The following is a 144,179-nucleotide window of genomic DNA, read 5'->3' as shown; positions in this document are numbered from 1 at the left end:
TGCCATATGTTGCAAGAGTTGACTGTTTGCATTAACCACTCATCACAGGTTCTGGCAATTAGAGACACTATTAACCTCTGTCTTCTTTAAATTGCTCAGACAGATATCTTGATCTGCATGCTTCCATCCTCAGGAGAAATAGATAGGTTTTGGTATCTGCCATTCATTATTAAACTATCTTTGAAGATTAGCATTTAACTACTGCCAAAAAAACCAACATATCTGATACTTATAATGGGTCTGTAACCCAGATTCATTAATAGGACATTATACATTTTCTTACAGGACCACTTATAATCATTTTTCTCTTATGAGTTTTCTGTATTAATTATTTATACCAGACCTTAACATTTATGATTTGATTGATTGTATCTGTGTATCCAATATACTCTCTTCATTTCTTTGCAAAAAATTGCATGTATTGTTCATTGTTTATGAACAACTTAATAGACTGGTAATTGTACTTTCAGAATGTCCCACCATGCATCCCTCAAGCAGCAGAGACATGTTTGTAAAGCCTTGTAGGCTTTGCTTATTTTAGGGAGGGAAGAGAACATACGTGGTGCTAGTTGTCTTTTAACTAATTCATCATTAACTTGTGCGTTTTTTATGACTAAGGTCCTTAAATGACTAAAGGCTTTGAGTTCTTATTTCAAAATCTATAATTTAACATTCACAGAAATGTGGAAGGTTTTTTTCCAAGCCTGGCTTCCTTTCAATAGCAACATGTACAGAGAAAGGAAAGTTTGAAAACTTTTTAGATGAAATGCTTAAATCTGTTGGAGTAGAACACGTTTAACACACTATATGAGAGGAAAAGGACAGAGTTTATTCATGTCCTCACATCTGGAAAAAAAAAAGAAAAGATACAGTGAGGATAAGAAGTTACACAGAGATAAAAAAATTAAAAAATAGGAAGATTATGAGCAATAGAAAAGGTTCTTAGACTTAAAAAAGAAATTGCATTATACATGCAAGAATGAGAAAACATATACATAAATAAGCTCTTAGGGAAGTTGTTATGATAGAAAATTGTCTCAAAATGATATCTCAGGTGCGATGATATTTTCATCAAATGTAACTACAAGGTATTAAGGAGTCAATAAGTAAATAAAAAGCTGGTCTAAAGAAAGAAGGGTGTACATGCATTTAATATCAAAATGCAATTTAACACTTTACCAGAGTGCTTTCAGTATAGTATTTAACTAAAGTTTCTTTTTTTCAGGAAAAAAGTATTAAAGAATCATGTAAAACCAATAAATGATATCAAGCAGATGTAGTTTAACTAGGCACACTTATCCCAATGTATTAAGGAGAATTAAATAGACCACACAGTTTACAGTTTTGTGGACCTGACTCTTCGGCAAGAAATCCAGGTCTGCAAACAAAACAGAAAATGAAAAAACATAATCCTGTCTTTATCCAGTGTTTCCTGGAGCAGTTCAGAAGCTCTGCAAACTGAAAAAAAAAAAGTTCTTATTGGTATATGAGAAGTTGGTATGCTTTCCATCCTCTTTGATATGTATGTTTATTAGTCATGTTTTTCTTCTCCAGTAGGACTGGGTTACTCGTGACATTTTCCTTCTCATTACTGGAATATTCCCTAATATTTCATGAATACCAAAGGAAAATTCCCCGTATGGAATAGGGGGATCATTCCACACTTGTATTTGTTAGTACTGGAAATGCCATTTCAAGTATGTGCTATAACATTTACAGCACAATCAAGATTTATTAAAACTACTCCACAGAGCACTATTGTAAAAAATTTATGAACTGTAAAACTGCTGTAAAGGTCACTTGAGATGCAAAAGTTTAATTTGGAGTATCATGTTATGGTGTAGTACTGCTAAACTTAATGCTTGTTTAAACAAATGGCTTGAGGATATTTGTCTCAGAATGTGGGGTTTATTAACTTCAGTAAAACAACTTTATGTTATAATTTTTTCCCCTTAGTTTTGATTTTTAAAGGCTTATTCACCTTTTTTTGTCCACTAATCCATTAATCTGCTTCTGTAAGTATGAGAATAACACACACACACACAAAAATGAAATATGCACAGTACATTAAACACTATGAAATAGAGTTTTATCATTTATAATTATTTTGAGATTTAATATTCTATTTCATTATATTTGTTTTCTTTAACTACCATCTGACAAGGCTTAGAAAACATTTAACTGTCATCTGGAAAAATAAAAGGAACAAATATCATAAATACTTAGTAAGGTCCCAAAAATTGAAGTTAAAAGAGAAATCTGTGTCTGTGGATAATACTGTAGAAATGCATGGAAATTCCACTGGATGTAAAACAAATTCATTTGCTGAAAATTAATAATACTTTTGCAAATTACAAAGGCAAAAATTTCTTTCTTCCACTACCTTCTTTTTAAGTCCATAGTGAGTGGTACAATATCATAATTCAGGCCCAACTTTTTCATTCTTCCAGATCTGAAACGCTTTGCTCATATACTTAAAGGCAAGTGGAGAATGCCTTTAAACTTTCAGGAAGCTGCACAAGCCAAAACTCTGCAAATGTGAAACACTTATTATTTGCCGCCAATAATTATTTCCTGTTAAAATTGGCAACAGTGATCTGTTGCTTTCTGTTAATATTTTATTCAGGATTTAGGAAGTTAACAGAGGGAAGCTCTAATTGGCAATCCCACCTACCCTAACAAATAGCTAGAATTGGTCAATATAGAGGCAGAGTTATGTAAAGAACTGATTTAATGTAGCTTCATAAATAGGCATAAAATCATTTGCATGTAGATAGCATCACATAATGTATTTAAAGATCTGTGAGACAGATCTTTCTTTAAATCTTTCAGTATACGACTCTACAATGTAGAGGCCAATTTATGTTAATATCATAATTATAACAAAAATTATATAACCCAACAATAATGTAATCAATAAGATTTGTATCTTTTAGAAAATTGACAAAAATTTGCTGTTTTTTTAAAATGGAATTTGCACAGATTATATTGTGGCCTATTTCCATCATATGAATGAACTCTTGATTTCTAGTTTTCTTCAAGATGAAAATATTTATATGGTATTATGCCTCAGTTATATGGAAAATAAATATCTCCAAACTAAAAAATATTATGGAGCAGACATTTAAAACAAATAATGATAAAACTTGCTAACATTTTCTGTTGTAAATGAAAAAGTGTAAAGATTCATTTTCTGTTTCGTGAAGTATATGCCTTATCAAGCAGATCCTTTGCTGGAATGTTTTACTATAGCTTATACAAAATTGGCTGCTTGGAATGGCAGAAAAAGTGACTGCTTCACAATCATGAGTCTGCTATTTGAACACAAAGCTAGAAGAGAGTTTCTTTAAAATGCTCCAAAAAAGAAAGGGTTGGAGATCATACAATCAGTCAGGGTTGGAAGGGACCACAAGGATCATTTAGTTCCAACCCCCCTGCCAAGGGCAGGGACACCTCACACTACATCAGGCTGGCCACAGCCTCATCCAGCCTGGCCTTAAACACCTCCAGGGATGGGGCCTCAAACACCTCCCTGGACAACCCATTCCAGGCTCTCACCACTCTCATGGGGGAGAACTTCTTCCTCACTTCCAGCCTGAATCTCCCCACTTCCAGCTCTATTCCATTCCCGCTAGTCCTATCACTACCTGATAGCCTAAAAAGTCCCTCCCCAGCTTTCTTGTAGGACCCCTTCAGATATTGAAAGGCCATAATAAGGTCACCTCGGAGCCTTCTCTTCTCCAGATTGATGCATAATCTTTCACATTACACTTGGGGAAGTAATAGCTTCCAATCCAAACATATGAAATGTTTCATCAACTTGGTAAAAACTACAATTAAAGAAACAAAACAAGCTAGTGTATTACCTGTTTGTTTTTTTTTTCCTCTGGGTTGTGGGAGAGCTGTGGTGGGTGAAGATGAGGAAGAAAACAATAGGCTTGTAACACAGGGGTGGGAAAAGCATGTGAAGTAAGGGATGCAGCCCGAAATAGTCACACAGTGATTGCCAGAAGAGAGGTAGGCCTGCAGTCAGTTTTCTTTTTTACTGTTTAATTATGGGAAATCTAGTAACCTAAAATCTTCATGAGGAAGAGAAATATTACTTCATCTATTCTAGAAAAAGGAAGAGTTAAAAACTATAACACTATTTTTACTTTTAAAAATAGACAGCACTTTGTGTTATCTCCTATTGATTTTCTACCAATGTGAAGCTCTTACTTTCCGTACAACAAATTGCCTATGGACTTCGATGTATTTCTTCAAGTGTTAAATTAACAAACCAGCTCAGTGAGGAATGTTCCTATGTGTTCATTTTCAGCATGAGATAACATTCACCCTGCAGACTCAGCAGTCTGTCTAGGTCAGGTCTTCTGGCTTTGACGGGGACCGTATTCAAAATAAGTGTGTTTACTACCAAAAAAGGGGTTGGTTTGTTTGAGTTTATCTTAACATGGCAAGCACAAATAAATAAGCATGCACTGCCATGAAATATTTAATCAGAACTATAGGAAAAAAAGAAATTTCCTGAGGTCTCTGAGCAGATATTTTATAAATATATTCTGCCAACCCTCTGATAAAACTTTTCTTTAAATTCCATGTTACCCATGTTAGGGTTTTGAATAACATTTTACATTTTTAGGGGAAAAATAAGTTTGTGTTTACTTATGAACCACATATAAATTCTGCACACTAGGATGATATTTTTCTGATTAAAAGACATTGCACCTACATTTCTTTAAGTATCTGAAGTTCTGCTGAAAAATGTTGGTTTATCTATCAGCATACTGACAAACATGCCTGCACTATACACATACCAATTCTATTCTGCTTTACTGGAATATTTGTTCTACATGACTAGCCATTAGTATTTAGTAGAGTCACTACAAAAGCAATCTAGAAGTAAATATTAATATTTAAGCTATTAGCCTCTGGAAAATTTTTACTTTTGCAAATAAGGAACTGGTACTTAAGATAAATCATCAAGACAAGTCATGCATTAAACATTTTTAGTACTGCTGTGTATGCAGCAGGACATCAGGTTTTATCACTCAGTTTCATTAAAGTGTGTAGATGTCATACACTAAGTAGTTTACAGTAAGACTGTGATGTAGGCTAAGCACAGGCCTATGAAGTGTTTGGAAGTGAAAATGGACAAGGCCAAATGAAGCAGATGACTCAGGGGAAAATTTATGGATGGAATTCCTGGAGATAAATTCTTTATGCAGGAGCTTCTCTTCTTCAAGAGCTAGAAAGACTTTATGATATGGAAGGCAAAGACTCCTAAGATTTAACAGTGCTCATTGATAGGATTACAGTGAGCTTCAAGGCAGAGGCAGAAACTCACAGGATGCTAAAGACAGCAAGAGAGCAGGACAACAAAGCAGCACAAGCTAAAGACAGCATTAATTCATGAAAACAGTTTGTCAGGAGGAGGCTATGGTCAACTAAGGACAGCAGATTGAAAAGGATGAAAATGCAAAAGAGGCTACAGAGCTTTTGAGGAAACTGAGATTGTTAATGCCAGTAAGAGCATTTATAGGTATTGCAGGAAGCCAGCACAAAGAGGCTTGAAGGGGAATTAGTGATGAAGAAGCTAATGCTACATAACCAATTACAATCAAAAAGGTCATCGTTGAAGACAGAAAGAGCAGAGCACGCTGGATGCAAGACAGATCTTGACTGGTTCTTTTTATGATGTGCTGTGAAGATGGAGAGGAGGAAATGGATAAAAGTGAAAACTAAAAAAGGAACAATAAGCAAAAGAGAATCACTGATAGTCTTTTATATCTATGTAATTTTGTATTTTTGATGATGGACAGAAATAAAAATAAAAAATGAAGAACCACATGAAGAGTGTAAGGGGCATAATTATTCATAATTTTTCATACCAGAAACAATAAAGTGTAACCAAAGACATTATTTAGCCCTGGATTTAAAACAAACAGGAGTATTTTTCACATAGCAAATAATATATTACAGAACTTCCTGATCTCCACAGGAAATTCTATAGGCCTGAAACAGAAGTAGGTTCAGAAACTATTCAGAGCTATTCATAGAAGAAAGATATTTCAAGGTCTGTTAAATATAGAGATAGAAATTAGTTGTGTAGACTCCAGATTCAAAGAGACTGCCAAAGTATTTGAGATGATTACTATGTCAATATATTTCAGTATCTGCTTACAGTCACTGTGGCAAACCAGACATTGGGTGATTGATTAATGCTTTCCCTCTAGCACTCTTCTTTCTGATGTACAAAGGCAAACACACACAGACACACAGATAAAGTCAGGCTTTTGAACCCTTAACGGAGGATTAGAGTCATAGCTGGAAGAATACTGATTTACTTGTGTCCCATTCAAAAGAATATTATCAATGGAGAGAAGCTATCATCTAACATTCAGTTCCCACTGTTAGCCAAAAGTATTTTTAAGAATACAATCTTGCCTAAGATTTCCAAAGTGCAGAATCTTAGACGCTGAGCCCTGATGCATTTGTCATGGGCGCTCTTGAGAAGACCCAGTCTAAGTATAGAAGAATAGCAAGGAAAAGCAAATATATGTTGCCTCACACATTCAGGATGTGAAGTAAGCCCAGGCAAAGATGAAAAATTAACTTAGCTATGGAAATGAGCTCTTCATTTAGTCAATCATACCGAGGTATGATATAATTTACAACGAAGTTCAGTGCCCTAAACTACTAATATAAGTGTAATATCACAGAAACTGTCAGGAAATCATAAGAATATCTTGGCAAACACATTCAGAATCAAATTATAGTGAAATAGTAAGGAAAGAATATTTGAAGCATTGCAAAATCTTGAAACTATGCTATTTTAATTAATCCAAATGTGACATCCTAAAGAATGAAGAGTGGAGATAATGAGATTTGAGGAGAAAAGATGATGAGATGGGGACCAGTAGAAACAATCAAGGGAACTGAAGGTAGCTGGAGTCTCCAGCTACTGAAATCTGCAGGGATAAGTCCTACTGACAAATCATCTTTCACCAGTAGAAATTAAGAACAATCTCTATTTTAGTACAAAAATAATCCCTCTTTAAAATCATCATAGTTACAAGTGCACTTAAATTGAACTGAGATAAGGGTGCCCATATCTGTGTATGTATATATATGTACATAAACACAAATATTTGTGTATATGCAAAGATGGTGGTGGGGTTGTGTTTAAATATGCATATAAATACACAGGGATTATTCCTTGTCCAAAAATATTTTTCGATTCAATGCTTTCCACTCAAGATTTCCTTTCTCTTTCTTTTCATGTAAGTCACTGGAATGTAAAGTGAAGATGATCCCTGGAAAACATATCTAAACCACCTCAGCTAATTGCTGACAGAAGAAAGCAATTAAGATAGGAAGATAAGATAGAATCCTATCACAGTTCACATCAGAATTTGGCTATTTAAATAAGTATATGTAGAGATAAATTATTGTGAATATTATAGTAGCTTTTTTATTTTTCAGCACAAAAGTGTTTTGAGCTTCTATAAATAGCAGGCTATCCATATCCTATTATAGGTGCATCTAATAGGTGTGAAAAAGCACATTATTCTGCCTTGATTTTTATTTTTTGATTCACTATATTTTTTATTCCCTTCTTTTTAAGATTTTTTGTTTTAAATACTTGATGCACAATAATAATCAACTCAGCAAATACATGGTTTTCTTTGGGGAAAATATTTCAGTACAATAGATCCTTCTAACTGTCATTTATGCAAGATCAGAGGATGTATATTGCTATTAATCAATGTTATGGCCCACGTCTTTATATCCATTTCATGTATAATGCCCCCAGAGAAAACTCAAGACTATGCATAACAAATACTCAATTTAAGAGAGAGATATATTATTCACAATAGCAACAAAAGGAGAGGAACTAGAGTAATAAATGCCTTTCAGACACAGAAAGAGGAATTGTCAGGTTTAAATCAGCATCCTAGAATCAAATATTGATGGGAGATTTTCTCAGGAAAACACGTAGTCAACAGTCTCAAGTTGGTCTTTAAGGAAATATATAACTTCTCCCATGTGTCTTTGGCTAAACTATACAATCTTTTTTCATCACATAATATTATTTCCCCATAGAAGTGTTTTACATGTTGCATATAAGCACACATGTCAAAATCTTCAATTATGTGGTTCCATAATATTTGAAGCGTATTCTCATATTTTCTGTAATCTGTAGAAACCAAAACAGGTTGCTTTCCTCTGCTACTATACTCATGGATTAAATACTCCCGTGTGACGTGCTGTATTGTTACACAAAGTAATATTTTGGACAATTTAATATGTTGCCTTTTAAGATAAAGATTATTTATTTTAGGTGTATGACTAGTGTAAATGTCAGAACTGATCTATTTAATTAATTTGCTTGCCAGCTAGGATCCATGAGAAGGTGCATTACCCTTTCAAAATGATCCTTTGTAATGTCCTTATGTACATTAATTTCAATATATATTTTTGTTTCTGGCTGTTCTAAAGAAGCTCAATAAGTGCCTTTACTGCTATGTTTTTTAATCTGTTTTGTCTTCAATAAAAGAACAGAGTATAAGCTGATTTTTGCCTCTGCATGTGCCACTCAGTCTAAGTAAGACAGGCCCTTTTCAGCATCCTTAATCAAGCTGTTCATAGATTTTTATATATACTTTAATTTCTGACAATTATTGACAAATCAAGCTAAAGTTGCAGGCAATATCTGTAACTGTAATGTGGTTTGATGCTTTATTCATTCTGGCCTAATATATGCTAATAAAAGAGGTAGAGGGAAGAATGCAACACCCTTAACTCCATGTAAGTTTATGGTTTTAAAATTCCATGCTCTTCAAACATACCAGACTGCTGGCTAAGCACTCAGCCCATGTCAGATTTCTTACTAGAACCTATTATTTTGCTGACTATTTCCAGTCCCAGATGTGCACTGTTTTATTTGAAATTTTTTTCTTCTTTCATAATCCCAGTATCCCCATTTTCTGTAGTTTCACTTTCCTTCATTCTTATATATGACAGAAAAAAGGAACTTGAGAAATGTTTGTCTGAGGAAAGACATCAATCTCAAATATTTCCCTTTAGTTTTGCTATACTTTAAAGGTTTTTTTAATTGTTTAAGGTTGGTAACAAAATTTGTCTGAAATTAGGGTATCTTTAACTGTTCCAGGGCATGAACCTCTCGCTCCACGGCCTTCTTTAGTTTACTTGGAGCAACAATGTGCTCTTGTGGCCAAGAGAGCCAGTGGGATCCTGGGACGTATCAAGAAAGGTGTGTTCAGCAGGTCTAGGGAAGTTCTACCTCTCTACTCTGCCCTGGTGAGACCACACCTGGAATACTGTGTCCAGTTTTGGGCTCCCCAGCTCAAGAAAGACAGAGACCTGTTGGAGAGAATCCAATGGAGAGCCACGAGAATGATTAGGGGACTTGAGGATCTCCCATAAGAAGAGAGACTGAGATCCCTGGGGCTATTTGGTCTTGAGAAGAGAAGACTGAGAGGGGATCTGATCAATGTCTATAAATATCTGAGGGGTGGGTGTCAAGTGGAGGGGGCCAGGCTCTTTTCAGTAGTTCACAGTGATAAGACAAGGAACAATGGGTTCAAACTAGAACATAGAAGATTTCAGCTCAACATGAGGAGAAACTTCTTTACAGGGAGGGTGACAGAGCACTGGAACAGGCTGCCCAGGGGGGTTGTGGGTCTCCTTCTCTGAAGATTTTCAGAAGCCACCTGGATGCATTCCTGTGCAGACTACCCTAAGCTTTAGCAAGGGGGTTGGACTGGATGATCTCTTGAGGTCCTGTCCAACCTCTGATACACTGTGATACTGTGATACTTAATAATTTGGCCTGGATAGTGTAGGATTTACTTCCATGATTTAGCCTTAAAGTAAAGAAACAAACCAAACAGTTTTTGCCTAAACATAAAAACATCCATTTGCTGGGGGGGGGGGGGGGGGGGGGGTGGTTGTGGCAGGAATGACTATAAAAGAGATGGAGATAATCTTTTCAGTGGGTCCTGTTGTGATAAGGACAAAGGGTTATGGTTTTAAACCAAAAGAGAGCATATGTAAACTAGATATAAGGAAGACTTTTTTTTTACAGTGGGGGGTGGGGTAGGTGGGGGTGAAACACTGAAACAAGTAGCCCAGAGAGGAGGTAGACCCTATCCCTGAAAACATTCAAGGGTTGGACGAGTCTCTGAGCAACCTGATCTAGTGAAAAATTATCCTTCTCACTTCAGGGGCATTGGACTACATGACCTTTAAAGGTCCCTTAAAATCCAAAATATTCTATGATTTTTGGGCTTGAAATTAATTGGGAAAAAAATTAATTACATCAAGTCAAGAAGTCAGCCATATATAAATAAATTACGTGTGTAAGGAATACAAACAAGCCCAAAATCAATTGATGTACCCAAAAATCCTGAGGCAAAACTTAGCACCAAAGAATTTATTTATTAAGAAAAATGTAGATCCTGACCCAAGAAACAGAATCTCCCTGACTTATTATTTTTGGGTTTTTTTCTTCAAATGGAATCAAAGTTTGTTCTTGAGCTGATCACTGTAAATCTCAGGCATGTTGTAATCACTTGTCTACCCATGTAGAGCAAAAGGGCTACAGATAATAATGAGGGATCTATTCTTTTTCATCAAGCTATGTAATGATTGTAGACTGAGATTATATTATGACTATTTTATACAAAGACAATAAAGAAACTTCACCAAAAATAATTAAGTATAAGCAGAACCTGGGGCCAACATTTAATTTTCAGTTGCTTTAGTCTGCCTTTGTTTGTTTACCTAGTGAACGTTTTCTCAAACAGAACACTTTGGAGGCTTAATTTTGTGCCTGGGGAGACCTCAACATTTTTATTATAATAATAAATTTGAACCATCACAAATGTTAGTACTCATTTCCAAGCAAGGCATGGGTGAGATAAAGATGGAAGGAAAGAATCCTCTGATTTGTTCAGCAATGCTGAAATGAGAGACAGAAGGCAAGAAAAATGCAGCAAGAAGGAGACATCTCCCATTTTCCTTTGAAATTGCCATCAGTCAGACCACAAAGATGGAGGCAGCAAAGCCTCAAGTATTGTGCAATGGAGTGTTTATTTTATTTCTTTAAGCATTCTCCCTTTCCATTTCCTATTCTAGAATCTGTTCAGCTGAAGACCATAAAATCTATTATTTTCTTACAAGTGTGTTTGTTTTCTGGAAAGCTTTTTCTAGCAAATATAGTCACAGAGCTGCTCTGAAATGTACAAATCTAAAATATTAATATTGATGGATCCAGAATACAATATAACTTTTCCACATAGCTGAGAGTCAGATATTGCAGTTTTTAGAGAAGTAAGAATTTTGTCGGAATCCACAGTTTCACTTGAGGTCATGATGCAGTATCTGTCTTTAAATCACAGTGCAGCTGTCAGACTAAGCCATAGACATTTTCAACACATTACTCCTTGTTCACTGTATTTCAAAAACAGTGGGTATCACCCATCTGTTGTTTAGCATTTTTTTTTAATAAATGCAAACATAACTAATTGAGACATCTGTGTCCCTCCATCTTCAGAATTAAGTAACACAGGATATAAACATAATACTCAATGAGTTTCCTTACATGTTTTATTTTCTTTTGCAGGCAGCTTTTGTTCCCTCCCTAAATGAAATACTGCAAGAAGCTTCTCATTTCAAAAGTAATCTCTTGATGATGTTTTTAAGTATCTTAAAAGAGTTTAGGTTGATATAATATCTCCAAGTTTTATTTCTGCTCTCTTCTCTTCATGCTGTGTATCTTCAGTGTACATTTTGTCCTGCAAGTAGAATTGAAGAAGGAAGTGAAAACACAACTAAATTAGTTAATTGAAAATCTAAGCAACAGGAACAATATAAAAAAATAAGAAGAGATTATGGTAAACAACACTTATGATGATATGTTTATTAATACAGCACAAGCACTTGCAGCCAAGTGTGTTAGGTTCTTACAATGACATACTGGGACACAAGTATTTTGCAGACAGTGAGTTTTAAGATAGACAAAGAGACAAACCTGTATGCCAAGGCTTCAAGAGCAGAAATGTCTCTCAGAGAGGTGAAAAGAGGGCAGTCCAGCAGAGTGGAAATACAGATGAGAGATCAGTTCTGAGCTGTCAAAGTCTTGAGCGGGTAAAAGTAAGGAGAACTTCTCTGCCACACAGACAGTGAAAGCACAGGGGTGGAACAAATGTTGGTGAAAGATACTAAACAGTAACTAATAAATTTGGAGTATTTTGGAAAGAAAAGTATATGGACATTTTAATATGTGAGTTTTTCTTTAATGTACAATGCAGACTTGAAACTACATTTAATTGCCACTTTGTATGAATAAACAGATGATATTTAGATGTTTAGTTAAGTAAATGTCTGAAGAAGGGATTTAGGCATGTTAAATTTGTGGCTTTACCTGTGCAGAACGAGAGTGGTAAGAGCTTAAAAGATATCGGAATATTATGGTTAGCTTTTTTCCACGGTAAAAACTCACATTCATGCCAACCACATAAAAGAAATGTTTACAATTATTAAAAAAAAATAGTAACGATAAAAGAGGAAAGAGTTAAAAATAGCATTGCAGGCTTCTCTGTAAGTCTAGTACAGCTCAAAACAGAGCTTGAGAATTCTCCAAAATTCACCATCAGAATCAGGGATCATCTCTAAAATACCTCTAAGGCACTACCTCTATCTCTGTTTAGTGAAGGAAATGGCATAGGAAGAGAACTTGTTCTAAAAAGAGAAAATGATTGCTGCAGTATTTAGAGTGTTTGCTACTGTTTGTGATATACAAATTAGTTAGAAGTATTTGCATCTCTCTTCTGTGCATGTTAATGAGTTAATCCAAATGGTTCACAAGATTTTAATTGCATAGACCAAATGTTTAGATTTTAAATAGGGAAATTAGATGTTTTCATAAACTAATAATTTTGTTAATTTTGTATTTGTGTGAATTGGACAATTAGGATTTTTTAAGATAATTTAGTTTAAAATTAAAAGCTACATAAAAGTCTCCTTAGGCTTATTTAGTAGCCTGACCTAGTTATGAATAATTGCTGTTGACACAGAATTTACACATGTCCTTACACTATGTCATTTTCTCAAATGCAAACAAGACACCTGCTGAGTATTAGCTTCAGGAAGCATGTCAAATATAAATCATCAAGCAATTATCCCTACCATGCATGTAGAACTTAATTCATCTTTAAAATAGTCTTTCTAGGCATACTTTATACATAAGGTGAAGAATAAAGAAGATATATTCATGTTATACATGCAAAAGAAAACACTCCCTTTCAAGAAGTGTGTGTAATTTAAACATTGTTTATGTAGAAGTACAGATCATCACAGAGCTTCCAAATATCTGTGATTGCTAATATTAGAGCACTGGTTTAATTTCCTCCTCTTGAGAAACTGAATTGAAACATGTCACATTCTATGTAATTCAAGGTAAAGTAAGGACAGACACGGTGGTGAATATTTTAAGAGAGAGAGAGTGAGTGTGGACAGATTTGAAAAAGATGGGAACAACAAGTTGCCCAAGAAAAGAGAAAAACGTCTTCTGTAAAATTAATTTTGTATTTGGTGAAAAGAGGGAAGTATCTGTATGAGAACATAAAACTTTAGCACTCTATGTGTAAAATTAAACATGCTCTTGGCACTTCTGCAAGATCTGGACCTCAGTCAGTGTTCTGCTCTTGCTTAGTCTTGCCAACAGAGTGGAAATTAGGGTGTGAATTTGAAACCCACCAAGATGATTTTCTGACTGAGTTCTTCAACCACTTGGAAGTTCTATGAAAACCACAAGGCAGCCAGCAGCATACGACCCCAGCTCCTCCCATGTTTGTAAGGACACTATCCTATTCAGAGGTGCTAGAATTTACTGGCAAGAGTTTTCACCTGAAACGCATTTTCTGAATGCCATCCAGTTTGCATAGGCTATGGCTAGAAATGTAGGGACTAAGTAACATATCAGATAACAAAGTAATTTTCAAATAAGGTAGTCTTGACCTAGAACTGGGTACCCAAACCACTCATCTGCAGATATTCATTAACTTAATAACAGCAGTGTTTTAGATAATGCTGTTGATATTTTAGACTAATAGAGCATAATGCCCTTTTCCTGCATACAGACCCTGTGGTATGGCAAGTGTAGTTAATACAGTGACAATTGTCCTACTACAGACATAATTGTATATTGTGCTAAATTTAAATTTCTCATTAATGAAATGCTGCTAATAGAAGATTTGAATTTAATCCAATCAGCAGTTAGGAAAATAATTGCTGTCTGATCAGTTTTAACTACTACAAACAGAAAAGCTACACTAGATTTGCTCTTTGAGGAGGGGAAAGCCACATTTTTTGACCACAGTGTAAAGGGATATGTGCCCTTTAGGCTTGCATTACAGGCTTAAGCTTGTTGTTGTTAAACAACAGCTAGGGGTGACTATGAGGCAAAAGCAGTTCACTGTCAGGAGCTACAATGGTTGTTCCATCTGTGGAGGATTTTATTTAGATGCTGACTCTAAGTGAAAACACACTGGAATGCTGAAATCAATCTTTCTGTGTTATGAATGGAAACTGCATTCAATCTGGAAGGCAGAATTTTAATTCTGTAAGTTTTCCTTCCTTTAGAAGATTTCTTGGGGATACATTGTCATCAGTTTCCAAGAATCTGAAAAAAACCCCAAAACTCTTTATCTTGCAGGACTTTTCTCTTCTTTGTATCTAATCATCATTTCCTTTTCTCCCTGACAGATAACTTTGCTTGTGAATTAAGTACATTCCATGATAATGTTACTGCAGTGGCTGTCAGTTGCTGCACTAGTGGTAAATTCTTTCCTTACTGGCAGTTGTGTGACTGAATACTGTACTTCTTTAGTGTGAGCTACCATCTCTTTAAAATCTACTTAACTGTAGGAATTTTCAGGCCCAAACAACTTTTGTTGGGTTTGATATGCTTTTTTCCTCAAGTTAACATAGTACTTAGAAATGACCTTCAATGGATAAAACAAAGCCTACAGAATATACCTGACTAGAGCCCCACCTCTCTGAAAATTATCACATCACATTTTTAAAAACAAAACCTAAAGACACTGTTATTGAAATAAAGCTATCTATGGATTTAAAATTCAGGAGGTTCAGGCATGTCAGTCACTCTTAAGTATTAATAATACAAAGACTAATGGAGAGAGATCAAAATTTATATTCCACCCTTGACATTATTTCTTAGCAAATATGCCAAGAGTTTCTCCTGCATCCTTTGCTACTTTTTGTTGTCTTCTGCTGTGTATGAAGCATAGACCATGCACACTATAACTCTCACTCCTACTGTCTTTAATAACTAACTCATTGAGCCCTTTCTGTGTTGTGAAATACAGAACATGTGAGGTCATGTTAGTTGCTCATATCTCTGAAGATCACCCCTATGAACATACTCATCTGAAAGTTCCCATGCGGATATACATGAATTAACTAAAGATGGTGGGATAAGCTTGTCACAGATCAAATATCCTGCTTTGCGGAAGTTACATTTTTATAAATGTAATCACCCTGCTTTAAGGGCTTAATCCTACACATCAGAGGTGCTGAGCATCGCTTGTATAAGCACAAGATAAAAAGAGATGAGCTGCAAAGGGGGCACAGCAAGGCTTGCAGCTGCATTATTAGGAAAGTGCTGCTACATAAATGTCATCTTGTTCCCATTTAGTGACAGATGTTAACGCTAAAGATGAGAGAGCAGAGTCTAGCCCTTGCTGACAGTTCAGAATTATACTTGAATCCACCTCTCCCCAGGCACACCATCATTCTCATCTCTTCTGTGCTTACCAGAAAGGAGTCCAGAAGTCTGAACAACTTCTGTTGTAATTACTCCATACTTTTGTCTCTACCCAGCACTTATGAACACCTGAGAAAACAATGATGCTGATGCTCACATCTCCTTCTATGTCTATTGCATACAACCCAAGGACTAAAAGGAGTATTTATCTTATTTTATTTTACATAGAATTTTGTAGTGTGCATTCCTATATTTTGGCATTCTTACTAGTGTTTGAATTAAATCTGACATGCTGAGTATCTGTTTAGCATTAAGCATGAATGCCTTCCTTTGAAAAGAATTTCTCTTTAATTTTTATGCCTTTTTTAAAGAGCTCTCAAAAGCCCTAGGCCAAACAGCCATTTTTAATTTTCACGAATAAGGTATCTCATATAAGGGAATCTGAAGGCACCCAGGCTGCTTTTGAATCCTTCATAAATGTTAGAAGAATTTGAACTCTGCTCACAAAGCCCTGCGTCCAGTGGAAGTTTCTTTTTAGGGAAAATCCTACAAATACCACAAGGAAAACAATTCTGGGTGTGTAGATGTACATATATTCATTTCACTTTAAACACAATACAATATCTTGTTATTTTCCCAGACAATTTATCCCACTCCAGAAATCATTTTAATATGAAAATGTAAGTATTTGATCTCAATAAAGTAAAATGAGATTATAAAGAACTTTTCTGTCACTGGATTCAGCACATACTGAACACGACAGAAACACTTTATAATGTGACTTAAATACTAAAATATTATCTACCTTTTTGGAGATTGGCGATTGTTACTCTCTCTTCATTCGTGGTTTCAAAAGAGAAAAAATGGAACTAAACCTAAGCAGACAAGTCAGCAAAAAATAGTGAAAATTGCATTTGCATTCCAAGACTCAGTAAGCATACTTGTTTCTTATGACTGAAAATGTTTTCTTATCAAAAACCTTTTCAATGTAATTTTGAGCCTATAATCTCTCCTGAAACTGTGGCCACTAGTGTCTAATAACTACATCTTTACCAAGCTTCAGGACTAGCATATCAGCCTTCATTTTCTCAACATGTCACTAGTCTTTAATACCACATCCTTCAGGTTGTTTATGTTCCAGGTTTGTCATATGAAATGATGTTTTCCTCCCTTACTCTGTAAGATCACTGACTAAAATAATAAGTCCATTCATTTTTCTTCTGAAATTGTTTTCCCAAGGCCATGTTTCAGTCTCCTCTAAAGAAATACATAATACACTATTATCTTCACAATTTTCAAGTTCATAAATAAAGAGACAGTAACATACCTTTTCTCCATTTCTCTGGACACTGTTGAGAACCACCTTAAAAATACACTACAAAAATAAATCTTACATGCACAAAGTTTGAGGTCAGACATGATAGCAAGTTGTTTTCTGAATCCACAGCGCTTTCTGTCATTCTTAGATTTTCTTGCAGTCTTTTCAGCAGCATACAAAGGCTTATCCACTAAAGAACCATGAGCCCAGCCTAAGCTCAGAGGATGTAGAAAATCCATTATGAAGTCATCTTGCCTAAAAGTGTTCAGACTTGTGTCTTGCACATTTTAGGTGAATACCGAGACCATCAAGTTCTGTTCTCACACCATGCTCACATTCTCTTTGGTGTGACAGTATGAACTGCCATTTCCCCCTTGGGGATACAGATACATGGTTGTCATGTTAAATTTGTGGAAACTTACATATTCCTTAAAAATACATAAAATGTGATTTTCTCTTTTTTTAAATTTAGAATGACCTTCATATATTTTTAAAGAATTTTAAGTATTAAACTATTAAACTTAGAGGACAAGGATAGTGAATCTGTCAAAGGAGGTAGGCACATTCAAAGTTTTAACCGTATTACGAAAAACTCTAACAGTCAAAATAGTTTAAGCATAAAATTTCCTTTGCAGCAACTGCATCACTTTCATTTCAATATCTTTTAAAAAGGAAAAGTTATCTTCTAATTTTTGAATAAAATTATTACTCAAAAGTTGCCTAAACTCAGAAAAAAAAAAATTAATGTAGAGGAGGGAAGTATGATGGTGAAGATCTACTAGTTGAGGAGTTAAGGTCTGACAGACTTAAATTACTATTGTAAGGGGTTTTGACAAAGCAGTTATTATTATTTTATGTATATATAAGGTTTTCCTCTTTTCCTGATGAAAGAAAAAATTTCTTCCTTGACATGTTTAAAATGCAAAAGAAATGCAGAAGATGTAGTAGAAGAACTAACTAGTACTTGACCAATTCAATGGATGCTTAGCATGTTTAGGATAGTTTAGATAGCATATGTAAAAAGACAGGAGACAGAGATAGCAAAGAATTTAGAGAGTTAAAAAGAAACAAAATTTTAGAAAAGTATAATAAGAACAATAAGTTACAAGGACAAAGAATCTTTGTTTCACCCTGAGCAATGAAATTATTATAATTTCTCTGAATCTCTAATAGAACTAAAGACTTCCATTCAGGGTGGGACGAACTCACCTCTTCCTTTCAGACTGAATATAATGTGGAGGTTACATATTGAATGCAAACGTTAGCTTGCTACAGATCATGCTTCCAGAGAAATATGAAGGTAGTCAGTGGACTGCATCCACCAGTGAATAGTACTCCTGGAGCATGGAATCATTAACCATCTGCATAAGTGGCATTTTGCAGTTGATGAAAATGAGGTCTGCCGTTCCCTGGCATCACAGGAGGCTCTTGGCATGCAGATCTTGGAGGAGTGAAATAAGATAATTTGTTCAATAAAATAACCAGAAATCAAAACAATATGTTTTGGTCATATCACACTTAAAATAGGAGTCGGCTAATTAATCTCTTTACAGAGTGGGGGATTCAACACTGATCAGTGTAAAGGAAACAGAAGGATAAAACCCATACAGCATCAAATAAGAATTGGGATCAAATAAGAATCTAAAATAGATGAATCTTTAAAATAACAATCTACTATTTGCTTTCTCCTATCCTTATGTGTTGTTTCCTGGTTCCAGCATTCTACAGTTTGAGAAGAAGAGCAAACTGCAAAAGCCTGAGCTCACATTAATATAGTATGTTTCACCACGAGAATCTTGTTTGAGGAACTACATCTACCTATGCCATAAAGAAGAAATTATTTTGTTTTAAGGAAGTTTGGAATTGAGATGTCTATTTGGACTACATATACTTGAAAAAGGATTTTTTAAGCAAGCTTATTGCACTAGAGGGGTTTGCATGCACACTGTGGTTTATCTTGCGAACGGTGATTCTGATTGTGAATTATCTAGATGATTTTGTTTTCCTTATAGGTCTTGTTCATTTAGCTTCTTATTTTGGAGGTTTTCTTGGGTAAATTTTTCAAAGAAGAATAGTAAGATATTTGAAATAAATAGATTCTGAAATATCTAGTCTGTATTTGAATAATACATGGAAAAATCTGTAGGCTAACATCTGGAAGTATGCTACATTTAATCTGGCAACAGATGTATGAGTGACAGAAGGAGCAAACTTGACAATGAAAAAAACCCAGGAAAACAAACAACAGTTTTCTGAGGTGATCTTTTGAGACTTGCTAGAGTTTTGATAAAACCATCCCCAGAAGTCTCATTGAAAGACAGCCCACCTACATATCCTCTCAGTCATGAGAACACAATTCCACTTTGAGTCTCAATTATGAGCCAGGAAAATCATAAGTTGCATCTCAACACTCTACAGCAACCCCACTGTGCTCTCATGGTGTGCCTGAAAGTGGCTACAACATAACATTTACTTCTGCCACATCACAGCAATCAGTCTGAAACAGCAAGTATCTTGTTAATTTGACTCTCCAGCTTAATTATAAATCATCAGTGTGCTCTTCGTGTCTAAATATAGAACTGGGAAAGAAAATTAAATCAAAGAGAGGTGTTCCATTCTTTTTTCTGTAATATTCAGGAGTTCTGTCTAAGAAAGTTGGGGGGTTTTCATGCATGCAAAAAAAAAATGCACATTGTCAGGGTTCTAATGTACAGTACAGTAGGGCAGTAAATATGCAAGAAACCTCTCTCTGCACTCTGAACACCTAAAAGCTAATTGTAGTCCCTTGCCAGGAGAGCATAGGAGCCCTTCTGGAAAGCATTTTGTTCATATGAAGAACATGAGACTATCCAGTGGTGGCAGTTGGTAAAACATCCTTCCCTAGCACAGTGAGAGGCATTTTAGAAGTAGCTATGAGTACTCAGAATAAGGTTATGAGCAGCCAAGAGGAAGGTTGGATTTGCAACCCCTTTGAAGCCCTGTAATGGCCACAGAGGGCCAGGAACTGGGCACTAACTTCCCCTGTTTCCCTTAGCAGGCTCTGAACGGGATAATAAAGGGATAATTTGACAGAAGATTCAGAGTCTTCTCAGAGCAGAAGTAGCTTCTTTGCTCTTTTAAAAAATAATTTTGTATGATTGTTTTTTCATTAAGCCCTCTGGGTCAGATTTGCACTGCATAGTAAATAGGACAGTGCTCCATTTCTCTGATGACTAAGCAATAAAACCCAACCCTTTATTTTTGCCCTTGATAATCTGACTAGAACAGTCTTTACCTCTGCTTTTGAACTACAGGAAATACCATTTGCACCTGAATAAACTTTATTGCAACACCTACATTTTCTATCACTACTTCTGGTTTTGACTACAGGAAATGCCTCTTCCACCTGAATAAACTTTATTGCAACACCCACTTTTTCTGTTATGCCTTCTCAGATGAGTCTGTTTTTATATAGATGAAATATTTCAAAGACAGTAACTTTTCATCCCTTTCTCCCAAGATAACCTTCAAGTCTATCTCTAAACAATTAAATGTTCTGTGTAACATTAGTCACTGTTAAATTATTGTCAAATATAGTCTTTTTGTGTGGGCAGTTAGTTTAGTTTTCTCATTTTAATAGAAAGAAGATTTGGAGATAAAGGTCTAAGAGCAGCACAGGTAGATTTATATTCCCTTTGGTTATATCTATGTGAACTTTAATATTTGAAAGCTATTTTCTCTAGAGCAATCTGTTTATGAGAAAAAGAAAACAAAAAACGCAAAACTGCCACACCAACCTGCAGGATGTGCTGAAGAAATTTGCTTGCATTTTATGGAATTTTAAGATACTGTATGCCACATCTGATTCTCAGTAAATTATTCATAGTGCAAATTTCTTCAGCATCTCCATATACCACCTTTCCAATGATGGTACATCTCAAAGGAATGTTTTACATCATCTACTGCTGGTCTTTCCTGTAGGCAATGTTTATATAATAGTCATTCCATTATTGCAGAAAAATAATTTTACTAAAAGCAATTTTAAACTTTAAAAATGAAAATTAAAAAAAAAATTACTCCTATATTACTTTTAAAACTCAATCTGTTTGCAGATGGGGAGGAGGTAGAAAATGGATGCTTCTGAGTGTTGATTTCTTTGAGAAGCTGACTAATTATAAAGTGGAATGACTGCATCATGTATCAGCTTCTGAGAGTAATTAAAAAAAGCCTGGAAATGGGTGTGGAGGAGGGGGGGTTGGGAGTGGTGTATAATATGTTTATGCTATGCCCTTGTTTATTTTTTTATGATTTGAAGAACATACCAAATCCATCTCCCCAAAGCTATTTTTTAGCAGCCTGCTTAAAAATGTTCAGTAATATAGATAAGAAGTACCATGGGGCTTTATGATTGAAATGGCTTCAGCTCTGACACATCCTGTGCAAAGCGTGCTCTACGTTAAAGATGCATCTTGTGACATGATCTTCTGAAAAAGCTGCTGTAGCAAATTTTTTATTCATTGATAAGTGTCACATGACAGCAAGTATCTGACATAGAAAAATGCACTTCAGGTATGCCAGATGCCTGACTTTTTTCAGCACATCAGCTGCCAAATGTATAACCAACTGAATGAATCTTTCTCTAATTATTTGGTTTATTTTGTTTTTGTTTTTTTTTTTCAGAAGTGAAGGAAATGCTGTAGATTAAATTAGTCAATATTCAACTGACAAGCAAGGGGAATAAAATGCTCTGTTTACTGCTATGATATGCTCATTGCAAATTTTAGGGAATCTTGATAACCCTTATCAACACAACTAATTATATAGTTAGTGCTTATTTTAAATGGGGTATCTAGTTTATGAATTACTTGAGTACAAAGCTTCTACTACTCAATTAAACTCCTTGACAGCTGAATTTGAATGAAATCAAATCTACTGGGTTACAAAAGCCAAAGGAAAAATTGAAAGTGTGGCAACAGAATGTATACGCTGCTAATGAAAGCATTTCATTTAGGCATTTTAAAGGATCAATTTTAAAAGTCCAATAACATCATATCCCAATGAAAACTAAGATCTTTCTAGACACTTGAGGAATCTCCCCCCCCCCCCCTTTATTAGAAGGAAACAGTTCCAGGTACATGGCAACAGCAAACAGTACAACAATCACATGTTTAGTCAGCAATTTTTATTAGCCATTTCAAATGTAAATTGATCTGATTTTTAACACTGAAGTCTAACATCAATAAATTCCCATCCCAACAGCTTAGATTTCACAGCTTAATTATCATTTCTGCACTTTCTGTGGAAACAATAAATACACGAAAATCTCAAGCTCAGTTTCACTGCTTCTGTGTGCTAGAGTCCCACAGTTCTCCCACATTAGAAATCATCCATCAATGCAAAGCTCCCTAATCACATCATCTTCCCAGAACTCTCCATAACTAGAGAACATTGCCACGCAGTTTTCATCCAAATGGTGGAAAAAATGAAGTAACTTGTACACTTCTGATATTTTAAGCGTAGCTCAACAATTTTGAGAGGCACTAACTTTGTATTTCTTATTTAGGACAGAAATTTTAACCTTTAGAAAACTAAAGTTTTGTTTACTGCTTACTGGCAACAAAGGACATTTGCGCCACAGCAAAATGTCATTCATTCTACATTTCCTCTGTACATAATGTCAATAAGAAAATTAAGTAATCTATTCGTCACACCTAGAAGCACTTCTGCTAATAAGAAATAAAGAATTCAGTAGAATTACTATGAGAACAGTGTAGTCTTTAGTCTTCTTCATGTACAGCACAGTCATGAAATGCCAAGTAAGGACTAGCCCATCTTTTCCCAAATCCTGCCTACAGCTGGTTAAAAATATGCATCTTCTTAATGTCAGTTCTTTTGACTTTCCTTCTACTCATTGATTTTTAGCTCATGCCTGAGGAAATAAATTCTCTGCTGTCCTGCTGTTTCAAATTGTGTGTGTGCGCACATCCAATTGAAGTATTTCTGGTCAACTGCAGCCAAACTGGACAAAGTGGATGCCTGCAGAGATTATTACTGTCTGACAGAAATGAACACTAAGGAGGAGACATCCTATTAGTGCTGGTAAAGTTGAAAGGCTGTAGTCCTAGCTTACACTTAAAACGTCCCAGAAACTGCCAAAGTTTATACCTCTACATCATGGGAAAAAGCACTCTTAGTCTTAATGCTGACCAAGCATAGCATATAAATCTGTGAGAACTTCACCAGTTTTCAGAAGTGCTTTAGCAGAGCTGGTAGCATCTTTATAATGCAATGAGAAAGCAAGACCTTTGCTCCTGCAATACGCTCCTAGCAAAGCACTTCACATCAAAGTCTGAGGCAAAATGTAGACACTTCAGACCTTTTCTTTGGTCAGCAATGGGGAGGAGAAAACGAGAGCTTTCCTCTCAGAAAACAGCAATATTGTGTGGTGTGATTTTCATTTTCAGGGAAAAACAGAAGGCAGAAATAGTCAAGGTCAGGGAGAAAAATACAATTCATCCTTATGCCATGTAGTGATCCACCAGAAAAAAAACAATGGGGGTGGGGGACAAGTTTATTCATGTGCACATCATTATATTTTAATAACAGAAGAGGGCAACTGAAATTAACGTTACCTAAATAATTTCAGATTTTTTAGTTTTCTCTGTGTGTGGCATGTATTTCTTTCAGGAGAAGTCATCTACCTATTCTCTGACTCAGCTCAGGATTAGCAACAATCTTTTATTCTCCACCCTGGTGCCTCAAACGGATCCCTTCAAATCTAAAAAGACTCAGTGAGCATTAGTGCCTTTCATATACATATGGAGTCTGTACATAGCAAGACAGAGAGAGGGAAATAACAAAAAACAAGAAAGGAAGGAAAGAAAATGGGTCCAAACATGATATCAAGGACCCTGAGTAAACTCACCACAAAAATAAAGAACAGATATAATTCTCCTTGCTGTCCTCGTATAGGAAAGTGGAGCTCTCTTGCACACTCTCACACTCCTCCTTTCTCTTTTCCTAATGCTTTCAGATATTCTCTTTAGGATACACTTTTTAGGAGTGTACATGAGCCTCTGAGTTACATGCAAAACCTCTACATATATCACAGAAATAACCTTGTATGTTTTTTTCCATAATATCACAATTTAGAAGCCCTAGAGACTGTCAAGTAATTGTAGTGATGATCTTAAGAAGACTATAATTCTTAGTAGTAAACTTCATCTTTTTTACACAAGATATCAATGTGAAGCTGGCTGCTTAAATTTAAAATTAGTTATGCAAAAAGAGTTAAATTGCCTTTTGCATCACATGGAAAGTAAAAAGGACTTCAGAGGCAAATTAAAAAAAGATATACTAATCAATTCATCCTTCAAAAAACATTTGGTACTCTCTTTGTTGAAATCTTGTAGTTAATAATTACCGACAAAAACTAATTAGTAATTGTTTGAACTCATTTCCTAGACTCACTTTCCCACCTCAGTTTCCAGTTATTGGGATCCCTTAAACTCTGAGTAATTATATAGTTACAAATATTTGGCAAAACTAGAAATATAAGTAATTATGAATTACAAATTGATAGGCTCATTGATATACTGCTTGTTAATCTCACTGCTTCCACATCCTGCATCCTAATTGTTTGTAAACCTTTAAGTACATGTTCAAAGTTTAACAAACTGTTGAGAAGTTCAGCTGGGGTGAGATACCCATTAAAAACTTAATTAACACTATTTTTTGTCTCTTTAAACTCAGATTACCTACTTCACATGCAGTTAGCTGACTTACGGATAAAAACAAATTAACCTATTTGTACTACTTGTTGTGAAGATAATGCCATCCAATAAATCTGTCTGAGGCAGAGCCCTATTTTCAGAGTATGTTTTTTCTCCAAGCTATTACCTTTCTCCTTGAATACATGGTCAGTTCTCTCAGGGCATACATTCAGTTCATGGGAACAAGGAAGTAAAACCTCCAATAAAAACTTAGTTCTAATCTTTTTAAAGATTTCTTTAGAACTATGTGCCAACATCACTGTGCCTTACTTTCCGTGTACTAAGGTAATAAAAAGTTGCCAAGCAACTCGTAAGTCCAGGTAAGCATTATAGTGAATAAACAACTATTATACAACATTCTGTTTCCTAAATGAGAAACCTCAGACCAACAGATTTACAGAGAGTGGGTAAGTCTGCACAACTGGTCCCCACAATTAAATCCCATTTTGTTATTTCATCAGAACTTTTTCAAGAACTCAGTAACTCTGTGCCCCAGAATTTTCCACTTTGCACAGTCCAGTAAACTCAGAGCTTTGTTAATGAGCTAAAGAAAACTAGAAAGGAAAGAGGGATCAGTGGAATCTCATTTCCTCCAAAGTTTTCCATTGCCTGTCAGCCTATCTTTGACTGCAGTGTTAAGAAACAGCTTAGTGCAGCAGGGATTTCTAGATCCATTTGCATTGACAGCAATATGCAGTATGAATTTACCATACAATTAAAATTGCAACTGCAGCTGAGGTAGCATATCCAGACAATGAATTAATTTTTTGTGGGCATAAATCTAGGCCATGAATAAATTGATATTTTATGGTTGCACAGGATTTTGTTACTGTACAGAGGCTATTCTACCATTGTAAGCAGCATAGCCTCATTGCATTTATAGAACAGTAAATGTTAGGTTTGGAGACCTAACATTTGGGGAACGTTTTACTTTAGAACAGGATCAAGCCAATGGCATGGATTGAATGTTCGCTTACAGGTGGAGTAGATCTGTGGAGTACATCCTGGAGAATACTTTCTGAGCTAGTTCCAACAAAAAGGAATACAAATCAAATGTCCCAAGTCACAACAGGTAAATCAAGACATTTACTTCCAAAACCTCATTTCTTATCCAAACTGAAACTCTAAAGCAGATATTTTTCTAATGATATTTTGTACAGAATGCTAGATGTGTACTTGCAGGTTTCTGCCAATTCATTAAATTGGACAAAAACACAGCAGGGGTTTGGATTTAAAAAATTAGTGTATCATCAGAAGCCAATCTGTAAGATAGCTGTAAACAACTGACTACATTAAGCTATAGATTTACTTCAGACTCTTCTTTTTTGACTTTGATGACAAAGGTGTGAGGAAATACTAAAGGACAAGATATTGGAGTTCTGCTTTTCCACCCATAATCAGCATCTCCCTCAATAAACACCCTCCTGTTTAAGGACTAATGTAGCCATAAAGAAGTTTTGGTGCTACTATTGCTGCTCCTACTGGCAGTTAGTCAAATGAGGATATTTAAATAACACAATGGTCAAGCAATATTTTGATGAGAACTTTTAAAGAAGGAACACTATTCACAAGTGCTAATTATTCTCTGAAGGCACAGAACTGCGGTCTTTCAGCAGGGGAAAAAACAGTAGACTGTTCTCTGCTGCTCATGATGTTTACCTGTCAGAGGAATTTATACAAACACCTTTGCTGTATGTATAACATGTATCACTCCTTATTTCACAGCTGCACTCAGCTCTTATTGTTGAAGCTTCCTTTGCTAAAATCATCTGTGGTCCTCAGGGTGCGTGAGAGAAGCCTTCCATGTGGGCTGTAACAACAAGATTAGAGGAGAATTATCTTCCCCACATTTGAAATCCCATTTGTATGTAACAAGAATTGCACACCCTGTCTGTCTACTGACAAGTATGCCAATGGGTCTTAACCATTATACTATTTCAATCTTTACCTTCAAGATCTCTCCATGTAATATATACTTATTTAAATATATATAGAATAGAATCATAGAATCATAGAATCAGTCAGGGTTGGAAGGGACCACAAGGATCATCTAGTTCCAACCCCCCTGCCATTGGCAGGGACACCTCACACTACATCAGGCTGGCCAGAGCCTCATCCAGCCTGGCCTTAAACACCTCCAGGGATGGGGCCTCAACCACCTCCTTAGGCAATCTGTTCCAGGGTCTAATCATCTCATGGTGAAGAACTTCTTCCTTATGTCCAGCCTGAATCTCCCCACTTCCAGCTTTATTCCATTCCCCCCAGTCCTGTCACTACCTGATATCCTATAAAGTCCTTCCCCAGCTTTCTTGTAGCCCCCTTCAGATACTGGAAAGCCACAATAAGGTCACCTCGGAGTCTTCTCCTCTCCAGACTGAACAGCCCCAACTCTTTCAGTCTCTCCTCATAGGAGAGGTGCTCCAGCCCTCTGATCATCTTCGTATAGGGGGGCTGCATTCCGTGATACTGTACAAAATAGAAGTAAAAGGCCCCCAGCTTTTACCTATAGGAACAAGCAGGAACCATAGTGTTGTGTTACTCTTGGAAAAACACCTGACACTAAAAGTTGGTAATATCAACACAAGTCTCAGGACATGTTAATTCCTCATGATGAAATTTGAAGAAAATTGTGGGGAGCTTCCCCAGAAAAGGACTCCATTTTAAAGTATTAATGTAAAAGTTGTACAAACCAGACAGATATTTTCAAATGATCAAGGGTTTTTTTTATCATATTGCTGAGTTTAGAAACAAGTTTAACATTCTCTCTGTGTTTCTTGTTACACTCCCCTACCAGGGACACTGGTGGAAGAAAGTTCCAGTGTTGATATAAGGAGCCACAGGTTTCTCTTCTATGTTCATGCCCAAACATAAAATGCGTGTTAACTTATTTGAATTCCATTCTACCATTCTTTGGCGAAAACTAACACTTTTCCAGTTTGCCTCCTTACTATTTGCAGGATTTTGCAAAGACCTGGTATTTTAGCAGTCTTACTTTGCTCTCTTACTTGCACACTTGTTTAGCAAGCTTTTGGCAGGGAAGTTTTTCAGTTTGGGCACATGATCCCAGTATCAGCACCAGCAGGTCAGGAGCTCATCAGCTTTAATTTTTTCTGTACTGAATTGTTCTGTGAATCTCAGCCAGAGCTGATATGATAAAAGATAAAACACTGACTAAGGCAGATTCTTCTCTCTCTCCTGTGGTTCTTTTGATTCTATGACACTGTCTCTGGCTCTAACATGAATTGGTGCAGCTGCTTGATGAAATAGCTTGGTGAACTGACACAGAAGGAAAACAACCAGAAAGAACAAAAGAACAGGATTATTCTTCAGTTTCATAATCTGAATGGTCAGGCATGTGAGGGACACTAAATTCATTGAAATATTTTTCCGTTTTAGATGAACGCATAACTTCCACTAAAAATTCTGTTGAAATTGTGGAGTTATTTTCCATATAAGAAACAATGAGCAAGTATTTTAAAAAATACTGTATAATAAGAAACCTAAAGATATCTGGGACAGACCACTGCAAGCTTGCAGTTTTGTATTTTTTTCCTAAAAGAAATAAAATCCTTTTAAAGATGATCCTATTACAAGAACAAAAGAAAACTTTGGTCTCCATAGAAAATAAAAGCATCTGGTATCTAGTAAGAATTACAGTCTTACAGGTTTCTTGTTTTTAAATCTAGGTACATATTCAGTCAGGACTTGTTATAGCTGAAGTGTTTTTTATATGTAACTAAGAAGGTGTGGATTCTGCGGTTTTGTGGTAAGGTTTAAAACACAGACATGACCCTTTGAAGAAATTCAATACAGTCATAGGAAATACCATTCCCCTTATTTGACTGCAGAAAGAAAATGCATGTATTTTATACAGGATTGGGTTTTATTAATATGGTACCTCCAGTTAGTTCTCCACATACCATATTTATATTGTCTCAAAGCAGAACAGAATAAAGTACCTAGGGAACTGAAGAGAATGGATAGGTTTTGTGGAGTATTTTTCCACTCGTACCAAAGTACACTTATTAAAAGGAGAGGAGGTCTCCTTTCTGAAACTCTAGGTTAACCACTGGAATGGAGCAAAAATCCAGAAGGAAGCATGACAGTTTTCTGAAAACTGTAAGATATAATTTAAAATGTAAATGAGTTATTGAGAAATAAACAACAAAAATATAAAGGAGGCATTTTAGATATTAGAGTTACAGGGTTCATGTTCCTTATGAATACAAGTGCTCTCAGGGAAAGCAGAAAATGTCATTTGTCTCTGTATAATTCATAGCAAATGAAAGAGGAGTTAATTTATGTTCAGCCTTTCCCTCCTTTTTCTCTTTGCTCAATGCAAAACACCCCCTAACAATCACTTAAAATACATACCAGCCACTCATATTGTTGAAGTACTTGACCTTAAGTTGATAATCTAAAAGCCATCTTCTGCCTTGTTTGCTGGAAATGCAGTTGGATTCATTGTCTGAGCGCTCACAAGGCAGGGACATAGCTGATAAATCAATACATGACTTACAGTCAAATACCTCTTGAAAGAAACAAATTAACACTTTCATCTTCTGTGTTTTTCTTTCACATATTTGCTTTGATTAAAATTGCTTTAACTGTCTTTTTCATAACAAGGCTTACATGGCTCTGAGGGATTTTCTCCACACTATGCTCATTATTGGCAGCTGTGATTGTTGTCAACAGTAACAGTAAGAACAAATATCAGCAAATAAATTTTTCAACACTCTGAACAGAAATACTCATCACAAATAGAATCTATTGACCATGACATCAATATTACAGGTTATGATGCCATATTAATTTAAACCATTACACCAACTAAAGAAGTGAAATTTTTCATTTGCTAAATGAAAGTGTCACTACAAAGATATGTATTAATTACATAGTGAGAAGCTCAGCTCTTAGGTCACTCAACTGTACATATAATTTCAAACATTATCAAATTCTTCCAAATATTTTATGAACATTAGTTATTTTTAAATTATCACCATTTGAGAAACACCATTCATTCTATTTTAATACTTGGAAATATGGAGCAGTAAGAAATGATCATATTATTGAGGTTTACAGATCATTATATAATTACCACCAATCAGCTACAATTAATTCCCAGTGCACCCCATTCCTAATACATACCATGTACTTCTCTTGGTCTATTCAGACTATGATTATCATAATATAAACTTGCTTTCAGCTACCACCTTTAAAGATACTTGGTAAAGTAGTAACATCTGTGTTAGATACAATATTCATTAGTTTCTTGTTATTGCTTTCCATGCATAATACACTGTAAGAAACTAAAATCGTGTCATGTGTTGGGTTGAATCTGCTGATGATATTAAACACTATGTGGCCATCATGCCAGCTCCAAAAAGAAAGTGCTGGCTGGAGCAAAATATCATAGGGCTTGAAGTTCAGACTGTAACATGAGATGCTTCCCATTCCAGGTGCATTTGCCAAAGCATCCTCCAAATACCCACAGTCTAGAACACAACCTGTTACAAAGCATAATTGTGCCTATAAGCAGTTTTCTCATTGCCTGGAAGAGTGAGTTTTGTTCACTTTGTTTCTCCTTCTAGAAATGCTTCTTCCAAAGCACATTTAGGTAATGGAAGAGAAAAACCTGTATATTGATTTACAACAGAGATAGGAATATCATCCCTGAAAAGTTATCAATACTTGGAAGATTTTTAAACATATTCTGGAATACGTCAACATGGAATAATCTATTTAATCATATGAGTTATATCAGATCAATAAGTGCTATTTCTCTACCTGAATGTTAAAGAGAAATTACAGTTGTGTTTGGTTTATTTTTTTTCCTATTTTCCAGTTTCTTTACTGAGTACACATAATCTTGTTAGTTGGATAGAAGTTTAGCCAAATACTTATGCATCTGTTTAAGTACAGAATTATTAACACCATGATATCCATGAAGTATATCTAGATATTTAACCTAAACTAGTAATATTCTTCTGTGTTGCATTCATGAAACATAGCTAAAATGAATAATCAATGAACCAGGAGCTTGACATTTTGAGAGTTTCAGGAGGGAATTTAGAGTTAGAGACAGTTACAAATATTAGAATTGGCATTTTGCAATTGAATTATTAAATGTTTACAAACAGATTTGGAGGAGTTTTAATAATTAGTGTTCAGTGTTTGAAGGTCTAGCTTTTTTGTTTTAAAAATGCACTAAATTTAGAACTAATGATTTGTAAACATTGTGTCATATTTCACTATATTTTTAAACCAATTTGGTACAGTAAAGCCTCTTTCTTTGTCTCTTTCAATCAGATGCTGATAGTAATGCTAGATTAAAAATCTAGAAATAAACACCGAGTCAGACATAAATATTCATATATATATAAATATACACCTAAGGGAGGTTGTTGAGAAACTGTGTTGGTCTCATTTATTTCCTAGGAAATCCAGAACATTTATGGCAATAACATCAAAAACACTGTTTGACTACATGTACTTACAAAATCTGATCTTTTCAAGAAACAGACCTTACAAAGACCCTAAGCTCTTCCATGATGTCTATAATATTTTCTCTAAAAGCTTACCCTATTTGGTATTTAATTTAAAGACAAATATTAACATCACAAGCAGAAAGCAAACAAGCATAGATTAGTATGCTGAACTGAAGTTCTGTTGTGGATTAGAATTCTGACCTTATAATGTCAGCAGTAATTGACATTTAATTTATTCATTAATAATGTAGCTAAATCACTGCTTCCTTATTAAATGACATATCATGCTAACATAAACATAAAAAATGTTAAAAAAACCTGAACAGCCTATAAAAATATTATATATGGTATGAAATACAATTATATGTGTTATGTACAATGGTTTCAACTTTTTAAACACATACAAATTTTCAGTTTTCTTTAATAGTGACAGGATTAGCCCAAAGGTATTAAAATGCAAGTGGCATTATAAGTTAATTGCTCACTAGACAGAAAATTCAAGATTTAGGGTTGAAATCATAATTTTAACTCTACCCCATATGTGCAGTATGGTGATATGTAATTCCATGATCACATAAAGTACTAAAATATTAAGGTGCAGAATCCCTACCCCTCTCCGAAAGAGCAAACGTCTTGCAGTAGTGTGGATACATTTCAGTTTCCACCAGCAGGTACAGGGCAGAAAGTTCTGAGTGTACAGCAGAAGCACTGTTTGGATAAGCTTCTTTGTATACCCTAAAAGGAAGACAGCATGTCAAGGAGTTGTGTATAATTGTGTAAGCCTCCAACACAAAACACGAGAGAATTTCTTCTCATTTTAGCATTGTCTCATTAGAAGAAATGCAATGCTTCCAAATCCCATATGTGTCATAACTAACAGATTATTTACATGAAAAAGAAAAGAAATATTTTTTTTGTATTTCATGTATCAGTTTACAAATTTTGGTTTATTCCTTCTTGCATAATATGCAAAAATATCTGTTCACGTAAAATCAGTTTTATGAATCACTGTAAAACTCTCACTGATGTGTGTAAAATATTACATTCCTTTCTGTAAAATAATTTTACTCTACCATCCTGTAGTTCATTTAAGTTTCACTGTACGATTCTGGCTGTAAAACACATTCTCAATCAGGTTATGTAAAAGGCATGGTTCAGACCATCATCCTTTGGTTATAGTAGATTTGCTGATGTCATATTAAAAGGCTCATATACAATCCAATTGCCCAGTTTTAATTACTGGAAGCCAGAGAATAATGATACCTTTGATATAAATTCAGTTCTTTGAGTATTGATTCAGTCATTTGCTTTTGGTATTTCATGTTTTATATAACAAATACAAAATTATGTTGTACTGGCTGTTTGCTATATTCAAAAAGTGGAATGTTAATGGAAGGAAGTCTGCAATTTTAAGTATATTCTTTGGCAGAAGCTAAATCAGACTCTTTTTTTTTTTTCCTTAGTACACAGATAAGAGGTGATTGAAATTACAATACTTAGTTCCCTTAATAACACTTTTTCAGATGTTAAGGCTTCTTCTTTACTCCCTTTTCATCACAAATTAACTGAAACAGTACATTAATGAAAAATACATCACCCCAGAGATAGCTCTATAGGTTAATTCTCCCTAAGCCTTTATTTTGAGCTAGCAAGTGGCTTGGAGAACAAAGGTATGACACTTCTTCACTTTTCTGAATTTTTTTTTTTTTAATAAATCGCTATCAGTTTCATTTGCCATTGTGTGGCTATGGTTTGTTAAGTACTGCACCACTTTATTAACAGCGTCACAAAAATTATGGGTTTGCTGTGACAAAAGGAACACATATCACTTGTATTTTCTACTCTCTGTTTTCTCACTCCTTCTATACATTACTGGTTAGCATGATCAGCCACCCAAGTTCCAGCCAGGTGCTTCCATGGTAATTCAGAGACATTGCCATTTTGTCAGGTTTGCAGCACCTTAAAGCACTGCAGAGGACAACATCAAGCACAGTTTTGCAGTCGAATCTGCTGCTGTCTCTGCAAAGAGGCAAGCAAAGAATGATTCCTCTTGGTGTCAGGGACTAGTATGTCTTGGGAAGACTCGTCTAGGCAAAGAGGTGGGGGTTGAGCTACTCACTCCTAGGCAAACTTAGAAAAGGTTGTGTCACCTATGCCATCACTCCTGAAACATTGAATCCTGTCCTGTCACTACTGTATGGTAACACTGCGTGGTGCATACTAGACTTGACAGGTCATCCACCATGAGGTAGATAGCGTTGTCGCTGCTTAGAGGAGGTGTTATGTACTTGTGCACAAAGCAGCAGTGCACAGTGAAGGAGAAAGGGGTAGAAGAAATGTTTGGGCTTTTCCTTTGTACTAGTGCAAAATACTTCTTTGCTTCAGCTTGTGATACAAACACATTCTACTTTGAATCAGAACACGGAAGAAATGTTTGTAAAAACTCTGTAGTTTACAACACAGATGTTCTCTTATGGTAATATGGTGATAAAATGTAGTCCTTTCCATTTCCTAATACTAAAAAAAAAATATATATATATAATCTGAGAAAACATCTCATCTACTTATTTCGATCCTCATGTGAAATATTACTGTGTCCAGAAAAAAATCACTGAGTCCTACTAAGAGTTTGGAAAGTATTTAGGGCAATTTTTAATAGAACAGTTAAAATTTTATCTAGGCATTGATGGCAATTATAAAAAATTCTACCCTTGAGTCAGGTTTCATCATAAAAGGAAAATTACAAATGAGAAGTATAATCCTTTCTCAACACTGAATTTCGTTTTGTTGGTTTCCACAGGGTTTATAACATATTTGTATACAGGTGTATTTTCTTTCATCACTTGTTCTTGTCAGTAAGTAACAATCTAAAATAATAATAAATCATATCTGTTGTGAAAAGATTGCTATGTTTCCTAGAGTTGTCTCAAAAATTATTATTAAAGTGAAAAAAAAAACCTAGAATTTTTCCTTTAAAAGCTCGGAATTAAATCTTTTTAACACTAAGAATATTGTTTTTATGCAGCTCTTTCACTGAATGTAGATCTATATTAAAACATTTGTGACAATAAGCAAGGTTTGAAGTGTTAAACTGCTCTGGAAAACAATGCTGCTCCAAAGCAGTGATAAAAATTCTGCCTTATGGGCAGCATGTGCTTTGGCATGACTTTGTAGCAGAAATTTACTCTTGAACACAAAGTTGTATCAGAAGATAAATTTTTTCTCTAATGTTACAAATAGACTGGAAGATGAAGATTTCTCCTTTAAATGAGCTGTAGTCAAGTAAATGCCCTGTTCTTATGACACCACTGAAATCTTAAGGCATAGGCAGAACAGTTCTCCCAACATCATACAAGGGACAGATTTCTGATTATTGCACAAAATTTGCACTTTTGGTTTATGATTTATGTAGTAGATTGATGAACAACAAAAAACAATCCAACAGATAACTACATAACCACATATTGGATATAGATGGGACAACAGAAATAAAAGCATCCAGAACACATTTGCTAACTATCTCTCTTTTCCCATGTGTGCCAGCACATGCTTTTAGAATTTCTTCAGTTTTCCTGCATAGGCTCAAAGCATTGCATGCTGTTACTCTCAGAGTAAAAGTGTATGTGCTTCTGTGTGGGCTACCAACACATCCTGTTCTTTTTCTTTCCCTAAATCTGGAGCAACAGCTTATCAGTAGACTCTTTTATTATTTCTCCCTTTATCTCAGCCAAATACTTTTAAAGATACCGTATATCCTGTTCTACCTGTGCAATTTTCAACACTGGGTCTACACATAAATATCTGTGAGTCTTTTACTCCGCATCTTTTGTTAAATGTGAGCTCATAAAAGTCAACTGACATTTAAGGAATGAACCTGCTGTAGTTCAGTGTAGTGCTGGCCTATGCAATAAATACAATCTGTCTCAAACTAAGGAAGAATTAAAAGCAAGAGTAACACTGAATTAATCTACTTTGCTGACTTGGCTGAGACTATAATAGTGCATTGAACTGGACTTTTAAAGATCATCATTTTCATTTGATTATTCCAGGTGTATGCTACCAGCGTACCCACCTTTTAATTTGTTGCCTGACAATTGTTTGTACTCTGCTTTTTTTTTCTTCCCATTGATAAGGTTGAAAAATCAATGCCTTTCTTGTTATCTCAGAAGCTCAGTATATTCTCACTTCTGCTATTGTCTGTTTCCTAAAATGACTCCTAGCCACCATTAAATAGAGAGCTGAAACAGGAACACCTGCCTGGCTGAAACTTCCTACTTACCAAATCTCTTTTGCCCATGTGCAGAAATGACAGCAATCAGTACAATGGCAAGGGATAATCTGCTCTCAGTCACAACAAAAGACAGTGATAAGCATGTGGTAAAAATGAAAGACTGATGTGTGTGAGGTGGAAAATCATCAGCCCTCATTCTTATTCTGGCTGTGCAAGATTGAAAAGCACTGAAGAAATTTCCAAACAACTTCAATAGCAGTAAAAGACACTGAAGCCTACTCAACTTCTGTCCAGATATGTGCAGAGGCCTCCCCTGCTCTGGCACAGGGGGTCCTGCTCTGGCAGGAGGTTGGACTCGAAGATCTCCAGAGATCTCTTCCAAGTCCTAACATCCTGTGATCCTGTGAATGATCCCCTTCCTTTTGTTCCACTATCCTCATCTTTTCCTTATTTCATACCCCTGCAGTTCCTGTCAAATGGGTTGTAGAAATACAATCCTCTAGCTATACCTTGCATCTTGAAGGGGAGAGTTTCTGCCCCTTCCTTTGCTGGCTGGGTAGAAAAACACCTCTTCTTAAAGTCTGCTACCCTGAATCTCATATATTAGTGCTCCAGGACCCGTATTTTAAATTACAAGGAGTGAGAATTTCTGTAGAAACCATTATACTAACCCATCTGAAACGGGCTGATAAACAGCCAGTCTTGTGTGTGTTACTGAATATCTCATGAGGATAATTTACAATTCCTGAGAGAAAACTGAGGTGAAATAGTTCCAGCCTGTGTTTCATCTAAGCAAGCATATCATGCAATGTCCCAAGAATATTAGCAGCATTAATGTTTGCTTTCTACCAATTGCAGCCAGCTGGAATAAATGCGAACACTAAGGCTCACGCAGCTAAGAGTTTCACCTCATCTACAGCATCAGCAGAGCTTGTGTTTGACTGACAGCCAAGTGAAGTGCAGTGAAGTCTCCTGACCATTAAACCTAGGTCCACAGGACAATTGGTGATATGTGGTATGATAACTATGCAATCTACATTAATTTCTATTCTTCTATCTTCATCTAAATCAATCCAACAAAGAATAACCAAACCATTGTGTTGTCTCATTATGTCATGATAATGTTTATTTTGCATCATACCAGAGGACATTTAGTATTACTACTCTTAGACAAAATATTACACAGCTTTTGTTGAGAGGTAAGCCTAGAGAAACTTTAAATTTCTGTATGACCTGCCTCCCCATTAATACTGGTGTATACCATGCTTTTCTGTTTTAACTTTAATGTCTTAAATTTAATCCATATTTAATAATCTCAGAAGCTTTTATAGTCTCCTGGATAGCTTTTCTCTTTCTTGCAGTTAATATTCTACCATTTGTATAACAGAAAATAAACTTTAAAGCTAAAGATAGAGAACCTGACACATTGTTTTGGATTATGGCAAATCAGCTAACTGTATAGCACAGCTGTTTTTCATACCTAAATCCTTGCCTGTATTCAATGGATCGTATATAAGCCAAAGGTAATGCCACTTCCTATGTCTGAGGCAAATCCACTACTTGTACTTTATTCTACATACAATTTTAGAAAGAAATTTGTTGACACCCAAACCGACATTTTTTTCTCTCTTTCACATCTTTACATTCAGGATATAAAAGACACCTATGCTTAGATGTGACTGAATGGAAAAGCCTAAGTCAACAAAAGCAGTAACTTTAATTTCTGTGAAACTACAGCTGAAAGTAGGAGCAGTAAGGGGAACAGACAGAAGGAAAAAGATGGACAGATGTTGAGACATCTACTGAAATAATTGAGCTAAAGTTAATTTTGTCAAATATAAAACATATGCTAACCCACCTGTGAATAAAGATTTTTTTACTGCTACTACATTGTCACAGAAATACAAGGAGGAATGTATTGCAAAAATTACAGTATAAGCGTTAATGGCGCAGAATATTATTCATGCTATCAACCATCTCTCTCAGATAATACAACTTACTGCACAGATGTTATGCAACATGTAAGTGTGTTTAATTTAGTTTAAGACAGAAAATTGTCCTTGTAGTAGAGACTGCCTTCTTCCCTACTAACTAAAATGGACTAGCTCCCTCAAAAGATATTTTCTGAGGGGTCCATAGCATTCAAATGCAAATATTTTGTGTTAGAAAAGGAAAGAGGCTGATAAAACCTGAAAATTCACTGAAACAAAGGCATAAAGGTTGGCACAAAGCAATCAGAACATCACACACTCACGGCCATTTACAGGTTGTAGACACTATAAAGAACTTCCAGAGGAAAAAAGAGAAATTAAATTTAAAAGCTAGTAGGAGCTGTTGTTTTCTCACTGGAAACAGGTCCTTTCCTGCCCACTTCCAATACATAGCTGATATTGTCCCACATCTCAGAATTGGTGTTCCCAAAGATAAGCTATTCAGATTCATCTGAGTCATATAATGGTTTGGGTTGGAAAGCACTTCCAAAGGTCATCTAGTCCACCACCCCTGAAGTCAGCAGGGACATCCTCCACTAGATCAAGTTGCTCAGGTTGCTGGTCAAGCCTGGCCTTGAATACCTGCAGGGAAGGGGCTGCAACTATTTCCCTGGGCACCCTTTTCCAGAGTTTCACCACCATCATGGTAAAGAACTTATTCCTAACATAAAATCTAAACCTAATCTCTAATATCAAACCATTGCCCCACATCCTACCACTACAGGTCTTTGTGAACAGTCCCTCTCCAGTCTTCTTTTAGGCCTCCTTCAGGCAACAGAGGGCCACTATTGGGTATTCCCAGAGCCTTCTCTTCTCTAAGCTAAACAACCACAGTTTCCTCAGCCTGTCTCATAAGAGAGGCATTCCAACCCTCCAATCATCTTTGTGGCCCTTCTCTGGACCCACTCCATCAGGTCTATGTCCTTCCTGTGTTGAGGATTCCAGAGCTGGAAGCAGCACTCCAGGTGAGGTCTTGCCAGAGCAGAGCAAATCATGAATATTCTAGTTTTACTGTTTTACTTGGGGCTGAACCTGGTTTACCCGAGTGTCAGCTGGATGGACCTCTGCTGGAATTAGTGCCTTTTGGGTTGGGTACTGTCTAGACACAGAAATAGCTCAGTTTTAAAAGCTCTTAAAATTAAATGATCACAGATAGTGTTGAAAAGTATTTCACAGCCGTTGCCAAGGAAAGAAATAAAATCCTTCATTATTCATGTCATGGTCTGGACCATGTTACTATACAATGGCCTTAATCAATAAAATCTGGATTTAAACAAAGCATATTGATGAGAGAGATAGGAGGAAAACAGAAGCACTAGCCAGAATTAAAACCAATTAAAATCAATATGATTTTTTTTCCTTCAGAAAATATAAAGTACCCATTGATGCCAGAGCTTTTAAGATACTTTACAGCTTCCAGATATTTCTTGACAAACAAGTTTTGTGGATCTTTTTCTTACACTAAAAGAATGAACTCTATATCAATCTGTGCTGGAAAAAAAATGAAATAAAAGTACTGAAAGCATCTTTAACATATATCCAGCTGGACCTAGGTATGCTTGCATTCTCAGTATCAAATCCCTAGACCTGTCCTATATTATACCAGTCCTATTTTACAGAAACTGTAATCATGGCAATAACTTGTAAGTGTTGATTACTACCAGGCAAGGCAAAGACTTCTGTTCCAGAAGAACTTGATGTGACAGTTAAGTAAACTTTAAGTCTAAAGGCTCTCTGTCCCTATTACCTTCTTTAACTGTTAAAAACAAAGTAAAACAAACAAAAAACCCCAACCAACCACAAAACCCCTCAGAAAACCAAAAAACTACAACAACAACAACAAAAACATTGGGCATCACTGAGAAGAGCCTGACTCCATCCTCTTGGCACCCACCCTTTACATATTGTTGTCTGCATAGACTTTAGTAAAGCCTTTTACACTGCTTCCCACAGCATTCTTTTGGAAAAACACTGCACATTGCTTGTATAGGCATACAATTCACTGAGTAAAAAAACTGTCTGGATGCCCAAGCTCCAAGTGTGGTGAGGAACAGAGTTAAATCTAGTTGGCAGTCCATCACATATGGTGTTACCTAGGACTCAGTCTTATGGCCTGTTCTATTTAAATTTTTTATCAATAATCTGGACATTGGAATAGACAACACCAGGGGTGTGTGTGTGTCTGTGTCTGTGTCTGTGTGTGTATTAATCTTTCTGAGCATCTGGATCCTCTACAGAGGGATCTAGATGGGTTGGATTAATGGGCTGAGGCCACTTGTATGAGGTTCAACAAGACCAAGTTTTGAGTCCTGCACTTGGATCACAACCACCCCATGCAACACTTCAAGCTGGGGGAGGAGTGGCTGGAAAGCCAAAGGAAATACTGGTTGGCTGAATATGAGTCAAATGTGCTAAGCATTCTGGTTGGTATCAGCAACAGGGTGGCCAGCAGTAACCAGGAGAGTGATTGTGCCCCTGTACTTGACATTGGTGAAGTCCCATCTCAAATATTGTGCTCAATTTTGTGCCCATCACTATGAGAAGGATGGTGTGGTACTGGAGCATGTCCAAAGAAGGGAAACAAAGCTGGTGAAGGGCCTGGAACACAAGTCTTACGGAGAGCAACTGAGAGAACTGGAGTTGCTCCTTCTGGAAAAAAGGAGACTGAAGGGAGACCTTTTTGCACTCTACAACTACCTGAAATGAGGATGTAGTGAGGGCAGGATCAGTCTTCTTTCTCTAAGTAAAAAACAATAGAAAATAAGGAAATGGCCTCAGGCGGTACCAGGGGAGGTTTTTGTTGCATATTAGAAAAAAATTCCTCATCAAAAGAATTGTAAATCACTGCCCAAGGAACTAGTGGAGTCACCATCCCTGGAAGTATTTAAAACGTCTAGATGTGCTGAGGGACATGGTTTAGTAGTGACATGGTAGTGCTATGTTAATGGTTGAACCTGGTGATCTTAAAGTTCTCTTCCAACTAAAATGATTCTGATTCTATGACAGTAAAAGAGCCTTACAGGTTTATTCAGAGTTTTTGAAACATGTCTGGTGCAGATGGAAAGAGAAGATTTAAAATAAGAAGCAAGACAGATGCATGCAAATTTGACTGACTAAGGAAGCAGAAAGCCTGAAACAATAGTTGTGCTACATTAATTTCAGCTTCATTCCAGTGATCTTTGTCCTGGCACCAGTAATAATACTTTAAATATCACCCTTGTTAAATATTTTTTTACACATCGAAACACATAATGGAAATACACAACAGCCAGGAGTGCAAGAAAGTTAATACTCTCAACTCCATAAGGCTTTTGGCAAAGAGCCACAGAATCATATCATCAAGACAAGAGTAAAGAAGAATTCCAGCACTGGTTCATAGATAAGGAGGGTTCTTCATAGAAATCATGGTTTTCAAGGCAATCATTTGGGTAACCAAGTGATACGAATACCTGCCAGCAGCTTGCATTTCAAGAATGTATTTGGATTACCATGGCCCTGCTGGTAAACCAGCACAAGATTTCTACTTCCAGGTTGAAGACTCAGCACAACCCAAATCTCCCTACTTAACCCTTAAAAGAGATAATTATATAATTAAAAAAAAAAAAAAAAAAGTCAGTAATGAATTGTCCTGTTGCAAACAGAAGCAATTTCTGTAGATAAGTCTATACATTTCCCAAATTTCTGTAAATTTAAAATGTCAATATAAAAAGCAAAAATAATTGTAAACACACAAGATGAAAAGAAACCTGTCAGGACCATTTTTCACCTAATTACTATGCTTCTTCAATGCATGCTCTCTAGGGAAAATTTTTAGATTAAAATACCTTTCAGGGCTAAGAATATACATGTTCTCAGGACTACAATATGAAATGTAATAATGTAGCACATGGTATAATCAATTTAAAAATTAGTTGGACAGGTACCAAGTAATTGATATCAGTGAGATATTCTACAGAAAAGATTCACTCTGTCAGATGATTCCATGTACTTTTGCTAGATATTATAAGCAGTTCAAAAGACTTCATGTTTTTCTTAAACTGCCTACCTACTTCAGTACAGTAGGACAAAAATCTGCCCATAGTTATACCACTGGAAAAATAATTCATTTCATGAGCTTTGATATATTGGCATTTCCAGTGACACAGCAGAAAGCAGCACTTGGCTGCTTTCATTCATTCAGAAGCATCCTGTTACCTGTAATAGTTTTCACCAAAGGATGGCTGGGAACATAGATAGATAGTATATATTAACAGTGGCACAATTGTTTTCCCAAGCTATTCCTTAAGGAAAGTGATTTTGAGAAAAAAAAACAAAACAAACAAAAAAAAAGCAAACAAATAAACAACAAAGCAAACAAACAAAAAAAACCCCAAAGCTACCATACAAAACAAACCCCACACAAAACCAAAACAGCAACAAAAAAGTCCAAATCAAATGGTCTTTTCAGCATTAACTATTCCATTTGAATAGGCACTAGCAGAAAAGTAAATTGAGAATTTTTACAAGGGTTAAGGTTGGATTTTTTTTCCTTTCAGTTAGACTCTCTGACTCTTCCCATTTCTGTTTTTTCTGTAAAACACTTCAGTGCTAATGATACCTAAAAAGGCAAATGTTAGCAGTTTATGAACACTCATTATCATAACTCTGTTACAGAACATTTAAACAAATTTCCTAAACTCAATCATAGAATAATGGTAGTCAAGAATCAAGTTTATGAACTATCATTAGCTTTTGAACTACCATCTTACAGCCCACCACAATTAAAATGGTCGTTGTCATCCTGAAACATCATAAAAATAGATCAGACATGTCTAGTTTGCGGATGGACATATTTCAGGATGTAAATTGCCCTCAGTTAATATAGTTAAACTAAGTGTGGCCTGGGCAAAAGTTAAAGTTAGTAAACAACAGTGATATTTTGCTCCATCAAAGAAAAATATGCAGAAATTTTTTCTACCCCCATCAAAGCAGGAAGAAAATGTTGACATCCGTCAAAATAAGTTGAATTCAGTTTGGGATTTTCAAAAGAACCTGATTTCCTTAAGTGCTCACATACTATTTTAAAACCCTTCATGTACAGAGAAGCTGAGAGTACTGTTCCTTTCTGTGCCTCAACCGTGACCTGGAAAGAGCCACTTAATAGCTAAAAGGACATTTAATCTTTCAGACCAGTAAGATCTTTAAACTTTTATTAGCAATGAAGATAGCAAACACACAATTGTTCACATTTCCTAAAAATAACACTTTGTAGCAATCCTGACCAGACAACTATTGTACATAAAAATAATTTAGTGACCCACACAATAGTTAAGTAGAGTAGGACCAGACCTGTGCTGTGCAGTGTTGTGCTGCACTGCATGTACAGTTTATCCTTCAGGCCAGTGTTGTGGTGCACAAACCCCTTACCCACAGGATAAACTCAGCCTGCTCTTTGTAGAGGAGGATCCTGCAGGCAGCTCCCCCTTGGTTCCAGGAATTATACCTCCTGTATCACTTTTCCTTTATCTAAAAGTGCAGTAAGAAATTCTCATGTGAACATCCTCTCTGTATGACTGGGGAAATGATGAATAGAGCTGTTTTCTTATAAGAATGTCCTATAATAGATTGAATGACCGAAGTGAGGCAACCCTTTCTACAGGTGAGGCTGGCTAGAGGCATTTTTGGTGCTGCACAGCTTAGGGTTCCTGGCATCTGAAGGGATACAACACTATTTACAGTATTCTCTTTCATTATTATGTTAGTCCTAACAAATATCCTTTCTTACTTGGCATGACTATCACCTTTGGGCTCAAAACTCCATGCTTTAGAAGTTTAAGATCTGTCGACAATTTTCAGCATCGCCTCTAGGAATTATATGAAGAGCAATTTCAGGTAGGAGTCTTATTTCTCTCACTCCACATATCTTGCTGTGAAACAAGTATGAAATGACTGTATACCAGAAAAAAAGTAAGTTGAAATTAAGACTCTATGACACCACGTTTTCAAGTTCACTTCAGATGTGTGAGGCTTACAAAGCAACAAAGCAGTTTTGGTTCTTTCTTGATGGTGTAAGAAGCACAGAAGAGAGCTTGGTGATGCAAAAAGGGAAAGAAATAGCCAAGAAACCTACAGGAGAAAAATTAGCTATGGGGAAAGTTATGCCTTGAGATTTTCCAGTGGAATTTGTATCCAAATAGACAAAGGCATTAAGCTGTAACTAAGGATGAGACGAGGTCAGCCAAAACATCTTACTCTGAGGCATAGAGACTTAATGGCTAAGTCTTCTCTGTGTATTATTTTCCCCAGTATCTTGGGGTTTTGTCAGTTAAATTGTGAGATGCATACACATAGAAAAAAAAACAAAAAACAACAAAACCAAACAAAACCCAAAAAAACTACACAAAAAATTACTCTGCCGTTTCCAAGATTTCCTTTATATTTTATGTCCTCATTTTTAGCTAACAGCTACTATATAGTGCAACACAGAATTGTGATAGTCTCTGGCATTAAAAAAACAAAAAAGAGAAATGCAACTTGCATATGTAAAAAAAAAAAAAAAAAGATGTGAGGCAAAAATAAATTAAATAAATAAAAATATGAAAATCAAAAGCAAATATAAATGAATTCTGGAGATCAGCATTTTTGGAGGAGCTTCCAGAAATGGAGACAGAACACCACTGCAGATACTAAGCTACGTGGTTAACCCCAGATCCCAAGGGATGGAAAGCTCATGGTTTATGCTTAACAATGGAGTAAATATAGGACAAATAGGAGAATATACAACCCTAAATGAAATTGATCAGAAAAGTTAAATTTTGCTAACTTTGTGACAAAGACAGACAGGAAAAAACATAACAAAGCAGACAAGGAAAAACATGACAAAGAATCCAAAATTCTACCTGAAACATTTCTCAAATTCAGAGCACCTAGAAAATAGACTCTGCACTACAAGTACAGTAAGGGAAGAAAGAGCATTTGGGAAAAGAGACAAGAATGACAGTGTATAATATCACTTTGCAGTGTTCAAAAACACAGTCAAGTGTGAAAAGTGTGGAAAGAGAATGACTATAGCAAGAGGAATTCTTCATGGTGAATGATAGGCAGTATTACCTTGGAGACAGCTATCAGTCTGAAAGAAAGTAAACGAACGATTATAGTTAATTGAAGCTGACAACAGGAATACAAGGCCACATGTTGCCAGAAGAAGTATATAAATTTACTGAAGGAAAAGAACTTGCACTATGTTTTCTACAACATGAACTGAGTGTGTGGGCACATGAAATAGGGACACAGACTCCTGTTAAATCACCTGGGAAAAGTGTCTGTCTGAAAGGTATTCAGCACAAACATGAGCATTCTCTCATTGGAATGGTTCAAAAATGATATAACTAAGAAAGGGTAAAAGAAACATCTTCCAGGGGAAAGGGGTTTCAAAGTTCTGTAAGTTGAAGTGGATAATATCCAGAATTAACATAGCTACTCCCAATTAATCGTTGATCAGGCAATGTAGTCCATGTGCCACTTGCCCTAGGAACATGACTTGATGAGCTCAAAGCAAGCAATGAAAACTAGCAGAAGTAAAACTATACAGAAAAGAAAAACGGAGGGTCTTGTCTTTTTTTTTTCCACTTTCCCTCCCATCTGTGTGGGGGCATGTGAGAGCAGGCTCTTAACCTAGGATAATTCAAAATAAGTAAAACCACTTGCTCCGGTGCAGAAAGCAATATCTAACATTTAACAAATAAGACCTTTTAAAGCTTGAAGAGTATATTATCTTCTTAAGTGCCTAGACTGGAGTTTTATGAATTAAGAACCAAAACTCATACACCTAAACAGATATACAATCTAAATTGATATAACATATACACAACATTTGAGCATGCTGTCCAACTTTAAACAAGGAAGCCCTTGCAGATTCATATCTGTAGAAGCCATCTAAATTACAACCATTGTCCATCCTGCATTGATACACTGTATGCCTGTTAGCTTTTACAATGAATGGTGAAGGTTTGCACTGAAGTAGTTTCACAGTTCTGCCTACTTTATAAAGACAGTATAATGTGTGTTAAAAATAAAATTCAGGTGCTTGTTGCCCTCCAAAATACACTACAAATGTGCAGTGAAGACCTTACCTTTTTGTGTTTCATACGAGTATCAGTGGGGAATTCCATGCATAAGAAATCTGTTCATGGTTCAGCCTATGTTAGAAAGTGAGCAACACAATTCCAGGTTAGGAGATAGTAACTTGGAATCTAGAGCCATGCAACTTTTTTTCTTTTTTTTTTTTTTAATCAGTCAGGGAGATTTCAGGGTGAGAGGAAAACAAGTTTAAATTAATATATCTTAAATTCAGAATGGATCATCATGGTCACAGCATAACTTTTCTGTAATGCATATTGCAGAAACTTCTGCAATAATCTTGGCTCTGAATTTAAAACCTCTGTCTGCACTACAGCACATCTTAACTCCCTTTCCCCTCACACATGCACAAAAAACACCAAAAGAAATACCTCCATGGTTGTCCTCTGGTAATTTCTTGGCTTCGCAGCATAGACAGAACAGTTACCCAAACCAAAAAGATTTCTGTGGAAGTTCAGCAGCTTAATACCTTTAAAAGTACTTTCTGAGTTTCTTTTCTCTCTGACTTTCATCTCATTAACTGCTAGAGCTAGTTTTCTATCTAACTTCAGAGGAACTTAACAGATATGAGCAATCAAATTATTACCAGCCATTAGAATTTGTCTGTGTGACTCTTCCAGAGCTAACATAAACATTTATGTCTTGATTTGTAGTGATCACTCACTGCTATAGCTTGAGGTGTGGGAGAAAAAAAAAATCAATTTTTATATTACACTTAAACACTCTGCAACCAGAAAAAAAATATTACCAGTTTTTCCTGCCATAAAAGCAACTAAAACACTAAAGACATTGTAATCTGCCCAGAGTAATGCATTTTAAAAGCAAACAACAAACAAAAAACAAACAACCAGAAAAAAACCCACATAAATTGGAAAGTCTTCCTCTTCTTCTCCCTCTTGAACATTTAAAAAGCATACAGGCTCTTGGCACACAACTTCTCTGAGCTGATTTGGCAAGTCACTGGATTTTTCCTGAGAATGAGTTCTTTATACCAAAAACAAAACACTTCACTTTTAAGAAAATGACCCAGAATGACTACTAATATTTAGTCTGCTTTTTGGCATAGATCTCAGTTAAGCACCCTGCTAAAAACCACTGGTGTAGATACAGTGTAAGAAAATACATATTTTGAACACTTTCTGCCAATATATATTTCTTACAGAAGTTAATAAGCAAACATTGCTGGCCCATTACTGTTAAGAAATGAGGAATTTTAAGGGTTGTTAAACACTCTGCAAATAGATTTAGCTGAAAGTTATTCAGCACAGGTGTTCATATAATTAGGTAATATTAGAAAAATGGTCCTTGTACTTTACCCTTTTTGTGAAGGAATGAATATTATAATCATTAATTAAGTCAAACGTCTGTTACACTAGAAATAAACACTGAGTGTAAATATTTGTTTTTCTAACACTTTATGCTAATATCTTTTATACTTAATTACATATTTAATTCATACTTACTAGCTTTTACTACAAACAAAAAGTGCTAAGATACTTGGAAGAACCTGCTGGAGTTTTCCCTATTTCATCTAACCTGAATGGAAACATGAAGCTCACGAGTGAGTACAACTTTGTTATTCCAAAGGGGACACAGTGATTCCATACAGAGAAACCTAGGATTTGTGTTTTTAATGAACCTTGACAGTAGTCATAACGTCTAACAAAAATTCCAGACCTGCAATGTCAGTGAATATTTGCTCAATATTCAGTGAACTTGATTCCAGCCAGCAAAAGTTTCAATGGATTTATGAACATATTTCTGTTTGTCCAAGTATATATATATATCCATTACAGTTCTTTACTTATTAAACTGCTACTTTGGCAGGTGTCTTTCACTGAGATAAGGAGTCTTCTCAAACATTTTATAACATGCATGGTGCTGTTCTGATTACAGGATCACTAGTAGCTTTATTTAATCAAAGGAGTAAATATGTCAGGCTTGTATTAGAAACACAGTGGCCAGCAGGAACAAGGAGATGATCATCCCCCTGTACTCAGCACTGGTGAAGCCACAACTCAAGTACTGTGTTCAGTTCTGGGCCTCTCACTACAAGAGAGACATTAAGGTTCTGGAGCGTGTCCAGAGAAGGGCAAGAAGGCTGGTGAAGGGTGTGGAGCACATGGCCTATGAGGAGTGCCTGAGGGATCTGTGGTTGTTCAGTCGAGAGAAGAGGAGGCTAAGGGGAGACCTCATTGCTCCCTACAACTACCTGAAGGGAGGTTGGAGCAACAGGTGGGCCAGCCTCTTCTCGGTGTCAAGCAACATGCCTAGAGAAAATGGTTTCAAGCTGCACCAGAGGAGGTTCAAGTTGGATGTTGGGAAATATTTCTTCACAGAGAGGTTATCAAACATTGAAACGGTCTGCCCAGGGCAGTGGTGGAGTCATCATCTCTGGAGGTGTTTAAGGAGCATGTGGACTTGGGGTGCTTAAGGACATGGTCTAGGGTTGACGTTAAACTGGGTTAAGGGTTGGACTGGATGATCTTTCAGGTCTCTTCCAACTGGAATGTTTTCTGTGTGATTCTTGCTATGATTCTGTCTCAAAAATTGTTATGGGACTGTGAGGTTAAATAATTTAGCTCTGCCAAGGGACACTTTAGTTGCAAAACTATACATTTAGAAAATAACATATGCAAATGAATTCTGCATGAGAGACTAAAAAGTATTTCACTCACTCTTTTCTAATTCAGCAGTGGAGGCTGTAGGTGGACATTTAGGGTAGGGGGGAGAGACTGAATACCTATTAGTTGTGATATCTGTTAAAGGAAGGAATTACCTGTGGCTAATACACGTTAGTAAGTAAAGCATTTTTCTCAGCATGTGTCTGATACTCTGCAATTTAAAACCACGTTACAAGATACAAAAAGTCATAAAACAAAACAACAAAAATGGAATGTAAGCAGAGAGAAGCCCCAGCAGTAATTAAATTCCTGTGTTTAAAGATCCAATAAAGAAATTTCAGATCTTGAGTTCCATACCAAAGGCAATGGATTTTCTTTTCACTGCAACTCTTGGTAATGTAAACTTCCTGAGCATTAGTGCAAAATTCTCCCATATCCCTAACTGTGAGGGCATGAGAATGCAGCTTTACATGTGCTTCTAAAAGAAATGAGTGTGCATATATTCAGGTGGGATCCAGCTTATTTATATAAACAGCAGTAGATTTACAGCTAACAGCCTGCAGGCCGTGGTTGGTCTGTGATTCTGTCCTAGCAAACCCATGAAGAGTGGAGTTCATACTGCATAATGGACTCTGATTCTTGATAATCACCTACACTTAATTTTAGAAAGGAATTTCCTTTCCTGCTCTCTATAGAATCCTTGATTTGCTCACTTCATATTAAAATTTTAAACTCTAGTATTTATGCTTTATTAAGTTCTAAGTATCTATTGCAAACTGTCTTTTATTGTCCAGCTTGTGGTCCTTATGCTTGACAGAATGAAGCAGTCCACGCAATGATGAGGTAGAACTGGATCCATTAAGGTGAAAAAACAGCAGCAGGTTTTTAGCTTTCTGAAGCTGAGACATGCATCATGTACACTCTAAATCATGAGTTGGAAATGAGACAAAGGCATGTAGTTTAGTGCTGCAGAGACAGATTCTTAGATCCTGTCTTGTCTGTATGGTCCTACAACCTATCTTAGCCACTCATCATAAGCCAAAAACATTTCTACAATCCTTTAGCAATACTAGACCAATAGCTGTGGCTTTGCTGTTAGGTTGACAATAACCTATAAGAAAGTTAAGAGCATAACAGAAATTGAGCTTGATTAGTGAGATCCTTAAATTATCCTAGAAAGTGAATCATAGTCCTTAATGGCTTCCTAAAGTAAACACAGAAAGACAATGAGCAGCATGAGGTCAAACCAGGTACATCACAGCAAGTCTGATAATTTTTGCCAGCTCCAGAAAGCTTTCTGACAGATCTGTGCAAAAGTACCTTGTTTTATGCCATGCTTTTCCTTCATGACACTTCACACGTTAATACGACATTTCTGTTTCACATCCTTAGCAGTACATAAGCTAATCTCCATTCTGTTATTCTGGAGAAACTCCACCAGACACTTCTGAATATTACTGAAAGTTTTACACTGAGTAGCTCTTTCAACTTGGTTTCAATTGGTAATGAGACAGAGAGCACCTGTTACACAGATTGAATATTAGCTATGGGAAAAAAAAACACAAACAAAACAGAACAAACCCAAAAACATAGAGAGGGGTGCAGTGCATCTATTTAAAGCTAAGCATTGTTATGCAAAGTCTTTGAGGTATTCTCATTGCATAGCTGCTGAGGATCAAGCTGCAGCTGTTAATTTCAATGTGCAAACAGGAGTAGGATTAGGAATAATTTCACTTTACATCCTTATTAATCAACAAAAACAGAGAACAATATAGTAACTACATGCTCTGAGAGATGAGAATTTGTGAAGGCAGTCTACAGAGTGAATAAATAAATAAATAAATGAGGACGAGAAAAATAGGGGGGGGGAGTAGAAAAAAAAAAGCAACATGCACAAATTACAAATTTAGAACGTTCCTCAAATCTCAGACAAACACAGTGAATTCTGACTGTGACTATACTACCTCCGCTTATTAGAGAAGGAAAAAGAATCAGCCAGCAGCAGATGAGCAAATGAAGGAGAAACTGGAAACTAGAAAATGTCACTGTTCCAGTAAACTGCAAGATTCATTGTTTCTCTCCATGAGAGAAGTCTGCATGCTTGTAATACCATTACTTTGGAGACATAGTACCAACAGACCTATAAAGCCTTGATTTACCTCCTTTGTTCCTAAGACATGAGTGGCTCCAAAAACATTTTACTTAGTCTGCTAGAAAGACAGAGTCAGTCTTGTTTCCTTAGTTACAGTGTCCATACTACACAAGTGCAGAACATCTGAGGGACAGCTGGACTGGCTAGTGCAGCGGGCACTGCCAGACTGAAAAACAGACTGCCAGCTTGACTGAGTGTTTTAGGTTTTCTTTCCTAGTAGCCTGCTGATGACAAGGATAAGCACGGTTTCTTCTAACAATGAGCCTAGGAACATCTGAGTTCACATTTGTCACCTAGTGTGCTGTAAAATGCCATAGATTTATTTTTGTCCCCCCTTGAAATCTCTTTCTCTATTAGCATGGATTAATCTTTTTCATTTTCAAGGTACAACTAACTTGGTTTTTTATGTGAAGTTTAACTTGTTTTCTTTTTTTTTAATTTTTTATTTATTTTCCACTTTTCTTTCTTTGCTTCCTTTGAGTCTACATGTGCTCTGAATAGGGCATTTGACAACTTGGAATACATTAGATTCAGGATTTATTTTTTCTTAAGCTGGCCGAACCTGATTAAATTTAATGAAGACTTGATCTGAGCATCCTCCAGAGTTTTACTCTCCAGACTAAGTCTGGAATGAAGATGAAACCCTAGACAAAGAGTAGTCAATACCAAAAGTTATTCCATGTTGAAAAGTTATTCTAAGTTTTTGTCTTGAGTTTAGTTGCCCTGTACAAGGTAGAGAGAACTTTAAGAAGAATTCGAGAATGTTGAACCCTCTTGGTGTAGAGTTTCTTATTCCTTCAACAAAAGTTCATTTAATGCCTTAGTTAAAACATATAGCTGTGTGATAACCTTTACTAGCAACTCTGCTGAAACTCAAGAGCACCAGATCTCCTAGTCTGTTGAAATGAACAAAGCTTTTATGCTTTGACCTTGCCTCTCCAGATTTTACTTAGTAGGATAAGACATGAGGTTTTGTTAGGCTACTACTTTAATTTTATGATACATTAGCAATTCTTAGTTTACAGGTGTGAGGGAAAGAGAGGGGAGGGGATGCCAAAGTAGGAAGAGACTACTCCATTAATATTTGAGGGGAGTAAATGTACTTTGTGATAGATATGCCATGATAACTCACACAGTAGGAAAAATAACGTGTTCTTTCTATGTCTACTGAGTTCAGCCAACTTTTTTTCACAGATTTTCAGCCTTCACTCACTTAAAGCTTTTTGTAGTATAAATCAATAATTAGTAGTGAGTACATAACGGGGAGGTGGGGTGGCAGGGGAGGATGTCCCTGCTGCTGCTTTATGGTAGAACTACTTGGGTGCAAGAACCAACAATAATTATCAAAACTGTGTGGGAATGGTTTACTATAGAAGTATATTCTTCAAAAAAGAAGAATTTAAGAAATTGCCAATATGGATGCATTGCTGAAATTGCCAGACATCCCAAAGGAATGCATCTTCTACATTACAGTTTTGAAGCAATATATACTCAGGTTTCATTATTTAATTTTATTTCCAATGACAGCATAATAAGAATGTAATAAAATCTGTTTACTTTACACAGCACACTGCCTTTTAATGAATAGAGTAAAAAATAAATCCTCATAATTTTAATGATATGCATGTTTATGGGTGTTTAAATTTTCTTAATTGACAAAAAAATCATTTGAAAATAAAGAAACATAAACAGCTATCATTTGTGCAGAAGTAGTTCTAGTACTTTTAGTATACCTCAAAACCAGATGTCTGAAAGATTTTGTAGCTCTTCTTTCACAAGTGTATTTTAATATTACATCTTATAACCTTCAATTTTCCTCTTGACAGTCTTTAGATTACTTACCTGGCTACCACTTGCTATTCATGAAGTGTTCCCATTTTGCTTCTGAATAAAACAAATATTGGATATACTGAGAAAGTAATCATTTCAGACTTCATTTATTAAACCCAAGCCATGTTTTAAAAGATTCTTAAATGCAATCTGACTGATAGACTATCAACCTCAGAAACTCTCTTATTTTGATGGTATACAGCACATCAAACTAAAAGAGGTGACCTGTAAAGATAAATAAATTGTTCTGCCTTTCTATTTCTAGTTTCTCTCTCATATGTAAACAAGTTCTGAAATGTTTTTTTTTTACTTTTTTTCCTGGGTTTTTTTTGACCTTTAAAATACTATGAATATCAATGCAGGGTTTGGCCTGCAGAAAAACTTCTTTGAGTGATGAACGAACCAGAGTATGAGATGTCTCAGTTCATCTAATCTGAATCTTCCAACAAAAAGCATTTTTTTCCAATATGTTCACCAAAATGAGAGAAGTTTAAAAATCCACATGGAAGAAAAAAATATTTATTTTTCAGTTTAGAGGTGTTTATTCTTTTGATAGAGCAGTAGTGCTTTCACTGCAATTTTCTGTTTGTGACTCTATAGACAGTGAACAGAATTTCTAATTGAGAAACATGGGAAATAAGAATTTAGAAAGCTTACAAAATGCCTTTCACTCTCCATTCACCCAGTGAATTAATCTTTTAGGTAAGCTAGGCTTTTTTTTTTTTTATATATTAAATAAACTGTATCCTGTAGTCTGCCTATATAGAGGAAATGGGAGAAAAGTTTCTCTGGAAAGAAAACAACTGAAATTATGTTTCCTACTCTAACCACTGGAAAGTGATTTAAAAATTTTGAGCATGTGTGTGAACAGAGCAGCTTACAATTTGTGATGTTAATTATTAAAAGCTAAACCCATGGACCTTATATTTCATGGGCACATGGACAAATAAGCTCCTTCTACCATTCACATGTTTTCAAACATTTTATACAACTAACTTACTGTTAACAGAATATATTAACACTCAGGAGAGAAGCTTTCTAAATGTTTGGTTATAAAAGATAAATACTCCCAATTAATTAAGCATTTTAAAGAGATGTGAAATGTTACATTGGTCTTCCTGGACAGAAGGATACTTTTCCTAGTTTAGGTTTTTAAAATAAATAGTAATGTGCATTGCTTCTGATTGCTTAATTGTGATTTGATCTCTTAACAGTGTTTTTTTGACAAATTGTCTTCAGATATATTTTGAAGAAGGAAAAGCTGCTCTTCAGCATTTAGAGAAGAAAACATTCCATAGATCTTTTAGGTCAAAATAGAATTCCACTAGAAATTAAAAACTAGAATCACATATTATTGTGATCTATAATAAGTAGCCAGCTGTTGCAGTATGTAATTATCCAGTGTTATGAACATGATATAGTAAATTCAAAGTGGTGTACAAAACTTCAGTAGGTAAAGTATGAAAATCATGTACATATTCTTGCAGCTTCTGTCTGCAGTTCTGCACAACCTCAGGAGTTTGCATGGTGACTGAACAGCCCTCATTCCATACCAGACCTGAAGCTCAGTCTGCTTCTCAGAAGGATGTGTGTCATTTCTCCCAGGTAAAAGAGGCACACCAAGGTAAAATTCAGACTGAGGGTCTGTAAGTGAGAATGCAAGTATCACAGAGGAGTAACTGTCCTCATTTAGTCACTATTAAGTCAAAATGAAGCAAAGGTCTTAACTGCAGAACAAATCACTAAGGGATGAGAAGTTAAGAGTCTGCATGAATTGAGAGAAGCAATACTGTGAAATGCAAACGTAAGCCTAAGGAAAAGGTCTTGTTTATTTTTGTGCCACCTGCCTGAACCAGCCAAGTGTTACATGCCTGCACTGATAATTGTTGGAGTAACATCACATACCTATTGGTTTTGTGATTGAAGGTCACAATTACTGATTCCAACCTATTTCTGTGCTCTGCTGCTCTCAGACTCAGGTGGAAGTTGATACATGCAAAGGGATGCACCTGTGCAGCAGATCCTGCCTGTTAAATTACAATTTTGATGCCATTCCTCTATGTGAATTAACAAATGTGAGATTTCTTTGTAGTACAGATATCTTTAAAACTCTATATGAAATGCAAACTGGTTCCAATTAGCTTCATTCATATTATAACAGAGCCAGGAGATTGAAACAATTGAACAGATTATGAACAGGGGCTATTTAATTTAAAATAGGTGCTGTAAGGTAACATGGACATGCCAGGATTCTTTTTTTGTCTTTATGAAGTGACTCTAGGTGGCTGTTATATTCAATAATGAGCTGGAGAACTGCTTCAATAGCTGTATGTTTTCAGGGGAATTCATTGTGGGTGGGCAGATCAAATGGTTCATAGCTAAAGCTCAACACCTGCAAGTCTTGACTATTTGAATCAATGTCAAATTAAAGGGAGGAGGGGTGGAAATGCCTCTTGACATAGTCATCAAAAGTATTGCTAAGAAAATACTTTCTTCTGAAAGTGTACAGTGATTGGGGTTTATTTTGGACTGGAGTAGTGGAGTTTTCAGGTATGTTTATGGGAAGATCAAGAAACAGAAACAGCTAGAAGAATTATCTAGATATATCAGGCCCATCTTGTAGGGTGAGTGGTGACATGCTCAGATCTAGCAGGGTTATCACTGTTTGCCTTTTAAAACTTCACTTCCAAAACTTCACTGAAAAAAAAAGTGTAGGTGTTTGGGGTTTTTTTAAATAAATAAAGTTTACTGAAATAATAAACAAAGGCTGTCAGTTTAATTGAATCCAGTTCTGTTTTGCTCATTCAGTGTATTGTTCAGCACAGAAATTATAGTAAATTAAATTTATTTTCAGAGAAGCAGAATCCCTGGAACTCTACCCTTTCCATAATCATATGATATTTTCAGAAGTTGACTGTACACAGGATAACAAGGAAAAGAACTCGACAGGTGACTCAAATGTTACTTTCTTTTCTTTTAAAAAGATATTCAGTAGCAAAACCTTTTATGAACACAATTTGACTGACATATTAAGGCCCATAGGGATTCAAAATGACCTGACAACTCTAATACTGTTTTTGAGAGGGATGACACTGCTGAGATGTGTGGTCTCACTGTCTGAGCATCTTCTTAAAGCAATGTACTCTAAATGTTGTCAGCATACCTTAGGTATGTTAGGCATTTCAGTTTGTACCTATTGTAACTCTTTGTTTCATGGAAGATTAAATGCTAGAAATGTCTTTGGTTTTATTCAGTGCTCTTAGACAATGTGGATTAACCTTGCTGATTCTGTAGGGAAAGAGTTGACATTTCATATAGGTGATTCTGGTGCAATTATTAAAGTTCATTATTATGGAGATGTATAAATCTAAACAATATTACAGTAATAAGGAAAAATAACTGACATCATAAATGTGGCTAAAGTTTGGGATTTATTCGTTAGAAAACGAGATGCTTTAAAGAAACAAAAATGCCACCTGAAAAAGTGCAAATGCTTTCAATAACTAATACATGTCTAGTTTAAAAGGTAAGGCCCTTTTTAATTTTTTTCTTTTTTTTTTTTTAGTTATACTTCAAGAGGAGTACACCTCTAAAGAAAGCTTTTCATTCAGTAAAATCCTTCAGAAATTTAAGATGAAAATCTGGAAAAGGTAGAGATGATATACATGGGACACGACTGGAGTTTTTTCTTCTCATCATCTAGCTATTGCTAAGGACATTTATATAGGAGAGGAGAGACTGTGTTCTGGTTTCTTCTCCAATCCAAGCAGAGAGGTGGCAGGATGCTGGTTCCCTCACCTCTGCGGAATGTAACAGTCTTGAAACAGATCTGCCTCTTCCAATCTTTTAGGACAATATACCCCACATACACACCCAGTCTTAATATTTAGCCTGATGGAAAGCAAGAAATGTTTTGAAATATCAGTGATAACAGAACAGGGAAAACATATTTTCTGCTCACCTTTGGCTCTAAACATGCTTGAGGTTGCAGGGTCAGAACAACACTGCTGTTCCTTTCCATCCTGTGTCGGTGTGAGCTGAAATTCCCCCCCCACCGACAATAACCAGGCTAGCTCAGTCTGGAAGCAAATGAAAAGCTGTATTTACACGCAGAGTCTAAAATCTACAGTGAAATGCAATGAATATGTACAAATATACAAAATTCACAACATTCACAAATATATACAATCAACAGAAAAAGCACAACCGATCTCCCTTTGCTTCCCCCAAGGGGACCCTCCCAAAGGGGCCTCTCTCTCCCAGGAGCTTCCCCCCCAGACGATGATGTCATCGATGAACTGAATGTGTTCTGGAGCTCCACCTTTCTCCAAAGCATCATGGATCACTGCATGGCAGATGGTTGAACTGTGAATCCACCCCTGGGGCAAACGATTGAATGTGTACTGAATGCCTCTCCAGGTGAAAGCAAACTGAGGCCTGCATTCCTCTGCTATGGGAATAGAGAAGAAAGCATTAGCAATGTCTATGGTAGCATACCATTTGGCCTGCTTGGATTCCAGCTCATATTGGAGTTCCATCATGTCTGGTACAGCTGCACTCATGGGTGGAGTTACTTCATTCAAGGCACAGAAATCAACTGTCAGACGCCACTCTCCATTCTGCTTTCACACAGGCCAGATTGGACTGTTGAAAGGTGAATGAGTTTTGCTGATGACCTTCTGACTCTCCAACTGACGAATCAAGTTTTGAATGGGCACCAAAGAGTCACGGTTGGTTCTGTATTGTCTGTGATGCACAGTTTGAGAAGCAACCGGCAGCTTTACATTCTCTATCTCATGTTGTCCCACAACTGCAGATTCATCTGAAAGCTCAGGTCTAATAGACGACTTCAATTTCCCTCCATCAATTTCTACAGTTGCTATTCCAAAAGCCCACTTGTAACCCTTAGGGTCTTTAAAACGCCCTTCTCTCAGAAAGTCAATTCCCAAAATACAAGGTGCATTAGGACCTGTTACAATAGTATGTTTCTTCCACTGCTTCCCAGTTAAACTCATGTCAACCTCTATCTTAAACAACTCTTCAGATCCACCGGTGACTCCCTGAATAGTTATAGATTCTCCCCCTTGATAATTTGATGGTATGATGGTGCACTGAGCTCCTGTGTCAACCAAGGCCCTGTACTTCTGAAATTTTGAAGTGCCAGGCCACTGGATGTACACATCCCAATAGATTCTGTTATCTCCATTATCCCTTACCTCCCCCTGGCGGAAGGCAGGGCACCCCTAATGGTGGGGATTACATCTACATGTACAGCTGGCACAACGTCCAGCATCAGAATTAGGATCACTGTTGGAGCTATCAGAGTTGTTCTGGGAAACTGAGGAAGCGACAGCTACCCTCCTGGTATTGCTACCTCGGGATCTGCCCCTCTGCAGCTCCCGTAACCTCTTGAAAAGATCAGAAGTTGGTTGACCATCCCATCTGTTCATGTTCTCACCAAACTGATCACGCAGAGTTATCCAGATACTGCCACGTGATTGCCTCTGCTGTCTGTTTTGGTTTGACCTATTCTGGAATGGCCTTCTTGGAGCACGTCTGTTCCTAACAGCTGAAACTTGTATCCATCTGGAGGAAGAGGAATTAGAATCATCCCCCTTCATCAAGTTGGATATGGAGGTTTTAAGTTCCTCCTTCAGCTCTTTCATGCAATTCTCCATCTTTCCAGACAGAGTTTCAATGGCTGAAACCAAAGAAGTACGTGCAAGACTATCCTCCAACTGCCTCATTTGGTCAGTGAAATGGCCAACAGTAGGAGGTGCTCCACCATAATTCCTTGCCACAATCCTGCTTGCCAGAATAGTAGCATAATTAGGAGGAGCAAGCTTAATGAGCTTTTTGGCAAGGCCTGTTCCAACAGGAATTTCATCAGGAATCAGAGTCCTATGATCTCCATACATTACTTCTCTCACAGCAAACTCTCTCAGACGCTTGATTCCCTCAGCTATTGTGGTCCAAGGCTTAGGGTTCCATGGTAAATCATCTCGCTGGGGTACCTCAGTGAGACTGCCAGTAGGAGGCGTGCCCACAGAGAAACTTTACCAATGCACTTGCCTAGATGCCTGTCTATGCCTGTATCCTTTGAGAGCATCCCCAACTGAGAGGCCGACTTGTCACCTACCACCAATGCTGGGGCTCCCATATCAAAACACCTGGCTAGCCAAGACAGGACTGGCTCATTATCTCCTCTGATGTAATCCTTCCTCACATGTCTAATTTCCTGTCTGGGTGCATTAGCTGACTGTATGTCATCCTCATCATCATCATCATCATCATCATCCTGAGGTTGCTGTCCCCATAATCCTATTTTAATCCTCCGTTGAATTTCTTTGAGTTCAGAGGCACTACCAGCAGTTGCTAATCTACTAGGGTCTACATCCTGACCTACATCTCCATCATCCATGTGGGGTCTCAAGAGGTCTACCAGAGTTTTAAGGCTAACCCTCTCTTCCTCATCAGAAGGATCTTTCTTAAGAGAGGGACCCTGAGTAGAAGGACCCTCATCTCCATCTGCACCATCTCCTGCAGCATCTGCATCTCCTCCTGCAGCTCCTTTACGCTTTCTGGTTACAGTGGCCACCAAATTTACTGGCTTGGTTTTCACATTCACAGCAGAGTTGGAAGAGCAAGTAGCCTTATGTCTTTCTTGACACAGTGCTATCAGTAGCCATATGATTATTCCAAGAAGCAACAAAATTAAGATTAAGGCAAGCACAAGATATCTAGGGTACCACTGGTTCCAAGGACCCTCTGTAGTTGTAAGAGGAGTAACAAACTCATATGTGTCTGCTAGCAGATCCATAGTTGAGTTACCATAGCTTCTTAGCCCAATAAGACCACAACAGAATTCACCAACATTCAGTAACTTGTTCTTAACCCAAAGAAACGACTTATATGCCACATATCTCACAATCTTGTCTATCATGCAAGAAATGGCCCATCTGTAGACAATTGCACCGATAATAGATGAAATAGAATGACTCAGAATCCAAAACAGCTTCATTTTGCTTCCTAATCTGAGCAGAAATAAATCACAAGCAATCGAGCCCCGAGTTGGAGCGCCAAAAATAAAAAGTGTGTCGGTGTGAGCTGAAATTCCCCCCCCACCAACAATAACCAGGCTAGCTCAGTCTGGAAGCAAATGAAAAGCTGTATTTACAAGCAGAGTCTAAAATCTACAGTGAAATGCAATGAATATGTACAAATATACAAAATTCACAACATTCACAAATATATACAATCAACAGAAAAAGCACAATCGATCTCCCTTTGCTTCCCCCCAAGGGGACCCTCCCAAAGGGGCCTCCCTCTCCCAGGAGCTTCCCCCCCAGACCCCCCTGGACAGAGAAGCAGAGTTAGTTAAGCAGAAAGTTGTTAACTTAGCTGCCAAGGTCAGTGTGTTATCTTCAGCCAGAAGAGAAGAAGAAACAGCAGCCAGACAGCCCAGCAACTGCCCCCACTGCCGAACGCAGAATGTGCAGAATGCCTACTTTGTTTTGGGTAATAGTTCTTAAACATTTCTATCTATCCAATGGAAGTGTTTAGAACAATCGTTATTTTGCTTTCTTACACCCAATAGTGACTTATTTACATTCTTTCACTTTCTCTGTTCTGAACTTTGCAAGGAAAAATTAAAAAGACAGTTTCAAACCATCACACATCCTGACTGCCATTAGCTATTATAAGTGTTCCTCTGTGTTGAATTTTATGAGTGTGAAAGATCTACATGTTCCTTTCACTTCTTCTGGAGTTATAAGCACTCCATGCCTTTCCAAATTCCACTTCACATTACTGCCTGGTAGTTCTTCATGCCAATACAAAGGTTGGTAGAATACCAGAATGTGTGGATGAAGTCAGTTTTAAGTGTTATGAAGGTTCTTAAACCAAAATAGATTATCCTCTAATGCTGGAATATATGACTTGAATGCTTCTAGACATAGGAACTTAATTGACATAGACATAATTAAAGGCTAAATTCCAAGTCACCAGAGCTCTTGTTTATCATCGAAGCAATGAGTTTGTAACTTTCTAAATATATTTTTTCAAGTAAAAACTCTGAAGTATTTTTAATGTGCTTAAAGTTTTTCTGTGCATTAAGGTTTGAAAATTTCAGAATCTTCCTACTTCTATCCCTAAGCAAATATGAGCCATATATAAAAAAAAAAAAAAAAAAATTTGTTAAATTCAAGCAGCTATAAATGTCATTTAACAAGGCACAGTTCTTTGCAGGCTTAGCAGTATAAATGTTGTATGCTGAGGAATGAATCTGAACAAGGGTCTGGCTCAACAAAACTAGATTGAGTGGGGACAGCATTTCCAAGCACTTATGCCTGAGGGTCTCTTTCATTTTTAGCTAATCTAAACCTTGCCATAGTGAAAGACAAGTTTGATACTTGCATGTACCACAGGGAAACAAGCAAATTAAAGTATAATACATTAAAACAGCTAATTTCTCTGGTAAACTGTTTCATCGGGAACCACATAGTCGAATTTTCCAAAAGTCTACTTATTCAATATTGTCTTGTTCCAATCCATAAATTCACAGAATAATTATATTTCAAATCACATTCCAGACCAATGAAATTCTCTGCTATTCTCCAACATATAGCAGCCAGAACTTTTAGTTCAGTCCTTATTTACAGCTGTACATCACTACTGTATGACCCTGACAGTAAAAATAACTGATACCCATACCAATTTTCTGAAGCATTATCTGAACTTTCATGCCAATGTTTTGCTGAGTGATTGGAGCAGGTGTATTGCTCCAAAAAAAGAATGGCAGTATTCACAGACTGTTTGTTTGCTCTCACCTTCACCATATGTGAAAGTACCTGAAAGAGTAAGGTACCAAAGTCCATGTGAAAGCCAATGTACTCTATCAGCCTCTTCAGCCTCCCATTCTGTGCTTGTGTTATCTGTGGAGCAATTGATTTATATATTTCTGCTTTATGCTTCCTCTTCCTGCTCCCTTTTGCTGAGTCTGGAGATTAAAAGGACAAGCTTCTAGGACTATGCCTTCTGAGGAAGTATTACCTACCACCTTCAGTAGGCAGCTTTATAATGCCTGATTCAAACTCATTTTTATCATCTTTGTTATGAAGCTGACACGATTTTTTCCCCTCTTTCAATGTGAGTTTGGTCAAGATTTCATCAGAGATTATATCCATGCTCTACCTGGGAAAGCAAGCTACAGTAGAAGTAGTTAAATGTGGTCTGATTCATATTTACAAGAGCTTTCTAATGAAGTGATCTGTAACTATGCAAAACATTTTTTTCATTTCAAACTGCATCATTCAGTTTGAAATGAAAAAAACCTGCGTAATTCAAACGGTTTATTTTGTACCAAGAGCTCATTGTAATTTTTCTTATATCCACAGATACTCATTAAGGTTTTTGCAGCAGTGACTCTCCTGAGTAAATTAAACTTTGGTTTTAGAAATGTTTTAGTAAGATGTACAGTACAAAATGCATAGAAATTCACAGACAACATTCATAATCTTCAAAATCCATTGTATAATGAGGCTCCTTTGATGATTTCCTGAATTAAGGAATGTGGATAGGAGAAGAGAACTGGTTTAGATTTGCTTGCTAATATTCTTTATTTTCCCTTTTTTATGACTACTCTAAGGGGGAAAAAAAAAGACTTTTTAATCAATCTACTTATTTGCATACTTTGTCATGCACATAGCTTTACTATGAAAATTCTATATTACATATTCAGAACATAGGAAGATTCTGAGAAATAATCCTAAATTATGATGACTTAATACAATCAAATTAAGAAACATTTGAACATCTAAAAGGTAAGGAGCATATACAAACATAGGGCAGAGAAAAAATAAAACTACATAGAAGAAAAATGAAAGCAAAACAAGTTTTTTGTTAGGTTAGTGCCCAGTCATAATACAGAAAACATATTAAAAATTGTGTTATTACATGGTTATTTCTTTTATTTTGTGATATTACTAGTGTTTCTGTTCTCAAACTCAGATTTAAACACCAATATGTGTTTGGGGGTGTCCTGGGTTTTGCTTGAGGCAAAAAGTATTTATTAACAGTAGGTTTTAAATTCAGCTTTCTTTAGCTGTAAGTCTTTCTCCTCATTCTTCAGCATAATCATAATTTGATTTTACTCTACTGGTTGAGTATTTTTAAAACTACCTGCTCTTTTTCTTGATCCTTACTTCCTACTACATTTATTTTCCAGGAGTATCTGTTATCCAATAAAGCAGCCCAGGAAATCTTGTGTTCAGAAGCATGCTATCTCGAAAGAAATACTGAGTTTATTTTTGTGTGCTTTCATACAAATGCTCTTACAGTATTATTTCATAATTGTATGTGGAGAGAGGAGGATTCCCTCTTTGCCTTTTTATTTTTATTTGTTGTAAAACTGAACCCAGTGGAATAGCTATGGGTGTTAAAAACCACAAAATGTGTAAACTCAGGCTGATTCAGTATGGCATGGGTCAGAACTGCTGCAGGGCTTCACCTTGGAATTACAGCTGATCCATGTGTATGTACCATCTTAAGCCACTCAGACATCCTTGGATTTATGGAATGTGGTTGTGTAGCACACACTGAAAACTTGGGGGCTTAGCTTCTCCAGCCTCTATCGAAACTATTCACTACCACAGAGATAGGTGACACTACTGTATCAAAGAGAAATGTAGTTAAGTCTAATGGAGTGGAAATTCGCTTCAGCAGGTTTAAGACCAAGTGTCGGATTGTCTGAAAATGTGTTTCAGGAGTTGGCTCTGTTAAGTGTTTATCTACTGACAGTGTTGCTAAGGATACAGCCATCCTCTCTGCTTATTGCCTTAGCCACCAAATACTTGTCTTTTCCTTTCATAAAGTTTCTATTGGAGCTTTTGATTGCATAACAAGACCTAAAAGTTTATGGTCCTGTTTAAGTTACAGTAATTACAGTAATTATATATGTTATTTCAGATCAGCTGGGGTTTGGTTTGTTTGTTTGTGGGGTTTTTTTGTGTGGTGGTGGTAGGATTTTTTGCATGCATTAAATGAACATTTAATCTGGATTAGTGTTCTTCCTTGATATTTCTTGTGTGATTGTCCAAACTTCAGTAATCACTGTCACCTAGCAATGTGCTAAAGTTAGAATTGTAAACACTCGCTAAAAATTGGTTTGCATCCACCAATTTAATCTCATAAAAATTTCTGTTTCATACTAAACTGAGTGATACATTAATGAAACAAAACACCATTTTCATTTCTCTTGGACAAGCTGATGTAGGATACAACTTTTGATTCAAGTCTATTTAGAATGAAATAACAATCCATCCCATACACACAGTTCAAAATGATCTGTGGTTTGGACTATAACTTTATAAATGGCAGTTCTGCAAATCAGACTTGAAAGGACATGCTGAGCAGAGGCTTTTAGAACTTGCCTATAAAATTCAGAACAATTTGTACAGGAAAGAGCTTGGCTACTTATGTTATAACTGCATAAATCCCAGGGATGCCTAAAACCAAAAGGAATGAAAATACTTCTGTCATCTTCTCACTTTTAAACCTTTTTTTGGTCACTAGTGATTTATTGCTGCCCCATTCTGAGCACGGTATCCATCTATTTCTAGTTATCAGAACTTTTTTAGACAATATTATTTCAGGAAGCTGGTGTAAAGCAGCTGCTAGGAAAATACCTTTATAAAACTCAAACTAACTTTGAAATGGATAAGCCTAAATTTTTCTGCCTGGAAGATTACTTCCAAGTATTTTCTAATGTCACATTTAAATTATTGACTACAATTCTTATCACGTGAAAACATTTAGGATTGTTTGTCTTGTATATAGATGCACACAGACACATCTGACTCCAGCCTTTGTAATTTCAACAGGCTTACCAACATGCACCTGTATCTGAGACACTCACCACTGGATTTAAAAGATTAAATGTTGACTGATTACATCTTAGTTTTTAAAATGGAATGTGCTCTACTGGGCATAAATCTTTCTGGTTTGTATTTATGCTCTGTCTAAACTTTCTCTACTGAAGCACCATCTATTTACTTAGAGCTGGTCTTCCTCATTACATATTTTACTTTGAAAGCTTCAGTTTTCATAATTCAGCCTCTTGGTAAAAGCTCAGATATTTTTTGAGCAGAAAGTCTTAGGTGTCCAATCTCTTCTACTCCAGTTTGATGCTTCTAACTTGCAGCTGCATTTCTTCCTTGTTCCATATATTTTCCTAGTCAGAACTAGTTTCTCACCAAATCAGTTCCTTTTTTTCAAGCACCAGCCTCCCTTTCAACAGATTTCAAGGAGCTCTGCTTTTTTCTCTCCTCCTCAAAAATTGCAGTTCTTGTCCTCTGCCCTCTCTATTTCTGCTATTCTTGTTTTCAGTTCACTGCTCTACCCTGCTGGGTCCCAAGTCGTCTTTAATCTCTTCTCTCTAAAGGTGTTGACTTAGTAGCTTCTCGCAAAAATGATTGGAAAATTAAGAGTATAAAACAAGCAATATTATACTCATTTTTTCTTAAGCTCATCATTCCAGTAATATTAGTCAAAAGCATGTATTTTTCTTATTTTGGGATTGGAGAATGCATATTACAATAAGACACTGTCCAATGCAGGTGTTTTTTCCAGAGCTCAAATTTGAGCAAATCTTTGCAATTTTAGGAGAAAAACCAAACTAAAAAGAAAAAAAAAATAAAAAGAAAAAAAATTAAACACATACAAAAACCCACCCAGAAGTAACAATATTTCCAAGTGTAATATATTCTCTGTTTAACTTATTGTATAACTTTTTGTACAGCTTTATAGAAATCCACATACATTCTTCTGTTTTTAAAAAAATGCAATTTTTTTTTTTTTATTTTACTGGAACTCTATAAATTTAAGACTGAAGGCTTACTTTAGCTGTATTTTCTATTTAGAATTTTATAAAACTCAGAGAAGAACGGACTGTTTCTTATAAACATACATTGTGGTTTATAAAAATACCTTCAATCTGAAAATTTAGGACAGAAAATTTTTTAAGGCATTGATTAGGAGCTGTAACTGATTTGTTTTTGGGAAGCATGTCCTCATGTGTCTGTTCCTGAAGCTGAAGTGAAGGAGTGGTCAAATTACAGTTGTTTTAAAATGCTGTTTAAAAGTATAAACCTTTCAATAGGATTATGCAGTTTGCTCCCTTTGCCAGCATTTAGACTTTGATTTACAAACATAATACCCTTCAGTCAAAGGAAGCAGGCATAAAAGATCTTCTGTATATACTTAATCTGCTTATCTTTATCAGACATGAGCATATCAGAAGTAAACACATCTATTTTAAATTTTCCCTGAAGAAAGATCCTCTCTCTGGTGCCATTTTCTGAAAAAGACTCTTCCCTTTTTTCTCTGCTGATCTTTTCTTTGTGTCATATCACTGCTGAGAGTGGAAGCTATGAATTTCACAACAAGAATCTAAGCACAATACTTTAACTAAAGAAGAATCTATAGTACCAGCCACAAATTCTATTTCAAAAGGAAAACTGATTTAAACAACCTAAAGTGTCATTTCAGGACTGTAAACTGTTCTCTTAGATGTTTGCTGATATTCTTCCTTTCAAAGAAAGAATTCTAAAAGGCTCTTATCATGGTCAGCATATTTGAAAGTATAAAAATCTCCACTAACTTTCTAAAAATAGTCTGATCTACTAAAGCAGCCTCTCTGAAGGCTATAAGCCACACTGTTGCTTCCTTTTTAAAAATGAAAATTATCTTTTGTGAGGATGAGATCACAGGAGGTTTGCAATGTATTATTCACTATCCTTTTACAGAGTACTAGGAGGCCACACAGTAATAAAATTTTCACTGGATATTCTTAAGCCATTTAAGTAGCCTATCCTAACATCTGTGTGTGCATATGCCAATTTATCTATTACCAGATTGCTTTATATTTTCAGAAGCTTTCTCTTCCTCACTCAAAAATGCATAAGAACCACATCCAAGACTCAGAAAAGTAACTGTTTAGTTAGCTAGTGCAATGGAGTTATGGCAATTGGATTTAATGCATGGAGAGGAAAAAAGAAAAACATTATTTACAATTCCCCAAACCTTCAGTTCATGTATAAGCTCCAACTGGCATTTTCTCTTAGCATTAACTTATCAGTAAAGGTCTTATCATAGACAAATTTGGGTCACAAAGTTTGAGGACGTGTTGGAAGAATTTTTGTATTGACAAACCCTGAATTTGGATGTTTTCTTTCCAAGTCCATTGTTTGTTGAATTAAAAAAAAAAATTAAAAAACCCCCAAACTTTTCAAATCATTTAAATCTCTTCAAAAGAATATTCTTCAGATCACTTTCATCTAAGAGGTGTGTTTCTTCCCAGTTGTTATGTGTTGTTAGAGTTTTGATGAATAGTGTTTCAAACCTAAATTCATCTTCTTTATCTCCAGTGACATATTCACTTCTGTATTTCCCCCTTAAGAAATGTTCATTCTTTTCTTTCAGTAAAGAAATATGCCAATTACAAAAGTACCTTTTATTTTATAACTGCTGCATCAATCGTGCTCTCAGGAGGCTGTTTGAGGGAAACAGAAGGATGGCCTCAATGGGACTAAGAAGGAACTGAATTAGGATCCCAGACTCTGTATTATTCCATAAACCAAACATGCACACTATGAATTATGTAGTTTTACACAACCTTGTCTTGAGATTCTAGTGACAACATAAACCACTTGAGCTTTTGTTGTATGGCTTATGATGTCAGCAGAACACTCAGTGGAATTCTAGTCTCATAATTCAGAACTGCCCAGTATTCAAAGTGTCTAGACAAAAGAATTAGAAAGAAAGATGATATTTTATTTTGTTATTTACCTTAGCAAGACAGAGTACAACAGTGAGCCTCTTCTTTCAGCCTCTTTAATCACCAGAACAAGAAAAATCTATGGAATTTTTTTACCAAGCTATAGATTAATTTCACTTTGAAGATGCACAGTTACAGGAAAGATGGCCACAGATTTTTGAAATAACAAAACAAGTGCGACATTGCAATTTTAAAAACTCATCCTGAGCAGAGAGATCTAAATATTTAGCATGACATGATAACTTGAATGGAAATATTTAGCATGACATGATAACTTGAATGGAGTACATTTGAATCCTGAGTTTATTACTCAGCTTCCCTGTGTGGCACATGTCAAAGAGAAGGCACATCTCAAGAGATGATTGATGCTTTTTGCCATCTAGGGAAGTTGTTCTACCTGAGAGAATGGGTAGAGGAATTTGTTATAGCAAAAGCAGAATAGATCTGATACAAGGTTTTCCATAGTGAATTCCTATTGCCTTCAAGAAGGTTTTAATTTATTCTCAAATACAGAAATAGAGAGGCTGGGGCATGCCTCAGTGACTTCTTTTTCATACTTTTTGCTCAAGTGTGATCATATAAATTAAGCACTCTTTCCCCATTTCTGGAGAGTAACTACTTTATTATTACTGTTTGTGAAATTCACAAAACACATCTGTTCTATGAAAATCCAGACTGTCATTCTTTGATATAACTCCATGAATGAAATGTTTCTTTAGCAGTTCATTCAAGTACAAGCCTACTTTTAAAAGCCACTGAATCTACAGGAAGCTCTAAGCAGCAGGGTATACATAGTTTTGCACTGTCTTTCATGTGAAGCAGGGTCTATTGCATACTGTTCTTTGCCTAACTGGGCACTATTAAATATAACATGGGGTCATTTGTTAGATTCTCCTTTTGGTCCTGCCTAATGGAGATTTGGTCTCTCTTCATTATTCACCTCTAATCAGCTTTTTTTCCATCCCACAGATATCTGTTGATAAATCTCCAGATAGGAACTACCAGCTGGCAAATGGCAAACAGTCTCTGAATTTAAGCAGATTTTGCAGGGCCTTTAGTGAGTGTTTACAGGGCTTAAGCTAACTGGAAATAAGATTGACAGTGCTTCTTTTAACCAATGCCTTTCTATACTTAGGAAAGGGAATTACTAGTATTTCTTAAAACAGTAATCTAATTTATTCATGAGTTCCTTGAGTACAAACAGAGCCAGTGCTATTTTAAGGAAACACATCAAACTTTTTACTTTACATCGTATGATGAATTGAAAGGTCACTACCATTAGCTGTGTCAGATATAGACATAAAGCAACATTAGACTCAACATTTGAACTGCAATTCAAATCAAATACTAGTTCTTGCAAAAGAAAATCTACTACCTTTGAATTAAAAGTACTAATTCTTCAAGTTTTTAATTTATAAGGAAACCCAGTGCTTTAAACACATCAAAATAAAGTTTATTTATGTTAGTAGTAACCACTTGGCAGTAGTAAAAACAGTTGTCTGTGTTAATTTGATAAGGACAGGAAAAGAAAGAAAAATATTCCTAGGAAATTAATTCCCAAGTCTCTAATCATTTATTTTATGCCCTGCCTTATGGTCATTTCCACAAATCCCTGCATCATTTAGTAGGCTGGAGAAAACAATTCTTTAATTAAGTGTAAAGCCCTTCTTTCCTGGGAACCAAAACAGAATTTTTATTCTGTTTATTGTTTTAGTTCCTTAATAATTTAAACAGTTTTCCATTTCTTCATGTTCATCCTAAACAGGTGCACTGTGGTATTCCAGGCATTTTGTTGAGTTTTTATTTGTTTTGTACAAAGAAATAATTTAGTATTTCTTATGTACTCTATACTCTTCTCACATACCCCTCATGAGACTGTATGTGGCTTACTGGGCTAAACATTTCTTTTCAATATTTTTGATCTGTTGTTCAGTGGAAAGTAAATAAGTAAGACTGGCTCCATTTACTGCATAAAATGTTTTTATGAAAGTCACTTAGAAGCACTGCTGAAGATGGTTTCTTTATATTAAAGGAGACAGGATGGGATTTTTAGTCTGCTAAAAATGTGAACTAGCATGAAAATAAGCTGATTAAGAGGAAATCAGTGCCCACAGTAATTGCTGCAGCAATGAGTAACAATTGCTTCTTAATACCTCACTTATTAGACAGTAGACAGACCTTTTCAGAACATCAGCAGACTTATTTAGATGACCTGATTTCAAAACTACAGAGCGTCTGGAGGTTTCCCAGTACACATTCTATTACACTCACCTTTGCTGGCATGAGGAACACACAGAAAGGATGCTTACTGGCAAATAAGTGCTAACCTTCACTGTACCCTGTTCTATTCCATCATTTCCTTTTCTTGTTTTTAGGTCCAGAAGTGAGAAGGGGTAGCCCCAATACTAATGAACTAGAGCTGGTTAAGGAGAGAAGAAGTGAAAATCTATGTGCTGGCCTGACTGAAGAGGAAATAGAGGACTATGTGGTTACTGCTACTCCTTGATCTCTCCCTGATTTGTTTGAATTCTATGCGTACCAATAAGCTGATGACAAGAAGAAAAACAATGACAATTTCAATAAATATTTTGGCTTTCTGTAAGAGGATTTTAGATATTCACAGGACTTTACAAATTCTATGGTAGTGTATACTCGAACTAGCTTACATATGAACGTAGCAAACAGTGGTAATTATGAGATCTTTTAAAAACCAACTTACCACCAGTTCTTCTGTTCTGTGGTTCCAAACATGGCCACCCGACTTAAACAAAAGATAGAACTGATAATTGGTAGGGTATACTGATAAAATCCTTGATGTTCAGCCAGAGAACTCTTACCAGATAAAACCACTTGTTATGGTACATCCCCGAATGTAACTAAACACATTCTTCAGCCTCTTAGATTTTCCTTCCTACAAAAGAATCACTTAGTATCTGTCCTGATGTGCATACTCGATTCATCTTGGCCCAGACCTTAATTGTTTCTGTGCTTACATATGGAATCTGAAAGAATGTAAAGTAAGTTACTAACATGCTGTTAAATAGAGTAAAATCTAAAGCATCAGAAAGATTTCAAAAGAAAATGCTTGTAGAAAGAGGAAGAGCATGAAAATATGGCAGATTTCTAATTTTCCAACTTACTTAATATTGAACCCACAGTGAATATTTTCCTCTGTGACCCTGAATAAAATCTTACTAACATGGAATAGTCTTTATTTTGAAGGCCTAAGAACATCCACTGTAACAGCAGGAGAAGATATGTGCCTAACTGGATAATTATGATATTGCAACTGTGCTTTGACATGCTTAGGATTACAGCATGGTGCTAGTTATGTCTTCAAAAGTCAAAGATGGTCCCCTGAGACAATGTAGAAAACATTTTTCATTAAAGAAATAAATTCTCATTTTCTTTTTTATAAACAAGATAACAGTTATCCCTTTGATTTTCTGGATAGGAGAGGAATTAAATATGCTTCTATCTTCTCAGATAATAGTTGATTGTCATTTTATGATGTACAATAATATTTCATTCTGGCAGTTGAAAGACAGCTTGCTAGCACACCCTCCTGATTAAATGCAAAAGAGCTTTGCCTCAGAGGGAGTTTATTACATGAACAATACAAAGGAGAAACAAGATAAAATATCAAAATTGAAATTTCAGTATAGAATAATGCTTCTACTGTTACAATCATGGCATACAACAGATGTGTCATTGCAACCAGGTTAAAAAAAAAAAAAAAAGAATTGTTTTGCTACAGACATAAACCACCTTTTCCATTAACAATAATGTCTTGCTATGACTGGCTTTGGCATCATAGTACATTTGGCACAAGTGAGAACACCTGTGGTGTGCTACCAAGTTTAGAATTCTTTCTCATGATGGATAACATCCCAGAAAAAAAAAATAAGAAAAATAAAAATTGATCATTATGCTATAACAAACAGGCACTTAAGCAGATGTTTTATCTGAACAAAAGACTGCAGGTTTGCTTCCACCTCTCTGTTCTTCTTTGGTATTTCATTTCTTTTGGGAAACAGCTTTGAGGAATCGTCGTAAGATTATCCATAAAACAAAAACAGGTTAAAAATTCTTGTTCTCAGATAGAAAGTGTATCTCTAACCTTCTGACATGTTCAGTTCCTTTTGCAGCTGATGTACTACTAGACACAGATCTGTCCAAATTTGGAGAAACACAGTGAAGAGGGCTACTCTTGGCAAGGCTAGTTCTTCATTGCTGGAGGAAGCAATGTGGGTCATGCTCATAGCAGCCATCTCAGCTTAACTCACCCAAGTACCACTGTGGAAGGAAAAGCATGGGAAAGCTTGAGCTGTTAGCTGGCAGCATGCTACTCCATTGTGCTGCTTTCAATTCAAAGCCATACTGAGCTGCCTCAGTTAGACCAGTGCCAGGTAATCCTGAATCAAGAAAACACAAGCAGACTTTCACTCTTTCCATACCTTTCTTCACAGATTTTGACAATGACCTTGCATGGGTTGTAGATGTGTTCCTATCACAGTCAAATTCCAATTTAGATAGTTATGGTCTGCCTGCCAATTATCCTATAAAACTGAATTTTAAGTGCTGTTCCTTACCTTCAATCCTAATTTCCTAGCTGATCATCCTACACACTGAGAGAGTACACCTTCCTGTGTTTTACTGATAATTGAACTGATTTCCTCATCTATGGTAAATCAATTTTAGCATCTTTTGTGATGAAACTGTGAAAACTTTTGAATTTTGGAGCAGCTGAGTCAGCAGCATAGCTAGATCCTTGCTCAGTTCCAATTATCCTGATAATTATGACTCAGATTTGGGAAGAAAACTTTTCAGTTCTGCTTTGTGGCTTCATTGGCTGAGTGGAAATAATCAAGCTGCCAACCTGAATATGACATTGGAGTGGGTGGTTGTTGTTACTGCTTACATTCAGTAACTGACAGTACTGATGAGTAGCCAACTGCTTCACTTCTAGCTAGCATATTATTGTGAGTGAGGAACGGAGGAACTGACTTCTTGCAACTCAGACACTCCAGCATAATGCTGGCATTAGGACTGCTCATGAACCATCCCCAATTGTATGTTTGTGCTTACAATAAAATAAAGGATTTGCAATAAGTGCTGGACCACAGCTATGAATAAAAGACTCTTCTTAATTACTCTGTCAATTTTCCACCAAACAAGGTAGTGAGATTTTAACTAAACCATTACTTATGAACAATATAAATGTCTTGATTTCATGATGGCACTAACATTCTCAGAGAAATAGATTGTGTTTTCTTAATTTAACTCGTCAAAATCTATGCAGTCTGCTATGACACCTGAATTGACCTGTCCATTTTACAGCTACCAGTTCAAAAATGCACATTTATGAATAACAAATATGGCCATATTTCAGAAGTTAACCAGCAGGCTGAGGATCTTTCAATCTTAGAAGCCCAACGCTCGTTTTCAATATGTGATTACAGCTTCTCGATGCAATTATTAAAAGACTCCATTATGGAAGGAAGGGGAAAAAAAAAAGGGAAGGGGGAAAAAAGAGCAACCTTCTGGAACAGGACATTGGAAACTAAGGCAGTTCAAATGCTTTTGTAGCTAAAGCACTGGATAAGAGTTAGACAATGAGGATTTAGGATCAACACAATATTTCTGCATCAGATTTTTCTGAAAGTAATTTCAGGCTAAACTATGATACTTTTATTTAGCAATAATGAGCTCCTCCATAATTCAGTTGGAACTACTTGTGGAGCAAAGCATCATACCTCTGTGTGAAAGTGGTAGAAATCTGATACTTCAGTCCCCTCTTTCTTGTCCTTGGGTCAATGGAATGGTAGTATAAATAGTAACCTATCTCAACAAAATGTTCTTTTATTTATTGCCTCACTTATGCTATTCAGATATTTCAGTGATGGCATTAATGATCTTAGTCTAGAAAAATATATAAACATGTTTCTGGCTTCAAACAAAACCACCACTATAAAACTTTATGGTTCACTTAAGTATAAGACCATTAAATCATGGACAAGTCTAGGTGAAATCTGATTGCCATACTTGGCACCTCTGAAATGTGGAGCTTTGGAAATACCTACAGCAGTGCTGGAAGAGAAATAGTCTTGGCCTCATTCTCGTGGAAATACTTCCAATGTAAGGAGATCATTTAGACTTGCTGATTGATGAAGATTGTCCCTCAAATGTTATAGGTGATACCTATAATAAATCTTACCTGAATAAATCTCAATATGCTGGTTTAAAGACTTTCTATCATCTGCTTTCTAATTATGTAGTTTTGTTTTATAACTATGTCTATACACATAAGTAATAAATCACATATAGTGGTAATTACATATCCCACATTATATACCTCGCATATTTTATGTTCATTGCTTTCTCACTGTTCAGAGATATTACATATTATTGAAGAATTTCAATTAATATCTCCTATGAACAAGTTTTTGGAATATTCTTTAGTCTGAAGCAAACATCAAATGTCTATCCTCTTCCTAATGGTATGTTCCAAATCTACATCTAAACTTTGATATTTAAACTGATTATTGAACTTTGCCCATTCCTTTGACCAGCTTCTTGCCACCCCAAACAGATGAAACTAAAATGTGATATGTTACCCAAAGCAATTTGTCAAGCAATATCTTGACTTTTTATATTTATAAGAAAGAGACTAAGTATTCTGGATAAGAAACATGTCAGCTTTTTAGGGTTATATTATCAGCATTAAACGTGGATTTGAAGGGTTCTGATCTAAGTGCTCTGCCAGTCAAAATACACTTCAGTACATAACTTATGCAGTATAATCTGACATACCCACAGGCAGCTCACACAAGAGTTCAAAACCAATTTGCTGATTAAATTAGCTGATACTATTGCATCAATATTTGATTAATTAGTCTTTCAGTTTATTAGAGATATTTACATGGAAATTGAGAAGTAGAGACTGCTGTTTATTATACATAAAAAGTATACATTCAAATTAGCTTCCAGTTCATTTTGCTGAGGTTTAATGTACTCAGTATCACCACCTATTCACATTGTTGATACCTTCAGAACTCACAGCTGTATTTTTCCATCATCAGATTTGTATTGATTAGCTCACACCTTAAATTATTCCACTATTCAAGAGAGAACCATTTTTACTGAATGGTCAATTGCATTTCTAGTTCCTTATTGGATCCAAACTGTGTTTTCCTAAGATTTTCTTTGTAATTCAAAGATGACCTATTGCATAAGATTCTGACTTTTGATTTTTCCATCTCCCCCCACAAAAAAACTTCTGCTGGAAAGTTCATATTGAGGTCAGTCACCTTCTGTAAGAGAAACGTTATAGTATATTATCTAATGGAGCTGGAGAACAATGCCATAATAGCAAACTGATGCCCTGATACTGCATTGCTGTGCTGTCTCACAACTTTGTCACAACACTCAGGAGGAAGTGGAAACATCTCTTGAAGTTGCACCATAAGTCAAACAACGCAATGTGATATAAGACTGTCACTCTGCAGTTATTTCTCAGCTTTCTGTGATTCTATTCAATGGAAGTCCTTGCTTTCCTCTCCCACAGAGGCTCAACAGCTGTCAAGAGAGCTGTTTCTCCTTCTTACAGCACTTAGCTTGTAATCCTAACCATGACAGTCCCATGAAAAGTAATCAGCGGTTCACTGGAATACTTGCAGAGCTCCAAAGCTTTCTGGGCTCTGAATATACCTGGGAAATGTGTATCTGAAATAATATAAATACCAAAATCCTACAAATAATATAGTAGCACCATGTAATAACTCACACCTGCTCCTTATTGTACATGAAATTGGATGTCTCTCCCCCATCTCCTTCCCTGGATTTTGAGACAATTGAAAAAAAAACCAAAAACAAACCAAAACCAAAACCAAACTAAAACAAACAAAAAACCAAACCCTAACAACAACAACAAAAATAAACTTTTTCTTTTCTGATGCTATGGTTACAAAACAGTCTACAGTCTTTCAGACGAGCGTGTTTGCATTCTAAGATAAGTAATCAAATTTTCATTAACATCAGGCCACCAATCTTTCTTAGGGAACACAAATTTTGAAATGGAGTCTGACTCTAGGCACTTAGACTTATATTTGAATTGTATTTCCTCAGCAAAAAATGAAGAATTATGTATTACCAAATGGCATTTACTTTTTCTCCTAAGCCAAGGAACAGTGACATCTCTAAACTATTTTGTCCTGTGCCTTTACTAGGCTTACTTTGCCTATATCTTCTGTAGGTGTAGAATACAAATCAGAATTCAGTTGCTGAAAAGTAAGAGATGACCAGCACAATGCATTGATTACCTGTTTAGAGAAATGCATCTATTTCTTTGTTGAAACATGCCAAAATTAGCAACCTCTTACATACTTCCAAGACTCCGCACATCAGATACTGGATTCATCTTCATTCTACATCAAGGGACCATTGTCTAGGTAACTGAAACAAGCAAATGCATTTGCCAGCCTGCATGGTTTTAAAAAAACGTAGGCATAGTGTGAAGAGTGTTCCTGGTAGGGGACATCATCCTGCTATCTTGATAGCATCCCAAAATATTTTCTGAGTTTACCAAACAAGAGTTAAATTTAATGCTGTACCTACTTGACATTTGGGTTAGAATTGGCTACTTCATATTAAAAGGAGAGAAGCAATATTTTGTTATAAGAATTAAATGGCTGTGTTTATTTGTTTAGAATTCTCTAACTTCTTGGTATTATCTTTTTAAAAAAATCAGGAACTGAAATTTCTCTCTTTTCATTTAATTTCATTTTTTACATTTATAGCAGTTGAAGGAAAAGAACCTGTCTCACAAGTACCTCATTTCAAGCAGCTCCACCCCTTTCCACACAAAACTGACTAATAGAAAGAGAAAAAGAGAGAGAGAGACGAGGTTTTGAAAAGCACTGAGACATAAAGTTTGGCAATTCTGGATTCCTTTTTCGTCAGACAGAACTTCCCTTAAATTAGCAGTATGATGCCTGGTTCAAAGACTAATATACTCAATTATGTACAGGATGAAAATGAGGCTACAGCTTCAAGGACCACCATTTTTACTTTGTCTTAGCCAAAGTGCTTAGTACCTATACATGCTGTTATAAAAGAACCAACACCTGAAAAAAAAATGTGACAAATTGTAAATTAGAGATTTTCAAAAGCCTCGTTCAAGCTTACAATACTATCAATGCTGTCTAATACAGAGTAATCCCCACTGCTGCTACCTTAGCCAAATCTACAGGGAACCATGAATAATGAAAGATTAAGGCCCAGGGATAGCAATGAACCATACTGATAGCCCAAATTTCTTTAAAATACATCTGATATTTTCTGGAAAAAATATTACTTCAATAAGATTGCTGATGGCTTGCTTAATGAATGTGGACTAAAATATAGTTTATCTGTTTTAATGTATCATTTCATAGCATTTCCTCCTCGTCTTAGTTCATGGACAAATTATTTTCAAATTTCCTAATATTCTTAATTGGTTTGTCCAGGAAATTCAGAGACATGATGATGACCTTAACTTGCCCCAGATTTAATAGGACCACACAGAATCCTAGTTACATATGAATGTGTAGCTCAAAAAGAGGCAATTGTTCTACCTACCTTATAACTGTAGGGCACATAGAAATGGAGAATAAAAAAGATAAGTCCAGAGAAACCCAGATGGATTAAATTCTTTGCTGTTGATTAGCTAGTGTGGGAGCAGAAGAGCTGGGAACTAAACACAGGCTCTTCTTAGCTTCTGTTCAGTGACTTGATCAGGAAGCCATCTCCTGACCTATGGCATATAATCAAACCAACACTAATTAGGACTTCTTATGACTCTTTTTATTCTATTTGTAATCCAGAGCTTTTCCCATCTCTTGAGCTTTCAGAGATCACATATGCAAGCCTTTGTTTCCCCCTAAATTATTCTACTCACTATAAGTTTGTTATATACATTTCTGTTATTGTTCTGTTTAAATGCCAGTTTCTTTCTGAATTGCAGCCTGGGCACTTCATGTCTCACCTGTTTTGTTCTCCAGCCATCTGTATTCACTTCTTTATTTTACAGGTTTCTATTTCTTCCTTCTAGGTGCGGGGGTTTTATCAGTCCTTTTCTATCCTTAAGATGTTTAAATAAATATTTATGAGTACTTGGATGGATCTGGAAGCTAGATAAGGCTTTGCATTTCAGCAGCCTGTATGGATCCTCTAAATATATAGATTCCAGTATAGAGCCTTAGGTTCTCTAGACCAGTTTCAAGCCAGCAAAACTTCCCTTAATTTTTTTTTTTTTTGGCTCTAACATTGATTAACTTTCTGCCTAACAGTAAGATGTGACCATATCAGGCATGTATGACAAAATTGCTATTTCTTTCTATGTCGTGATTCTCACAACTTGCTCTTTTAGCACTAAATTTAAATATATCCTATGTACTTACCTATCTAGCTATCTGAGAAGCAAGTGCTTGGGCCTCCATGTCTTCCAAGAGAAAAGGATAGCAGGTAAAAGGTTATCTCCAAACAGATCCTCCAACCTCTCTGAAGAATCTTTACCAGAAAAAGAGTAGGAACTAAGGAAAATTGCAGGTGAATATCATTTACGTAACACTCTTTGTACTCTTATTTCTTTGGTCTTTCAAATTGTTTTTGTCCTTAGAACTTCTTGATCTCTCAAATCTGAAGTGCATACTAGTGAGAACATCTCAACCAGGAAGTTTATTTAAGCCTCCCATGAACATTGTTTAGAGCAAACACATTCTTTGACTGGTTTCATTACTACTGGGAGACATGCCTAACCACAGAAAGGAGCTGATTTGATGACACTGTTGAATAAACTTCTCTATCTAAACCTCATGTAAATACAACCACAGATGAAGAAGAGGAGGATAGTAGTCTGTTAACTTTAGGCTGTGTGAATAAATGTGAGATAATAACTCATCAGAAACACTTGCATCTGAACTCGAGAAAACAAATCATGTCTGGTGAAAAATGAAACACCAGGCTGATGTGTTTATATTCTATTACCTGTTTCACTTCATCCACCACAATTTAAAAAAAAAAAAAAAAAGAAAAAAGTCTTTAATCTGTTTGAAGTAAGCCAATAATGATATTTCTGCAGTAAGCAAGCAACAAAGCTTATGTCTACTCACTTTAAATTTGTTTCTCTTGCTGCTGTCTTGGAAACTTACTGACTGATTTGGATGATTGCCTGAATTTTGTTATTATTTTTCATAGCAGAACTTGAAATGTTATATTTGTCTTCAAGCATGTTATTTCTGCAGTTAACTGGGAAAGAATTAGCATTTAAATGAAGATGTTAAGTTCTGTCACGGAGAAAATAATGAGAACTATTAGTAGAAAATATGCACAAATTTTTACTCTGTTGAAACATGATATAGATCTAAATTAGGCTGTGTAAACTAGAAACTGAAACTGTTGAACTACAACCCAAACTCAGAAATAGTTTCTTGTGAGTGCTGTTCAAGATGTGACCACCATATAGAAAGCAATTCCTTTCCTACATGCAGTTCATGTGCATGAGCATTTTGAAATACACATAGAATCACAGAATTATAGAATCATAGCATGGTCTGGGTTAGAAGGGACCTCTGAAGGTCATCTAGTCCAACCCCCTCTTCAGTAAGGAGGGGCATCCTCAACTAGAGCTTCACTGACTATCTCCAGAGATGCAGCCTTGACCACCTCCCTGGGACATTTTCTGCAGCACCACAGCCATCTCCCATTCTCTAAAGAAAATGTATCCTCTTGACACTGCTAAATGACAGGTTTGGTCTCATCTGATCTATCTGTTTTGTGTTGATTTGAAGTGAAGTAAATAATGATGCATTCAAGTCTCATTCCACTCAGAAATTTCAAATGTATCCTGTTAAATTTGCTTTTGTGCAAAATTATTATTGCATGCACTTCAGGTAGAAAGATTTAAATTTATATTTATCTGAGTTGAAATACCATTGGCTGTCTAATTAGATTTGGTACAAGAGTTTCAGAGTTCCTAGTATAAACTTGTGAAATATGAAAATAAAATTTGTAGCCCAATGTAAGTATGTACTTATGAAGTTTCTGACTGAAAATACAAGCCTTTAAAGCCTGATAATTTAGAAAACATTGTTAATGTTGCAGTTTTACTTTAAATGGTGCACCTCCCTGATGACACATCATTAGAGTTTATGAAAATGAGCAATGCAGGATAAGACAAAGCTGCAGGAAAGGAAACAGATACAAACACTGAGTTGTCTTATTGTGAAGGAAAACTATCTTCAATTAGTCACAATAAACTTGGTTTTGGTGGTTGCTCCTCAGGATTATATCAATACTCAAAGAATGCAGGAGAGTTTGTAGATTAATTCCCCATCCATAGCAAATGGATACACTGCCACACCTTTTGCATTCCAGAGAAGAAAGATATACTAGGGAATGAAAGGACAATACAGGACTATGGCAAAACCTTTGATGGCTCAATTTATTGTGTCTTAAGCAATCTTTCCATTTGGAGTCTCTATTTTAGGCAGATGGAGGATATGTAAGACAAATATCAGAGTTATGAGACTAGATAGAACAAAATTGTGTAAACCATTCCAATTACTCACTTTAGGTGCTGAAGTGGAACACTGTATTCTTTATTTCTGTGTAACAGATGGAATCCTGCTATTAACTCTGGAAAAAAACGGTGCCTATCTGAGACCACTCTGTCCCAGGAAACCTTTTACCTTTTGCAAAGGCCATGAGAGTAGAGTTCAACTGCTGAGCTTCTATTTCTCCAATTCCTTTTGTGTATTCATAGCACATTATTAACCTTTGTACTGCTTCTCTATTACATGTTCAGCTTCCACATTCTAAGAGGATGCCACATACAAAATATCATTAGACCTTTGATATACCCTCCCAAGCTGACACTACAAATATAGATAAAGGCAGTTTTGCACTTCTGTGTATTGAGCTGCAAACTACAGCCTTGCCCTTCAACAACTCATTCAGCCAGCTGGAATTCTATTTAGTACGTGACGAAGCATATGGAGCCCTCCTTGAGGTTAGCCACCACTGAACACATGCAATAGCATTGTACGAGACATACTTCCTCTATCTGACCTATGAGCCATCTTTGAAGAAGCTCCTCTTTGACATCATGAAGTCCTTTATGATTTTTTTTTTCAAAGAAGACAGAATTGTAAAATCTGATTAAACATAGGAATCGTTGTGTTTCCTTGCAGGAGAAGATAACAGGCAAAACAGAGGTAAAGTCTAGGCTTCAACCAAATCATAACTTTCCCTCTTTCAAAAATCAAGTGTCTGCTAGCCTCACCTGTACACAGACTACTGGGGTGAACACTTGTCATTGGATCTCTACATACAGAGAGAATATACCAATTTATTTTGCTCTTCTTTAACTATGGAATCTAGACAATTAGCTTACACCAGACACCTATTCTCTGACAGCCACACAATGTTCATTAATGCTCTATTAAATGTCTCTGTCACAGGCTTTTTGACTTGCATGTGTGAGTTAATCTATCTTCAAAATACGCAATTCGGCTTTCAAACAAAGTGAGAGTAAAAGAGTTCTACTTGATTGTGAGAATGGAGACTATTTTTTAAATTATAAACCTAACATCATCACCTCATTACTCATAGCTTCAAAGAAAGGACCAGGTTGTTATTAATCATAGAGCACAAGCAGTGAAGTATAAAACTACAGTACCATCCAACAAACTACTATGTAATATTTTGTCATCCAAGACATGAAGTTCAATTGCTTTTCTGCTGTGTGAATCACTTAAAAAAAATCTTATCTGTACTAGACAGATTTCTTATATTGTTCTAACATACATAGATCATATTATGAATTTTTAAAAGGAAATTATTATGGTTAAGTGGAAGGACAGACTTTCTTATGTTCTGTGCTTCTATGCATTTTGCATAGCTTCATGTCTTTACCATTCTCTGAGCTGTGATATATCCAGTAAATTCATCAACACAGAAGCTGTTGGCTGCTATTCCACATACTTTTTACTGTGTTCTTACTACATTTTTACTACATCATATAATCTTTTAGGAAATATGAACTCAAAAATAAGGCACTTATAAAAGACACTAGTTTTTAACAGTAATTGTATTACTTCACTAAATGAAATATTTAGTGACATTTCAGCTTTCTTAATATCTGCAAACTTTCCCAAGTTGATCTTCACAATATTAATATCAATATAAGGTTGTTCTGCAATGTATACATTCTAAAATAGAGCTAGAATAGCTATACTATACTAGTAACATTTTATATTAACTCTAAGACGATCGAAAATAATTATTTTTATTGGTTGCTGTGCACTTTGTCCCAGACCTCTTGCAAGCTCTTGTGAACACTCAGAACCCATGAATTTCTCAGCCACATATTTCATTGCTTTCAGGAGTTATTTGCAGAAAGTCTTCAAGAGTGTCACACATCAAAAGTTATACAGTGGATGCTGACTGAATTCTTTATGGTTTTTTTCAACCCAGGAAAGCAACAGCATAATGGAAAAATATAAAACACACACAAGACTCCACAGCCTGTTTGCCCTGTCCATACTGGAACCTTTTCAGCACTCAAAGTCAGCTGTGTAAAACAAAGAACATGCTGCTACATCTGTGGGTTAAAAGTTAGTCAGAAAGGTTACAGAGTTATGAGTCCCTGTACTTTAAAAACTTTATGGTATTATAAAAAAAAGATATGACCACCACAACACAGCACAAGTCTGTTGTGCCAAATTTACTATTCCCCTTTTATTGTGAACAGTTTGGAATAGTTTCTACCTCAGACAATGAAATAAACCCAGATCATCCAGAACCAGTCTTACATACTTACAGTATGTACACACCTACAATGATACTTTTAGTAAATACAGGGGAAATTACCAAAATGTAATTTCTGTTGGAGTCCACTGTGTGATACTCTGTTAGCAAAGTAATATTGTGTGTAAAAAAGTAAAATACATGTGTATTGTTTGTGTACATTAAATGTTCTATCTGTGCTTTTGAGCAACACATCATGAGGTTATTTTCTCCCCTGTTCTTCTAGCTACCATTTATGGCAAGATGGTTGAAATCCATGTTTGATCTCATTTTTGATGCTGCAGGAAGAGGACAAGGCCATGCAGTAAAACATGGTGTACTGGGCTCTTCAGGACCATATGGAGAATGTCAGACAACCAGTTTCAGGGAAAGAACTCTACTATTAACAGGCAATATAAGATTAGTTTGAGTAATGCTTTAGAAGACACTGAATGACTTTAGAATATGTACTATTTGAATAAAAATATGATCAACTATTAAACAAATATCCTTATGCCAGGATTTTCAGGTATATCATAATGATTACTCTCACACAGCTTTGGATGCAGTGTAAAATTAACTCTATTAATGCTTAAATGGGCAATCTGTATAATATCCATGACAAGTGAACCCATCAGGTAGCCACATGAAAGATACTAATGCTAATGTGTCAAGCAATTCCAAAGAGCTTTTGCTTCTTCTATTCATATAAAAGCACTGAAACATCCCTCTCTCTTAGCACGCTGTTTTTTTTCCAGTTCAACATAACGATGTAATCAGTCCATTACATGATTGTGTATCTAAACAATTCTATATGTGCATGCTATTTATAAATTATAATACAATAGCTTCCCATTGCACCACAAGATTTCTTTTACAGTTCTTTCACCTTGACATATTAGGCTACTCTTGCATTTTGTGCAGACTACATCAGTGATAATGACAGCATCATTCTCAAAGTGCTACGGTAAAAATCCATGCCTATACAAGGACTTTGGTTTGTTTCCTCTCTCAGGACAACTTCACCAGTATTTCACAGATTCATAGAATCATGGAATCATAGAATCAACCAGGTTGGAGGAGACCTCCAAGATCACCCAGTCCAACCAATCACCCAGCCCTAAGCAATCAACTAGACCATGGAACTAAGTGCCTCATCCAGTCTTCTCTTGAGAGAAATCTTCAGTGATGGCGACTCCACCACCTCCCTGGGCAGCCCATTCCAATGGGCAATCACCCTCTCTGTGAAGAACTTCCTCCTAATATCCAGCCTATATCTCCCCTGACACAACTTGAGACTGTGTCTTCTTGTTCTGCTGCTGGTTGCCTGGGAGAAGAGACCAACCCCTACCTGGCTACAACCTCCCCTCAGGCAGTTGTAGACAGCAATGAGGTCACCCCTGAGCCTCCTCTTCACCAGGCTAAACACCCCCAGCTCCCTCAGTCTCTCCTCATAGGGTTTGTGTTCCAGGCCCATCACCAGCTTCGTTGCAGACTATTAATAGCCATTTAATTCCTGTACATTGAAAACAAGGAACTGTTATGGTCTCAAAAATGATGTTAGAGACATCCAGACCCTATTGAAAAGTGAAGTCTTGTAGAGGTGACTTAATAACATAATAGGTTTGGTCACAATATGCACCAACTGAGGCAGTAACTCCTGTGACTAAGACCCAGCTCAGCTGTCGAGTTCTTAGTGTGGGTATTCTGCTATCACACTGTGTCATTTGGGTTAAACCTGGTGTTCTTCAGCCTCCACAGTCTCAGAGGCAGGGAGAAAAAAAAAAAAAAAAGTCATGTCTGTTGTGGAAACTATGAAAAAATTTCCACCCTCTTTTATTATGGCTTGCTCCCAATGACAACTGCTCCCAGGCAACCAGCACCAGAACAAGAGGACACAGTCTCAAGCTGTGCCAGGGGAGGTTTAGGCTGGAGGTGAGGAGAAAGTTCTTCACAGAGAGAGTGGTTGGCCATTGGAATGTGCTGCCCAGAGAGGTGGTGGAGTCACCATCCCTGGAGGTGTTCAAGAGGGGATTGGACGTGGCACTTGGTGCCATGGTTTAGATAGTCATGAGGTTTAGGGTGACAGGTTGACTGATCTTTGAGGTCTCTTCCAGCCTTCTTGATTCTATGATTCTATGATTCTATGACATGTTGAGGACAGGGCTCTAGGTAGCAGCTCAGATGTTGTTATAAAATGCGAAGCTTGTTACAACAACTAAACTAAAATATTCCATTTTAATACAGAAGAGAAAATATAACTATCAAAATGTGTTCCTTTAAAACAGTTTGGTTCTGAGTTGAAACTATCTGGCAAGTTTCAGCCTAAAGGTCATTTTTTACGGTGTGGTTATAAAGCCTTAGAAATAGAAATGCTGACATATCCTTGGCTATAACAGCTTTAACAGTAGTTTCTACAATAGCCTGTGAAACCAACTGCTCTATCAAAAGTCCCTGTTTATTTCTTTGTGCTGTAAGCTATGATTGCTGTTTATGCCTGAAATAGATAAAACTTTTGAAGTATACAGTACCAAGAAAGTAAAGTAGGTGATCTTCAAGGCATTATTCACAACATATTACTTGTATACTCAGTATGTTAAGAACTCTTAATATTTCAGTCTGTTTAAGACTGTCTTTAAACATAGATATGTCTGTTCCTCCTCTTCATAAAACTTTTTCATGAAGTCTATTGAATTTTATGTTATTATTTTATCAGACACACTGAGTCTTTAAGCCTATAAAAGCATGAGTAAAGATTAGGAAGATCCAGTCCTGACCATACACACACACATTCATGCTTCTAAACTGTCATCTTTCAAATACTTTCATTGTTTATAGGTTTTTCACCATTCAAATGCACTTGCATGCTGGTTTTGATTGTTATCTTGTGAGGGTGGTAAAACCTAAGGCAGAAAAATGATGAAGACCACTAGAGGTTTAATGAATGTATCTATTCCACACAAGGACAAAGACATACAGACAGTTTCAGTAAGGTGATTTATTATAACTGTAAAAATATAGAAGATAAGGCTAACAATAGAAACAATCCTACTTGATTAAAATGTAAAAAACACATAGAATAGAATCACTTATGTTGGAAAGAACCTTTAAGATCATTGATTCCAATCGTTAACCTAGCACAGCCAGGTCCACCACTAGACCATTACTAAGCACCACATCTATGTGTCTGTTAAATAGCTCCAGAGATGGTGAAACACCCACTTCCCTGGGCAAACTGTTCCAATGCTTGACAATCCATTTGGTGAAGAATTTTTTCCTAATATCCAACTTAAACCTCTACTGGTGCAAGTTGAGGCCATTTCCTCTTGTTTTATTGCTATTTATTTGGTAGAAGTAAGGAAATGATTGATAGGTTGAATCATCTGTGATGCATAAAAAAAGCATAAAATTGTGCTACAAGTTGATTCCCAGGCCAGTTTTTGAGGTAGGCACCATGGGAGCAGTACAGCTGCCTTAGCAAGGCATCCTGCTTCAGTCTTTTAACAAAGCAAGCAAAATTGGCATAGGTGGGCCACTTGATACTGAAACCAGTATTATCTCATTTAGAACAGAAATTCAGGTCACAGCACAGAATGCTACTGTACCATGCAGAAGTCCTCATGGTTGAGCAGGCCTGCCTGGGTTTAAATGCTCACTGCTCTCCATATTTCGAAAAATATCTGCTGTTTTCATCCAGTCTAAGTGTTCTGTGTCATGACTTTTAAGTAGTTTTAAATGACAATAAAGAATGTTTCATGAAATGAAAAAGTAAGGAATTATAATGCAAAATCTAAATCTAGTCCTTGGATTTCTATTACCGTTGATGACTATTTTTCCAAATTATTGATGGATATCAAAGACAAATCTATGAACATATATACTTAATTTCACAAGCTTATTAAAAGAATGCAATTTTTGAAAAACCATTTGTGAATAGTTAGGGCTGGACTGGTCACTAGATGAATGACAGACACTCTCTATTAACTCCACTCCCTTCCCCAGGGGGAAGAGGAAGGAAATAAGGGAGACACACTACAAGCTTCTGTACTTTTTTTGTCCTGTTCCTATGTTATATGCCTTTCATATTAGTATTTGACACAGTCCAAAAGTTGAACAAGGAGTACTGAGATGGGCATTATGTTTCTCCTTCTTCAGTCAGCAGGGACTTCACCAGACTGCCATGACTTTTCAAATGTAACGGACAGTGGTTTGGCAACTTTTCCATCCATTTCCTTCAGGACCTGTGTGTGGATCTCCTCAGGCCCCATGGACTTGTGTATCTTCAGGTTCTTTAGATGGTCTTGAACCTGCTCTTCCCTTGCAATAGGGAGATCTTCCTTTTCCCAGTCCCCACGTGTGTTTTCTGGAGCATGCATGGCACAGCTAGAGCCTTTGCCAGGGAACACTGAAGCAAAGAAATCACTGAGCACATAAGCCTTGTCTGTATCTATAAGCTTACGTGAAAGATAGAAAGGGCAAGTGAATGATAGTGTAAGACTTTACTTGACAGTCAGTTCATACTGGACAATGCAATGTGTAGAAAAGTCCCATGGATCAGGACACAAAGCATGAACTATAGAAGATCCTGAGTCGTTCCAGAGAGCTGGAGGTCTAGGTCTGTATCAGTTAGTGATTTACTCTGCATTCATTCCTATTGAATTCAACAGTAGGCTGCTGAGAGATGCTGCTGTTCAAAGTAAGTCTGTTCAACCACTCTTCATCTTGTGTTGAAGGTTATTTCTTTTGACTATCACCAAAATATTTCAAAATTTATTTTCTCCTTCTCTAAACTGAGTTAACAGAAAGAGAATAGCTGAGCAGAGCCCCGTGTGACACCAAATAGAAACTCAGGTTATGGCAGAAAGAAACAAAAACTGGTTGTGATGTTTGGCTCTAAATTATCCAACATATCAGTGCAAGCAAAACTGACCACTGCAGATAGGATATACAAGGTATGTCCTGACAGATAGAAATGAGTTTTGTTTATCTTCTGCAGCCCAGAGCTATCTGAGATAATGATCTCAAAAAGTAAACCACATACTTGAGTTTTCAAAAATGTACTCAAGGATCAAACTTAAACTTGACATGCCAAATTCATCACAAGTGAAATCAATAAAAATAAAAGACTCTCACAGCAAAGTTAGCGTAACTATGATGGCAGAGACCTCTGAGGCGGGGATTGATGGTGAATTTCTGTCCAGTCCTATTGCCTAATAATGGGAACACCTTAATGTTGGCAGTTTGCCACCCAGGTGAAAGTTCCAGAGAAGAAACTGGATGAATCATGAATAACAAAGTTCATACAAGGGAGGGCTTGCTTGCCAGACTCCATGTAACCTCAGACTTTTCATATCCCTGTACAAGTGATAATGCAGCAGTCAGACAAAATTTGTCAAGGTTCCTTCGTAGACAGATCCAGGTGTAATGGGACTTGTGAAAGTTAGGCAGAGTCATGGAAGGCAAGACATAAGAAGAAGCAGGCACCACATCTTTTATTTCATAATCAAATCCTTTGCTCCATTTAAAAAAAAAATATATGAAATACAATGAAAATTAATGGCTCATTTTAATGTGAGTTTCAGACTGAAATATAGGAAAGCCTGTGTTACACAGTACATCTAGAAAACGTGTCAAGAACAACACAGACACTGTGTGATGCATCTTGCTATGTCCCTCTATTAGTTATGTGATTTCCCCACCTGGGTGGCAATATAGACACAGAAATGACACAGCTGCTAATCTCCATGTTGCTGAAGCTTATGCGTCTTTGGTTGCTGGAACACAGTGAATTTCTTGATTCATTTTGCTGTGAGTATGCCAATCCAAGTAGCTAATCAGAGAAATCATGATTCCAGATCAGCTTAATGACATCCACTTAAGGAAAGGCTGGATGGTTCAAAGAAATTCTATTAGCTTATGATCTGACACTCAGATAAAATTAATTCATAGACAGTTAACAAATCAGTCATTGAAGGGAGATTTCATTTCCTGGATTGACAGAAATGAGCATGCTAGAAGGAAAGGTAAAAGTATGTGGAACAGCTTAGCATCCTTCAGAGGTCTGGACATGATACTCTTAAAATAGCTCCCAAAAGCTACTGCATTCTTCAGTTTTTCCCTTGGATATCATTACAGATCAAAAAATTACTTTGTTATTTGATTGATCACACCCTTTTGTTTCACATTTAGTTTTCAACTTGTAAAATGAAAATTGCATGGGGTTTCCAAAGGAGTTTAAATGCAACTAATCCAAATATGATTTACTGTAATGGAAACGTGGCATTGGATTTTGCTATTTTACTCAAAACAGCGTAAATTAAAGGTTAATATCGAGTCTTTGTTTTTATTTAATGTGTTCCCAGGAAATATTGTCAAATTAGGTAATCTGAATCAATACTCTTAAAGAAATTTGTAGACACATGTCTACAATTTCTATATTCAAAGTAAAAGGATGGAATCATTTTTCTTATAAGTTATTATATTTGCAGTATAAATGGGGTATACCTATTTATTTGTCGATTAGGATTTTTTTTCCCCAGAAAACTAAACTCTGACTATAACTATTGAGATTTGCAGAAGAGCCAATAATATTTGTGAATAGAAAGACATGATTGTAGCATTATCACTGTGGTTTTACATTCTTTATTCAGAAAAAATTGTAGGCATAGTGTTTTTGTCAGCCTATAAACAATTTCCATAACAAGGAAAGGAATGTAATATTTGTACCTGAGAGAATAAGAAATTATGAGAGTTAGTTCTTCTCACCAGTGCTACTTTTCTGAAGTGAAAATATCTTCTACTTTAATATTTTCAGAATACAGAAATGCTGAAGTCTTTGATAATTAAAATGATGATTGGTTTAGATTCTACTATAAATCCCAAGATTTCTCCTAAATTCTTTTATTTGAGACAATTCTCAATTTGAAAAAGTCACAGCTTAACAATTTGGAATTTCTGATGTCATTAATTTCAATAAAAATTGAAAATGAGTACATTTTCTACTTTGATATTTTCCCCTATTTTAAAGATAATTTCAGTTAGAAGGTAATTGTTGCTCAGTTACTCTGAAATACTTCTCTTTTTTTCCAGCCAGTTAATTTTTTTTTTAATTCTCTGTACTTTTAAATCTCCTTTCAAAAGTAGGAAGAATTCAAGCACATAAACTAAACCAAATGCAAGCTTCCTTACTATTCTAAATTTAGCCAAATATGAAGTACACATTTAAAATGTATCTGGCTGGTAAAATATAGTGATTTATTGTGTAAGAATTGGAGGGGAAAAATCAAGTTAATCATTACTGTCACCATAAACTTCCTCTTGTCTGATTTACTACTGAATATCTTTTACATTCTGCAGTACATCAATTTCTAATTCACAATCCTGATTGCAATCAGAGTACATCATAGCTAGGTATCTGCTGGTCTTCATTAATGTTCACAGCAATTTTTGAGCTGGAAGGCTTAGGTTCCAACACAGCACACACAATGTCTAAATTTGTTTTATAGCTGAATTTAGGGAAACCCTTTTAGTGAATGAAAACCAGATCATCAGATCCTGCTCAGATCCTATAGCTTTATTTTTATCCAGGATGCTCTAATATTCATTGAATGGTTGGGGATGGAAGGGATCCACCTAGTTCCAATCCACTGCCATGGGCAGGGACACCTTCCACTAGAACCAGGTTGCTCAAGGCCTTATCTAGCCTAGCCTTGAATAATTCCAGGGGCATCCACAACCTCCCTGGGCAACCTGTTCCAGTGTCTCACCACAATAACTATAAAGAATTTCCTCCTAATATCTAGTCTGAATCTATTAATCCTAACAAACCTACAAATTAAACACATATGTTTTGTCTCCTTTCCTCCATCTAAACCCTCTGATTGCTCTAAGTAACTTTCTAGGCTGGAAGATTCACCAATTACTCACTTTGCCATTGAATACATACAGCATAAACTGCCTTCAAAATTGTATTTCAAACTTCCCCTGTTAAAACTAAGACATGGCATGGTTTTAGTTTTTTTAAACCAAAGCCTCAGTCATTCTAAAAATGCTGGGGCTTAGTTTTCCTAATAGCATTATCTTTGTGATTCTAATTTGAAACATAGATTTATCATTATCTGATTTAGATAAATGAAATAAAGCCAATTAATATATCCTGAAATTTAGTGGATTTTTATGACTTGTTTACTAAGAGCAACACTAAATCATATATGTTCTAGACTGAGTAACAAACAAGATTGCTCAAGACAATGTATGTATTAATAGTAAATAAATATATACTTTGGAAGTATTACTGCTGTGCAACAAACCACTAATGCTAAATGTCTCCTGTGGAATATTTTTAATTAATTCAGATGAAGAGACAAAGAGTCAGATCCTGCCTTTGGATATAATTGGGTTAAAACATTTTTCTCCTATTTATAGCAATGACCCCATAACTGACTTGCACAGTCTTTATAGGGAAGAGCACAAATATGGTTCATCGAGGCTTCAGGGAGAGACTGCAACAAAAAATATAATCCTTAGTGAAGGCCTCCAGAAAGCATATATTTATTGAAAAATATCTATCTCCACACCCCACTCCCCCCACCAAAAAAAAAAAAAAAAAAGTCAGTGAAACAACCCTGAGAATCTCTACTTCAAACCATACAAGTAAGTAGTCTTTATATCAATATTTTCCTCTGGCTTTCAGAAACCAGAATCCTGTCTTGAATTATGCTCTGTAGAAAGCATCAGAACATTCTATCAAATTTCAGTAATTATGGAGACAATAAATATAGGATCACGCAGAATAATTTTAATGTCATTGTCTTCACTGTTGGTTGAGATCAAATATTGACTTATATAGTATATACCTCTACAAACAGCGAAAGCAGAAAGCTTTGGTAATTAAATACTGTCTTCAATATGTTAGTTGCTAATTATTTTAATGAGCTCTCTCAGGTAACTATATTTTTAGGTCTAATGACTTTTAAGGGTAGCCACAGCTTTGTCAAATTATTCCCTGTCTTTGAAAGAACAATTCTTTTCATCTATTTTTTGCTACTTTAAAAATTATTTTCTTATGTATGATGGTGTATTATAGGTGTTCATTACTCCAATGTTTCTCTGCTATGACACAGGCTACATAGCAAGTGATGGAAATACACAGATCAAGCCAGAAATCTCAGACGGAGCAACATACCTCAAGACTTCAGATAAAGAGATCACCCTGATTTCAGTTATCAACATATAGACTGGCACTCAACATTGTCAAAAAGGTCCACACATCATCTGTATTTTCAGATACTGGAATAATAGCTGTCTATGGATGGGTGAAACTGTTGTTTTACCACTACATGAGACAAGTCAAGAGATCATACAGAAGCCAAAGCTGATCATCACCTTGTTATATTGCAAGTACTGTAAGCTAGAAACAAAAAGCAGAAACAAAATGATCACAAATGTGAGCATCAGGGAATAACTGGAGACAGAAATGAGCACTTAAAGTTACTGAAAGGAAGTTAGTGTGCACTGCTTACTGGTCAGATTAAAAAGAGGACATGATGGACAGTTCTAGCACTGTCTTTAAAGGCACATAAGTAAGAGGCTTGAAATAAGATTTAGTTTCACTGAACATTGGTGAGGCTCCTAGAGATCAGTGATGTAGCTAAGATAAGAGATATGTTTCTGGATAAAGAGTTCAGTTTTGTATCTCTAGGTTCTGACTCTACAGGTGCTTTTGTCGTTTGGGTTTTAATCCATCTTTTACATATCAAAAGGATTTGTGATGTTGCTCTGCGAGTGCATTCCTGACAGATAGAGGCAACTACTACACTAATTTCAAAATCTCAAGGAATTTAGAAATTAAATATTTGTGTTTGACCCATTTGAAAGGAATAGAAAAGGCCAGATCTTTAGGAAGAATAAAAGGACAACACAGCAAATGAGATGCAGGAGTGATGCTGTTGATAGTAATATCGTAGGGAATTTTTCAAAGCCATAGATCACAGGAAAGTAATATCTTAAATCAACAGAGGTGTAAAGAGCATCGTCAGCGGGTTAGGAAGTGAGTACCACAAGCAGAACAAGGACACTGAAGCTATTGACAAATTATGGATGCTACCTGACAGGTATTTGTGGCTCAAGGAAGCTAATTAACAAATTTAGTAAACCTCTGTCGACATATTTTGAAGAGTAACAAATAGAAGAGAAGCAACAGCTTGGGGTTGCTATACTGCCATTGATATGGTGCACTCCTGAATAATCTGTTTCACTTTGTATCTCTATTGAAAATCAGAACCAGCACTGTGAGCTGAAAATAGGCAAACATCTGGAGAACAACAAAATCTTAAAACTGAGGAAGTAAAGGTTTAAAAACAAAAGCTGTGAAAGAGAAATGCAACTGCTAGATGTTGCATTTGAAAATGTAATGACTGAGATCACACAGCAGCCCAACTATGTCAAGCTCTTAAGTAGGCTTACAAAAGTATCTGTGAGCACTACCTCATATTACCTCAGTAAGCACTGCCATATGAAGATTTCAAAGGGACTGTGAACAAAGGATGCCAATAAGCACCAACGTGTATAAACCCAGGGATCAGTAATCAAGATGTCCCAAAGGAAGGTTTTTAGCTATTTTCTTGTTTTATTAATTCCAGAGAGATATGAAGAGCATTAAGAGCACTCTGATTACATTACTGCATGATACTGACTATTTTGTAAACACACAGATATAGTAAGTTCTAAGGAATATGCCAGTGCAAGCAAAGGGATTATTTGCTTGTTCAAACAAAAGTATATCAGACAGCTGTGCAAAACAGGGGCATAGCCAGGATCAGAGTTTGTGTATTCACACTCCCATACGGACACAAGCAAAGAACTCATGTAACTTTGAGACAAGCATTCATGTAATGCAACTAGAAGCACACCAAAAGGCACCTGATAATTTTGTTCCCAGTCAGTCAGCCATACTGACAGGCACACGGGAGAGCTGCCAGCACTATGTCCTTTGGGAGACAATGACTTTTCTCACAGATCTCTGCGGCTTTTCAACTACTCTTCATGTCTTGTAAGCCACAGAATTTCCAAATGCCCATCTTCAAAGGGGGATTGATACCATGTCTTACAACAGCTTTTCAAGTACAAGTAGAATGATGAACAAATGAATAACGAGGAATAAGGGAAGAAGGCCAAACATAATTGTATTTCGAAAGGAAAATTAAATTAAGACTTCATTCTCCATTCCAAAGTGCCAATAGATACAAATAATTTCATGTATAAGTTCAAAGTTTGGCACAGCAGATCATGTTGTTTAAAATACTCTGATATTCATGTTCATTGGGTTATGCTAATCCATGTCTCTGGGAGAAAAATACAATGTGCCATTCAAGGAAAGTCATTGATGGTGAAATGTTAATGGTTAAATAAAATATAAATAAGTAAATAAAGATAAACAAATTTTTAAAAAAATAAAGGTAAGAGGTTAAAGGTATAACATGTTCAAAGCTTACCTGTAATAACAAGACTCTCTACCAGCTTTGCTTTGCTGATTAGGTAAACACATGTCAAGAATTATTAATGAGCAATTGATTATAGCTTGCTGTTAACTTGGCAATAACGACAAAGAGGAAAATCCTGAGTTAAATCCAGAGGTACAAAGAGTCTGCAACAATGACTTTGTGCACAAGGAAATACAACATACAAAAGGAATTGTAATAAGGAAGGAATAGCAGCAGGATTTAGAATCACGTTTTTCTGTATGTGTTTGGTTTAGGCATAAGGCAGCTAATGAGGTTTTGCTTCAGAAAGGAGAATTTATGAACTGAGTTACCCCTCAGGAAAGCTTTTCTTACTATTCTATTCAAATTTCCCATCATTCAAAAAACATAAAACTGTCTTTGTCTCAAAAGAGTAAAATGATAACAAAACTACTTTTCAATATTTCAGAAAAGCAAATTAAATAAAATAAAAATAATTAATTAAAAAAAAAAGTTGAAAGTGATGTAAATAATTCTTTCCATATATGTACTTAGTACTAGGAAGTAACTCTATGGCAAATAGTCCATAATTTTTTGCCTGGCATAGTTTCCAGAACCAAATGACACTCAAATTGCATTATAGTGTTCAGTACAGATGGACAAAGATTTAGAAGCTGAACCGTGGAGACAAAAATCTGTATTGGCAGGGAGGTAAACTAGAATATGCAAACTTTTTCCTCTTTGCTAATTCTTGTGTTTTAATAAAAACACCCTAAGATTCCCCAGACAACTGTTCTGCCAGGAAATTAAACAACAATCTCCATTCAAGAGCAGGTTCCACTGCTGAAGTAATTCAACAGACCTCATCCAAATCAGTGAAGTAATTTATTTCCACCAACAGAGGATCCAGCTCTATTTCTTGACTTTTTCTCCCTCTCCATATTCTTTTGTGCTTTTTAACTGTTTACTTTCAGTATTGATAAAGAAATTATTTTCTATTCTTTGTCCTTTCACATATAATTTGGGATTGATTCAGTTTGCCAAAACAATATAGTAACAAATTTCTGGTGATATGGAAACGCATGCTGAAATTATATACATCCTGCAGGAGCAAAATCTTTTTCTGCCAAATCATATATACATGTCTAATTTTAGAGATTATTCTCACTCCAACTGGCCTGGCAAAGCTGAAGGAACTTGGTATTTTATTATTTGTTATTCTACTACAGAACATAGGGGCTTTTAGAAAGACTTTTTTCTTCAGCAGACAGAAACTGCACAGAGTCTGGCACTGACAATTGGGAGAATGTGATCTGATGACATTATTCAGTGAGTGAGTTAGTGCCTCTACTCAGGCATGAAAAAAAGAAAGAAATAGTATTTTTATAGGGTATGTACTGTCACAGGATTATCAAAGGAAATACAAATGTGTGACAATGTGCAGCTACATTAATTCCCTTAGCATTCCAGTTCCTCAGTACTATGCATTGTGAGCAGAAGCAGAACATAAGAGACCTTTGGAGTGCCAGCAGTGCGTGGCACAGCCTGCATGAACTACAGTACAGGTCTCTGTGAATGTAAATTTCTTGTGCAAAATTGCAGTGGTTCTGCCCCCAAGAAATTAGTCAAACTGCAAAGTTGGAAGTACATTTCCATACTAGAACTCAAACCATTCTGCTGAGGAATATTTTGTGGTGTTGGGATTTTTACTCAAGGACCCTCTTAATGACTGGGATTTTTAATGATAACAAGAAATATCAACCCTTGGTGTCCATGCCTTTTAACTTGATATTAATTAAGTATCAATTTATATTCTTTTAAAGGTACTGAGAACATACTAAGAACATACATTCAATGAAATATAGAAGAATTTCAAGCATCCAACACAACAGGCTGCTACATTTTAAAAGCAGGGAGTGTTCTCAGGCACAGATGATTACTTTTTTTAAAAAAAGCCTTTAAAATAAATTAGTGTTTTTAATTTTCACCATAACAAACAAATACAGTTCTCTTTCTGTTAACTAGACTAGATTATCAGAGAATATTCCATAATAAACTACTGCTGGTTTTGCCAATGCTGAGTTTCTACTGTGGTTAAATTATTTAAGTAGGCTGAAGAATACTACTCTTGTAAATGTTTGCTGCATCCTTTGGTATTTTGGTGACTTGGTAAAAAGTCAAAAGGAGAGGGGAAGAGAAAAAGAGAGAGGGAAGAAGAGGCCTGAATGCCAATATTCCTCTGTCTTCTGTTTCTCTTTTCTCTGCTTTTGTAAGGCCTTACTCTACACCCAGGTTTTATCAGGGCAGATTAAGTAGCATTTTCCTTTTGTTTTTTTTTTTTCTTTTGTTTGAATAAACTGAGTAGAATAAAAAAGTAATTAAAAACCTGTCAAGACATAGCATTCTGACAACATCCTGAGCTCCACAATTAAAGAGAGATGGGGATCTACTGGAGAGACTACAATGGAGAGCTACTAGGACTGGGGGACACGAATGTCTCTCCTATGAAGACTGAGAGAACTGGGGCTGTTTAGTCTTGACAAGAGAAAGCTGAGAGGGGATCTTATCAACATCTATAAATATTTGAGGGGGTAGGTGTCAAGATGAAGGTGGTGGTCTCTTTTCAGTGGTGCTCAGTGATATAGGACAAAAAATAACAAATACAATCTAGAACACAGGAGGTTCCACCTCAACAGTGAGGGTGATGGAGCACTGGAATAGGCTGCCCAGAGAGGACGTGGAGTCTCCTTCTCTGGAGACCTTCAAAACCCACCTGGATGAGTTCCTGTGTGGCCTGACCTAGGTGATCTTGCTTAGGTTGGGGGGTCGGACTAGATGATCTCTGGAGGTCCCTTCCAGCCCCTAACATCCTGTGATTATGTGAAATGAAAGTTGCAAGGTCAAGTGGCACTGTGTCTTTATGGTTTTGTCATGAGTCTCACAACACACATTTGTAATACAACCATTATGGAGACAACCTGAATGGTGAAGGGAAAGGATTGTTTAGCACTCAGTTTTAAGCTCAGTTGTCCAGTTTTCAAAATTGCTTGGATACACTTGAAAATGAGGTCAAAGACCCTAGAAAGAGAAAACTATGAAAATAATAACTGCAAATGAAATCACTCATCATGGAAATTTTGAATCCTTTAATTTGAGTGACTGACATTGACCAAGATTAGCAGTTCCAAAGGATAGACTCTGCATCATTCCCATATGGTTTAAGGCATTGTAAGCACACAATGATGTATTCTGGGTCACTAGTTTACTCTAATGACAAGCAGTACAAGGAAAGAAAATTGTTTTTCCAGAGAAGGATGGGAGCTTGCTTAGAAGAGGCAGGCTCTGAGGAGCTTCCAGAGACCCTGCAGAAAGGAGAGCACAAAATGAAGACACATTGCAGCTGCTAAAGACCAGCTGAGATGACTTCAAGACACTATGCCCTGGATATTTTTTGATCTATCCAAGTAGTACAACATAGGCTGCTTTTTCTGCTGCCTCTAAAGTCCAGACTTGAAAGAAGTTACTTGCATGCCAGATAAACATCTATAGTGACACTGAAATGAAAAGGAAATTTTAGAGTGCAGACAGAAAAAAAATAAAGAAAAAAATCCGTCTCCTGAAGTGTTTCAGACTCGACATTCATGTGTTGACAAAGTTAGCTATTCATAATTTAGAAATAATACTGTAAGCATTGTGTATTGTTTAACTGCAACAAAAGGAAATGATAAAGATATTTCTTTTTTGCCTGGCGTATTCTGGGGGAGGAGGGCAGAATTGCCATGTACTTGAATTGTATAATATTTACTGAATTTAAATTACATTTTGTACACACTATAAAGATCTTTGTATGCAAACAGTACAGTTGTCAACCAGAAACTGTAAAGGACATAATAATTTATCTGTATCCACATATTTTGTATATTTTCAGGGAGTGGATTAATCATAAATTGTGTATGTTTTATTAATCATTGAATGATTGGTCTGTAAGTGTTTAATTTGAAGCATTATTGATTTGCAATATGTGTGTTTCAAGTCTAGTGTTTGGTTACATTAACTTTCTGTCATCTGCTGATTAGTTTATCTATAATTGAAGTCAATAAAATCTCTTTAATGTACTGTGCTGCTGCTGTGTATCATTAAGTACTGGTTGTAATCATGGAACCACTTTAGTGCTTTGGAATTGTAAGGACATGTAAAGGGTGTCCTGATGTTTACTGTCTTACTGCATAAACAATTTTGTCCAGAACAATTTTATCTTAAATTATAACCACTAGATGTAATGGCACCCCATTACCTTAAATTCTTCTTTCAGTTGCAGAATCAGTATGTAGTCAGTCATCAACTGGAATAAAATGGTTATCTTTAAACATCAATATAATATATTATTATTTTAAGGAGATTCATATTAAAACAAAAGACAGCAAAGGATTGTGTGGTTGTTGGGTCAAGGTCAGTCTCCATAAAATTCAGCTTAGGCCCTTTTTTTGCCATCAATCTTTGTGTGGCAGTTCAATGTCAGAGAGGTCTCCAAGACAACAAGCATTTCAAAAATTATTCCGTTAAGCAAGAAGTAAACCACACACAAAATTATTTTGATCAGTCACGGTCTTAATTTCTCCACATCAATCAGCATAGTCTAGAAGAACTATTGTGAATGTAGTTCTCCACATCCCATGCCTAAACTTTCTTTTCTAGGCCTCAGATGGGCTAGGGTGCAAAGAACATGATTTAAAATATCTAGCTGATCAAAATCAATATTCATCTATCCAACTGCAAGAAATACAACAATCAAAGGGAGGTATAGAGACCTAGCTCTGCACTTGCTAGGCAACATCTAGAGTACTGCATCTGATTTTGGAACCCTACTACAGCAAAGGCAGGGGTTCAAGGGAAGGCTACCAGGATGTCTGAGGCTGGGTCATTCATCTTGCAAGGAGAGGCTGGGGGACCAGCCTGTTGAGTCTGGAGAGTCTGTGGAGTCTTGTTGGAGAAATGGCTTCAGGGGGATTTAACAACAGCCCCCCTAGAACCAACAAAGGGAAGATGGAACCATGCTCTTGAAAGCACTGAGAGGAAGGAGAAAAAGAGAGCAGTCATAAGATGGAAAAAGAGATCAGACTGGACACAAGGGAAAACATTTTCAGTACAAGTACAGTCAGGCAGTGGTGTAGTTTGTGTAGAGAGATTGTGCAGTCTCCATCCTTGAAGGTTTTTTTAATACCCAACTGGATGTGGCTGTGGGAAATGTGGACTGATCCTTCAGTTGAACCTGACTGAACAGGAGGTTGTACTTTTCAACATGAATTATTTTCTATTCTATGACTTTTTATAGAAGAGACTGTATCAAGCACAATCAAAGATTATATTTGAGTACTCCCACATGGATAGAGAAAAATGTGTGTTTTCTTCTCAGCTGTCTTCTTGGCAGACAAAACTGGTACTCAAATAAGGTCACATTTGGCAAGCAGGGATTGTTAATGGGATCTTTCATTCTTCTGCACTCTTCTGTGTCATAGGATCGTAGAATGCTTGGTTTGGGCTGGAGGAGACCTTCACACATTGACATAGAGTTTCTTTAAAACTGCTGTTGTATTGAAAATTATCAGTACAGAAGACTGCATTTAAGCACTCCGTAACTCACAAGAGCAGTTAATGTCTTTTAAATCTTAACCTATGCAATTGTTCAATTCATGCACCTGTACAAATATACTGTCACAGGCTATACATTAAATATAAGAGCAACCAATTGGAAAACTGATTTGTCAGTAGGATGTGATTTACTGACAGGGTATTTTCTTTCTCAGTGAAAACTACAAATAGAGGATAAATTCTACAACATAGTCTGGTTTTCATATCTGATCAGCTAATGATCACCTTGACACTTACTGAGAAATGCTGTCATGTACATTCTGAAAGTGAGAAGTTATTTTATTATGTACAAAAATGCAATATTGGTAGATTTTATAAGAACAAAATACATCTCAATGTTTATAATTACACAGATCTTCAGATGAAGTAAATAATATTTATTACCATGTATTCTATTTATTAAGCATCAATACATCTTTCTGCTCTTGAAGCTATGTGGTATCCCACTAGTTTCACAAAGAAACAAGCCCATTAGAAAACAGACTCCTATTATTTCAGAGTGTCTATTCATTACAATTCAGAATGAAAACTTGAAGCAGAAATTAAAAGGGAAGAATTTACTAAATGGAGCTCTATAAAAGTGGTTCCTTGGCTAACATAACATATTACTCAAGATACAAGTAAAATTTCATTAATATACCATAATATAATACCATAAATTAAATTAGTCTAAAGGGTAAAATTAAATCAATTGGTTCATTCTCATGTTTAAATTATAAATATGAAAAAACTCAATTCATAAAATTTTGCTGTACAAAATATTATAACCTCTTGTGTTCTTATATCCCCTATGTAAGCATACAAGCTGCTGTGAATGTTGCAATGATTTAGAACTACTTCAGTGTATTTTATGCAAATAGATACTGAAAGGAATAAATTCATATCTGAAAGCTGCTTGAGAGTTTGGTACTGGTTGAGGGAAGCTGCTTCAGCCAAATATTTTCCTTTCAGATTATAGGGAAATTACAGGGATTGCTTGACCAAATATTTTTAAAACACAACAGAAGTAGAAGAACTGTCCAGATCACATTTCCAGTTCAGTAATATTTTGTTCCTGTAATATCTGCAGCATATTCTTCTGCATGATGAAGTTTGGATTCTCATTTACAAAGTTTTGCTAGCAGAGATTTTTGAGGGGTTAAAGAAAAAAAAAAAGACACATTTTCTAAGGGATATTGTAACCATGAGTACATTTCAGTTTAAATACCTTTTGGCTGTAAAAGCCCCATTCTGACGCCCACAGATCAGAGATTCTCTAAAAAAGTCAGTATCTTGGGCTATTATGGATAAAATAAGCAAAGCTAAAAGCTAACAGAAAAGATTGCAATTGACTAGTGTGAATTCACCTAGAAAAATTCTTCTTTGTTGTTTCATGTTCTTTAGTTCCAGGAGGTCTTCAACTAATGGAGCATTTTGGTCTGCCTCCATCACAGCTACTTTTGCACGAAAATACTTGCTCATAAATATCCTATACTATCCAATAAATGAGAATTGTCACTTCTCTTCTGGCTCCATTCACCAAATAGAAAGCAAAAAAATCATCAAATCGGATGCTCAGTTATTAGTTAGTCAACCTGTCTGTAGTTCCCTGAACCTTCCTTATGTAGGTGGCAATCATATTTTCCAGTCTCTCTTCCTCTCATCTGGAATCCTCTCTGACATACACAGGCTTTTTCCTCTGTCATTCTGCAGCAGATGCTTGCTATGCCTGCTCTTCTTCCTGCTTGGGGGATTGTACCAGTCTTGCACTTCAAGACTTGTACAATATGAAAACCTCTTAACATTCAAAGCTTCTTCCTTATTTGGGAGCAATCAGTTCAGTAAATCTCTACTCTTAGTTGGCATACCCAGTAGGTGGTATCCTGAGTAAGATTCATGATATGCTTCAGAAATCTCGCAAATTACTTGCACGCTGTTGTGCAGCTTTCTGAAGTCCCTCAAGAGAATCAGGACATGTAGACCTGAGGATTTTCCAAATTGTCACTAATCAGCACATAGCTAAGAAGAGTCAGTTAGAATTTTCATCCTAACCAAAACAAATGTTATCAAGCAAGAATATCCAGGAATGCCTGAAGTAGTGCAGAGCTGTGCTGCACACCAGCACGATATAAAATCTGGAAAATATTAAGTCATCTCAGCAGCGGAGGAAGATAAACAGGGCATATCCTCTATGCCTTTCTCTTCACCTCAGAAGTGGGACAGCTGCATGGAGGAGCTACCTACATCATCTTGTATGCTCTCACTGCACAAGTACTGAGACTGCCTGTTCTTTTTTAAGCAATACTATGGTGTTACCAGATGCTACATGACCTAAAGGGCAAGCAAATTTAGAACAAGTTTCCAGGGAAACTTATTAGCTGATTCTTTAAATGATGAGCCTTGCTTTAAATTCAACTGAAGTAATAGCAACATACCTACTGTAAATATCTATACTACCAATGATTGACATTTACAGTTTCCTATTACTTAAAGTAAGAGTACCAGTTTTTACTTCCAATGACAGGAATCACTTGTAGTTTGGGAAAGTTAGAGATTACACTTGCCAGTAAATAAATAAACCCAACCAAACAAGCCCTGGGTATTTTCCCAGAAAATTTTAATTAAGATTTAACAGTTTGAGTCTTTTGTCCAATTTTTCTCAAAAAGAGTATTCTATTCCAGTTGCATTTTGTCTTTTTTTTTTTTTTTCCTTCAACCTCATCTTTTATCCACTTTGGCAATATTCCACATCATTTTCTCCAGTCAAATAATATCCCTTTCTAAGCCATCTAGTTTCTTCTTGCAAATCTCCTGAGTAATGTATAATAGGAGATTACAGCACCTCTCAAAGCCAACTTACAAGTTTGCCAAAATATTGCTGGAAAAACTTAGAATTCTTATTTTTATGTTTCCCAACAGAGCACCAATTTGTTTTGGAAGCCTTCGAGATCTCATAAGATGGATAGGAAATTTTTATGATTTATTTATAGATGCAGAAGGTTTCAATTAGTTGGTAAGGGTAAAAGAGTGAGCATTGAGGATGTGGTAGTTTCTGCTCCAGTTGTAGGCCTAAAATTATATGATGAATCACCAGAGTGGAAAACTCACTATTTTCCTTTCTTGTCAGACCTGCAGTCCTCTGTGATAGAAGATTTTGTACTAAAAGAGCATGCCAATGTCACTGCTTATTTTCCACACATAAAACAAGAAAGACATGTCCTATTCACTTGACTGACACAACAAGTTCTAGAAAATATTTCAGTGCTATAAAGCATTTGGGTTTCCCATTTTTCTGCTAGTTTTTATTCCTCTAGACATAAAAAAGTGAGAATTCTAACTATTATACAGTCCAGCAATGGTTCTCACTCCATTTCAGGGGTGTTATCATTTGTTGCAGAACAAGTGAACCATTACAGAATATAAAGCAGGGATGTGAATTCCATCCCCTATTGCCACCATAACCAGTTCCTGAAATATTCTGATACTTCTGCCCCATGACTTTTTCAAGCTGCTTCTTCAGATCTAAGAATTATTATAAACATATTTTTAAATTTTGTAACAGTTCCAGAGAAACTGAGCATATAAAGTAGGAGCCACAGCTAAACACAAAGCAGCACTGAGAAAACAGGTCACATGAACTTCTGGGCAGAAACCAGTGTTATTACTAATATCATAAGGCAAACTGATATTATCAACTTGCTCAATTTAGTAAGTTATTGTGCACTCAGCTGAGATACACACCATGACAGGTGAGAGGCCTTGAGCACAAGCCCTATAAGGAGAGGCTGAGGGAGCTGGGACTGTTTAGCCTGGAGAAGAGGAGGCTCAGGGGAGACCTCATTGCTGTCCACAACTACCTGAAGGGAGGTTGTAGACAGGAGGGGGTTGGTCTCTTCTCCCAGACAACCAGCAGCAGAACAAGAGGACACAGTCTCAAGCTGCACCAGGGGAGGTTTAGGCTGGAGGTGAGGAGAAAGTTCTTCACAGAGAGAGTGGTTGGCCATTGGAATGGGCTGCCCAGGGAGGTGGTGGAGTCACCATCCCTGGAGGTGTTCAAGAGGGGATTGGATGTGGCACTTGGTGCCATGGTTTAGATAGTCATGAGGTTTAGGGTGACAGATTGGACTCGATGATCTTTGAGGTCTCTTCCAGCCTTCTTGATTCTATGATTCTATGAAAAGCACAGCTCATTTAAGTGAATGCTGCCCAGCTCTGCTTCACAGCTGCAACGTGAAGTATAATGATTCACTTCGTCTGAAGTAGTTTCTGATATTAAATCTGTAGTTAGATAACAGCTTTTGTACTTCGACTATTGAAAATGTAATCAGAAATGCAAGATGCACAGAAAAATGGAGTCATTGGAAGCAATTACCAAGGTACCTGTACATGTATAAAATGGGCTGAGGAATGAGATCACTGGGATCTGCACAAGAGACCTAGACAGCTGATACTAGTTGAACATGTAACTCACTTAAATTTCATTGCAGCTAATTGTTTTAAGAAAATACCAAGTAAATTGTTTTTTTTATCCACTCCCTGAAAATTACAGGGAGTAATAGATGAAACAAATGCCTTGAAGACAATGGCTTTTATGAAGTTACTATAACTTTAAGGAAGATGCTTGCTTGCACAGCAGGATACAAACTCCAACAATAAAAAAAAAAATTAAAAAAAAAAAAGGCATAGCTTTTACAGTTTGCTGTGATATTGGTATGACTTGCATGCAAAATCCATCTACTGTTGAGCTTACTATATTTCTGAGTGGCTAACAGATTGACATAGAATTTGATGAAGAAAAAACAGCTCTACTACCCATACTTGTTTCCTGTGTGAAAGTTTGGCAAAATATGTTAGCAGCAAAATCACCAAGAGACAAGGGAGATTTCAGCATCTTAGATCTAATCTGCCAGTTGCAGGAAACCTGCATCTCTGATCTTTTTATTAGTATCACCCAGGAATACAATAATATCAGGGTTTTAAGTCACTACTCTGAATATTAATTTTTAATGTACTTATGGAGCTTCAAGTGCATTTTTTCCTCTGTGACTAGTGCAAAACGCTATAACAACAGGAACAAGAGAGGAAGAAAGAAAACACTAAAAAGACTAATCTTACCCCTGTGTGTTTCGCCAGGAACTTTGGCCTTTCATTCTCCCCTTAGCTTCTGAGAAGTCTTCTTGAGCAAGCCTTTTTGATTCCCTTAAGTACAGCAAGATATCATGGGGAAGCATTTAAAAATACTGTTCTTAATCTCCTCTTCCTTTTCTTTTAAAGTTCCAAATGCCTTTAGGTTGAAAGATTTATCATCCTATGTCCCCAAGCAAGTTAGAATAGTTTTGAAGGAGGTCCTGGATTGTTTCTACATCTGAATAATCTGCAGCTCAATGAGGCCCAGCCAGCTCTCATGGGGAACGTAGTTGATGAGCAGGCATCCAAAAAAACTTGTGTATAGGCTGTAGAACTTGTGATTTTAAGGTTTAACTTTGGAGTTTGTTTGGCAGGGTTCTTTAACATTTGACTAAGTAAAGATTTGCTTCAAGTAACACAGTTACTACTGCTCAAGTTATAAGTAAGCAACGTGTCTTAAGCACTTATTTCAGTCTTATCATAATCTTCATCCCTTTCTTTCTGTGAATAAATGAATGAAATTACTCACATTCCCCCGCACAACCCTGTCTTGTCGTCTTCTCACTCAGAATACCTAAGGGTATTTCAAGCTGATCATGGTATTCCTCTCCTACTGATTTCAGACACTGTCTTTCCTAGCTGTTCTTCCTATGCTTTCAGTTATGTCATCTTCTCCTTTTCTAACATGTGCAATGCAATCTCAAACTGCTATCCATGAATACATTCTATCCATCCTCCTATGTCAGCTGATGCTGCTTTTGTCATTTACTTGTGAGCTCTTCAGGTCAGAAGTAGATGATCCTGAGGGTATTGGTTCTTACGACAAAAAAAAAAAGCACAAGTCTGACTGGCACTGAGCACCAAAATCCGTAAGTGCCTCATTCTTTTTTGATGATCAGAGCCAGCAGATGTACATTTGCTGGGATATAAAAAGGCTAACATTTCAATCTAGTCAGTCCTGAGGAGGTCACACAACATTCATTTAATATTCCTTAAGAATATGAATTTAATGCCCAAATGAGCAGAATCCTCAACTCTCAGAATGAATATCCTGCAATTGAAAATCCCAGCCCATCTTGTTCTGACAGTGTAGTCAGTGCTAACTAAATCTCTACTTTTTTCTTCTATCATCTATGAGAAATAGATCCTTGCTGTCTCTGAGCACATTTTACGAAGTCCTGCTCAACCACTGGTGACTGCAGCAGCTTGGAAACATTTTTTTTTTAATTGTAGCTTTTCCCCCAGCTCAGTCTCTCTGGGGATTTTGACCAGTTTTCTGTCCCTGCTCTCTGTATGCAGCACTTCTTCTCTCACTACTCACTAACAATGTTTTTGGCCTAGCTACTAATCTGTACCTCATCTTCATTCATACTTCCTCTTCTAAAAAGAATTTAAATATCATGATTAGTGATTTCCTTCCAAGCCACATCTGAAAGGATTTTTTGATGCTTTTCTTTTCAACTGTGGAAGCTTCCCAGTGGATGACTGTTGAAATATTCACATTTCCTCTAGGCAATCCCTTCCACATCAGCCTGTGGAGTGCTTTTTAGGTTTGCAGAAAGAAGCAAGCTTACAAGACAAGCAGACAGCTTGTGAGCTAAAACTCTTGAGCTTTTAGGGGCTTGTTTGCCTGAAGGGTGAACACAGTTCACTGCAGATCTACCAACATTTCATTTTGTTAATAAATGTACAGCATGTAGCTAGCTAAATGAAAAACGAAATTCAATAGTAATTCCTGAAGGACCTCAGGGATGTGTTACATTGGCAGAATGCCAACTTAGATCTTTAATAAGTTATTACACTTATGGAACATCAAAATAATTTTGTATGGGTGCATGTCACAACATGCTGGAGCATCCTTGTGGTTGGAACAGTAATGTAGGCATAATGAAAAGCACAGTTTTACCTTTTATCTTTCTGGAGTGTTTAGCTTATAGAACCATGACTGTACATTTGATGTTACTCAAATACAGCACAGTAAAATGAGATTTTTAGTCAAAGAAAATTCAAGAAATTCTCAAATACAAGAATTCCTTTCAAATATAAGAACTCCTAAAAGCCACTCCATTGATTTCATTAGCAATGTTTAGATTCACACTCTTACAGAAGAAATAGCACCACCACTTTAATGTGTTGCTTCATGTGGAGGTATGCAGCTTTTATAGGATTTTTTGTTATTCTGATTTATTTTCTTCAGCTGTTTTGTGTGTTCAGCAGGTCCTGAGGGAGATTTTTGTCACCTTTGAAGTTATCCTGCTGCACAAGTTGTCAATGCTAATCAGCTCTCACACCCTGGGTACTGACATACCTTGGGTATGAGATGAGTTGCACTAACTTTAGGCTACAGCAATGAAGTAGCATTGACTTTAAATTAGCTTACTAGTGTGGTAGGTTGACACCAGCCAATAGGCAAGCACCCACATAGCTACTCTCTCATTCCTCTGCCCTCCCCAACAGGTTGCACGGTCAAAATTAAAAGAGTTTAATCAATGAATAAGAGAGAGAGAATGCAGAGGAAATCACTCACCACCTCCCACAGGCAGATCAATGCCAGTACAAACAGCCACCCTGGAAAACAAATCCTCACCTTTCTTCCACTGCCCTGGTTTTTATGGCCGAGTGTGGCATTTTATGAGCTAGAACATCCCTTTGGCCAAGTCAGATCAATTGAGCTAAGTCAATCCTGACTATGTCCCCTCCCCATCTCTTGCAAACCCTGCCATATTCAGTTAAACAGATGTCCTGAAGGGTCAAACCCCCAAACATGCCCTAGCCCAGACAATGGACTAAGCACCTGCAAATGTGCTAACCTGGACAGTTCCTGGGGTCCAGATGGTCAAGGCAAATGTCTAGCACGTGTGATTAACCTTGTAAGCACTCGTGAATGTGCAAACCTGGACACTTCCTGGGGTCCAGATAAACATATACCAAGTGTAATTAACTTTGTGACACAGCTATGAACTGTGTGTGCCCCGACCTTGTTTGGATATGTCCCATCCCATAGGTCCAGTTATCAGGGTTCTGTGTTACCAAAAGGCATTAATTGTCTTGGGACAGTATTTAAACCAGCCAAGAAGTCAGGCAACTTGCCTTGTTCTCACCCAGACAGTAACAAGAGCCAAATGCTGCCAGAGTAGCAGCTGGGGGCCTGCATTAGCAGACCAACTATACCTGGGCCATGTTCTTACCACAAAGAGACAAGAGCCAAAGGCTGCCTGAGTAGCAGATGAAAAACTTGTCCTATCAGGCAACAGCTACACCCAGGCCTTGAACCTGGACCAAGGCAGAAAGGGAGAAAGCTGCAAGAGAACTGAATCCCAGAAGAGGCTACAGCCCAGCAAGGGAGCACACAAGAGAGAGGACCCCCTAGCCCTCTCCAAGCCAAGGACTGCTGGAATTATAGCCATAGCATCTGGGAAGATACCGAACAGAGGAGTAAGTCATGAGCACCTGTGGGAAAACCACAGATCACAGCACCTGTGTTTCCAATTTGAATTGCTGTATTGGAAATGTTAGATCTGTGTTTGAATCATTTAACTGTCTTTATATGTGGAATGTAATACCCACAACCAAAGAGAACCTACTTACAGTGTAAATAAGTTACAGCGGTGTTTGAAGATGCTACCACCCAAGATATTAAATTATAAAACATATAAAAATGTACATTTTATTACAACAGAGCAGAGGAGAAGGCCCTAACACGATGCAAAATGCTCCTCAGCAGGAACCCTGACATGGTTTGTTGTTGACAGAGGTTTAGGCACAAACCCAAAACACCACAGCACTCTGGCTGCTATGAAGATGTTTAATTCTGTCACAGAATCACAGAATCAATAAGGTTGGAAAAAACTTTAAGGATCATCGAAGTCCAACCTGTCACCCAAGACCTCATGACTACTAAACCATGGCATCAAGTGCCATGTCCAATCCCCTCTTGAACACCTCCACCACCTCCCTGGGCAGCCCATTCCAATGGCCAACCACTCTCTCCGTGAAGAACTTTCTCCTCACCTCCAGCCTAAACCTCCCCTGGTGCATCTTGAGACTGTGTTCTCTTGTTCTGGTGCTGGTTGCCTGGGAGAAGAGACCAACCCCCTCCTGGCTACAACCTCCCTTCAGGTAGTTGTAGATAGCAATGAGGTCACCACTGTCTCAGCCAGAAGCAGTCCAATCTCCTAGCCCCGGCATTGTACTGATCTTCTATCCTAGGATCTTCTCCACAGTAGCGTAGCTTGCAAAGCAGTGCAGTTACAAATTATGATTAGGCTGACACTTGAACTTAAATTCTTGTTTAGACTGATGTCTTTTAAACAGAAGCATAAGCAAATAAAAATAGTAAGCTACTATAGTGGAAAACTTTGAACTGTTTTAGCACACTGAGATTGTTGTATTATTTTCTACTCTGATTTGAATCACAGTTTTAGGATCATTTTCTGTCTCCTCAGTATGAAAACATGGCATCATTTTCTCAGAGCCCACCACAAAAAGTTCTGCTGGGTTATTTTCTAAGTTATTACACCTGCATTGAAGCATTCTGCAGCATAAACACAGTCTGAGCTGCAGTTTCCTCAGATTGGCATTTACAGATGACAGTGATGTGCAGAGTTACTACTAGATTTTAAAACTCAAAAAAAATAGCTTAATCATCTTTAATATGGAAAATTTCTCAGCTGTTTTCTTGTAACACTGAAATTTAATTCTTGGTGACTCTAAGTGAATAGCTGAAAAAGCTTGTGCTTGTAGCACACAAATTCTTGCTTCAGTGCATAACTTTGGGGGAGGGAGGAAGAAGATGCCTCCTCAAGGTTTGTTTTGAATGCAGTCTAGATTAATAATATGCAGAAACCATTTCTATACCAACTGTTATTGAATACTAACTGCAATTAAATAGGTCTTTCCCTAGCAGGTATCTATCCTTGCAACCCACATTAGATGTCTCAGATGAGTATGCATGGAATAGGGACAGGCTATTCGACTGCCCTAAGGGCCTGTACATCCTAAGGTTAAAAAGTTGCTTCCTGAATGCACTGCAGTTGAAATTCAAACTGTAGCAAGTTCTGTGATTAAAAGCTAGTCTAGAAAATTTAAGTTTTTTGACTAACCAAAGTGAATTAGATTTCCACTAAATCAAACCAACACTAACTTTTACTGCTTAATTTCAGAGTGATGAAAACAACCTCAATCTTCCTCTAATGAGGACATTGTCTTAAAAATAATGAAACTAGTACTAAGTACAAATTGTCCAAATATGTATGTTTGGTAGTATTTCACCTAGTCAGATGCTTTCAGTATGTATTATCTGATGCAAATGTTTACATTTCCAGAAGTATGGCATTTTATGTAATAAAGTAGAGATTAAGAAAGGTAAGGTGCATTTAGTGTAGCTGTAAAAACTAAAGCATGATTTTGGCTGATTATATAATTTAGTTGTCTTGCACAGAACTGGAATGATTGGTACCTACTCATTTGTGGGAGAAGGAAGGCAGGCAGGTAGGTTATGGTCATAAGAAAATATTCTCATGGTTTCAAAAAGCAGCAGAAATATTATCTTCTGTAATGACTGTCAGGGAATGCTTGGAGAGTAAAGGTCACTGGTACCTCTGTTAGCATCTTGTAACTAATAGCTCTCCTGGAAAAAGCATTCCCTTGAAATGCCACGAAAGTCACAGAATCACAGAATGATTGAGGTTGGAGGGAACCTTCAGATGTCATGTTGTCCAACCCCTCTGATCAAGCAGGGTCAAATTCCCAGCCATTAGTTTAAGCAAGAGAAAAAGTATTTCATGAAAAGAATAATGGACACCTCTTCTATCATCTGCTACTTCTGAATTTCTCATAAAGTAAAATGCTAGAGAGAATAGAGAAATACGAAAATACTATAAACTTTCCTCTTCCCTCTATTCTTCTGAAACAATTCCACCTGCTCTGGTACAGACTCTGTTCCGATGGGGGAGAGGGAAAAAAAAGTGGTTGTGGTTAGTTATGATTAGAAAGAGAGGGAGGACTGGGAAAGAGTAGGTTTGTGTTCCACTACAGAGTTGTTGATAACTGCAGACAGAATTAATTCAAGGGAAGATGAGGAAAGAAAAGGAATGACACTGAGGGGGACTAATGATGCTACTGTGAGCTGGAAGTAAAATGCTTATACTTCAAAACAGAGTAGAGAATCTGACAGTTTGGAAATATCAAATGAAATTTTTGGCTCAAAGGTCTTTCTGAGAGATGCTACAAAACAAGGAGTAAAATTTATAATTGTAGAAAATCACAGGATAGGAGCTTACATCAATATAGGAGGAAGTGAGTAGCCACAGAGCTAACTTTGAAAAAGAATCTACATTTCAACTCAGTAGCCTCACTTAGAAAATCTTTGTTTGAAGCCTGGAGACAACTATAGAAATGGGTATGCAATTACAAATGCATTCCCTAGTCAACAAAACCAGAAATTAATCTCATTTCAGTAACACTTAAAATGGTGTTTGTGCACTTCTTACCACATACTACATTTAGTTACTGCATGAACCAGTGCAATAGTTATGTATCATTCAAAGACAAATAACTATACTATAACACAATTATATGAAAACTATTTTAAAGTTTACTTATTGAACTACTAAGGTATTTATGAGACAGATCAAGGTAAAAATTTATGCTAAAGAAAAGTTGTTAAGTGTTTTTAAAAATACAGTGTATATTCCATTTTTGTTTTGGCTGTGGCTACACAGAAACTGATTAAGATTTTCAAACCTACTACCTTTACATAGCTGCAGGTGCATAACTATGATTTTTAATTTTAAGACACGGTCTAATACATTAAGGATATTAAAATCATGTTTTTAATTATGATTCCATTTGTTTTTTAAATTCATCTAGGCCTTCTTGGTCTGGTTAAAAAAAATGGGAAGATTGTAATAGCAGGGAATAGTGATTTATGTTTCAGACAAAAAAATGTCAATGAAAATACCTATATATTTTGGAATTACCAGAATGGTAGGCTTCATATGAACTGGTCTGTGTTGTACTTCTGGATCTAAAAATAGCCACATTATTGGGTTTTCAATAAAAATAATTAAAATATGTTGTGTTCCACACAGAAAACACAGAAATTGCTTATTACAACTGTTACAGAGATTGCTTATTACAAGTTTTATGTAATCATGAACCATGCTGAAGACCTCTGATGCGAAACACCTTGTTATAGTATGCCAAATTTTAAGATGTTTTAAATACTTTCCCAAATGACATTGGAAGATGGGGTCACTGCATACACATTTTTTTCTTTAAATTATAAATAGTTTTGCAGATAGTTTTAAAAGCCTTTAAGTATGATCAGAGTCTGTTACCCATATAACAACTCTTCCAAGTGCCCTTAGCCCTCATACATCTTTGTATTTCAGGTTGGGAATTCACCAAAAGATAGGACAGGAAAAATGAGAGACAGAATGAGTGTTTTGGTCATTAAATTGTCACTTTCCATGTATTCCACTGTCTGTGGTGATAGTCATTCCCTTGAACGACTTCAGAATCATCCACAGCAAGGACAGCTGCTAACATTCGATAAGGTAAACATGTAGACAGAGGAATATTTTAATTCTGTGATGTGTATTATTGTTCACTGTGTTAGCACATTAGCTAAAGACTCTGGCTGTGACTAATCCCTCAGCTGGCAGGTGTCCATCAACTTCAAAAAATAATTCAGTAACGAGTCTAATTATAAACTTTTAAAACTTAAAAATCAGAGAAGGTAGACAGGCAAGTAGGACAGTAGTGAATAAAAACAACTGCTATCTTAAGATACACAATTTTAAGTTTAATATTTTGTTTAAGTAGACAACTTCAGAAAGATTAGCTTGTCTGAAGTAGCTCATTGAAGTCCTTCGCCTCTGTGATTTAAGTCTTGACAAATGAGAGTCATCATTAGTTTTGGCCTGCAAGTACGATGTTTGCATTGATTTTCTTTTGCTGTAAGGATCATTGCCTAATTTCAAAATGGGAAATACCATTAATCCTTCATATTGCCCACCCTCAACTATGGTTTCACCAACTCCTTTTTTTAAATGAAGAAAAGTGATGGAAAACAGTGAGCTGTCAGCAGCTGTTTTTCCGGCTATGGATCTATGCACATATCCATACATTTATTATTCATCTCTGTTTGCCTCCCATTCTATCTGTAAAAATAATTTATTTTTGAACTACTACTAGCAATATTTAATCACTGAACCCTTTAATTACTTATACTACTGACAAGCAGGGCTCATTCACATGCTGAGATAATAGTTTTGCACACACAAGCTGAATGAAGAAGGTAGATTACTGAATCTTTCAACTTTAAATATCCTGCCATTTTTGAGTGGGATTTCGATGTTCCTAAATGGTAAAGATGCCTAAATGGTAAAGATGACACATAAATATAGGTAAGTATGTATATATAGAGAGAAGTGTATTTGTAGTGAAATAGATGACCATAAAATATTCAGCTTTTTTTTCAGCTATGGATCATCATATAAAAGGCATACATCTAAACTAACTAATGCTGCCACCCAACTTCCCTCTTGACACATGGAAAGAAACTGACACTTGCAAAGGACATGCCACACAATTTAAATCCTAAATTAGCATAGCATAGAATACACACAAAAGGTGTTTAACTTTCCCCTGTGGCTAGAGAGTTCCTAGGTTTCTTGCCTACAATAGACAACTTCTTACAGAAGGGGAGAGAGGAACCCCACAGCACTGATTTCTGTAGGCATACAAATACATTAAATGCTAAACGCATTATTTATTATTTACCATTTCTCACATCTCAGTGGCAAACTAATAATGCAATCAGAGAGAAGAACCACTACCATGTGTCTCTGGAGCCTACTGAACTATTTATTCCCTGCTCAACTAGTTGAAATGGTAATTTTGTAAATAGCATACATAAAAGTGTGCCTCAGCTAATTTACCTACATAAAATATATAAAGCATGAGAAGGAGTTAAAATTATTTTATAGATTAAAAAAGAATTTTAAAACATAGCTCATTCAGATACAAGTACATAATGGAGATTGAACATTATTTAGTTGCCTAAATTACAGATTACCTGCTCTCTAATCCCGTAAACAGTTGGATTTCCAGGAAGCCTGAATGTCCTCACTGCCTAAATATCATCTTGAACATGAGGCTTCTTTTTGCCTAGCTAATTAACTGCTGAGTTCTGTTTAACATATTTTCTAAAGCCTTACCTTCCAAACCAGATCTCCTGGAAAACTCATCCAAAAAAAAAAAAGAATGGAATGGAATGGAAGAGGCAATAAGAAAATATGGTGTTACCCCTTAAATCACGTGGTAGCTATGAATTTTCCCCAGAGCTGAAGACCTGGGCACCATTTTCTTAACACAGCACCTGCTCCTGCCCACACCATCTGACTTGGTATTAAAAATGGGTTCAAATCTCCTCACACAGAGAACAGTCTCTTTCTTTCACTTCAAAAAAGATCTTTAGCAGCAATCTACCAGACAAAAGGCAATCTTCCAGATTCAATAGCATTTTTTCAGAAAGGGAAGGTTCTGATAACTAGCTCCAAGATAATTTTTTTTATGGCTGTGAGCCAGAAGGGGGCAAAGGGTGTGAATTACAAACTGCGCATTAGAAAAGACAAGACTTAAGCACGTCCTTCAGAATTTTCTACTGAATTCTTGAGCTATTTTATACTTGGATTCAGGGTCAGCTTCATAACTTTATGGCATATACAAGAATCCAAGTCAGGAACAAAGTCATTCAGTACTCCTGTTCTAGTAAGCTGAGAAAAACTGTCTGCAGTGTATGGATAGATTAATTTTTGAGTGATTTACTCCCTGAAGAACAAATATTTATTCACTATACAGAGAGGGAACCTACTCAACTAAGACATTCCTATTTTATACGCCTCATTTAAGCTTCTAAAATTCAATGACTATGGATCTGGAGTTCTAAGATTTATGTTTATCTCTTTTCAGTATCTAACTTCCACAAAAGTGAGTCATGTCATTTGTCCTGGAGCTGGTTTCATCAACCAGTCTTTCAAAAGAAGTGCTGTTGGAACTACTAATCATATCCCACTTCCCTCAGACTGGATCCAGCCTGTTATCTCAAATACAGAAATGATAAATTATTTCTAAAGGAAGAATTGCAGTTAATATAACAAGGAATAACTCAAACAGTTCTAATGACCACAGTAAAGCAAAAGCTGACCAAAACTTACTGCAATTAAATATTAAACTATTAATAAATCTCAAGTCTTTTGGTTCAGATGAGAGTTCACCATTAGAAGAAATAGCTAATGGTGCATTTGAATTCTTGTAAAAGGGAATTCTTCTAATTAATTATTAAAATAGAGCACAATCAGAGGGAGGGGAGGGAAGAAAAAATATAGCAAAACAATTTTTTGAAAACAGGATTTACAAAGTAAACATCTAGCAGATATATTAAAATGAAGAAACGTAACTATGTTTGCACTAAGAGACTGCTACATATGGGTTCCCATTTTGAACAGACAAATATCTATTTTTTTTAATATAGATATACAAAGGTTTTATGTTAATATCAAGGATTCATTATTTTAAACACACTAAAATTGCAGCACTCTTTCAAGTGATAGATCTACACACTGCATATGATAACACAGCCACGATTTCTTTCTCTTGTTCAAAACTGAAGACATTTGAACTGAAGTTCAAAACATTCAGGCAGGAATATCAAATTTTCTGGAAATGGTTTGCATTATCCTGTAATGGAGAGACAACCTTTAGTCCATTACTGTGGAGAAACCAAAGGTCAAAAGAAACAAAAAAGCTGGATTCTAAGGATCATTGATTAGCATAAAGGACACCTGTGGAGGTACTGAAGCCACAATGTGGTTTTATCTCAGTGGTTTTATCACAGTGTAGTCTAAGAAGGAAACAGCAATTTCAAGGAAATTACATGGCTTGAAAATATCACAAATATAGTCCAAAATCCATTCACCCCTTCATTTCAATCTTTGTAGACACACCCAGAGGTACATTTGAATTTACAGAGAGAAAAAAAGGACATCGGAAATGAACAAGTGGAAATGTGTGTTCAAGTGACACAGCCTAGCCACTTGTTCCAGAATAAGCTAAATAAGGAAAAGAAGTGCCAGAGGATAGGTGTACTTGAGGATAATTATTCAATCAGTTTACTCAAAGTAGTACCATATGAGTGCTAACTAGTTCTGCTGCATTTGCTGACTGTTCTTCCCCAGCTCATAGAACACTTTGAGTGAGAGAACAAGAGTTCAATAAGCAGTTTGATGTTTCTCTTTCCCATAACCAATCTATATACCATGCATATGGTATGAAATTGAACTTAGCTGGACATTGAACTTAGATGGACATTTACTACAAAGGTCATAATAAGGTGATTCTCTATGGTATGTTCAATAGAATGAACAGTTTAGAAACACATATGGTTCACTACTACTCTTCTGTGATCTATGACAAGTAAAGAAAACTTCAGGGTTTTTGGTTTATAAGCCTCAAAACTGCAAAGGATCGTATCACCAGACCATCTCTTCTCAATAAAATCCCTGGCTGAGAAGCACACAGACAAATACACTAAGTTTAATTCACTATCATCAAAATTTATTGAAGAGAAAGGATATGGTGAAAACTTCATAGAATTTAGTTCTATAAAGAGTTGCATGAAATACAGTTCCCATCAATGAAAAGAAAAATGTTTAAAAGACAAGCTAGGTATGTCTTCATAGACTGGCTTATGTTGGAAAGGACCTTAGAGATCATCTACTTCAACCTCTCTGCCAAGGGCAGGGATGCCTCTCAACTAGACTCAGCTGCTCAAGGCCTCTAAATAGCAGTTAGGTGCCAGTCTGCTATGTAGACTTGAGGTACACCTCAAAATGAAGGCTCAGGTTATAGATACTCTTTACTAATACTTTGTTCAGCAAGCATTGTGGTAATATTTTTAGCCATCCAATTCAAAAAATGCCTGATGTGGGTAGCTATCTGTTAAATTTAGTGAAACATTCAGATAGTTCATTTGATGTCTACCTTGGTAGGGCAGTAACACGAGTTGCAGAAAAAATTACATGAGAAGCAATTAATGCTAATTTGTAAAAACACAGACAATTTTTACTATTTCTCTTAAATTTAATATTTTAAATGCTTACTAAACTTAATAGTAATATTAATGAACAATGCTTTCAGAATAAAAAAGAATGAAGGCAGGAATAAGACAAGGCTATTTGCATTCAGGGTTTATCCATACAAATAGGAGGTTTATGCAGATAAGTAGTCTCCACTCAATATATATTTGTGTCATTTCTAAAAGGATTGTCTCTGGAATGCTATGCTTCCACAGTCACTCTTGACTGTTAATAAAAATATGCTTCAGTATTTCTCTGTATGACTTTGCCTGATGTGCAAACATAAGGCACAATTCAGCTGCTTACTTCTCTGCTGTGAAAGTACTTTACTGCCATTGCTGCAGGGGAGAAAATAAATTAGTCGCAAATTATATGGCTGTTAATAAACATCCATAACCAGCTGATGAAAGGCATCCTTCGGAAAAAAAAAAAAAAACAACCAACAACAACTCTTTGAGAGTGTTTTTCATATTAGATGCAAACTGCAAAGGGTTGCAAAGAACCTTTCAACAAGAGACTGCTGTAGGGGAAGTGAGAATGACCTCTATGGTATTGTCAGCAAAGAACTGAGGCAATGAAAGGATGCTTAGGCTAATAAAAAGTCTGTTCTTTAAGAGTTTTCCATACCTGTATCTTCTCTTCTGTCAGATTCTGTATTTGGTATTCTAAGACGGTAGGAGAGATTCCTTCAACACTTTTTTTGTTTAAATTCAGCCATGTTCACTCTTCATATGCAGTTATCCTCAAACAAAAGCTGAGACCATACTTACAAGCAAGTCAAGTGACTGTGTCCCTTGACCCCACTAGCAATCACATGAAGTGAGACATGTTCTGATGCAAACTGCCCAAGCTAAAAATAAATAAATAAATAAAAATCTTCACCACTGCCTTAAGGAAAAATTCAAATGTGATCTAACTACTTCCTGGCCTCATCTACACTCTGAAAAAGAAAACTGCAGCAATGTGGCATAGCATTCCATTACAATTGACATTGTGCTAAAATTATGTATTTGGAATATGGATTTATCAAATTATTTATCACTTTCACATTTGCCAAGACATAGTGTGCTGCTATGTCTCTTCTGTTTTAACAAGCTGTCAGTTCCTGCCTCCTCTCTGCCATATTCCCTCACCTGTTTGGAGGTGCCTTAAACATTATTTGCAGCCTCTTCTACACCAAAAAAAATTACAAGCAATACAGGAAAAAAAAAAAGAAACCACTTTCTTATTGTCCTTCAAATACTCCCTTTGAATTCTGTTTTGTCTGTGGGGCCTACACAGCCCTGAAAATGAGATCATAATTATCATGCTAACTAGTATTGGCACCCAGGGGTTCATCTCACTCCATCTATCTGTTTCTTCTCCCTAGTAAATCTTATACAGCAATCATCCATACTTGAAGAGCACCTTGTGCACAAGATGTGAAGCGTTATTGGCAGATTCTGCCAAAAAGCTAAACAAGGTAATGAGAGAATTTATTATTGAGAAAAGGCAGGGAAGGGAAAAAATAGTTAAGAAAAAGAAAGCATGAGGGAAGGTACAAGAAGGAATTGGAGCAAATACCTGATTATCAGTCTCACCCATTATAATTGTCAGCACCCAGAACTGGTCCTGAGGCATTCAAAATCTTCAGCAAATGTTCAGAGCAGCTTTTTAGGCTTAAGCAAAGAATACATAAAAATCCTTAAGTTTCTGGTGGTAAAAATCTAGAAAGCTGTACTTTTCCAGATGAGAATATTTAATATTGTCACCTAAGAGCTAAGGTTGCCAAGGTGTTTGAGGCAAGGTGTTTGAGTCTAGATGTTTCCCTTTAAATTTCATATGTCAGTTTCCCTCTCACAGATATCCAATAAGCATCCCTTTTTGAGAGGCGACTGATGAGGCAGGTGGTTCCAAATCCATTCAACACTCAGGTATGAACACAATTTCAAATTGTGCACATTGAATTTCAAGCCAGCATCCTCCAACTAAGCTGAAGGACCTAACAACCAGATTATTGATTATTCTTTTAGATTAAATGTTTAAAGATATCCTGCATTGTACAAATAAATAAATATTTATAGGTCAGAGGTAGAAGGGAAAGGTGACATAGTGACACAGAGGCTTATGAAAGTGCTTAGGATACTCCTGTGGGAGAGTTCAGTTCAAATCCCCACTTCAGCAAATATTTATTACCTTCTATAATTGGAACAATTTGGAAAACAACAGGCATGTTTGCTCTGGAATATCCAGCCTTCATTCCTCTAGGCTTACTCAAGACAGAGGACCAGAGTAAACTCTAATTCTTTCTACCTTAAGGTGGGATGACATGAAGATGTGACAGAAAGACAGTATTACATAAAATCAGACTTTATAGCTCTATTTCTTTAATGGAATTAAATTCTTAATTATCTCTGAGTAAATGGCCATAGACTCTGTTACTCTTTAGTGTTTCTTCCTGTCTATTTTACACTACTCAGCTTTCAAATTTCTGTGGGTTTTTTTGGGTTTGGTTTGTTTGTTTGTTTGTTTGTTTGTTTTTTTCTCTTGGGCAATTAAGTATCTCCAGACAATTGCAGATCAGGATCATAGGATGTTAGGGGTTGGAAGGGACCTCCAAAGATCATGAAGTCCAATCCCCCTGCCAGAGCAGGACCATAGAAGCTAGCACAGGTTGCACAAGAACACATACAGATGGGTCTTGAAAGTCTCCAGAGAAGGAAACTCCACAACCTCTCTGGGGAGCCTGTTCCAGTGCTCTGTGACCCTCACAGTGAAGAAATTCCTCCTTCTGTTGAGGTGGAACCTCCTGTGTTGTAGTTTATACCTATTACCCCTTGCAATTGAGCAGAGCCTGTCCCCTCCCTCTTGACACCCAGCCCTTAGATATTTACAAACATTTATTAAATCCCCTCTCAGTCTTCTCTTCTTCTCTTCTTCAGACTAAAAATAAGTGTGTCCAACCAAACAATGTTCCAGCACCTAAACACTCTTCTGAATCTAACCCTATCTGGTTTTGTTTAGAATGTATATTACTAATCAGAGATCTCTCTCTTTAACCCAAAAATATAAGAATGCAAAAACAGGATTAGATCAGATATTCAGACAGTTTTTTGCATACTATCTGAAATCCTGCACCATTCTTCACAGGAATTATTCAACCAGAAAACATGCAAAATCACTTTTTGACTCCAAGTAAATCAAGCATACACTAGGTGCTGGTCAAGATTTTCAGTTCTTGTTTGCTTCAAGCTCTAATGCTCTCGAGAAAAGAAAACTGAAAGGAAAACATGCCAAAATGTACACAATAACGTTATATAGTGATACTCTCTATATGTTAAAGACAGGAAGGAGCCTCCTTCACTTTTACAGTGTTGTGAGCTCTATAAACTCATACATGCTTCATGTAACTACAAGCTTCACTACACATACATATTTTAGTGCTGTTTAAAAAAACAAAATCTGATAATTTTTGTGGGTTTTGGTTGGTTGGTTGGTTTTGGTTGGTTGGTTTTTTTGCAATTCAGTGCATTCATAATTTCCCTGCCACTGTTACAGTGAAGGATCAGTGCCACCTACAGGCAGGGATTAGAGTGGAGCATAATTCTGTGAAGGAAAGTAACAAAAAGAATATCAAATTTTAAGCCCCAGACCTTCTAGTTAATCCTTCAGTAAAGAGAAAGAGCTGACATCAAGATTCACAGAAGTATTCAGATCTCTTTATCCGTTTCTACTTACTGATCACAAGCATTTCCTCAACAAGGCACTACAAAAGATGAATTCTGGATGCTGCCTTTGGCTGTATCAGGTTTCCAGATGCAAATCTCATGCAAAGCTGAATAAAGCAGAATACACTACTGTCAGCTCCTTTTTTGTGCATCTAGTTAATTTTTGTTGGTTGTTATCTGAGTCAGTTCAAAGGGGAAAAAGTCTTCCCTCTCAATTATGACTGCCATTTAGATTCTGGTTTAATGATCCAAATAAAATTAAAGCCAGCCCAACTTCTCACCTTAAACTAAACTACATTAGAACAAACCTAAAACTTCAGAACAGATTATAGGAAGGCTGGCAGAACACAGCTCATTAATCAAGTTAGTTTAAGTGTTGACAGTTTGTTGTTACTCACTCTGGAGAAAGGAAGGGAGCAGAGGGTTATCTTCTAGTCTAATCTCATTAAACCCAAACCAGTTTGCATGCCCTTCCTGCCTCTGTACATCTATAAGCACATGCAAACATAAAGGAGCAAAGAGAAGTAAACATGATGGAAAGGCATTAAATAATTGCATCTAAAACCTTTTTTTTTCTTTTTTCCTTTTTTTTTTTTAATAGAGGCTAATCTAGCACCATTGTGACAGCAGAGAACTCACTCACCTCACCAAGAGACCTGTGGCCACCATACCACAAAGGCTTTAGTTCAGACAGAGGTGACTGCCATATGTGTGGAGAAACAAATCATGACAGCAGGCTTTAAAAGAGAGCACATGACTAATTGATGGTGTTGGATAGAAGAAACATACAGTAACTAAGGCTCATGAGAATAAAGAGAGAAAGCTTTTTATTTCTTCTGCTGTACACTTCCTGCGTAACCTTGTTGTAACTCTCTGAGAGACTAAGTTTGCTATATGTTAAAGAGGGTTAGTAGTACTTACTTACCTGACATGTATGAGATTAGGTTAAACTAGCTAAAGCCCTGAGACTCTCACAGGAACAGTTCATTTGGGGAAGTAGTTATTAACTATTAGTGCTGTACTGGCATATTGCAGGCAAATTCAGCAGCTCTGGGGATTTTAAAAGAGGAGAATAGGAAGCCATTGGTGACCTCTCCTTTTAAATCTTCCTTGGAACGCTGACCTTCTGTTTCACATAATAAGAAAAATATTGTTTTATGAGTTGCCAGAAATTTCTCCCAAATTATTTATTGTGAACATTCATGCTACCGGGGAACAGTCTGGGCACAAAAGAATGAAGAAAAATAAGCTCAAATATCTGTGGTGTAGCATAGCATTCTGTTAAAAAAGTGATGGGATGCTGCTGTAGAAACTATTTTTTATGCATTTCTTTTTTTGTTTGGAGTCCCCTCTTTGAAGAAAAAAAGTGATAAGATAGAAAAAATAAATGATGAGGTCACAAAAAACTTTTTCTTAAAATTAGATGATGTATTACACTTTCAAAATAATACATTTTTTTACTATCTTGATTGTGCAGATCTGTTAACTTTTTATCTTTACCTTTTTAGACATGCTTAGCTGACAATAGCTCCCATGATCTTAGATAAACGTCACATTCTGTGACTCTTGCTAGGTGAAGTTGCAAAATACATAAAATATACTTTCACTATCTAAACCCCAATCAGCATATGGGTAGATTGCATTGTATAATTAAGAAAGATATTGTGTACAATTTAGTGAATATAAAATCCAAACATTATTAAATATCTTCAGATCCATTTTACAAAGCACAGCTAAAATAAGCTAAACTGTCTTTTATTTTATAACTGGATCAAACTGATTCAAAATAGCAATTTCTTAAAGATCTGAAAAACTGATGTAAATCAATTATCCCAGGTGAATGAAAATCACAACCTACTCATCTGTCGTGTAGTAAGGGGATGTTTTTTATTGATTATCACCACGGCCTGCTTTTGAACTATGCTCTCCAATTTTTCTACATCTGAATGATACATTATTAGAAAAGAAGTCAAAAACAAAGCCCAAGTTCTTAAATAGTATTTTACTAAGACAACAGCAATATTTACAGTATTTTACTAAGACAACAGAATGAACTATTCATCATCAGGAAGAAACAGACTACACCTACAACAGAAAGTCCTACATTCTAGCTTCTCCTGTCAGCAAGATTTGGACCAAGCAGTTGTCCCACCTTTACAATTATTCCTTCTGTATAGTGGCAAAGTAGTACTCAAATCAAAGAGAGGTGACAGTATTTAAATCAAAAAGAAGTGATTATGTAGTTACGATGCCCAAGAATGTTTGGCTAGGAAGTGTAACATTTGTTATTCAGGCCAAGTATCTCTATGGAACTATGCATATAATATTTATTACTTCTTCTTACTATTGTGTTTTTTGAACAAGATTTGCCATGGGAATTTGTTGGCAGAGGGAAAATGGCATGCTTTGGAAGTGAACTAAATAACAAGTTTTGTTTAAATGTTAAAGGTTAGACATGCTCCTAATACCATAAACTTATTCAGCTGTTAGTGTTTTATGAAGGTATGAATGCTGGATATTTATTTTACCCATTAAAAGGTGCCAAGTCATCTTTCTGTCATCTCCTAGATCCCATTTATTTTCAACCTGGCATCCTCAGTTAGAAGGACAGATGCCGTTAGAAATTCTTTTGATGCAAGTTTTAATTGTGTTAAAGCTTAGAATCAGGACTTTAAGTCAAGCTTTTTATTTTTTAATGAATAAGTTCATTATTCATAGATATTTCTACATCTTCCATCACAATAGCTTCTGTATGCCAGAAATCCAGTCTGGAATATAACCCATTCCTGCATTCCCTCCCAGATTCTGCAAATCAGTTTAGATTTTAATCTCTCATGAAGCCTGATACATTTTGTTATGAAAATTAAACTAAAAAATTGTTAGTCTACTTTGTTTTCCAATAATACAGAAGGAAGAAGAAAACAGAGAAACTCAGTCCTGAAACAAAACTCCTCTTACTCTCTATTAAGTGCAACACTCTCTGCAGTGATGTTGTATGGATGTGGCATAGTTGGCAGAAGTGACTGGAGTCACACCCTGGCAGGTCCCTGTTAGGACAAGATGCACCAGGCTACACCTGCTCTCATAAGCAAGATGCTTGTTCACTCAACTATTCCTGGGCACTACCACCAACTGGCAGGGAAATGCCCAAGGTATAAAACTAAATGATCTTACTTGCCAAAAGAAGGTGGCTGCCTACTGCTGACTGGGAAGGCTACCTGGCCCAGACATCACTGAGGAGAGTGCTTTATGGTGAGAGGCACAGGCATAGTAGGCACACCAGACTGCTTGCAACATGGCAGGAGGTGTAGTGCCAACAGGGGCACAGCAAGACCCTTGGCTGAAAGCAGCCTCTGGGTTTCAGGATGGACTGTTGCCTCCCTGTAGGATGGTTAGGAGTTTCCTGCCATAGCCAACAGCAGATTCAAGCAGAAGCCTAACACTGGCTCCCTGCACCATTCCCCAGTGTTAATGAGGTTAGCTATATAGATTGAAATTCAAGTCCCCTAAATGTTTTATCATGTAAATATGAAGGAACAATTTACCTCAGGACAGATCCTTTCAAAGCATAAAGGGTCAGACTGTTCAATGCATAAATCTCTTCATCTGTAAAATAAGATGCTAATAACATTCTCTAATTAAACAGACACACAAACTCTTTAAAAAAGTTGTAAATCTCTAACATTTTTCAAGGGTAATAATCTTCACAGATGAGGAATGAGAAAAGGAGTAGTTTGGTGTTCAAAAGCAAATGAGTACAAGAATTGGCTTCATGAATGTTAAGTTTAATCTTCACAAGCATTTGAGAGGAATGACACAGGCACAGTAGATCTTGCCCTAGGACAAGGAGATGGACTGCATAACAGTTGAAGCAACACTAACCCTTTGATACTGTGCTAGACTGCCATGTCACTGAAACATTCGGCATTCAACAAATCCAAGTGCCAGGTGCTCCACTTTGGCCACAACAACCCCATGCAGAGCTACAGGCTGGGGTCAGAGTGGCTGGAGAGCAGCCAGGTGGAAAGGGACCTGGGGGTACTGGTTGACAGCAGCTGAACATGAGCCAGCAGTGTGCCCAGGTGGCCAAGAGAGCCAATGGCATCCTGGCCTGCATCAGGAATAGTGTGGCCAGCAGGAGCAGGGAGGTCATTGTACCCCTGTACACAGCACTGGTTAGGCCACACCTTGAGTACTGTGTCCAGTTCTGGGCCCCTCAGTTTAGGAAAGATGTTGAATTGCTGGAGCATGTCCAGAGAAGGGCAAGGAGGCTGGTGAGAGGCCTTGAGCACAAGCCCTATGAGGAGAGGCTGAGGGAGCTGGGACTGTTTAGCCTGGAGAAGAGGAGGCTCAGGGGAGACCTCATTGCTGTCTACAACTACCTGAAGGGAGGTTGTAGCCAGGAGGGGGTTGGTCTCTTCTCCCAGGCAACCAGCAGCAGAACAAGAGGACACAGTCTCAAGCTGCACCAGGGGAGGTTTAGGCTGGAGGTGAGGAGAAAGCTCTTCACAGAGAGAGTGGTTGGCCATTGGAATGGGCTGCCCAGGGAGGTGGTGGAGTCACCATCCCTGGAGGTGTTCAAGAGGGGATTGGACGTGGCACTTGGTGCCATGGTTTAGATAGTCATGAGGTTTAGGGTGACAGGTTGGACTCGATGATCTTTGAGGTCTCTTCCAGCCTTCTTGATTCTATGATTTTATGATTCTATGATTTTAAAACTCTTTGTAGATGAGGGTAGGTAATGGATGGACCATTTGATATTATCTGTATCTGCATGTGAATGTAGTTAGAAAACCATATGCAAAAAAATGCTAATTGCAAACCCAGTTATTGGCATTTTTAAAATATGGGAGTCTCTCCAATTTCTTTATGAAATAAGATGACTTTCTTTTGGCATTTTTTTTTTTTTTGGTGGAGATCCTATTGTGTCAAGCAAAATTTCAGTAGATCACAAGTGCATAACAAAATGTAAATCTGCTGGATAATGTGATTGGCAATCCTCTAGATATATACCATCTCTGCCTAGAAAAGTTCTTGGAGAATTCAATTATTTGATTATGAAATATTTCTTTTTGCTGAATTCTGTAAAACTGCTTTCAGGACTGCATAGCACAAGCATAGAAAAATGGCTTGTGTCCCTCATCTGATAGATAGTAGATCTTGATTCCTCACAAAGCAGACAATGAGAACACTGTAGCACAGAATTAAATAGGAAATAAACCTATCTTTTTTTTTTTTCTTTTTAAATACAGTTCAGACAAATCCATCTTATTTTTTTTCAGATAGGAATATAATGAAAAATCCTACACAATCTCTCAGAGTAATTGACCTTCAGTTTGTTTTTATGATAGAAATATCAGACTTGTTAACGCCAGTATGTTGTATCTCCTTTAACGAATCAGTATTTTACCAGAGGGAAATACAGTCTCCTATTTGTACCTTCTGAACTGGCATCATACAAATATGAGTCATCTGGTAAAGACAAAGGGTAACAGGTACAAGTTGCCACTGAGGAGATTTGGATTGGATGCCAGAAAAAAAAAATTCACCATTTCAACTATTAGACATTGGAATAAACTCCCAAGGGAGGTGGTGGATTCCCCTACATTAGACAGTTTCAAGGCCCAGCTTGACAGGGTGCTGGACCATCTCATTTAAACTATATTCTCACCCTGAAAAGGTTGGGTTAGATCCTTGAGGTCCCTTCCAATGTGGTATTCTATGAATCTATGATTTACATGAGCCAGTTCTAATTGCAAAATTCTTGTTTCATCTGAACTGTGTGATATATCAGTGACTTTAAATACAAAGAGAAAAAGAAAGGTTGGATTAGATCCTTGAGGTCCCTTCCAACCTTCTATTCTATGGATCTATGAATTACACGAGCCAGTTCTAATTGCAAAATTCTTGTTTCATCTGAACTGTGTGATATATCAGTGACCTTAAATACAAAGAAAAAAGAAAGGTTGGTTTAGATCCTTAAGGTCCCTTCCAACCTGGTATTCTATGGATCTATGATTTACACGAGCCAGTTCTAATTGCAAAATTCTTGTTTCATCTGAACTGTGTGATATATCAGTCACCTTAAATACAAAGAAAAAAGACCTGTACTTGTCTTTAGTTTTCCATCAGCATGACCTCAGGACTCATTTGCCTTCATTTGTCAGAGCCACTCTGCCCCTGCTTGATCATTTACAACAGACACTGGAAAATGTATTAGCATGATATGCGTAGGAGTATGCAGTACAGTACTATGAAAGCAAGTACTGGGATAAGGAGCAGCCAAAAAAAGTCATAGTCCTTCATCATGCAAGAGACATTGCAGCTTTCAATTAGGCAACAGTTATCCAACCATTCTAAGAACTGTCTTGGAGAGAAGCATTTGGAAACAAATCAGTTTAATACTGTGCTCTGAACAGCTGTTGAAAAATAGTGCAGATGACAAATACCCTTCAATTCATATTCAAAAATAATTAAGATATTTGCAGAAATGAGACTTGCAACCAATCATAAAGAAGGAAAGAACATCTAAATGGAGCTTACTTAACTCTCAGCAATTTAAGAGATTATTAATATATATATATATATGTATTGCATTTTTAAAGCATAGAATAAAAATATAGAAATTTTACTACTGGACCAACACAGAACATTTCAGGATAGGAATTATCAATAGGATCCAATTATCTGTCCCTTCAGTTTTGGGTCACATAATATCTACTACAAGAACATCTACTCTGTTTTAGACAGTCTCATAACACAGTAGAGAGAAGAAAATAGATTGCATGGATTCTAGGGAAGACCAGGCAAATAATGGGAACCAGTAGACAAGCACCAATGTGTTCAAGAAATTGAAGATGAAAACTTTTGGAGGCAGAGACTATCTGGGAAGAGGAGAGAGGCAGATAGAGGAAAACACAAATGCTTTTCCTCAACTTCTTTTTATGGTCATCTCTGGATGCAGATGCTTGTGCTAGAAAAAATCCTTCAAATGACTAAAATTTTCATTTGACTAATCTTACTGATTAGTCAATTACAGTAGCTTCAGGAGGCCTCATGTCAGAAAACCTCTGCTAAAACTGAGTATGGAAAGAAAAAGATGCACTTGATATTTTTTAAAAGTTGGGTAATGGCAGTGGAATTACTGCCATTTGCTTTAAGGATAGACAAGGGGAAGGGAATGTGAATTAGGATGAATGCTCAAAAAAGAGATATTTGCAGATAATAAATTATAAGGAATGCAATAGATTTATATTCTGCATCTCAGTAAAAGTATTGTATTTCAACAAAATTAATAGACTCCTTGCTATGACAAGAGAAATGTTCATCCTAGTATCCATGCCTACAGTTCCCAATGAAGACAACAGATGTTCTGCACAAGCTCTATCTGGATGGAAAAGCTATGAAACTATAAAGGCTTCAAATGTGAAGGCTTCTGATAACTCCATGTGGAATTTTCAAATACTCATAAGGTTTTGTGTCTGTATCATGCTATATTTTGGTCAGTTTACCTGGGTGTTTCTCTGCCTAGGTGTGATTGTAGATTCTTTATTATTTACATTTAACTACTCTGTAGGTTTCAGGATTTAACTATTGACACAAAGACACTTTTTGTTGTTGTTGTTTGTTTGTCTGTTTTTCAGTTCCTCCATGAACAGATTTTATTCAAAATCAGACAAAATAAATCTGTCAGGGAGCCTGGCAATGACTACATTTACAGTCCTTAAGAAGAGAGAGAGGTGTAGTACAATTCTGATTATTAATTACAGCACAACAGTCTTAGTAAAGACTGTTGCCCTTAACTGATCTATTGCTCTTAACTGATGACTACTCTACTTTCAGAGGACTTATTACAAAATTGTAACATGACTTGGTGTCTTAAAATATGAATTAAAGTTTTTGTATTTGCTACTCTGTAAGTCACATAAGATGGAGAGGTGAAGATTTGTTCCCTAAAAGTTCTGGTAGGTTATATCAGTACTGTAATAGATAAGGATTTCTTTTAAGATAAACACAAATTAAAGGCTTTGAATGTATTTTGGTTATGGATCTATACTTGTTGAATTAGACATAAATTGTTAAATGTTGTCTTGGTCCAAGAAATTCCTACATGATTTATTTCAACCCAGAGGACCAAACATTCCACCATCGTACGAAGGTTTAAATGCCAAATCCAATCAAATTTTATACAGAAAATACAAAAAAGTTATTGGACAGTAAGATCCTACTTCGTAGAGTGCTAGACCATTTCACAAAATGTCCATGGTACTAGGCTAGCCATCACCACAACTGCTGAATTAAATTGAGAGTTCTGTTTCCTAAACATCAGCACCACTATTGATGCAAAATTCAGAGAACATTATTAAAAATCCAGATGCTGGAATTCATGTTCATAGAAAGAGAGAAGTACATTAAAAATGGGTTCTCATTTCATTCATACATTTCCTAACAAGATACAATGCACTCTGGTACTTTAAATCTTCCCTAATTGCTCAGGAATAAGAGCTGAAGCACTATGTCCATTGTCCACTATGTTCTCACCATGCCGAGATCCTGTGCATTTTAAATGTGAAACTTTGTGTCAGACACACAGTGTTCTTTACATCTCCTGGATATCTGTTCTTAGACTTATCAGCCTTATGCTTTTTACCTAATTTATGAGCCACTTGTTCTACAGGGTTACTTATTCTTCTCATGAACTTCTGTGTATTACTGGCATCTTCCCTGGAATTAATTTCACCTTTAGTTATGTCTCCCTATGGTATTAATACTTTTTCTTTCTTTCTTTTTTAGAAGTTCTATTTTCTACTTCAGTGACTTCTTGTTTCTTTCTGATTCATAAGGCTGTATTTTTTAATATCTTGAACATTTTTTCATTCATCTTCAACTTTTGGTTTTCTTATTGGTTTAGCAGGGTGGCCTAATAGGTTCTGTGTCTCCTTCCAAGAAAATGAATGCTCACAGTACAGATTTTAGGGTTTCTATCTATACTGTTAATCTTTTTGGTGCTGTTCTACAATCATTACAGTGGAAGGATTTTAGCAAGACAATAATAAGGCTAGCTTCATATCGTGTTATAGAAATGGTATGGATTTTAGAATAAGTTTACGTGAAGAAAGAAAAATATTGAGAGAATAATAAAAAAAAGGCACTGTACTGTGAATGAGAATGAAAAGATTCAATCTTAACAACAAAATCCATGTAATTTTAGTTTTGGAGGACTGTGAATCACTAACTGATTAATCAAAGTATCATAAATAGCCATGCAGATATTTCAGTCCAAGCAGTCTAGTTCAAACTTTTTTTACATAGTCTCTTACAAGGGCCTACAAGGAACAAGAATTTTTGCTGGGTCTTAGCGGAATCAAACGAGATGTATGCAGAAATTTAGTTTTCCACCATCTTTTCTTTCACTAAAAATAACTTAGTGTGGACAATCCCTAACCTACCTCTGATCAGAAGATCATTTGCACAGTTTTACCATTATTTAAGTAAGATAACCCTTTGCTTTTCCCCTTAGTTCTTTTCACCTGATATAATTCAGCTTAAAGTAAGATCATGAAATCTGCTACCATGTGTTTTATCCTGTATATAAGACCACCACAAGAATGATATTAAGATTTCCAGAGAATTGTTTGCTATGGCACAGATGAGCTGCTGCTCTTTGCCCTGAAAGTCTTCCTAATTTCCAAAATGTCAAAGATCTTTAAGAGTAATGAAACGCACTTGTAACTGCCCTAATCTAGGCTCTGCTCAGAGTGAAATTACATTGTTGTGGTGAAATATCACAATAATGCTGCAATACAGGCTTTAACTGTGCTGTGTCAGTGTGAGCTGAAATTCCCCCCACACTGACAATAACCAGGCTAGCTCAGTCTGGAAGCGAATGAAAGCTGTATTTACAAGCAGATCTACAATCTATGATGAAATGCAATGAATATGTACAAATATACAAAATTCACAGCATTGACGAATATATACAGTCAACAGAAAAGCACAACCAAGCTCCCTTTGCTTCCCCCCAAAGGGGACCTTTCCCAAGGGGCATCCCTCCCAGGGGATTCCTCTCCCCAGACCCCCCTGGCAGAAAGCAGTTAGTTAGGTAGAAGCAAAGAGGCTGTTAACTTAGCTCGCCAAGGTCAGTGTGTTATCTTCAGCCAGAAGAGAAGAAGAAACAGCAGCCAGACAGCCCAGCAAGTTGCCCCGACTGCAGACTGCCCCACTTTGTTTTGAGTAGTAGTTCTTAAACATTTCTATCCAATGGAAGTGTTTAGAACAATCATTATTTTGCTTTCTTATACCCAATAGTGACTTATTTACACTCTCTAACTTTCTCTGCTTGAACTTTGCAAAGAAAAATTAAAGAGAGAGTTTCAAACCATCACACTGTGCCAAACAAAATATGATGCAGCTGAAGAAAATTTGTTTGAATATATCCTCTTCTTCATAATCAAAGTCTACACAATAACTTAACAAACAACAAGCCAAGAGATCTCTATACAAGGAAACCCGATGTCAGCATGGGACATATGGGTCAGAAAGCCAGCCTGTCAGCTGCAGGAAAGGGATACAACTTAGCAAAGAAACACCCAGAAGGAAGAATAAACAAATATCTAAAAATCTGAACATTTGTAATTCTATGGCTCAGATTCTTTTCTCTGTGAAAGCAATTCAAAAGCATGTTCTGTGGGATTTTTGTATTTGTGGATCAAGTATTTTCTTTTTAGTCAGTCCTCCCGCCCTCGAGTTTCCCAGTTTGTCAGAAAAAGTCTTAGATATCCTAGAATTTCTCCATGTGTTTATATTGAATTAGATTAGACAGCAAGTATTTTATCAGTCGTGAAAGTACCTAGCAGACAAGGAAACAAATGGCTGAAAGTGCAAATAAATTACAGTCTCCTAATCTCTGGAGATAGTACACATCCAGGAAAAGAAAATCAATGTAAATTTTTCTCTTCCCTCAAAAAAAAAGAAAGGCTATAAATGAAAAGCTCTAAGTCAGATCAGTTGGAAAACTTCTAGATATGGGTTAGAGAACTGTTAGGGAACTGTTCAGAAACTAAGTCATTCAAATTGCAAAGTGAATCATTAACATATGTAGAATGCTTGCCTAATATGACTTTGAAACAAGCAGCTAACTATGGCTTCAGTGAAAAATTCAAAGTTAATCTTAGAAATACACTGAGAGACAAAATTGAACCAACATTCACAAAACTACTGTGGTTTTGAAGGAAAAAACAGAATTACAGGCAGAAGTCAGACATTTCTTTCAAATATATTTATTGCTACATTCTAGTTAACATGTAAAGGCACCACTTATGCTCCATGAAAGGAGCATATAGGGATAAATCTATAGACAATAGTACTGCCATGTTCAATTTTTAAATAAATTGGCAGTGGTACTCAAAAAATTCAGCAACCTGAGCTGCAAACCACCATTGGGAAGGAAAGACTCCATTACCCAGATGTAATAAGGTAATTAAATTCATACATGATTTTCAAGCCGCCTTCTAGAATTAGTTTCCTAAATCAAGACATTATTTTCAGGGGAAAAAAAATAGAGAGAAGAAAAAAAAGGAGTAGAAATAGAAACATCTTTTTAATATCTAAGTAAGACTGCAATTACAACAGCACTCATTTATAGGTAATAAGCTCCATCACCTGTTCCACTTGATTTTTAATTAGACCTAAGCCCATAGTTAGATGTCTGACAATGAAGCTGCAGCAACAGGCTTTGCTTTGTGCTGTTCTTTCCCAATCCCTCTTTTGCCTTTCTCTCTGTATCAACTTAGAACTTTACTGCCAATCCAAAATAAAAATAAACTAAAAAAAAAAAAAAAAAGAAAAAGAAAAGAAAAAGAAACATGGAGAAACAGTGGGTTTTATATATGCCCATATTTTGTGTATCAGTAGTACTCCAGATACAGTGCTTAAACAGCTGTTTGTGGTTGTCTATATCAAGATGAGCAATGGAACAGGCATTTTGAAGTTCTCCTTAGCCCAAAAGTTAGGTACCTGAAGTGAAATACAGCACGGATCATTTTCAAAGATTAATTCATAGCTTCTGAAAAGTGGTTAGCTTAATAGAATAAAAATTGCAAGACAGTACCACAGTTTTCAGAGTGAAAACCTGTATAGGTACTGCATCTTTTCTAGTGAGACTGAGGTTAACTGTTTCTATTATACATCCATATGAGATCCCAAATAAAGAGTGTAATGCCTCTATTTTGACAACTGACAAATATTTAATCTAGTAATCAAACATCCCTGTTTATTTTCCAAGGATCCAAAGAGAAGCACTTTTCATTCTGTGTGGGTTTTTGATCAGAAATTATGTCATAAAGTTGTATTTAGATTTCATTTAGATTATGATCTCATGAATAGCATCATTCAGAAAGTGATTTTCACTCAGAAATAGAAGGGTATCGTGAAAGTATCAGGAGGTTGAATCTTGGTTTGGTTTAAAATAGAATTATTTCCTATCATAATCCAGGCTTAAGGAATAGCCATTATAAACATTTATATATTTTCTTGCTATTATTTTTACATGCCCATTTTATTGCTTTATGCATACATTTATGCAAGCATATACATAAAAACTTACACAGAAAAAAAAAATTCAAAATCTTATGATTTCCATTGCTTTCTAAAGGTCAACTTCCTCTAAGAGTATTTTTCGTACTTACTGTTTTAGGAATACTACCAATAATCTATACTATTTTCAACATTTTTTCTGAATTTGATCCAAAGGCAATGAGTTAAGTAATTATCCATCTATATTTGCCATGTTTCCCTCACAAAACATGGATACACTTCCATGCTTTTCTGAGCACTGGTATTTCCAACAAATGGTCAGGTTATTTGTTTTAATGTCTCCAGTTACAGTGATGTTTAACAACAATCATTACAGAAGCATGATCACTTCATACTTAGAGAAGTCTCATCTTAATAGCTTCAAAGATGAGGTTTCTTTTTAATGTTATCTTGTTTGGTGTGCCAGCAGGCCGTGTTTCAGGCATTATGTACTTCACCTTGTCGGATTAATTTCCTTTAGAGGTGCAATAATGATCCAGATAACACAAAGAAAGAGTAGACTTCAGACATAAATTTGGGTTAGTACTTGCTGCTATTGAATGATGTGTCACTGCAGTTCATTAACGTCAAGGAATTAGCTTACATCAAGGAAGCAGCTTAAGGACAGCCCAAGGACTGTCTGTACCTTTCATGATTTTGCGGGAACTGGTAATTGGCCCCCAAAATGGGGCATTTGGATTGTGTAGTCACTGAATGACAATAAATAGTTAGGTAGCTATTTTGTTGCTTATTTGCAGTCTGAAAGTACTAGCATGAACTTATTTCCAAGCAGGAATTAACATGTGTAAGAGATTAAAAGGGCAGCTGTTGCCCTGGGAGTGGTTCTTGAATTTCCCTGGGTCGCTGTTGCTTCAACAATACTATGAAAAGAAACCATGCTTCTGATTTATGAGCCTTATGAGTTTTACAGACCAAAGTCTGACCAAAAGCCTCCCTCATGCTATTTCCTAGGAAATGCATACAGTGCCATAGCTTTGGCAACACTCTGATAAGCATTATTAACGTAACAATAGCAAACATGAGTGGGAGACCTTGCCTGACCAGTGAAACTATCCTGGGGCAAGACATCCTCGCAGTAAAGAATAATATTTAACCCTACACTTTACAAAAACACTCGGAACTTATTTTTATTGCTAGTTCTTCCCAAACAATTTCTCTAGAGAAGTGAATTGTGCTACTTACTATGCAGCTTAACATCTCAAACATATATTTTGCAATCTAAAAGTGAATGAAGTGATATGAATTACATGTAGCAAAACCCAAAAGTATTCTATCAAGCACAAGTACCTTTCTAGATACACTTCATTTTGTGTGTGTATCTAAACAACCTGTATTTTTATCTCCTCTCCTTAATACTTGTGAACTTCTGTTGTGCACTGCCAAGCAGCTGTTGACATCCTCTCTGAAAGTGAATGTTTTATACATATTAACCATCTTGGTTTCTACAGAGTGTGACTTTCATTTGAGTGGGTATTCATAAACATACATATAGCTATTCCCAGCACCCTACACTCAAAATCATAAATTGCATAATGCCATACGTGAGGAAGAACAAAATCAAGGATATACAAGTAACTCACAAATAAACTCTTGTGCAAGAAACACTAAACTTTCCTTCCTTCTAAGCCTTTTCGTAATTCATCACCTTTAATTCTCTAAACCTTCAATAAGTTCTGACACACATAATAAAAAGTCAACACTGAAATTTGGGAGAAATTGAAGACATTTAAAATGAGACTGAATCACAATCCTCAAATTAAGAAGCATATGAAAGAAGTATGTGACATCTTGATTAGATATCCAAAACTTATAATAGAGAGGGGAAGTTCTGTTTACAGAATTCATCCAAAATGTAAAAATCTCCAGATCCAGTGTTCTCTTGAATTGAATTATCTGGTGAGATTCAGTCTCCCTATTCCCTCCCCAGGATAACTGTCATCTAGCTGCTGTGAATCATAGACATTTGGGAACAAAGACACTGGGAAAAACTTTCTTCCTCTTAGTGTAGGACTTTTTTTGCAGAAGAGACTTCAGATTTCATTAAGGTAGACCAGAATAAAATATATTTTACCCTCAGTGTTTTAACGATTTGGACGAAGACCTGGGTTCTAACCCTATGTCAAGAACTAATTATGTGCTGCATCTTTACCTAGCAACTATAGAATATCAAATGTATAAGCAGTCTCTGGAATAGGAACTGGAGCATGAAGTTTTGTATTCCATTGACTACTTGCATTTCCTGAGATACAGTCAAGTATTTTCTCTTTCTCACCCAAACATAGTAAATATTGATACCTAACACAGCTTCAAAGAAGCCAAGAACTGACAGCAGCTGAATGATTGGTGCTTCCTTTGGGATGGCAAAACAAATACCTACAGCCATGACTGAGTGCTATAGCTGGTAAGAGTGTGCTGTCACTTACATAAAAGGACTAACGCCTACTCCATTTTCAGAGGAACACACTTTGAAGACAAATTCAGAGAAATTCCCAGGCCTGCTTTAAGTATATCGATTTTCCCCATAGGATTCCCATGAAAAATTAGATGTAGGTCCTCAAAAATAGTTGCATATTGGATACTGAATTAGAAAAAAAATATTTCCTTCATACAGCTGTGGCTCTTTTTCTGACTTATCTACCTTCCTGGTTAAAACATGCTAAAAGGTTGCTTGAATTATTCACTTAGTATTGTTATCTAACTATCAAATGGTTTCCTCGTGATTATTCTCCATGAGGAGAACAAGCAGGGAGTGAAAAATCACTGCTAGTGTGGCCAGGGAATTGCCAAACTCCTTTTCTTACTGTAAAGAACTCGGCATCTACAAGCTGGGCAGATGTCTCCTACTTGGTAGCAGTACATCCTATTTCTCATTTTTAGTTGCTTAATTACTCTTGTAGATTACACAGAAAGGAAATAACTTGACAAGAATTTAATTATTCCTCATACATACTTTATGAAGCAATTTGCTGACAAGTATCTGAAAGGAGCTGCCTGTCTGATAGACAGAAATCTTCAGCATCCAGATTTGAAGACCTGACTAGACTCCAAATTTGACTACAGTGAATTCAGGAACCCTTTCCAGGATTTCTGAGAGGATGTCAAACAACAGCATACCAACCTCCACATCTCACCTCCCCTCAAAACCCCAGCAGATTCTGACATACCTTCAAATTGTAACTTACCTGCTTATAAAAGCAACATTGCTTCTCATTGTTGCTTTTATAAGGGCCATGATAGCTTTTCTGAGCCAATACAAGATAGATTTTTCTGTGTGGGAGATCAGATGACCTCTTAGTTAACCTTGCTACAGTCATTATAATTAAACAAGCTTCTCTGTCCTGCAAAGAGTTTAAGTTGGAAAAACTATCAATCACTAGAGCTGATTCTTCTGCTTAGGATGTCTGATCCTAGGCTATAGTAGCATGCTCCATAGTTAGATTCATGTAGCAGCAGAATTATGGGGCTTGTGAGGAAGTTTGGTCTTCAAGAATAGATGCAGGGTTTGTTTCTGTCATATTAAATGGAAAGAGAATTTATCCTGAAGAAGTTCCATTTAAAAAAAAAAAATATATATATATATAAAACCTTGTTTGCCAAATCAGCCACGAAACACATAACCACAAACCCAAGATGTCTAAATTAATAACAAACTAAAAAGAGGCCATTTTCATCAGTAATGTTCAGAGAGTTCAAAAATCCTTTACTTTAGTACAGTCAAAATACAATAGGGTTTTAGAGGCATAATCCTTTTCCCTGGCATACAGTGGCATGGCAAAGTCAGAAACCACTTTGGAAGACAAGCCAAGCCACAGAATTTGTAGCCAGTCTGTCTATATATGGGTGGGTATTATTTTGATAATAATACTACAAAAACTGAAACACTGGCAGTAATAATTCCTGAAAGATGATGACAATTACAGCCTACTGTCCTCTGGCAGGAATTAGTTTCACAGCTTTGAAGAATTTCTCACATAATTGAGTAATGTGTCTCCAAAGATCAAAGCTAACTATGATAGCAGGATGAGAGTTAGCATTAGAAACACCAGGAAAGAATAAATCCAAGTGAGCCAATTTTATTCATGCACACACGGCCAGATCCAATAAAAGTTCACACAGTTTCTCTTTCCCAAGCCAGCAGGAACACAGAATCACAGAACATAAAGACATGTGAGTCTTTACTAAGTAGGATCTTGAAAGAAATTATGTTGAGCAGCCTGATCTCTTTCAGCACCACACTATCTTAGAGCTGCTAACCATGACCCAGTAAAAAGAAAATTCTTCCTTCAGAACCAGAGACTTACTCTTAGAATATATTGTGATTTCTGAGCAAAACCACCCCTAGTCTCCAGAGCATTCTAAAATGCATGGTATCAACGTTACTTCATTAAGCCAAAACTGTAATAAGCATATAAAAATGCAATAGCCTCTAGCTATCTGTCCCAGCTCACACATATAATAGTAAAGATAGAGAAAGGCAATGTAAACTCACAGTAATGCTATGCTCTGTAGTACTATGTTCCTATAACTGGGAATGTCAAAATATTGGTAGCAAAAAATGTTTAAAATTTGTTTGAAGCTGTCAACTGGGGTAATAAACTCTGCTGTTACAGAAAAGTACATTTCTGCACATTCTTTCTATTTATTCCACTCTCTCATAGTCTAGAATATTCTAGCTTTCATTGTCATTTTACCTCATGCAAATTCACTATGGTGGGAAAACAGCCTGCCAAATTTAATATGCTTTACCTATAAATCTTCTAAAACCTCACTGTTGCAAAAGATTCCACCAGGCTCATGTATTACCATTGGCACATGAGGTGAAGTCCACAGAGATTTCACATCAGATGGCTACAGCACAAATCACACAGTGCTCTATCCATTCTGCATGCTCAGTTGGCTTAACCTGCCTGGTGCCACCAAAACTTGCTAATTTATGTCACAGGGGTTCTTTTGACACCACTCTCCCACATGCCTTGGCAATTTGGGTCAAGACATTTTTAAAAGGAGTCACCAATATTCATCTGTTATCATTAGCCAGGACATAATTAGAGGTTTTTGTTTTTTTGGCTTTTGGCTTTTGGGGTTTGGGGTTTTGTTGTTGTTGTTGTTTTTTGGTTGTTTTTTGTTTTTTTTTTTTTATATGACATGAAATGAAATGGAATGTTCCTGAAGTGGAGAAAAGCTGAGTTGTGATTAGTGAATGAAGCCAAGTTAGAAGAGCACATAATTTACTCCTCACAGATGAACAAACCTGATGAGTAATCTTGATATTGCGTCAACATGACGAGTACAAGTATTTTTTTAGATGTGTGTGTGAAAATAATGTTAATGAAACATCCATAATAACAATTACAATAATGCAATATCAAGTTGTAAAGTATCATTCACCCTGAAGGCAAGGAAATATCTGCCTTCTATTTTTTTATTTTGAAGAAGCACAGAAGTTTCTCATTATCCAGTGTATGTGCTTATTCAACAGCCCATGTAGCAGCCTCACAACTGGTTGCCAAGTAAAATACATGCAGAATCATGCACATGAAAAACAAACAAAAAAAAGCTTGGTTCAAGCTTTTAATGTTTATAAATTATAACTTATAATTTTTATAAATTATAACTTATATTTTTTAATAATTTTTTACTTATAATTTTTATTTAAAGCATTTCTTACTTTGGTGTTCTGTCAAAAGAAACAATATTTAAACCCAATGTTTAAATATTAAAAATATGAAAATATTTAAAATATTAAATGTCCACAAATGTTTTGGCTTAGAATGTGACTATTTTGCAGTTACTCAAGAAGTGAATGGCATCATATCTACTTTTCTTACCTTGCTGTGTTAAGCTTGCTATGAAGTAGACAGTGCGTTATGGAAGCCTGACTGTAGGAGTTGATTTGTTATTATGAGCACTAAGACTGCAGAGCTGCTGCATTCTGGGAATGCTGTCAAAGCCCTCTGCATTTTACAGAACACAAATGTCTATGGTTGATGAGAATACCTTTTTTGCAGGCTCACTATGGCATTTTAGCTTCATTCAAATGCTGTCTTGCACTCTGCTTTCTTGGACCTAACTATATATTTTTCTTATACTTGTTGATTTTTTGTAATGTTGGTCTATGTACATGTTTATAAGCATTTGTATGATAATGGACCTAATCCTTAGGGACTTTTCAATAAAATGTCTCATGTATGACCAGACATGGTCTAATAGGAGAATAACTTCTCTTTTGCATGGAGAGAATGAAGACAAACTGCTCCTTTGTGGCTGCTTCCCTTCAGCTGTAGACCCTGAAAGAAACCCATGTCCTAGCTCTTCAACTGACCAAGGAATCTAACTGCACAGGAAGATGCACTATTTGTGTATGAGAGGATGATGAAATCAGGGATATTTCATTCACAGTCAAGTTCTTAGATGTCTCAACTTCAACCTTGAGACCTTCCTTGTTGAAGTGTTTTCAGATACATGGTTTACCTTAACCTTCATCACCTTAACTAATTTTCACCATTTCATGTGTCCTTCAAGCAAGTCTTTCAAATCCCACTAAGTTCTTTGCTTATTCATGAATACTCATAAATCTAAATCTACTGTTTGCTATCAATGTAACTATGCAACAAATACAGCCCTAAGCATTTTTAAAATTGCTTTAAGTATTTTTTTTACCACCAGCAGGGAGCTGACAGGAATTAACTGTGTATAGCAAATTATAACAGGATATACTAGGATTTGCTTACACTTTTGCAGGTCATACAACTGAATGTGTGAGCTGGAGTTGGAGAGGACCATGGTAGATTCTCCAGGTGCATTCACAGTATCTTTGTAGGTTTTTTGTAGTTCTTTGTAGATGAGTAGTTTTGAAACAACTCTCCCCATCATCTCCAGTATTTCATACTTGTGGCATCAGAGAATCCTCTCAAACTGGAATCCTCCATGGCGAAGATAAAGCAGAAGATGAGCATGAGAAAAGTATCTAAAGCATTACTACTGCTGAAGATGCTGAACCTACCAGTTCAGACAAAATGTAGTCCAGAATAACATGATTTGTGTGGACACAAGCACCAGCTGTTCCCTCTGCTTCTACTTCCTAATGATTAAATGAAGCCTACACGGTAAAAATTTCTGTGACATAAGTGTATAACCATTTTCCTTTCTCAAAGGCTTTTTTCTAGTACATCAAAGCTTTTTCTAACATCCCAAGGACGACAGAGGAAATAATCTCAAAGTTCAAATGCAGTTCAAAACACTGCAGTCTGACATGTACCTGTCACTCACTCAGTTGCAATATTGGAAATCTGTCATACATTCTGGAGATGGTTTCTGAAAGTCTTTACAAATCTGCTAACAATTCCTGCAGACATCTCAAGTTTTCATAGCAGGACTTGCTGTCTGTCAATGGGAGACACTCTTGTGCATTCCTTTCTACCTCAAATCATAAAGCAAAAGTCAAGAGAAAGAAAACAACATGACACAAAATGACCCTAGCTTTCACCCAGTTCTGGACTGCTCTGAAGTGGATCATTATATGCAAAGCAAGCTATGTTTGAAATCAGTTACAGAAACTGAGTCACAAAAATGCAGCTTCACTCATCGTTAACATGAAACAGGGAGTGAGCTGGAGGACATCCCAGTGTATAGGAATGTAGGGTCCACCTTGCATGACAGCAATATCCTGTACTGAAGATACTAATTTTGCAACTCAATGCACCTCAGAATCTATACCTCAGCCAAGAATTTGGCTTGGTAACATTAACCCTACAGGACAAATGAGATAAACAACATTACAATGCAACTCACATCCTCACCCCCATTCTTATCAGTGATCACATTAGCTTCTTTACCTCATTGTGAAAAATCAAGTTTGTAAATCTCTGTCTTGATAGCATCTACTTTCAGGTCTATTATTCCTACCATGACAATCAAGGGCATTGTTGAAGTTTCAAATGTTTTCTTGGCTCAGTTTAGCAGCAAGAAAACCTGAGGATAATTAATAAGGCCAGTACTGATTGGAATCTGCCAAGCAGAGACAACAGCTAGGGTTTTTGTATGTAAAGAAAATTCTTTCTTCTGGTATTTGCATGATGCTAGATAATTCAGGATCACTTTTCATTAGCTGGACTTGAGGAAGTCATTTGAGTTCTTAGAAGGCCCAATCTCATTATGTCAGATTCTACTGAAGAGCTGTTTTGCATCACTGAATCTCCATGAAAGGTCAACTGACTACAATGAAGTGCTGGTGAAAGAGAAATCATTAAATGTAACATTATTGATTAGTGACTAATTGCTCCATTAAAATTCAGGAAGTTACCTATCATGGTTTTTCTCTAATAAAAGTATTTTACTAGGTATGTATTTGAAATCATATCATATATTAAGGACACTTGTAACCAAGGTTTTGGGTTGTTTTTTTCAGCAGACAGGCATGATACTTCAGATTATTTAGTACTTCCACCTTTAAACATAGCCTTTCTTGCTACCCCTCTCAATCCCGGAGAAAAGTATTTTTAACTGTTTAGAAAGATGAAACACAATAAAATGATCTCTTAATTTCTTAATTGTGCAGATGGGGAGCATGGCACAATTTGTTGATCCAGTAAAATAGACTGAGGACTTGATGGCAAAATATAATGCCTAAAAAGGCATCAAAGGCATGTACCCATCAAAGTCTGATTTTCATGCAGAAGGTGCAAGACTAGCACCTAGATGAGGCTCTCCCTGAACAGAAATTGAGACATGTGCAAGATATGCAACTTAGAAGTTCCCAAGAGATATCCATAATTAGATGTAGTGCTCTAGGTATCCTCAGTTTTCTTCAAAGCATCTTAGGCAACTTTTTTTTTTTCCCAAATACTACAATACTCCTGAAACTTCTTCAGGAGCTTCTCGTTCAGGAAGAAAACTGAAATAGATTTGATTCAGTTCACAAGTTACCATGATTTTGATGAAGAAAAATTGTTGGAACTGTATGCTAGCCTTATCCTAGCTGAACCAATAGCTAGATGCTTTTCAGGAGCAGTTAATCAGCCTCTTTTTATTCCTAGGGCCTGTTACTGCTCACTCTCAGAGCAGATCAGTGTTAGTAAGGACTTCTAATATGTGAGCCAGCATGCTTTTAAAGAGTATTAGTGTGCTCTCTGAATCTCATGTCTATTTTTCTCTAATTACTTGAAATCTGGTACATGGTGGAGTATCAGCTGATTCAATCATTTTGCTCCTTCAGCACTCAACTAACAAAAGTCTGACACAGCCAAATAAGGAAAGGGAACAGAGGAGTTCCAAAGGAGGCAGCTGTTATTAACAAGGAAACACCTATGTCCCTCCCAAACCAGACACATTTCAAAACCCAGTGTTTGAGGAAGGATAAAACTCTGAATACCTTTTTAAATAATTAAAGGCTTTATAGATTTATACCGAATGTAAATCTGTTACTTTTGATACACATCACTGCCCATCAAGGAAATTTGTGGGTAAATGATAGCAAAGGGATTTGAGGGTTGTAAGTAAAGAGAAAGAACAGAGAAACACTGTTTCAGGAAGACGCTTACTATATCAGATCAGCACCACAGGCACAATGTTCTGTAACCCAAGAGGGAAAATTTCAAAGGGTCTTCTAAGATGAATGTTATTATCAGTATCTGCTTTGTTGTTTGTTTTTTTTTTTTCAATATTCCTAACATACTCAGGAAATGCTACTGCCTGTCTTACTACTGAAGTGTTTTGATAGGGCTTTTCTTCCTCCTGCCCTTAAGAGTTAATCCCGTTAGGCATCTAACCATCTTCTCATAACAAACAGTGCTGTCTGCATAAATAAGTTTATGGAAGTTGACTTCCAGAAACTCTGAGGAGATTAAAAGTGGAAAACCACACTTGTTTTTAAGGAAAGACACAATCCTTTTCTTTCCCCACCTCAGGGTATCCTTGCTTTGATATCACACAATTATATAAAATCAACCAAGAAGTTGAATCCATCCTTTTCTGTCATGGATGGCAAAGGAGAATGAGGCATTTATTTTCAAGAAACTTTCTGCTTTCTATAGTCAGGTAGAATTTGCATGGAAAATCTGATACCACGTTAAAAGAACATAAAGAAACAACTGTAAAAAAAATCTAGCTTCTAAAGATTAGTTTTTCATGTGCTTTTTCTGGTTTTAATCATTCAGAACCATTGCATGCTGCAACTTCCTGATGTAAAAATATTATTACTCCTATTCTTCCAGTTAGATGGGTTCAGAGACATCTCAAACCCAACAAAACAAGTAACAAAAGTGGAATATAGAGTAATGAGCTTTGTGTTATTTGGATAGTTTTTTTATCAATATTCATTTACTGCCAAATTGCAAATTCAGGCTGATTCCCAATGCCAGCCTAAAATATACAAACAGCATCAATCAAGCAAGTTTTATTGCATCTGCTTTTGTTGTGGCAGAATTATATATGTTATTAAAATATGCAATTGGAATACACAGTGGAAGTATAGAACACAGATGTAAACTAAAATACCTAATAAAATACAGCATGAGATACATCAATTTATAGTAAAAGTTAATGTTAACACAGCAAATGCTCTGTAACAGCACTGCTGAGAATATTTCAGCATCATATTGTTATAGTCTCTATAGTCCCATATCACACTGTTACCTCTCAGGAATTTCTGTCTGTTTAACCTTTCAAGTTGATCTAACTGTGCTACTGCCAAAGCAGAGTCTTTTGTTCCATCTCAGCAAATAACGAAGTTAAATAATTATTTCCTGGTTATCTATTTTAATATTAGGGCTGGATTCAATTCTTCTCTCCTATAGAAAAGAAAATGCTCATATTTCTACTTCCTCTGCTTTTACAGAGATGCTTCCTTTAACTGGCAGTCTGCTTTTATGCCATAGATAAATGATAACCAAGATGAGGGGGTGGATGAAGAAGATCTCTTTTTTTTCCTCTTTAAACAGTCATTGACTACATAATTTCTTTATTTTACTTCAGTTTCTGTCTTTGATCCTTTATCCTCAGTTCTAAAGCCAAAGTACATTCCTGCCCCTGATTCTTTTCCTTTGAATATGAGCATATCAGTTCTGATCTTCAAGCTTTCCTGTGCTAAGCATATTCCTCATACTATCTGTGCCTGGATATTCCTTAGCTGACCTTGAAAGCAAGAGTTAGCTTGAAGACTTCTACTCTTTTCAGGTTTTCCTTCAACTCTCTTTTAAACTATATTACCTACAAATGAAGGCAAGACCAGCACATTTTTAATCATCTTATGTAGAAGTTAACTATTTTATATTAAAGAATAAACTAAGTACATATGCTTTGGGCACTGGAAAGTGGAGCCACAGGTCTGGACTTTCTGGTTTTTCACAACGTGTGATTCCTCTCAACCAAATTGAGAGCAGAGCTAAACTTGGCAAGCTTTTCAAAAGAAGCCACATCTTTGTTTAACCATAGTGCATAGTGATGCATCCCAAATAAAGCATTTAATTTCTTTCATACACCTATTCAAACTGATAGAATTCTAGTGGCTCCTGTAGATTTACAGATACTTCACACAAGCTGCAAACCCACA

The sequence above is a fragment of the Indicator indicator genome, chromosome 8 (assembly GCF_027791375.1).
Source record: "Indicator indicator isolate 239-I01 chromosome 8, UM_Iind_1.1, whole genome shotgun sequence".
Lineage (NCBI taxonomy): Eukaryota > Metazoa > Chordata > Aves > Piciformes > Indicatoridae > Indicator > Indicator indicator.
The sequence above is the reverse complement of the archived record's forward strand: the minus strand, read 5'-3'. Positions refer to the sequence as shown.